The sequence below is a fragment of the Equus quagga genome, chromosome 11 (assembly GCF_021613505.1).
Source record: "Equus quagga isolate Etosha38 chromosome 11, UCLA_HA_Equagga_1.0, whole genome shotgun sequence".
Classification (NCBI taxonomy): domain Eukaryota; kingdom Metazoa; phylum Chordata; class Mammalia; order Perissodactyla; family Equidae; genus Equus; species Equus quagga.
The window spans coordinates 98,883,611-99,005,506 of NC_060277.1; the positions used below are offsets into that span (position 1 = coordinate 98,883,611).

Below are 121,896 nucleotides of genomic sequence, written 5' to 3' on the forward strand. Positions count from 1 at the left end.
TTTTAAAAAAATCCCCCTTGGGACCAGGTGATTCACGTGCTTATTAAAGTTCAAGAAGCTCTGCCCCAGAGCAGTGTTCTCAAAGGCACATCCCTCAGGCAGCAGGATCGGCATCACCTGGAACCTCGTCAGAAATGCCCCTTCTGAGGCCCTGCCCCAGGGCCTGGAGGGGACGCTTAACACCAGTGCTCAGAGCGAGCCCCACCCCCACCCTCTGTTTTCCACAGACAACCCGATGAAGAGCCAATGTCTTGCTCTCTACCGTCACGTGTGGGGCTGGCACAGAGACACTACCACGCAAGCTGCTGTGCATCCGTGTAACACACTGAGGTTCGTTTACGCCGGTCAGAGGCAGGTCAGCTCCCCCTGTGGCCGCACTTTCCTATTCAGGCAACAGCGGGGCAGCCGATGTCTTTCGTCCCTTCAAGGATTCTGGGTTTTCGTGCCCAGGTCAGTTCCCACCTGTATCAGTTTCCTGTGGCTGCTCTAACAAATTAGCACAAACCAAGTGGCTTAAAACAACAGAAGTTTATTTTCTCATAGTCTGGAGGCCCAAAGCCTGAAATTCAGGTGGCATTAGGGCCAGGCTCCCTCTGAAGGCTCCAGGGGAGAAGGCTTCTTTCCCTCTTCCAGCTTCTGGTGACTCCAGGCTTCCTTGGCTTGTGGCCACATCACTCCAGTTTCTGCCTCTATCTTCACATGGCCTTCTCTTCTCTGTGTGTCTCACATCTCCTTCCACCTTTATCTGATGAGTACACTTGTCACTGGATTTAGGGACCACCTCGATAACCCAGGATGGTCTCATTTTGAGGTTCTTAACTAATTACATCTGCAAAGACCCTTTTTGCAAAGAAGGTCACATTCACAGGTTCTGGGGGGACACATACATTCAACACACTCGACTACCGTCCCTGACAAATGTTTGGGACCAGATTGGGTACAAATGGTGTCCCTGCCCCATCTTCCTCCTTATCTAGAGTAACTACTAATGGCAAGATTTCTGCTGAGCCCCTTATTAGAGCCAGAGGGAGAAGAATGTCAAAGAAACAAGGCACAGCCCCTCTCCTTAAGGAACTGATGGTTGGGTGGGACCAGAGCAGCCAAGAGGGGTGCCACGTTTGCACCCCGCCCATGGCAGTGCCCACCCCTGCCCACCATCTCCTGTCAATTTCCAGAGCTGCAGCTGGAGGATGAGAGAGTGCCCTGATAGGGGGCCGGAGCACCCTGGATGATGTTCTGGGAATTGCAGGGCCGCCCGCATTCCCAAGATGTGCACACCCTCCATTCTGCAGCTTCCGTTCTGCCAGTGCAAGAGGTTTTACGATTGCCAGGATGGCAATTAAGGAGGAGACGATCAGCCAAATGGTTCATTCTTGGGCCTTTGCAGCCGGCGTTCTGTGCGACCTGTCTCAGGGCCAAGGGAGATGAGATTTTGAAGAAAGCGAGCTGGTCTCCAGAAAGGGCCCATCCCGGATGGCCTCTAATGTTGTTAATCCAGTGGTGATAAGTAAAATGAGGATGGGCAGCCCCAGCCCCACTGTGCTTCTCTGAGGGATGCTGGTAAGAACGTAGTCTGCCAGCTGGGAACCACTAAGTCTGGACCGAGGGAGAAAGGGAACAATTGAGAGGCAGGAGAACTGAGGACAGGGCATTTATACAGGAAATAGGCCATTAGGTGTGACTCAGTTCTCTTCAGCTCGGCCACTAATTGGCTGTGTGAGCTTGGAAGAGTTCTTACATAAAGAACCTCTACAAATCATTAGAAAAAGACAAACAATCCAAGAGGGGGAAAATGGGCAAAGAATCTGAACAGGCATTTTACAGAAGAAACGCAGATGGCCAAAAAACATATGAAAAGATGTTCAATCTCTCTAGTAATTAGGGAAACAAAATTTAAAACAGCCAGAACACAAGCGGGGAAATTAGTGAACATCTGACTAAAGTCTGCAGTTTAGTTCACAGCATTGTACCGATAATTTTGATCATTGTGTTACGGTGATGTAAGATGCTAACATTAAGAGAAGCTGGGTGGGGGGGTCTATGAAAATAAGGGTCTATTTTCACAACTTTTCTATAAGCCTATACTTATTTCAAAATAAAAAGGTCAACAACAACTGCTACTCAGCAATAGCAGAAAACAACAGAGACATCACTGTCTCCCCAACAGAGGGGCAAGAATTAAAAAGATGACTAAGATCCAGCATTGAAGGTGGGGTTGTAGAGGAGAGGCAGGTTGTCTCACGTACTGTTGGTGGGAGGCTGACTTGATGCCACCTTTTTGCAGAGCACTTTGGGAGCATCCATTACAATTTCATCATGCATGCCCCCTGATCCAAGAATTCCACAGCTTGGTATCTACCCTCCCAAAATCCTGGCACTTGTATTCAAAGAGGTGTGCCCAAGGGTGTTCACCATAGCCCTGTTTGTCATAGAGCAACCCAAATGCCCAAACAGAGGAAACGCACCAACAGAGGTTCAATGATATAGGGCATCTAACCACAGAATACTATGCAGCAGGCAAAAAGAAGGCAGTACATCCACATAAACCGAAAGGAGAAGTTTTCCAAAGTAAACGAGTAAGTTGCAAAACAATATATAGAGTGTGAGCTCATTGATGTAAAGGAAAAACTTGAATAAAGCCATACATTTCTAAATGGATGGATACAGATGTATATGCCAACCCCCAAGTGAGGAAAGATACCCTCCTGACTGGCTGAAGCTCCCTCTGTGGAGGTTGGTGGGACAGGATTGGGGTGAGCACAGTGTGTAGGATGGTGCCAAAGGAGATCTAGCTTCTTCTGTATTCTTTGAATCTTTAATTATAAGGCTTTCATGTATTACTTGTGCAGTTTTTTAAAAATAATTTTTTAAACAGGTGCTAACCTTCTCTGACTTGCAGTGTCCTTATCTTTAAAATAAAGGAGTTGGTAATACAATGTTATTTGTCAATTATATCTCAATTAAAAATACATAAAATAAATAAAGGAGTTGACTGAGAGCCCCTCAGAGGTGTTTCCCACTCTGAATTTCTTTAACTTGAAGCTGAGGTTGGGCAGTAGGCTGACCCCTCTCCTCCCCGCCCCCACCTGCTTCTCTCTGGTCCTCACACTTTCCAGCTCACTCTTGACTTGGGGCCTTTGTGCTTGCTGTTCCCTCCAGCTGGCACACTCTTCCCCACATCTTCACATAGCTAGCCCCTTCTTGTCACTTATAGCTCAGCTTAATGGTCACCTCGTCGGGGAGGCCTCCCTGACCAGCCAAGGTAACAATGAGGGAGGAGAGAAAGTCAGGGCCAGAGCAGAGAGGGCCTGGGAACCAGGGCACGGAGTTAGGATTTCAGCTTCAGGCAGGTAGGACACCTCAGGAGGGTTTTAAATGGTCAGGGGGGAGCAGTTTAAAGTGGGGAGTGGGGAAGGGGGAGGGGTGGCGTGAGGATGACCCGGTCATCAAAGCCAACGTGAGTCTGATCCGATCTTGGTAGAGCATAGAACACAAAGTAGAATGTGTCTTGAACCAACTGGGGGTCGTCCCAAGGTAAACAGAGCTGAAGAGAAGTGAAGAGTCAGAGTGAGTCTATTTCAACTGAGTTTCCTGGTAAAGGGAGTTTACACTCGTAGCAGTGTTTTTCCACCTCCTGGATACCTCATGCTCCTCCTAAGTTCACTCTGTTTCGACCCCTTCACAGATCCTTGCACTGAAACCCAAATTTATCCTCGAAAATGTCTATCAGCACAACGGTACATCACCCCTTCCTGCTTTTTCTTTTTGTCTCTGTCTGTCTCTCTCTCTGACCACTGTTTTCCACCCACCTTCTTTCCCCTAAACTTCCTAAGACTTTGGCTATTTCTTTCTCCCTCTCCTTTTCTTTCTTTCCTCATTGAGTGAGATTTGCCATCCTTCGATAAATCCTCTTCCCAGGGGGATTTCATTGCTAGTCCTGCCTGTCCTTCCCGAGTGGCCTTGAGCTGCCCTCATCTGCCGTCGCTTTGGCTCCACTCACCTTCCAAGGCTGGATTCCCCAGGCCCATCACACAGAAAAGCTTCTAGGACTTCCTCCCTCTTCCTTCTTTCCCACAGGTCCAGCCTCACAGGTTGCAAATGGTTAACTGCAATTCACCCGGGTAGAGAAGGGAAGTTGTTGGTTCATAACAGGCTGCTGAGAGGGCAGTAAAAGGTCCAGCCAGGGACTCAGACCCCCTCAGGCCTCTCCCCTACTTGTTTGTTTCTAGAAGGGAATTTCCCCACGAGGCTAGGACCCTGGCCACCAGAGGAGAAGGGGGCCTCTTCCTTCAGTCCCAACTAGAAAGAGCCTAGGGGTCAGCCCCACTCAGATCACCTGCCCACTCGCACAACCAGAGCGGTGGACACCGTCACAGGGGCCCCTGATCCGAGCCACAAGGTTCGCATGGCCCCATGTTCAGCCCACGGCCTGGCTTTGACCTATATGAAGACTGGTTCCTCCACAGCCAGGGACGACCTTGGGAGACCTGGCCGGCACTGCCGGTCGCTCTTGCTTTATCCCCTCACCCAGCTGCTGCCATCAACAGCACGGGCCCAGAGTGCACGAGCTCCTGGCTCCATCAGCCGCTGCTCAAGGCGTGCACCTCTAAGACACCGAAAACCTTGGCTGCTGCCAAATCTGACTTTTTCCAACAACCAGCGTATCTGGAAGAAAGTTATTTTAGATTTTAAAATGTCAGATCCGGGGGGTCAATTATCTCAGAAAATGCACTATTTGTACACAAAGGATGCCCCATGCCTCTCTCCAGGATAGCGCTTTTCAAAGAGTCAAATTTTTTTAGAGCTAAGAGACCCCTGCAGGTCTATTCTAACCCCTTCATTTTACAAAAGAGGCAAGAGGCACAGAGAAGTTAAGCATTTTGCCCAATTATACCAGCTAGTTAGTAGCATTGGTGATAAGGGAATCCTAAAAATCAGTCAACCCTGGGGGTTTCCACCTGATGTTTGCAAACCATTTAAGAAAAAATGTGGTAACAAAAAGTTACTCTGGACAGGCATGCCTCGCTTTTTTTTTTTTTTTTTTTTTAAGGCTTAAAGTTTAAGCCATAGATTTTTTTTTTTTAACTACGTGACTAGTAAATCTAATTTTTCTCCTAGGTGCATTCCTGTACAAAATGCTTTATCTTTACATGTCTCTGATCCTCACTGGACAGTGAATCTTAGCTTTCCATTTCTCTGCCCTTCACCTCCACCTCCCATGACCTGTAAGCAAACACTTCCGGGCACCGAGGGAATTAGACACAAGAATTCTTCGCAAAAGAGTTGCTTCGATCGGTCAGTCTTCCTGGATCTTCACATTTGTCTTCCTTAAAGAGACATATACCCCTATATTTATAATGTTTGTACAATTTTTCTTCTTTAGTCTGTTCATGAGTTTTATTCCATATCCCAAACCCAAAGTCATTGGGCCGAACTTGCGAGGGAAAGCAGCTATTGTGGATGAACAAGCAAAGCACGTGGGCTCTGAGATGCTGTCGTTGCGCACAAAGGCCCCTCTGTGACTCCGGGAGAGCTGATCCCCACATCACACAGCACAGGAAAAAGGGCGCACACTGTGCTCACGCTCTGTTTGACCCCCTTGAATTTGTAAACAACCAAAAGATAACACAAACAAGTTGTTTTTTTTTTTTAGCTTGCTGGTGTTTTTAACTCAATAAAATGTTTGTTAATTAACTTCATGAGCTTTTTCTAACCCCAGATTATCTCTTCATCTGAATGGACTCCACTGGCTGGTTTGAATCGGATGGTTTTCTTGAATACGCCCGATCTATTTCTGCGTGTGTGCCTCGTAGCCGTCAGGATGGGCTACAGTGCGGTGCAGTAACAAATGATACCCATTCTCAATGGTTTGACAGAAGTTTGTTTTGTGCTCATATTACTCGTCTTGTGAGGATCAGGAGGGAGCTTGGAGCTTTAGTAATCACGCAGGGACCCTGACGTAAGGAGGCTGCATCCTGACGTGCTTCCACACTCATCTCAGCAGCTGCAGAGAGCTCTGGGGGGAATTGCACGGCAATCAAAGGCTGCAGCCGGGAAGCGGCACCTGCCACTTCCCTTCACAACTCATTGGCCTGAACTGGTCACATGACCCATGCAACCAGAGGGGGCCAGAAAGCTCAGGGCTCCGTGTGCTCCCCGTGAGGAGAGAGCAGCTCTCTGGCCGCACTCAGCATATACACACATGGCTCCAAAGAGCCCCACCTTCATTCCGGGTCCAGGAGAATGCCTCTCTGAGGAGAGCCCAGCGCCAAATTCAGTGGTCAAACACTTAAGTCCCAACTACGGGCATGGCCTGAACCGGACTGAGGCATAAGGAGTAGGAATTAGGACAACCAAAGTCATAGAAATTTTTCACCTAATTTTATGGTATACAAGTTACATCTTAATGATAAAAAATAAGTTCACCTGTTCCTCTACAGGGTGGGGGAATGTCATAGAGGTGCTACTGGTGTCGAGTGGGCAGAGACCAGGGACACTGCTACACATCCTACGATGCCCAGGACAGCCCCCACGACAAAGACTTCCATGGTCCAAAACTGTGCCACCGTTGAGAAGCCCTATACTAGAGTAATGCAAAGTTCACATTCTGAAAACAAAGCAAAACAGAAAACAAAAACAAACCCCCAAACCAAAACGAACAAGGAGTCTGCCTTGGGCTCCGGCCCTACACGTTGCATCGCCGTGAGGTTGTTGCTCCATCTGCAGGAGGCCTGCAGGTCCGTGTGTGAGGCGGGCTGCCTTGGGTCCCGTGCAGGGCAGTGACCAGGTCCTACCTCTGATGACTGCTTCCAAGGGGCCTGGACTCTCCAAACACCAGTAGCTCTCCTTCCCCAGCAGGCAGAGTCCGGGGCAATATCTCCCCCAGTGGAGAACCCTGTTCCAACACGGCTTCCAGGTGGGCCGAGGGTACCGTGTCAGTTGCGCTGCAGAGGAACAAACCCTGAACTGGGATTGTAAGGCCTGAGTTTAAGTCCAGCCGTGCCATTAAGTGACTCAGTGCCTTCCCTCTAGGGGCCTCAGTTTCCCTATCTGTAAAATGGGAGGATTGAGCAGGCCAATTCCTAAAGTTGGTTCAGAGCTTCTAAGGCTTTCAGGCTCCGGTTCTGGAATTTTTCATTCTAACACTGTTCCAGTCACAGCCTTGCCCTCTCCCCAGAGAGGCTTTGGAGTGAGGATTCAGCTGCACAGCAGGACAGCCCAGATAACAGGAGGGGGCTAATGAGGGGACCATGGAGTGTGGAGGTCTGGCCGCCCGTGGGGTGGCTGGGAAAGAGGAGGATGGGGGAACGGCACCAGCCGTGGATGTCCTGATGACCCTGTGCCTCCCCACTCACGAGTCACCTGTGACCTAAGGAATAAGAGGAGGTGGACAAGGGGCTGGGAAAGGGTTTCTGAAGGAGAAGTTAAGAAGATAAATAGCAAGCAATGTACACAGAGAAAAGAGCAATGTACCCAAGAATGGGCAGGACCTCTGTACTTGTATGTGTGCATGTGACTCTGCTGTATCCTTGCTAATGGCAAGAGAAACTGAACAGTTTCAATTCCACTTGAATCTGCCTGTAAGCTTAAAAAGAACCCCTATCACAGGATGATTAGGTTTGCTGGTCCTTTATTGGCCTCTTGACTCTTGTTCAGCTGCAATCAAAAGATATGTGCCAGAGGAGGAAAAGGAGCCATGCTCCTGCTCCTCACCACCCACATCTCCTCCTGGGCCATCGCAGCACCCAGTAAAGCTTGACGGTGAACTTGAAAGGGAGCGAGAGGTATTCAACAAAAGGCTGTTGAGTCTAAACCATGACTCAGGACTTTTTGAAAGCCGGAAAGCTGAACGGTCTTTTTTACGCTAGGTCCCCAAAAAGGGCTTATGCCTACCTTTCATTTGTGTTAGGTTTGTACCTGTTTGGTTTTTTTTAACCACATTAGCACTTTTCTAGATTGCCAATAAACAGCTCCCAGGTTAACAGTCAGCAGCTGTTTCTCAGAAAAACTTCACCCAGTTGTCCTTTCTCCATCCAGTCTGCCAGACACGCATCAGCTGTTTATGAAGCACCCACTGTGTGGCAAGTACTGTGTTACAGGCTGAGGGTACAAAGGTGGATGAAATACAGTCCAGGCCTTCCGGGGCATGACACTCTGACAGGCAAAGGCATGTACACAGGCGATCACGCCCCACTGTGGTAAGCGGGACACCGGGGTGACAGCTGGCCCTGAAAGGGAGAACTTGGGGGCCCTTCTGAGAAAGAGGTATCGAGCCACACCTTGAAGGACAAGTAGGAATTATTCAGGCAGAGATGAGAGAATGATCCAGGTTTATGAAAGGCATAAAAGCAAGAGAGAGTTTGGTGATTCATTGACCTATAGAGTATACTGTGATTGGAAAGCAGCTTTCAGAAAGGAGATGGCGAGGAATATGACCAAGCCGCCTGACCCACGTCTGCCATGCCAGGGAGCTCTGCCCTGGGCCTCTGCCCTCATTACCAGTCTATCGTTCTCATTATTCACAGCCCCATTATTCACAGTAGATATGTTCTGCAAAGTCCCCGCACACACTGAACTAGCAAATACCGAACCACGGCTCAAGGGGAAGCACAGGCCTTGCTTCCCGCAAGCCTCTGGTCGCAACATTTTCGTCAACTGGACAACATAGAACCTTGTTTTATGTGTGTTTCTCTTTTAAAATTTAATTTATATTGCTGATTCATTAATGTTGTACTCACGGCCAACAGCCGTGTGACACGTGTCTGAACGACGCTTATCTAACTCTGTGAGGCACATCACAGCTTCTTGTGCTAAGAAACACTCGACAGCCATTTTAAACATTGAAATCACCAACAAAAAACACGAGAATGCAAAAAGCATGGCACTAAATAGACCACAGAAAGGACACTTGCTTACAGGATGAGAGCTGAAACCAGAGGGCCGGGCTGGTTTGACCTCAGGAATGCGCACAGGGGGACCACTCTGCTCATATTTGTGAACGACACAGAAGTGCCACGAGTATTGATTCAGGGGTTACAAATACCTTTTAGGGAGTAGGCAAATTCACAAATAAGGAATTGTGAATGATGAGGACAATCTGTATTTCAAAAACATGAGTACAAACACCCAAACTCTCAGCACTGCCAGTGACCACTATATTCAATAGAAGGCTTGGATTCTCTCCATTTGCTTTCTCCTAGAATGCAGGAGAAAGCGAATTCAGAGCTAGCTATGATCTATCCAAAGCTATCTATGAGCTATGCAAAGATCTGGGAACTCACGCAAAGCTACATTACATGCCAGCAGTGCTTAAAACAGACCATCCTGCATCATTCTAGAAGGACAGCCTGTCAGAGGGTGACTTATAGCTCATTCCCTGACGCCAGGGAAGCCAGACTACTCAACTAGCAGAATCATTCCTGACCAGAGCAAAGCAGAGCGCCCCAGAGCCCCAGAGGGCTTCTCTGCTATGTCCGCTGTCAGCATCGACGCTGTCTGTCTTCATCTGTGGAAGAGCATCAGGCAGTCAGGTGTCCGGGGCCTGCCAGCTGCCGACAGAGTGCGAAGGCTTTGCCCAGCACTGTGTTACGAGAATAGTCTGCACAGCCTGGTGCTTCAGAATTTTCTTGGACAGAGTGATAAATAAAATCCTTGAGCTGCAAAGTCCCAGGGACCCTCCCAGGGCAATTATTTATTCGAAATGCTAGACAGGGACTGACAGGTTTTACTCAATATTTTGAAATATAGGCAGTCTTATATAGGAAAAGGAAGTTCTAGAACACAGTTCCTCAGAGTCTAATCTCTTAGTTGACCCACTGACTTCATCAGGGACTTTCCTTTATCACTAAAGAGTATAATCATTACTTAGAATTTGACTTTTAAAGAATGTGTGCTATAAACTGCCCCAGTAGTATCTAACACCAGGGTTTTTTTGCATTTCCCCTGTTTTTTATTTTAATTTTTAAAAGATGGACTTTATTTTTTAGAGTACTTTTAGGTTCACGGCAAAACTGAGTAGAAAGTTCAGAGAGTTTTCAATACCCTTTGCCCTCACACACAGCCTTGCCCATTATCAACATCTGGCACCAGAGTGGTGGCTTTGTTACAGTCCATGAAGCTACACTGACACATCATTGTCACCCAAAGTCCACAGTTTACATTAGGGTTCACTCTTGGTGTTGTACACTGTATGGGTTTTGACAAATGTATAACAACATGTACCCACCATTACAGCATCATACAGAATGATTTCACTGCCCTAAAAAATCTTCTGTGCTTTGTCTCATTCCCCTAACCCCTGACAACTGCTGACCTTTTCACTGTCTCCATAGTTTCGTCTTTTCTAGAACGTCATACAGTTGGAATCACACCATATGTAGCCTTTTCAAATCGGCTAACTCTGAATGTGTAAGCTCAATATCAGTTAACAAGTCACCTACAAATCGCTATGCTGTGAGCAACTTGCGGTCTTGGTCATCACTGCATTCCCAGCACACAGCAGGCACTCAAATGTTTGTTGAAAGGATCAATGGATGCTTCTCTGATTAAAAAAAAATCAGAACACTAATAACAGTCAGTGGTAGTACTTCAAACTTACTATTACTTAGAAAAAGAAATGGTATTGATATTTACTATGAATAAAGAACAACTTGTAAAAAATAAAGTCAAATACAAATGCAAGACCATCTCCTTACCTATATAGATCGTGAGATCTGATTCAGATCTTAATATTTTAGTAAGTTTTAGAATCCTGACATCTTCCGTAGAGTGGGATTTCACAACTGATGGCAGGGTTTAAGTGAAAGGAATTCTGCTCAACTTTTCCAAGTTTTGTACTGGGGGCTCCTCTCTGAGCACTCCCCAAATTATCTGACACTCCCTGAGGTGGGGATATCCAGAGTGTCCAGGCAAAGCCAAATATAAGGAGAGGATGACCTCATGCATCCGTTATGCCCTGTCCCTATTTCTGGGCCCCAGGATCATCTTTGCTTTTTTGACAATAGAGCTACGCTGCTGAGTCATGTGTAACCGAAGCCTCATCTGCAGTTCCTCCCACTTCTTGCCAGAACCCAGGAAATGCGGACGAGGGACATGGCATCCAGGGCAATGGAGGGAGGGAGAAGTGGGTAAGAGGCATTCAGGAAGCATGAAGACAGAAAGGAAAACTTGAGCCTAAACGATAATTAGGGAGCGGAGCGGTAAGTTGAGAGAAATTAAGGCATGGATCTGCCTCACTTTATAGAATTGAGATGTTTACAAATTTGCATGTAAATCAACTCACATTTCAACCGCAACAGGGAACTGACATTTAGGAGAATCTAGTGATGGCTCCTTTGGTATAGTGAAGCATTTGTCTGTAAGGTTCATAGTCACTTCCTGATGTAGCTCTATTATATTGATATTTCTCTATGTTGGCTTTGAGAAAGGACTGTAGGTGTCCCGTCAAAGCAGCTTGCCTAGCAGACAATTAGGCGGAACAAATACATTTGAAGCTGTCTAAATATGCCGTGAATCTGGGCCTCTGACTTTATCACTGAAAATAAGGGAACGTTGGTCTTGAAGGCTGTCATCTGTCTCAGTAGAAAATGCCTTGTTATGAAGAGTATTTTCAGGAAACTATGTCAAAGAGACAGAATAGGGTGATCATTCATGGCTAGGGGGAATTACCAAGTAAGATGGCTTCTTAGCATTATCGAGGCTGTTACTCGGTGTCCCCACCTCCCTCTGTAGCTGGTATTTAGCTGGCCACAAGGCCCTCTCAAATAAAAACTACATTTCCCAGCCTCACTGGCAACTATGTGTGGTCAAGTGTAAATTCCGGCCAATAGGAGATTAGCAAGAATGTTTTGTGTGACTTCCAGGAAATGTCCTTAAAGGATAGAGATGCTCCCTTCTTTATCTCTTCCTCCCCTTTGGGGATGTGATGCCTGGAGCTCAAGTAGCCACTTTGGACTATGAGACAGCAAGCTAAGGATGGTAGAGAAACCCAGTAGATGGATACGAGAGCAAAGCAAAGATTGTGTTGGAGTTTCTAAAACAGCCCTTGACTCCTATTTCTGCACTTCTAAGTAAGAGAGAAATCAAATTTTCTCTTGTTTAAACCACTGCTGCTTTGCATTTTTTGTCACTCAGAGCTGAATCCAAGACTAACTGATCCAGTCATTAAGGAAATATTAATTCCATCTCATTGTAGCCTTTATTTCATACAATTAAATGGACTTATTAAACCCTGTTATATAGAAAAAGAAGATAAGGATTCTTAACCTGAGGGTCCATGAACTTAGAAGGGAAAAGTTCATCTTTATTTTTACAGCCTCTACTGGAATTTAACATTTCAGTAATGAATGAGTATTAACAGTACTTGTGACTTTTTGTCATTAATAGATATTTTCACATCACAACACATGTGTTATAGATATCTCAACATATCATTTATATCTATCCCTATTTGAAATTAGAAAAGTCATTAAATCCACTGCTAGATTTTGTTATTTAATGCATTAAATTAATGAAGATGCAGCCTGGGTTCTCTAGGAAGCAGATTCTGAGACAGAGGTTAGCATGTGAGATATTGAGGTAGTGCCCTTGGGGTCAACACCATGGAAGGGAAAGGAAGAAAGCAGATTGTACAAAAGGAGAAGTCAAGCTGGGATGCAGGCCCACCAACAGCCTCAGCTGACCACATAGGGATCTCTGGGGCTAAAATGGACCATCAGAGTTGCCCCACGTTGACCATTTATCAGCCTGCCTGGGTCAGCCATTAGATGGGGGGCAACCCAGGAAGGGTGTGGCCTTGGAGAAGGCAGCACTCTGCCACTGAGGCCATCCCTGAAAGGTATGACAGCTGAAGACCGTCAGCTGCAGCACAACCAGTAGCTTTCAACAAGTCCTTCCCTAGAGGGGATCTGGACAGTACACCTCCATGGCCCTCGAAGTCCACCCTTCGCACTACTCAGATCCACCTTTCCATATACGATCAGGAAGCAGCTTTTTCAATATTCCAGTAGGCCTCTCTTCTTGGAGGAAACTTAGAACAGGAAGGTTAGTTCTCCCTACTAACTCTCAGCCCTCCATGGCTGTAAAGGTCTCGGGGGCCATAATTGATACTCATCGTCTCCCTGTTCCACTATCCATTCTAGATTCCCCTTGTCCTTAGCTAGCATCTCTGCTGGTCTCAGGGCTTACCATCTTCTCTGAGGGGGTCTATGACCTGGTCACCATGCCCTTCTTCAGTAAGCACAATAATGCCCCACCAAAGATATCCATGTCCTGATCCCTGGAACCTGTGACTATGTCACCTTATATGACAAAATGGACTTTGAAGCTGTGATTAAATTACAGATCTTGAGATGGGGAGATTATCCTGGATTATCTGAGTGGGTCCAATGTAATCATAAGGATTATAAGCAAAACAAGGAGGCAAGAGTGTCAGAGTCAGAGAAGGAGATATGAACCATGGAAACGGTGACTAGGTGGGGGTCTATGGACCCAGTGGACTCATTATCAGTCAGATCCTGGCCAGGCCTCCATTTATTACTTGGCTTTCAGATGCCCCCACTCTAATGAGGGTCATGATGATACTTCAGGTCTCTGGGTACCAATGTCAATTCAGACCCTGTGTCCAACAGTCCTCAAAATATTTGGGTATTCCTCTTTCCCCAACATACACTTGCTACAGTGTTGCAGGGTGCTTCTTAATGGAGATAGTCAAGTTTCTTTTCAATTAATTGGTTCTGGATCCAAAAACTGGCTCAGGTCTGAAAATTGGCATGGGAGTATGACTTTTTATTGAGGGGACTGCCTTAGCTTCCTGATCATTCATCCTTGATTTCTTCTGATGGTACAAGTTGAATGATACCCTTTCTGGCTGCCCACCTCTTTTGCCCCCAGGGATTCTGTGTTCCATTACCCAGTTCCCTAATTCTCTGTAGGTCAGGTCCCTCGCCTGCCACCCCAACTTTACCAGTCATATGATAAATGCATCCATCTACCTGGCCTCTGATGGTGCACCAGTTACGCCTCTTTGGATGACTGAGAGGACTTACAAGACTCCAGAAAGTACACTCACTTAAGACATTAATAAAAGTAAAGGAAATAATACAGCAGATCAAGAAATCGCAGGCAAACCTCAGAGAAGTCCAAGACGTCCAGGTGCAGCTTCCTGTCAGTCACATACGATGTACTTCATCTCAGGATTCTAAACCACCAGGGCATGTGCAGAATGCCTTGGTCTCAGGGAAGCCGCAGTCTCATCTGAAGCTGTATCTCTGGTATCCTTCTGGTCACGTAGCCAAAACCAACCTGTATGATTGGGTTCAATAACGGAAACTAAGATTACATAGCAGAAATCAGGTGCAAACAATCAATCTGTACATTTTCCATAGATGATGGTGACAAGCTGGTTCAGGCTGTCCCTAGTATTTTTTGGACTCAGCACAGAACTACATTAAAATCACTAGTTTGTAAATTCCATTCTGGATAGGTCAAGGGTCAGCACCATTTCTTTAGGGTCCCCTGAAGATCAGCTCAGGGCTGCAAAAACCAGGAAAAATTAAGCCTGTTCCAACACACGTAGTTAAGGGCCACACCCGGCCTCTGTGGTTTTGGGTTCTATCATTCCCACTGCCCTCAGCAGGCCCAATTCTGTAAGAACCTCCCCTGTGCCGACCTGGCCTAGAGGAGAGCTACCTCTGAACTTCTTACTGGTGCTGGGGTCCCTCTTATCAGCACGTTCCTTATGGTCTTGATACGGTCATCCTCTGCTCTTGCCTGTGGAACCTTATCATCTGGTGGGTTTTCTGGACCTTACACAGTTTATCTACTGCCCTTAATCTTTTAACACCTTCCTTCACTGTCCACCATGGCAATTCTGGCATTTCTATCCCACTTAGCGTGGCCTTTTGGTTTTTCACGCTTCTAGGATGAGTTCATACCATCTCTGGGAGTCTTTGCTGGGATGTTAAATTCCCAGTCCCCTGATCCAGCACCCTCAGAATCCAGTCCCACGTGCACTCTCCAGGTTCTTGCTGGTACATGCTGCTCAGGTCTTGCAGCTCCTGGGGTATAGCTCCTCTCCTCCCTTATTATACCCATCAGGCCTCTGATTGAGTTAAGTCCTTGACTGAATTAACCTTAGTTATGTTTAGTGGCCAAGAGGGGAGGGGAGGGGACATCCTGAAGGGGTTGCATGTTGACTTGTGGGAAGAAGATGTTGTGTTTTCTTCAAGCAAGGGGGAGGGGCACTTCTGCAGGCTCAGAGGGTTCACAGGAATCTGGGAATCCAAGATTTTCACGGGTATCAACTAAGATGTCCCAATTTCATATGTCAGAACCCATCCTTTTCCAACAAAGTCTCCAACCTGGTCTTAGCAGGCCTGCCTTGGCTGGAAGTTGAGCCTTCTTGGGAGCATGGCTATTCAATTGAATTTAGCAACAGTCACCCAATTACATTGTCCTAAGTTGCAGTTTCCCCCACATTCCTAGAACACCTGATATATCACGCCAGCTAATGTGTTCTGTTTCACCAGCTTACCACCCCAATCTACCATTTTAATAACTGGACCCACCTTGTGCCAGGGGCTATTTGTGCTCCACTCACCGCCAGCAATGAGGCCCCATTGACAGCCAAGTGGCAAATGATCCAGTTCAAAAACCCCATCTTATCTTCTGCTTTCTTGAATCACTTCTGACACCAACTGTCCTGGGTTGAATCCCCAAGAACCAGACAGGGATTAGGATACAGTATGTTTTTTAGAACACGCAATCAACACCTGAGGAAGCAGGAGAAGGAAGCAGGACTGAGCAGAGGAAGAAGCTCAGTTATGATTCAGCCCCATAACAGCCCAGTCGGCCCCATAGGGAGTTCTGGAGTTGAAACAGCCCATCAGACTTATCTGGTGTGGGGTCAAGATGACGGGGCCTTTATATTGCTTACCTCGATCAGTCACTGGACGTGGGCTTCCCTAGAATGGAGTGACTTACAGTCGTGGCAATCCCTGAAGGGACCAATAGCTGCAGCCTGTCTGCCGACAGCACTTCTGAGAGCAAGAAAAACTAGCCCTTCCTCAAAGGGCGATCTGTGCAGCATGGCTTCATGTCCATCACACACTACATCACAGATACTTAAATATTTTCATAACGGTACATAACGGGTTTTCTTTGTAATCCTATGTATTTTGTTTTGTGCATTTAAATATGTTCTTCAGAGAAGGGGTTTCATCAGACTACAAAAGGGTTACATGGTGGGAAAAAGGTTAATAACTCTCTGAAATAGAGGTATACAATGATGTCTTCTCTCTCGGGAACTTAATCTGAAATTTGGCTTTCATCTTTTTCTCTAGTTACCCACCACCCACTTCAAGGTCTGCTGACATATTCAAATATGTCAGAATCACACAATAGATAAGTTCAGGTTCTTTTCCTAAGGGTCTTTTTCACCCCCATGTAAGTCAAGGTGTGTATGTGTTAACTTCCACCCAAATCCTCTCTCCTCTTCTTCCTTGGCACACAACTCTCTTACATTTATTGGTCTCCTTGCAGTTAGGGATGGCTGTGTGACTATATTCTAACAGTAGAATATGATCAGATGCTAATTCCAGCCTCTACAATCGCCAGTGTGCTTCTGCCATTTGTTCCTTCCCGTTCTGCCAGTTGGACCCTGTATGTGATGACCCAGCCTCCACCAAGCAAACATCAACAGGGCTCTAAGGAGTGGCAGAGCCACAAGATGCAAGCAGCCTGGGTTCTCAAATCTCAAGTGAAGGAGGCCACCCACCCACCTGGAACCCTCCCTGCTAGACTGTCAGGTGAGTTGTGTTTGAGCATTACATTTTGGGGTCTGTTACAACAGTTTAGCTTACCTTGACTGAAATAGTATGTGAATAGATTTGGTAGCAGAGTGCCCAAATTCTATGGGTACCTGGATCTTAGTTCCAGTGCCACCTGGGACACTATTACATAAAGAAATTGAAGCCCAGAGAAGTTAATCAATTTGTCTAAGATCACACAAGATGGCTAAGATTAGGACCCAACTATTTGCTCTCCCTGTGTCTTTCTACCTTTTATGGTTCTGTATGGTGGGCATGGTGTGCTGAATGTGGTCGTGAGATTTCTATTTCAGCAAAAGGGAGGGGCAGTGAGAAAGGGAGGGGATACATTTTCTTGGCCTGAGTTAGTGAGCCCTTAGTACCTACAGTGATTAAATTATCTGGAATGAACACTCAGAACTCCACATTACATACAGTTAGATGACAGATCTGCTTAAGATTGTTTCAAGCATCCATTACCTCAATTTAATGTAGGCAAACGTGATCATTCAGTATCAGGGGACCACAGTGTCATAAGGGCCCTGTCAGTTCACAATTATCCTATATCTTAAAGGAAAGAAACTGAGAAATTTGAATGGGGGGTAGTGTTAATTTGACTACTACAGTTTATTTTACATATAGAAATAAAATAACGTGTAGCAAAAGCATTAATAATGAAGATGATGTTGAAATAAATAACTACTATTTATCATTTAAAGAGTGCCCACTATTTGTCAAGCACTGTGTAAGAAACTTTACACACATGTGCTGTGTAAGAAATTTTCCTATGTATATAAATGAGAATTTGTATATTCTCATTTAATCCCTGTATCAGTCAACTTTGCTGTGGTGACAACCAATTTTCAACATCTCAGTGATTCCTACAGTAAGTGTCCACTTCCTGCTAGTGTGATATGTACTTTCTCGTGTTTTTTCATTCTGGGACCTAGGCTGAAGGAGCAGCCCTATAGGGACATGCCATTCTGGTGGTGGTGGGGAAGAGTAAAAGGGGTAGGAACTCACAATGCCTCTTAAAGCTTCTGCTTGGACAATCTACAAAGACCATCACACAGCCTAGCCAAATCTCACTGGGGGAGTGGAGACTGGGAGCAGTGCAGGTCTCACCAAAATAGGCCAGGACATACAATCCCCATACAGGAAAAGGAGAAAGGCAACAATTGGGGACAGTAATAAAACCTCAGTCCTGCAAGACTGATGTTAATTCCAGTGCCCTCTTCACTTTCAGAGAGATGAGTAGCTTTGCTAAGCTCCTGCCAAAGGTTGGAAACATCCATTCCAGTTGGGGTGATTAGGTGAGGCTTTGGTAAAATTTGAGCTACAGTTTGAAAGTTAGGTAGGATATTGGTGGGTGGGGAAAGAGCAAGGACTTCTGAGGCAAAGAAACACAGTAGAGCTGGGGAAGAGTTGCAGACAAGCTCAGGTGGCTGCAGAGTAGATGAGAGATCAAAGAGGAGAGGACAGGGAGTCAGGGGATGGGGCAGGCGGGGTTGAATGCTGGGGAGTTTAAGGCTAAGGAGTTGAACCTCACTTGGGGGGGCAGTTAGATATTTTTGAGCAAGAGAGTGTCGTGATTAAAATCATTGCTTCTGAAGGCTGATCTGACAAGGGGGTGCAGGGTAGGCTGATAGAGGGAGAAACAGAGAGCAGGGAGACCAGTAAGGTCACTAAATGTCCAGAGCCAAGATAAGGGTCTAGGATGGCGGCAGTTGGAATAACAACAAGAACAAAAAGGTCAATTCCAGAGACTCCGAACCAGTGGCTTAAGAAATTAGCCCCCATCTCTATCATCCACCCAGTGCCCCCAATAATAATATATTGAACCCGTGTGAATAAAACATTTTTAATCATTTGCTTTTTGTATTAAACTATAACATACAATTTTTTTTAAGACTATAGTAACAGCTACGCAAATTAAAACTGATAGAAGTTCCCATCCCCTAGGACAAGATGGCTGCCCCCACACCCCCAATCGTATGAAGCCTCCCACCTCCAGAGCTTAAACGAGACGTTGGGGAGCCCCAGCCAAGGCCAACGGGGGAACTGGGTGACCGGGAGAATGAAGGCCTCCGGTGAGTTTGTCTGAGTTGTGTTATCCGAGGGAGAATCCCCAGCAGGCGCTTAGAAATTCAGATCTCAGACTCTAAAACTTACAGTATAACGGTGTTTCAACAAACGAGGTAAAAATAACTGTGAAAATGCTCTGCAATGCGATAAGCGCCATTTAAATCTTCGTCTAATTTAAGATTTTATTTTAGAGTGGTCACAGTTAGATAGATTCGAACACTCCTTGTTATAAAAAAAACCTGCACTACCGTATGACAACTGAGTCAGCCTGTTTTGAGTGGATTTGTTAAGAATTCACCTTGGTCAATAACAAAAAAGGTGAAAAGCAAGCAGGTTGAAAGGAAGCAGACCGAGGGAAACTGATCTCCAACAAGGCGGACCCTTTGGGGAAAGTCGGGAGGGTCAGGGCGTCCAGCTAGCGGTAAGCAGGACGACCTGGGGTTGGCCTTGAGGTCCGGGGGTAACAGACTGGGGAGCCGGCCATGTGGAAACCCGCCAGGGACCTTTCCCAGATAGGACATCATCCCGGGTCGACGGGAAGGAAAGGGGCAGCACATCTGGGGGTGGAGAACCCACCCTCTTTCCGACCACAGAGGGTAACGAAGCCTCCCTACGGAGGGAGGAGACCCCTCAAACAAGACAAAGGCTCCAGCCGCGGGAGGAGACCCAGAGTGCGCGTGCGCCATAGATCGCGCGTGCGCATGGCGGTCAGCGCGGGGCCTGGGGCGTAGGGGGAGGGGAGACCCGGGAAGGGAAGCGCCGAGAGGACCGAGCCAGGAGGCAGAGGAGTGCCGAGCGGTGGGGCGCTCGCGCGCGCCCACTGGTGGCCGGAGGAGAAGACGTCCGCGGAGGCCTAGCTGCCCGCCCCTCCCCTGGGGAGGCTCGCGCTCCCGCTGCTCGCGCCTGCGCTGCCCGCCGGCCTCGGGAGCGCGCCCTCTCGCTGGTGCGCGCGCTCGCAGTCTCCGACACCCACCAGCTCCGGCACCAGCAGCAGCGTCGCCGCCGCCGCCCACCTTCTGCCGCCGCCACCACAGCCACTTTCTCCTTTGCTTTCCTCTACTGTCCTCGCCCTCTGTCGACTATCAGGTAAGCGCGAGGCTCGGAAATCTGCCTCCCCGTCCGCCCCGCTGCACCCCCATGCCGCCGTCCCTCGCCCCCGCCTCATGAAGTGGGCATTGGTCGGGGGCAATGGTGGGGGCCCCTCCCTGCGCCCGCAGCGCTCCGGGGCTGGGACCGGGCGGTTTGGAAAGGGACCCATGCAAGGGATGCACGCGCGCGTGTGACTGTGTGTGTGTGTTGGGGGGGTCCAGAGGACCCGCTTCGCGCGGACCTGGGCACAGGTTGTGCCCGCAGGGTGGGGTGCAGATGGCGGTGACCTGGGGGAAGGGGCTTCTATGCGCTCTCGGTCGCCGCCTTTTGCGGCAATGGGCGTATGTCTATGTGTGTGTGTGATGGGGGGAGGTTCAATGACGACCCCCGAAACCGAACCTGTTAGCCGATTTCTCTGTCTCGGTTTGCAATCAGCCCTAAGGAAGGTATGGATCAGGTTCTAGAAAAGATGACTCCCTGCCAGCCCCTCCTTACACCTCCCCGGCAGCAATTCCAGCGGTTTTCGCTGCCCATGATTTAAGGCGGTGGCCCACGCCCTCCCCGTTTTCCTCCTTCAGAAACCCGCAGGGGACATTTGGGGGCTGGGAGTAGAATCGAGGAGATGGGGAGGGGTCCAGGCGCTGTCACTTTAGTTGCCCTTCCCCCTGCGCGCGCCTGGCACCAAGACTCGAGCAGCGCCGTGCCCGAGGAGGTAGTGCGCGGATCCCAGTGTGGAGGCTCGGAAAGGCAGGGGTCACCTGGCCTGGCGAGGTGGAAGGACTCGGCAGCGGCTGACCCCTGCTCGCGGGCGCTCACAGCCGCAGCCCGGCACAGACGGGCGCGGGGGCTGCAGGTGCATTTCGGGGCGGGCCCCTTTCTCTGCGCTCGGCGCCGTTTGCTCTGCGCCCGGCGTCCGGCGTGAGCGCTCCCTGCCGGAGGCGCGGGGCTGGCGCGCAGGACTCGCCCCTCACTGCGGCAGTGGGTGTGGACCCTGGTGGGCGAGAAGGGGGAGGGTAGGTTGTGCCTCCTCCCACTCCCACCCCCGCTTTTTTTCCTCTCCGAACGCGAGGTGCCATCTTTTTGCGGTGTGTCACCTCTTTACAGTACCATGCCAAGCCGGGTGGCTGGGTTTCGGAGGACAGGGCAGAGGCTGTCATTAAAGGAAAGGAGGGACAATCGGCAATGAAATCTTGGCGTTTTGCTGCTGCAGCCTTGAGCCCCCGGAGAGTTCACCCGGGATCTTCCTTGGGGTCTCGCTGCTTTGTTTGTCGGGCTTACGTGACCTGCGTTGCCAGCCCTGGTTTTTTGGCTTTTATTCTATGAGGGTGTTTAACCAAGGCTCCCGCCCCTCCCCCCGTTTTTCGCCCCTCGTTTCCGAACCCTTTGTTAGATCTCGGGGCTTGCTGGGGTCGAGGAACTCGGGTCACAGCCCGGGGGGCACGCCTGGAACGGGCGCGGCCCCCCTCCCGCGGGGCCGAAGGGGTGGGATTCGAGGTCTCAGCGCGCTGTGCGGGTGGCCGCAGAGGGACGACGCCCCTCCCCACACCCAGAGCTTCCTGGGGGCCACGCCCTACCAGGCTGCAGACCAGGGGTCACCGGCGACCCCCGGGAGGTGGGGGGTAGTTTGCAGGCGGGGCCGCTCTCCGCTTCACGCCCTGTTGCTTCGCCAGGCAGGAGAATGCGAGGAGGGGGCCTGAGGTTTTCTCCGGTGCTGCAGGCCACACCCATTTTTCCCGAGCGGACTGGAAGGGGGGCACTGAGGGGAGGTTGCCATGGAAACCACACGCGTCCGGTGAACGGACTTGGGGGGCCCCGCCCCTTCCCAGCAGAGATTAAGAATCCTGGGGTAGGCGGGGCCGCGCCCCCTCGGTTTCCTTAGGGGAGACCCCTCCCCGCAAACCCTGAGCCTGTGACTCTTCCCAATTGGCCTCCGGCGACCGCAGCCGCCCATATAGGCGTTCCTCATGTATTTTTTTTTATTGTGGCCCAATATTATTTCAGAAACGTGCGGGATTTTCACTAAAAAGCCTGAGTTCACCGACGCCCTTGAAACCGGTGGGGAGGGGGTATTGCCGGGGCTGCGGGTACCGACCTCTGGCCAACAAGTCCGAGCTTCGCCCTCCTGCGATGAGCCAGGTCCATGCGGCTTTCTGGTTAATTCTATCGCTGAAAACTGGTGCGAGGACGCAGTTGTGAGAGGGATGAGCATTTTAGGGGTTTAACCATCCACGCGAGCCGCGCCGATTGAGCTGAAGAAATGGCTCGGCTCGGGATCGAGAGCCTGCCTGGGGCCGGGCCGAACCGCCCCGGCTGTGGCTTCGGGGGTCGGAGCCGCGGCGCTGCGAGGCCTCCCTGCGGAGCTGAGCCCGCCGCGGGTGGGTTGCAGGAGAGCCTCAAGGACCGATTCGAGTATATTCTCTTCTCTCTAAACCCCCTTCATAAATCTGGGCGCAGGATTCTGGTTTCAGAGAGCGAGGGTCTCGGAGCGGCCCTGGGAAGCGGAGCTCGCGCTGACCGCGGTGTGGGGCGACGGACCGCGGGCAGAAAGGTCCCCTCCTGTCGGCTGGGCGAAGGGGAGTGCGGCCGGGGCGAGCGCGTTTAGCCCAATGCCGGGAACAAAGCGCCATCCAGGCCTCCGTGATTTCGCTCCATTTTGAAATGTATTGGCGGTGTGGTGGGGTTCTCGGGTCGGCAAGGCCTGGGGGCTGTTAATGGAGGAACCGCGGGGGCTGGGGGATGGTCCTTCGTGCGCAGATCGGAAACGCCATGCCTGGCTCTGCGCGCGCTTTAACGAAACAGCTTCCCCTCAGATGTCAAGGGATGCAGCGCTTGCGCCCGTGCTCTGACGGTGCAGCGCTGAGCCAGCCGCCGCGCCTGGGGGAATATCCCGGCACGGATCCGAGGGCCATCGTCTCCTGTCCCCGAATCCCCAGCAGGCAGAGGCTCTTGTACGTCCGGGGAGATTCCACTTGGCGTCTGGCGCTCAGGAACCTGTAACTCCATGCCCAGGTTCCCGACTGGTCCGGCTTGGGATGGATGGTGGGACCTGGGACAGCGACTGCCCGGCCCACCCTTCCAAGGCCACCTCGCTCAGCCGGACGGCTTTGAGTTTTCTCTGATCCCCGTCCCTCCAATTGACCCGTCCTGCAACAGAAAGAGAAATGCCTTCTCTACCATAATTAATTAAGGTATTCTTTTGCATTTTAGGATGCTGCTTATGTTTACCACATAAGAATTCCTTATCCATTCCCCCGTCTCCAGACCCTCCCTCTAAACGAATAAATAAATGACACCCCCTTCCCAGCGCGCGGTCGGGAGTGACTCTTGAAGCTAATCAATTCCTTGGCCTGCGTTTGCTTCTCTAACAGGTGTGTTTACTGCAATAACCTGGCTTCAGTCGTGGGTTTGGCCTTCGGACAATTTGGGGGAAGGGTTTCTTGGCTTTGCTGTTTTTGGATGAGTGACAGTCCACGATTGTGTGTCCCTGCCCTGCGCAGACCTCGTCTGCACACGCCCATTGCAGAAGGGCGTGGCTTTTAAGTGGTTTCCAGTATCAGCTCCCCTGACATGAACAAAAGAAATGGATTATTCCTTCAAATTGCAAGAAGCAAACTTAGAGTGGGTTATTAGGTTGAGGCAGGGTCACGTTTATTCCAGTTGGGAAGAGCGCCTTCTGTTGAACACCCCTTTGACCCACGTGCCCTTGAAGGGCAGTGCTGGCCTGGAATGTGATAGGATTGTGGTGCCCTTTGTTTAGGCTGAATTTTCCTTCTGCCCTTTTAACATCAGTTCATGAAGCCCATTTGTTGAAAATTTTAGGAAACTGTGTTTTATTCCACCTTTCCTCAGCATTTACATATATGGTTTGAGTGGCCTTACAGCTGCATGTATTAACAGGTGTTAGTTTCCTGATTAAACACATGATGGTTTTCCAACTAGACTGTCCCTTCTATTCAGTTAGATAGTATCTTCCTTACTCCCACCTTGAAAAAGAATCACTCAAAAGCACAAACACCCTGAGGGGCTTAGTACAGTGCTGGACATCTGATAGGGATGTGGGCGATACTCATCTAAGAAATGAATAAAATGAGGAGATGCAGTTCCAAAAGGTGGTGAAGAGGAAACAGAATGGGAGGAGGGCTTTATTCAAGGTCATGGCATCAGGAAGGTTTGGGGACAAATCAAATCCAGTTTGTCCCCCGCTGTGTCCAAATGACACCCAGAAAGCTGCCTGAGCTTCTCAGTGCACCACAGGCCCTCCCTCCCTTGCCTCCACGTCTTCTGCCTTCCCACTTCCCGGCTTATGGCCCCACTGCCTGGTCCCCACTGCTCACCTCACTGCATGGGCCAGAAGGGCACAGACACAAGGAAAGGAAGAGACCACACTCCACCCCGGGGGAGGAAGCCCCTGCCCTGCCACCTTTGGGTTGCGTGCTCCACCTTTGCCACATGCTCCTCCTGCAAGAAGGTCAGAAGGATGAAGTTGGGAGACCCCATTTGCCTTTGCTCCTTCCCGTTCCTCCCACCTTGCTTTTCTCATCATCCCACTTCAGAGACCCCCCCCCCCCCCCGCCATGCCTCCACATTTCCAGAAATGCCCACCTGACCCACCACTCTGAACTTGACGCCCTAGGTGCTTCTGTCAGTGACGTGGAGCTAGTGTTGGGGAGGCACCTTGGCAGGCATGGGGAAGAGAAGCCCCCAGCCTCACCAGCTGCACTGCAGCAGGGAGAGGAACCCGATGTTCCAGCTGGGACTCCCAGCTGTTTTCCTGTAAAACAGTGGTTCTCAGCCCCTGGGGCTGTGGAGATGTCTAGAGACAGTTTGTATTTTCACAACTGGGGGAGGATGCTACTGGAATCTAGTGGGCAGAGGCCAGGGATGCTGCTAAACATCCTACGAGGCACAGGACAGTCCCGCACATCAAAGGATGATCCAGCCCCAATGTCACTCGTGCTAGTGTTGAGAAGCCCTGCTCTAGAACCGTGGTTACTCTGGCACTGCTATCTTAATAGGGTTCACAGGCACTGAGTGTCTGCTAGGAGGCACTGTTCTAAGTGCTCCCCAGAGGTGATTTCATTTAGTCCTCACAAAAGCCCCCTTACGTAGTGGGTCCTCTTATTATCTCTGCGTCACTTATGGGGAAACTGAGGTACAGAGAGGTTTAGAAGCTCACTGAAGGTCACACAGCCAGTGAGTGGTGGAGCTGGGTGTCTGGCATTAGACCACTCCCTCTCTCACTACATGTGGGCTTAATAGGCTTTTGTGGGCTAGCCTGGGAACCCAAGCTTGATCTGTAACATTGACCCAGTGGAATATTCTGATTCCAAAACCACTTACTCACAAATGAACTTTTGCAAGAGTCTGTAACTGGGGCACAGTGTAAAGCTTGCAATTTCCCTTCTTGCCTTGACACCTGGAACAAAGGACTTCACGTGACCTCTGTGCCTCTGTTTATAAAAAAAAGAGAAAATATCCCGGGGACCCTAAACCTCTTCCCCCAAATCCAGGACTTCAGGATCGCTGTGTCATAGAAAGGAGCAGCTGGGTCTGAGTGGCTCACAGAGGGCTGGAAATCAAGATTGGGGGATCATGACATAGACTCAGCTGTGGTCAGGGTCAAATCACTGAAGTTTTAGGGACCTCGGATCCCCATCTTACATTCTGCACCTCAGAGAGGTTGAAGCTTTGGCAGCCACTGATGGGACCCAGCTCTGTCCCTGTGGGTGTGAGATGAGTTGGGCAGGCAGATGAAGGACCTCATGCAAGAATCTCAGGTCTCCCTTGGCAAAGGTGGTCCTGGAGGCCTCTCTTGCATCTTGGGGCCCAGGCTCTGCAGTAAATATTCCATTATACTGTGGTATTGAAAGACTGCCTGGAATCCTCCGTCCACAGGATCACTGCCATCCACCCAGGCGAAGGTGCGAGGCGGCCGCAATTCAGCCGCCTCCTGAAACTGCCTGTGTGGACGATGGGACGTAAACCATACACGCCCGTCTCGCCCCTCCTACCTTGCCGAAGGGGTTGCTGTCCAAGAATTCTTTTCCTGTCTCCAGGCGCCGTGCTGGTGCCACCTCTGCCAGGTTCCTTTCCAGCACATATGGCCCCGATCTGAGTGTGGGAAGGCAGTGTGAGGCTGGCTCAGGATGGTTTTTGAGCTTTTGGGTTCTTTGATTGGGAAACGTTCTGTAGCTGTGCAGATGGAATAGGCTTCCACTAAATGCAAACGTGAATGACTTCCAGGTGGATTATCTTAAGTTTTTGGCTTTGTTGGTATTTCGATGGGCTCTGTGCTTGCCTCAATCAGAGACACTATAGAATTCATCCCCAAGAAATGTATTTGTGCCTCAGCTATTCAAGGAGGGTCTGTGAGTGCCTTGAGGGTAGTGTCCTGCAGGTAGAGGCGTTAGGTTTGGCCTAATGGTAAGGGTGTGAGCTTGAACCAGATCTCCTGGGCGCAAATCCCAGCTCCTCCACTCAAGGGGGACCTCAGCCATGCTGTTGAGCCTCTTGGAGGGTTTTTTGTTGTCTGTAACTTGGGGTCTGACCGTACCTCTTTCACAGGCTGCTGTGGGTTTAAACGGGTGATGCGGTGCTTGGCCCAGGCCCACAGTAACTGCTCAGGGAGCGGCTCACAGGCAGCAGCCGCTGGATCGACACCTGTGACTGGATGAACGTGCAAGGCGGCTAGTGTCCCTGGTGACAGAATCAGCTGGAACAGATAAATCGTTACACTGAGTAGGGGTCAAGATAGAAGAGGGCAGCTGCCCAGCTCATCTGGAACCAGGCGCTGTTGTTTGGGTGGGTCGGATCCCCCCAGAAGATTGCACACACCCATGTTTAAATGTACACGCAGAACTCTTGTCACGGGTAAGCAGTGACTTCCCACCTGTTGTCCCGGCTTCTGTCCTCTTCCTTCCTGAAACCCACTCCACACCAGGAATAGACCGCGCATTCTCCACACCAGCCTGAGCCGAACCACCCCCCTCCCACCATCCTGGGGCTGGTGACCTGGCTCAGTGTGTTGGGTTCAGAGATCTAAGTAGTTTACTCATTGAATAAACAGTGAGCACTGATGAGATTGAGAAATAATGGAAGCAGTGGAAGGCCGTGGAGAAGAGACTTTACAAATAAAATAATTAAACAGAGTGTTGAAGTTGGTGAGCTGGCAGGCAGGCTTCATGGTGGACAGCTGAGAGTGAAGTAGAAAAACATTAAATAAAGTAAACTCAGCATATTCTTAGTCCGGGGAACTCCAAGCATCTACTAAGGATAGTCATATCTGAATTAATAAATTCAGTTTAAGAAGTCTTCTTATCCGTGAAATGAAGACTGAGAGTCATAATACATCGGTTTAAAAAAAGTCATTAAATCAGAAAATTGTAAAAAATGATACATGTGTATTTCAAACATTTTACTTTAACTTAAACCAGATACATGCACATTTATCGCCCCCTCTTTTGGTAGAGAGCCCAGGCCTTCTCTTGATCTTTGGCTCCACTGGTTGGAATTCCTTGTCCTTTTGGCATAAGCCGTACTCGTAATGCACTGTCTAGGACTTCCCATTTCAGTTTCTTAGAACAAGGACTTACACTGCTGAGTAATCAGAATGCACAATCCCTCTAGAGTTTTACTATTTTTCTCATGATCTTTAATATCCCATTTGACAGTAAAAAATTACTCACCTTTATGAAGTCTTTCTAAAGCATTCAACTTGATTTTCTTAAAATCAATTAATAATTTTAAGAGTTCGTCTTTCATTTAGCACTTGCACCTTGTTTAGGTTATGTGGTTATTATAACAAGTATGTTGGACCCAGAAGGTTGGCTGTGGTAGGAGGAGGCCTTGGCTGTGGACATCAGGCCCTGTGGGCCTAGCCTTGAGTATTTGCAGTCCTTCATTTCTGCTTCTTGAATGGTGTCTGAGGGCCTGCTATTGAGACCTTTGTATTAAGTAAGTGGGGGCATCTTCCTCCTATCTCTACACCTGTCTTCCAGGCCCAGGAGGACACTTTGAATTCATTCACCAAGAATCCCAGCTGCAGGAGGTGTTGCAAAATTCTCCCCATAGGGGGGCTGGCCCCGTGGCCGAGTGGTTAAGTCCGTGCGCTCCGCTGCAGGCAGCCCAGTGTTTCGTTGGTTCGAATCCTGGGCACGGACATGGCACTGCTCATCAAACTACGCTGAGGCAGCATCCCACATGCTACAACTAGAAGAACCCACAACGAAGAATATACAACTATGTACTGGGGGGCTTTGGGGAGAAAAAGGAAAAAATAAAAAATCTTTAAAAAAAAAAAAAATTCTCCCCATAGGACTCAAAATAAATTTAAATTCCCTTTACTGAATTAACTCCCCTTAGTGAAGGAATTTTAGATCAAGGTCCAATAATTAAAAAACTGTTTTAAGTCAGCAAGTTAGAATTAAATCTGAAGCCATTGATAATGATGTTTCATTCATGGCCCTCCCTTTGGTCCTGTCTGTTCCACTGCTAAATCAGGCATCAAAGTGAGAAGGAACATAAATTATCTCTGGTCCCAGCTGCTAGTTTTCCTTCCAGCCTATGGCCCAGTCTTCTGGTTTCCTGGGAAGGCTGGGTGATGCTCTCTCGGGACCTAGTCCGCAGTTGTACAACACACTTTCATCCTCGTGTCCTCCTCCCCAGGACACCAAGGGTATTAGAAGACCCCTGGGTCCATAATTGCCTGTCATGTGATCTACAGCCAACACAGAAGGCCAAGAAAGAAGTGCTAAGAAGGACCGATTTGTGGACAGCTCCTCCCCCTGAATTAGAACCAGTGGTCTAAACTGCGTGTCAACAGCTCTGTCCTGGATCAAAGCCAGTTCTGCCATTGATTTACAGCTCGTTTCAGAGGTGCTTATTTCTAGTTGTTCTTAATTGGATGGTGGCACCGAACCATTGTCTTACTTCGCTCCCCCTCCCATGGCCTGCCCCTCAAAAAGGGGTGCTTAGTGGATAATTAATAATCTAAAGCCAAATCCTCAAATGCCCAAGGGAGGGTTACAATCTAAAGAACCTCCTTGGTTTAAAATAATGTACATATAGTGTTATATGTAATATATATTTATATAAACATAAAATATATTTAAATGTGAATACTCATTACCTTGTTGGTTGTATGTCTAGATTTTTCACATTGGATTTGCTGAAAACCTAAACAGCTTTCAACTTTCGTATTGATAATATATCATCAGAATTTAAATCAACGTATGTTAATAAGCCGAGCAAAGGTTGTACATACGGATGGAATAGTTGTCTATAAACGTGCTAATTGGGGTATGGTAATAATTGTGGTGTAGATTCGTACGAACTTGTCCCTTTCAAAGCTGCCCATGGCCAAGACTCTCCAGGAATCTCGAAGAGTCACTCGCCCTCCTGCCATCCATCTTCTGTCTTGTCTTCTCCCTCAGGACAGGGACATTCTATGCTGGCCCTAACCCGCGGTACAGCGCTTCAGCTTCTGCCTCTGCTGTCACCATGAGGCAGCTTAGAAATGAAGGATTTCGCAGAACATCCCTAAATCCGCTTGAATAATGGAGTGATCATTCACAGACTCACCTGAACCTTCTTTAAACCTGTTTAATCTTTTCCCCGGGGTTAATCCCGTGGGGATACCATGCCTCCTGGGCGTCTTTCCTCTGGGTTCAGTTCTTCCTTCTTTGGTTCTGAACTCCTCCCTGCTTGGCATCACAGCAGTGATGGCTATGCTCTGTTCCCTGCAGAGTGTTGATAAAAACTGAATTAATTGAAATAAATCCCTTTCAATGTCACTAAAGTGCTATAGATAATTGTGAACCAGTGTTTGATGTTTGATGGGAAATGCAGGATAAACAATTTTTTTAACTAATAGGATTCATGTCATAAATTGCCAATCTGGGCCAAATTAGAAAAAAAAAACTTTAAAAAAGATCTCCGTATCATTTATTGCTGACAAGACTGAATTCCAGAAGGTAGCCACCCCAATTTTGTGGGCCTCTGTCATCACCTGCTGCTTGGGCTTACCAAGCCCTGAATTTAATTGCAACCTTCCTGTTTACCAACTGAGAGACCTGTGGCAAAGACTAAGACTTCCCATACCTCCATTTTTCCATCTGTCAAATGAGGATCATGTGCTCTCCCTTCTCAGAGTAGAGAATAGCTCGTCTCTCTTCTCACTGAGTAGTCACAGAACAGAAATAAAACAATGTATGGGAATTCCTGGAGCTTCTCAGGAGATGAGTGTCACAGGGAGGCAGGACACCTCTCGGGAGGCGCAGTCAGGTGCCCGGTCTGAAGTCTCTCGAGCTGAGTGGAGCCTGCCGCCTGAAATAGTCGGCTGCCTGCCGCCACCTCGCTCCCTTAGAGCCAGCCAGACAGTGCAGGCTGGTTCCCAGGGGTGAACACCTGCCGGGATGGGTGGACACATGGCCACAGTCCAGCCTGTCCTGTCTTGTCTGTCCCTTCTTTGGAGCAGAGGCCTAAAGCCAGGGTGTAGGACAGTGCGGGGGTGGGGGGGCCTTTAGCGTAACCTCAAGTGATATCTTGCCCGTGCACGTGCCAGCGTCTCCGGAGAGGGGCTGGGACTTGCCTGGCTTCTGTCGTGACCCTTGGATGGAACTTCCTGGGAGCCTTTCTGTTTCCTTGGGGTCTCAGTTTCCTCCTAATCAGACGGGGATTTGGTGCAGAATCACATTCTCATCTTGCCCAGCGGCAGCCTCTTCCCACCACTCACGTTTAGCGGTGTATTGGGAATTGATTAAGGCCAGAGTGATTAAAGGCTGGAGTTGGCTTTGATGGTATAATATTCTGATGGCTCTTCGGTGGTGAGAGTCTCATTAACTGAACCACTTGCACTTGGAATTTGAGTTGAGCTGGAGCTGGGCTACTGTCTCTCGACCTTTGCCCTGGGAATGGAGGGTGTCTCATGTGCCTGGGTGGTGGGAAGTGTTTCAGGGCATGTGTGTCGCCCCACCCTGACGACAGCCTGACCGCTTGACGACCCTGGGGCTGACCTTGAGCACTGAGTGTCAAGTGGCCCCACATCTTCAACCCTTGCTTACCCTGCTCTCTCTAAAGACGCCCTCATTATACCCTGTTCCCCTCCACTTTGGTCATTGGAACCAGCCATCTTCCAGTCCCCACGTGGCAGACCTTGAAGTCTTCAACTCTTCTTCCTCCACATCCTGGAACAGAGCTAACCATCAGTTTCTTCCTCCCAGAATCGCCTGGATTTGCCCCCCTTCCCAGGCCCGTGCTCACCAGTGCTAAAAGGAGGTTAGGCCTTATCACCTCGCCCTTGGATCATTATATGGGAACAATAATAAAGCATTCCCAATTTCAGTTCCAAAATTCACATCCAACCCATTTTTCAGACAATTGCCAAATTCTTCCTCCCAGAGCAGCCTTGTCATCTGCTCTGCCCTTGTCTAAGCACAAGTCCGTGACTGGGTTCTCTGTCCCTTGCTAAGCCAAACCCCACCTGGCACTGCCTGCCCAGGTCCCCATACCTCTGCCTCCCTGTCCAGTCCCACTGCTGGCCAGCCTGTCTCCTCGGTCCTTAATAGACATCATGCTCTCTCTGCCCCTTGCTCACCCATGGTACCCTCTCCCACCCTCCCCGTTTCAGTCACCCTGACCTCCCCCAGTCTCTGTCCTCCCTGAAGCCTTCCCTGGCTTTTGTGCTCAGGAAGAGCTGGCAGCCTCCGCACAGTTCATCTCTCCCCAGTCACCAGCACTGCACGGGTTAACGTGTAATTGTTTCCCTCTTGCCTTGCTGTGTGTGCAGGTCTCATCTCCCTGTGGGCTGTACCTCCTCTGAGTGCAAGGCTTGTCTCTTATATGGCTTTCCTGCTCCCTTGAGTGTCTTGCCTGGTCACAGAGCAGGGCACATACGTAGCTCAAAATAATTACTCTTGAGGGGCTGGCCCCGTGGCCGAATGGTTAAGTTTGTGTGCTCCGCTGCAGGCGGCCCAGTGTTTCGTTGGTTCGAATCCTGGGCGCCGACATGGCACTGCTCATCAAACCACACTGAGGCAGCGTCCCACATACCACAACTAGAAAGACTCACAACGAAGAATATACAACTATGTACTGGGGAACTTGGGGGAGAAAGAGGAAAAAAAATAAAAAATAAAATCTTTAAAAAAAATAATAATAATTACTCTTGATTCATGCAGTTGGATGCTAATAAATCAAACAGGCTGACATCAGATGAGTTTTACCTGTTTAAATAATATAAGTTCTCTACTTACTAGTACACGGTTCTGTTGCTCCATATACTTGAAAATAAAAATTACATTTCCTTTAAGATATTCTATAATTGTTGCTTTGCCCTACTTCAGACCAACTTAACACACTCCCTGTTGGTCTAGATTGATTTTGCTGTGTGAAGAGGCTGATAATAATGGAAGTAGCAGGTTGCATTTATTTTACTAAAAACATTGCCTCATTTAACCCTCACTCCCCCGCCAGGTAGGGATTATCATCCTCATTTTGCAGAGGAGCAAACTGAGGCCCCGAGATTTCACAGCTGGGGAGGGGGCCGGAGCGTGCTTTCCCCGCCCCCTGTGCCTTCCTGCCTCTGCGCCCTCTGCGCCTCCACTCTGGTTCCACCATCCAGGCCAACAGACATGTCTTTAGTACTAATGACCGGAGAAGCTGTGCCCTCAGCTCCTATGAATGGATCGTGGGTAACATGAGCCTGGAGAAAGTATGTTAAACCGAAAGCTAGCCGCTAAACTGGGCTCCTGCTTCATGTCGCCGGTGACGGCAGAACCAAATTTAGCGTCCTGGGCAGGTCCACGCTTATCAGGTAGAGAAGCTCATTTTATTTCCAGCTCATACAAAGCATGAAAAACGTTCTCACCCACCGCACTTCCATGGAGGGTATGTGTGACCGATGGCTGGAAATTGTGGCCAAGAGGAGCCCAGTGTGTGAACTCAGGGAAGATGATGTTCAGGTTCCCAGGCAGTGTCTACGGGAAGAAATGGAATTCAGAAGGGTGGGTTCCCTGAGCAAGGCAGGCAAGCAAGCCCCTGCTGTTAGGGAAAAGGGTCACAGTGTGGGGGGTCAGCCTGCGTCCCCCAGCCTCCTGCGGTACTGCCCATCCCCTTTACTCAACAATCCACTTTACTTCCCCCATGTCTACAGCACTGTGGTCCACACTCCAGGAGCAGAAGCACGGGGAATGATGGGGAGCCGAGAAGTGAGGGGCTCACACAGATGAGGCTGGGGTTATGCATACTGCATTACTAGAATTTGCAGCCTCACTGGGCTCTCTTATGGTATTGAAATACATTTCCCACAGCCACTCTTCCATCTAACTAAAACAAGAGTCAGTTCTCAGTTCTCTTCTTGCCTCTCACCTTCTCCCCCAACCTTTTTTAAAAACCCACCGGCCATAAAGCCTGGATACCGTATGTAAGAGCCCGCCCAAGAGTCTGTTTTGTTGGATTTGGGGTGCTGGGTGGGCAGGGATCATTTCAGTCTATAAATTGTATTTAGGGTGAGTAGTTCTTCAAGAAAATTCTTAAAAGCACCCCAACCTGACGGAACTGGAGGAACATTGTTGGTCTCGGCACTGAACACAGGCCTGCTGAGATCCCGTGGATCCAGGCGTGAGCTGCGGGGTGTGCACACAGCCCTGGATGCAACTGAGGACCATAAGGATGCTGGGCAGGGGCAACTCTCTCAGTCGCCCAGTGGACAGCCCAGGGCATGCTGGCCGCATCTGTGCCCCCGGGCGCAGGGACCTCATCGTCAAGGGCTATGGCCACACAATGGACACCGGATCCCACATCACTGGGTCTCCACTACTGAGTCTCCTGGGATTGCCACCCTCTGGTGGAACAAACTCTGTCCCCAGTGGGCCCAAAGTTTACAAAGAACGCTTGGGACAGCCTGGCTTTCTGGATACATTAATATTGTTCTAATTTGGACTAATTAGGGAATGGTCAGTCTCAATTAAAAATCTGAGCTACTTTAATGCTCTTATTTGGACATCAGCCTCTAGGTGTTTGGGAGCGGGGAGTGGCATGGGAGCACTTTAAACACAGGCACGGGGGTGGCCCCACATTCGGGTAGCTACATGGGGTGATCTCAGGATGCTGCGAGATCTCCTCATTCCCCAAATTACTAACATGCAGGTAGTACTTTACTGTTGACGTTATCTCCTTTAATTCTTGACACGAACCTGTGAGTTAAGAACAGATTAGGAAACTGAGGTTCAGGGAGGTTACGTGATGCCTGAAACCACATGGCTAGTCTGAGGCCGACAGGGGATTCGAACAGGCGACAACTTCTGCTTCTCAAGCCTGGGCTGCTGCTCTCCAGGGCAAGCTTCACCTGGCTTTTCCATTCATTAGCCTGAGGGGTCCTGCTGTTTGTTAAACTGCCAGTGCCTGGGCAAGGGGGAAACAGGAGACGCTGCTCTCTTCCTCCCAAGGACAAAGGAAAAAGTTTTGGATTTTTTTTTTTTTTTTTTTGATAGGGCAGAGACCTGGAATTTCTACCTTGAGGTCTTATACCTTACGATACATAAATGAACAGATTCCTTTTTCCTCTTAAAAAAACCCTCTTCAGCATAAGATGTGTTTGGGGGAGAGGACATAATTTGTGTGCATTCCCTGTGCCCTAGGAATGGGGAGCAGGAGGCAGCCACAGGTGAAGGGAGAGATGACTGAGTCAGGCAGCCCTGCTCTGGGCTGAACCGGTGGGCTTGCCCTGCCAGGTCTCCCAGGAGGTGGAGGCCCCAGAGTGTGACTGCTGGGGCCAGAGGACTTGTCTCCCCATCACCCCCATTTCCAGGGATCCAGAAGACCTGGAAAAAGGAAAAATCTCCATCATGTTAAGGCAGACCTGGCTAAGTAACACATTTTGTAATGCAAGTTATTTTTTCCGTAACTATAGGCTAAAAATGGTTGCTAGAATTTAAAGATAATTAGTGAATTAATTGGGTTTCTCTCTATACCACTAGTCTCTAAGCAAATTGATTAAAACTTTTTGCTTTTACCTTAGTAGCACCCATTATTTTGTCTTTAATTTCCACAACTTTATCTGATTCCACTATTTGGGGCTTCCCCAGGGAACCACGCTCCCTAAAGCATCCATCTGTTGGGCGATGTTTTATTCATCTTTGTATCCTTAATGCCTGGCATGGCACATGGCACATTCTGTAATTGTTTAGTGACTGAATAAATGGGTAAGTGAATTCAACACTGATTAAAACTTAAGGCCTTTCTTAAAGAGAGTTGAGAACAGAAAGGGAAACAGGTACGTAACTTGTATGTTTGTTCATCCTTCTCCCTTCCTGGAGGGTGGAGGGGTACAGGTCTGCATTTGGAGTTTCCAGTGCCAAAAATGGAAATGCATGCACTATTTGTCATAACCTTTTAAAAAGTTAAATCTTCAGATCAATCCAAACCTTTAGATTCTCCTGAAAACTGGAATGCCACTGTATATCATGAGCCCCACTTCAGAGACAACAGATTTTGATGATGAGACTTGAGTCTCTGGCCTGGTCCCCATGCACATACCAGGAAGGGTGGTGAGCAGCTGAAGACACACCGTTTCAGTCCCTGCCATCTCAAGAGGCTCAGGCTCAGGCAGGGCTGTCAGAATTAGCAAAGTAAAACACAGGATGCCTAGTTAAATTTGGATTTCAGATGAACAATAAATTTTTTTTTAGTATAAGTATGGTAGTCAATATAATGTCCCCCAAAGATACCAGGTCCTAATGCCCAGAACCTGTGAATGTGACTTTATGCAGAAAAACGGTCTTTGCAGATGAGATTAAATTAAGGATCTTGGGATGAGATTGGCCTGATTTATCTGAGCAGATCCTAGATGCAGTCGCGTGTATCTTTAGAAGAGCAAGGCAGAGAGATCAAAAACATGGCAGAGAAGACGACGTAATGATGGAGGCAGACATTGCAGTGATGTGGATGCCAACAACCACCAGAAGCTGGAAGGGGCAATCAAAGGATTTTTTCCTAGAGCTTCCAGAGGAAGCATGGCCCTGCCAACACCTTGATTTTGGCCCAGTAATACTGATTTTGGATTTCTGACCTCCAGAGCTATGAGAGAATAAATATCTGTTGTTTTAAGCAACTCAGTTTGTGGTAATTTGTCACAGCAGCCACAGGAAACTGATAAGTATGTTTCAGGCAATCTTTGGGACATACACTAAAAAATTATTTGTTGTTTATCTGAAATTCAAATTTAACTGAGCGTCCTGTATTTTATCTGGCAACCCTAATTTCTAGGGCTAAAGAAAGGGACTTTTGAAATTTGCAAGAAAACTGGTTGAGGCTGTCCAAAAGTGGACTTCCTTATGCTAGGAGTCTTTGTAAGCACAGTTCAACTGAACCAATTTGAACTTTATTAACTACCCTCCAGACAAAAGAGGGGGCAATTAGACAGGTGTTAATGATTTATTCTTTCAGCAGGCATTTGAGCATGTCCTATAAAACAGAAGCTCAGTGTAAGGGTGCAGGAGTTAGCTATTAATCGCATATATCTAGGCGAGGTTACAAACCATTCCAGATAAATCACGTGAAATAGTGCCATTAACAGAGCTCGAAGGATTCTGCAGTGCATTTCTGATACCTGAGCTGCCCCTGGGAATCTTGTACCCTCTCACTGCAGGGTGGTGGGGCCCAGCAGGACAGCTGGGTAACTCCTGGTTGCTGAAGGAAAGGACTTTACAGCAGATCTGAAAGGGAGCTGCGGGCGGAAGATGTTGCAGGAACAAGCTGGCTCTGGAGGAGCCAGGAGGAGCTTTCCATGGAAGCAGATGCAAAATGTCTTCATCATTTCCTGTCGCATCGTGCTCTAAGATGAGTGGGACAAGGGGCAAATGTTACAGACAGACATGGCGCACTTTCCCATGCAAAGAGGGCTGCCCCTCGTCGTGTGCCGGGACATCAGTCTTGTAGGCTCCGGCTCCACGCAGGGCTGCGTTGCCACTTTCGTTGCTGTGTTGCTGAGGGTTTCTATCGTTGGGCTCTCTGCAACCTGAACGTCCCTGGACCCTCGGGCTTTTAATGATGGTCTCAGAATCCACAGTGTTAGAGCTTTAAGTGACCTTGGGTCATCCAGAACAGACAAGGGGTCCTAGGACACACCAGAACTGCCTCCAGATGCTTTACCAAAATATCCATGCCTGGGAAAGAGAAAACAGGTAGTTTACAGGAAAAAAAAAAAAAAGAAAAACTAGGGGTGGGGGCCTAAACATGAAAAGATGCTTGACATCACCCATAATAAAAAGACTGCTGAGAAAACCACAGCGAGATGCCACTGTTCATGGATCAGATGGCAGGGATCCAGGGGGGTGGTAACCCACGCCGGCTGGGCTGTGCTCCCAGTGGGAATGGAAAACCACCAACTCTGCAGAGAAATGTGGCCCGTAAATCAAATGCCCTTTGGCAAAGCATTGCTGCTTCTGAGAATTTACCCCTTTCTATATGAGCAAAGGCATATATATGGGATTCACTGGGGAATTGTCTGTTATGCAAAAGTCTAGAAATAATTGGTATGGAACTGGTTAAATATAGTGTGGCCCCAAATCAATGCAGTGGGTCCAGACGCACTGCTGTGGTTGTTCCCTCAGATGCCTTGTTAAGTGAGGAACAAGGTGCATATCGTGTGTTCCCACTTGTGTGACCGGAGGGAGAGTGCGTGTGAATGAGTGTGCATATATGGAGCCTGACTCTGGAAGGAAAGATGAGAATCAGGTTTTGATGGTGGCCTCTGGGGGGAGAAATTGGGGGTGGGGCAGGAGACTTCTTCACTCTACTCATTTCTGCTACTGGTTTTTTTTGCCATGTGCATATATTACCTTTACTTTTTTTTTTTAAGATAAATTCATATGTAGGTTCAGGCCCTAGCATACTTCAAAAGGATAAAAGTATCTGGCAGAAGGTTCTTTCAAAGGCTTTCCAGGTGATGCAGGCGTGCATGACACCCTGTGATAGAGGAGCTCACATCTGGCCTCTCCCTCTCATTGCACGGAGGGGACTGAGGCTCTGTTACCACGCCTTTGTGGGCGAGCCTGGGCACTTCGCTGCCTTAGACAGAGGAACCTTCCAGATGAGCTGTAGGAGTAGAACTTAGCAGGGGCGCACACAGCGTGTGTGTGAAGCGTATATAAAGTGTGTAATTGAACAGAAGGCACCTTTCGGAGTCCCTTGGAAGCAGAGGTGGGTGGGGGAGGGGGACAAGGGGAGGCCAGCTACTGTGTTAACTGTCTGATCCTTGTCATGGTTTATGACAACCCAGACTAGCCCCATGAGCCACCCTGGTCCCCACAGTGCCTGGTAACCTGCATTCCAAGTGAGAACCCCTTGGGCGCGTTTCCCTGTGTCCAGGCTGGGCAATGCAGCATTTTTTGATTTTAATACCTAATCCTTTTATGTCAAAAACAACCTCAACACTATTTTTTCTCTTAGTCCTTTCACACAAATGACCTCGTTTCATCCTCCCAGCCACTCCAAGCTCAGTGCACTTCCTGTCCGGAAGGGGAAGAAATGGAAGCTTTGGTTCTAGGTTCTTCCATTCTAGAACCTGGGCCCCTCAGCGGTGGGGACTCAGCGTGACCCTCTCTGGTCTGAGCCCTGCCTTGGGGCAGGGGAACCGCTGCCTGTCTCTTCTGGAGCAACCACCCCTGCTCCACAGGCCTTCCAGGGTTCCCCCAGAATCCCCCACGTTGCCTGAAGCATGAGAGCACAGCCCCGAGACCCTGCTCTTCAGGGACGCTCCCACACCCAGAGGAGCAGCAGTCCTCAGAGCCGTTCCAACCAGCCCTCCAAGGGCCTCGTTTCCGTTTTCGTTACCGTGCTGTCCCGTGGGCTCCCTCCGGAGGGGCTGATGGGCACGGCCACGGCAAGAGTGTTAGTTTCCCGACCCCAGGCCAGAGCATCTCTCACTGTTAGCTAGGTAAAGGTCACTCCGCTTGGCCTGTAGGACCCTGAACTCCCAGAACCCTGGAGGTGGAAGAACCCCCCAGAGGGCCCCTGGTCCCACCTCCCACCCCTGCCCGAACCTCCTCTTCTGCCTTCCTGACAGAGTCACTCCAACTTCCCCCCATGATGGCTCCCGGCTTCATCACCATCTGGCAAGGGGACTGGAGGGGAGGAAGGGACCTCCCTTCTCCCCACACCTACCCTGCTTTGTGAGGTCACACTGAGAACAGTCCACAGAGGTGCCAGCACAAGGCGTTAAGCACCACAAGTTTGGCATTGTAACAGATACCCGAGCCACTTGAGAAATGAGGTGAAAGCCCAGAGAGGTGAAGTGACCTCCTCAGAGTCACACAGTGAGTTCATGGCAAAGCTGGGCTAGCACAGGTCTCTTCCTCCCTACGCAGATCTCCTCCCGTGCCCCACGTCGCCTCGCTCCCATGGCTGGGGCACCTGGAGGAGGACCCTCAGACCCACCTGGCCAGCAGGGCCAGTCTGTAGTGGACGCCTGGCCAGGAGGCACCAACATTTGGGATCCCAAGAAATGAAGGTGATGCAGGCCAGTTGCTGAGACACGTGGTCTGATTTATGGATGTGCCCCCTCAGCAGCAGCTTTCCAGAACATTCCCACTTCCTTCCATAGCGTGAAGACCTCTCCTGTGCTCTGCCTGTCTCCTCCCGGGGTCCCTCGTGTCACTGATTTTGATAAATCGTTTCACTCTGCGGAGTATGAGCTCTGCCTCGGAGGGACAGTGTCGGCCTAGACTGAGTCACCGACACTGAGGCCGAGCAGTGACCCCTCCGAGGAGCCAGGACCAGGCGCTCGCGCTGTCTTATGCCTGGTGACTAGGACTTGCCCTCAAGGAGAAAAATAAAAGCAAAAACCACAAAAAATACACCTCTCAAAGAACGGCTCTGAGTGAGGTAAGTTTCCTGTCACTAAAGCAGCCTGGCTGAAGTGTCTGCCCCTTTTGGAGGGAGAAGCGTACAGCCTGTTGGAAACGATAGCTGTTTTCCTAGAGAATGTCTGCAGTTCCTGGAGGAGGCCTGGGTGTCCCCGGCGGAATGGTCTTCCCCTCGGCGAACAGCCATTTGCTCTTCCCTCGGTACTTAAGTAACAGAAGCAGCGTTTATTGCTGCAAAGTATCAGTTAGGTGAATGAGGTTTTTCCCGTCCACGGACATGAAGCCGTTCCAGTGATGGACACGCCGTCCGGGAAGCAACCGCAGACCTGCCAGCCTGCTCGGCCCACTCACGTGGTGGACCCAGGAGATCCTGGAGTGGGCTGACTCTGGAGTCCTTCATTTTTCTGTCTACTCCGGCCGTTTCCTTCCTCACTAGAGCGTCCTGGAGTCACCTTCCTTTTCCAGAGTCAGCCCATCCCACTATTAGGCTCCTCGATGCTCATCTCTCCTGCACCTGCCTCGCCTGTTCTCAGCCACTCAAACAAGTTTCCCCAAGTATCGTTTCAATCATTTTGTCATTATCATGTTTTACGCAAGAAATGGATGAGATGCAATTTACCCACCTCTTGTTGCCATCCTGGATTGTGGATGAGATGGGGTGGAAAGGGCCCAGGCCTTGGAGGAGGGCTGACCAGGGTTGACTCTTGGCTGCCCCCTCCTCGCAGTGTGACTTTGGGTAAGTAGCTCAACCTCTCTGAGCCTGGTTCCTCATCTGAAAAATGGGAATAATAGCACTTCTCTTTCAGGGCTGCTGTAAGAAGTGGCGGTGATGTGTGTAAAGCACAGAGCACAAAGGGTGACTTGTTACTCTGCTGAACACCTGCCATGATAGCCTGTCATCACAGTCGACCTGCATGCAGCGACCCTGAAACGTGCACATGCTTTAGGTCGCTCTAGAGGGTGGGCTGTGGAACTGAACGTGGGTTGTAGAGGGACTCTCATTTGCTGCTTTCTGTACTTACATTTTTTTCCAAATTCAATAGGTCCATATTTATTTTATGTGTCTGGCTAAAATTTATTATTATTATGCAAGTAATACATGAATAGATTCTCATTATCAAAAAATTCAGGCAGCAGCATGAATTCCTTTTATAATCAGAAAAAAACCACAGATATCATTTTGAAAAAATTCATCTCATCAACTGCATTTTCCACCTCCTGGTGTTTTTGAGTCTTTGCTGCTCCCTCCGCCTGCCAGTGACACTAACACCTCAGCCCTGCCTGGGGCCACCTCCCCACCCTCGCCCTGGCCATGGGGCGCCCCCCCAGAGCGTTTCTTCTCAGGTTGATTGTGTTTGCGCTTAGATCAGACTCGCCAGAACTCACTGAGAACTGGAGAAAAGTGCAGTCCCCCCGCCCGTCCTCCTCCCAGTGCACCCTCACCTCTGCCGAGGCCAGAGCCCTCATCCTGCCCCCTCACCTGCCCCTGCCTGAGGGGGACGCTGAGCTTTCCTCAGACTGGCGCAGAGAGCTCAGCCCACGGTTAGTTCCTGTGGCCAGACCCACAACCAACCTTGTGGGAAATGGTGGGTTCCTAAGCAGAGCTGGCTCTCCTTTCTCCCCCTCCCCACTTTCCCCGCTGGTGGGCTCAGGAGGAGGCAGGTGGGGCTTAAAGCTCAGAAGGGTTTAAAGGGGCTCAGGATGGGCCTGGCTGCTCAAAGTTACTTAGGTCTATCTCAGACACATGCTGTGTTACTAGGCCTTTATGGGCTAGCCTGGGCACCTGGCTATCTTAGACAGAGGAACCTTCCAGATGTAGGCAGAGAACACAGATGCCTGGAATGTTCTTCCTGGGCTCTTCGCCCCTGCAATACAAGGTGTGGTACACATGCTTTGTACAGATCCTAGGCCTCGGGCTCCTTTTTTGGGTTTGTGGGGGATAGATTTGGCTTTCCCCCAGCCCTCTGCTCTCCTGTCACCTCTCTGGCACTGGATGCTGTTGACCAGCTGCCTGGCAAGCTGTAGGGTGCCTGCAAAGGCCCCGTCACCTGCAGACACCTCCCAATGCCTGGGAATCCATGGACAGGCCCTCCTCAGTTGCCCCTGACCCACAGAGGAGGTATCTGAAGGCCCCGAGACATGGGGCTGGCTCTGCAGAATCTGGCTGCAAGGCCTGGGAACACTAGTAGCTGAGCGGATGTATTAGCAGCTGACACGGAGCCTTCATCCTTCCCGCCTCTCGTCTGCCGTTTAGCACCTGGCACACTGCGGGTACTTAATAATAATTAAATTCATAATGAACATCGAAAAGGCCAGCAGGTGGTAAATGTATGCATCTTTGCACGGTTGTTATACAGCAGGCTGAACAAGCCGTTAACAGTTAATCAGGAACAAATCTGAATGTGAGAAAAATCTGATTGCAGAGATTTTTACTCCTTCCTCCCCTCCCCAGCTTTTAAATGAAAGTTTAAGGATAACTTCCCTTTGGTTGTCCTCGTAGTAGGATTTGTAATGAAAAGAACTGGGAAAAGAACCTTAACGTGCCTCTCCGTTTAGATTTGGGCATAAATTTGGAGCGCGTCTCACTCGGTGAGAGCTGGTGCCGAGCAGGCCGTGGGAAGTTGTCTGGAATGGGCCGTCAACATCCCTTGCAGAAAAATTCTCTTCTCCAGACCCAGATCCGATGCCCTGCAGCCATTTTGGGGGTGTGTACTGAAGGACAAACTGAGTCAGAGCTTGCAGGCTGCTCGGCGTTCTCAGTGCCCACCCGCCGGCTCTGAGGGTGCAGGACGCTGCGGCCCCTCCTGCCTTAACAGCCCGTCAGGACAGCGTGGCCTGGAGGGAGCCTGAGGGGTTCACGGAGGGCTTAGTTAGATGGGTGACAACAGATCATTTGTTACCCCAAGGGACAAGGCAGAGAGCCCAAAGGAGCACCATGTCACCAAATGCCCACATAGGGGTTGTGCTGGGGAGAACCCCCAGCCAATGACAGTGTCTTGTGGGAGTGTGCGCCCAGCGTGGCCAGATCATTCCAACTTTTCAAAATAAGTCAGAAATTGTACTTTAATTAAATATCCCTGTTTTCAAGTGTGGGTTATTCATTTGGAAATGTTAAAACTGTTTTATGCTCCTGGGCCATTTTGTCTAGTTTAAAGTCTGACTGGAAGAATTCAAGCTGGACAACAGGAAGAACTTCCTGAGGTGGGGATTTTGAGACCTTGGGGAAAGGGGTGTGGTGTGTCTCTGGGGTATCTGGTGCCATCCTGCTGGAAGTAAGGAGCGGGGACTGGAAGATTCCCCCGGGGAGGTTCACAGCACCTAAGCCTAGGACCCTCAGCAAAAGTTTTTTGACTGACGGACACGCCCCGAATCCTGTCTCTGGCTCTGCCTAACGGCTGACGCTGGAGTCTGTGGCGCTCATTCCTATAGCCTTATATTTTGCTCTTTGAGGGTTCCTTTCATCTGATGCTTATTGGTTGCCATCTTTTAACCAGGGATATTTTGCTAATTGCCCAGCCCAAGTGTCCAAATGAGTGATGCCTCCAAGTTTGAAAAGGTCCAGCCTGTCCGGCTGGGTGCTGCTACGTGCCAGGTGCCAGGCTACTTGGGAACCACTCAGTCCTGGTGCTTGAGAAGCCCAGAGCGAAGAAACACAGGCACGCATGCGCGCGCGCACACACACACACACACACACACACACACACACACACACGCACACTGGTCTTAGAAGACGGTTTTATATTTTACCTGTGTACGGTAAAGGTATTATGTTGAGGCATCTTGATATATAAAGACTCTCTTAAAGGAGAGGACATCTAGAACAGGTGTCACCTGAAGCCTTCTGTCCAGCATTGACTGTCTTCTCTCACAACTCAGGGTTTTTCACTGAGAATGGGATGGGAACATGGTCCAGAGGTGGGGCTGACATTGGGACTGGATCCCCACCAGGAAGTTAGGTCAGGCTAGGGCAGGTCCCAGGAACCATCAGGAAACACTTCTGGGCCAGAAAGAAAGAATGGAGTTAAGTAAACTCCGTCTCAAATCCAGAAGTGCACTCAGGTCAAGCAAGATGACCAAAGAAGTCAGCAAAGGGCAAGTCAGAGAGACTGTGGCTAAACCAGCAGACGCAAATGAGACAACATGCCTGCCCTCTGAGAGCCTTTGAGAATCGGAGAACTAGACACAGTTGCAGAACAAAGGGATGCAGGGTCTGGATGAGGTTTTGGCAGAGCACCGAGCCAGAAGCTCCCCAAACTCAGTCTGGCCACCGCCAGGTCAGCAGTGGCCCCTCCATGGCTCGTTTAGCCCGGAAGCCCCATAGGGTTTACTCCTGATTCAAGGGCACGTGTCACGCCCAGAGAAGGGCAGCCTCCATGTGGTCTGGCCGTCCCGGGCTAACGTGTGGGCACTGGGGGAACACCCGGTGCCAGCCAGCCCTCAGGCTCTTTGTGGTTCTGGGTTCCTCCTGTAAAAGGTAGCCACAGCCTTTCTCATTAGAGTCTTTCTCACCTCTGCAGCGCAGGTGACAGCTGCTCATTGTCTGAGCCAGTGTCACGCTGGCGTGGAATCTTGACCTACCCACTTTAGTCTTTAGTATGAATAATACACACTGGTAGGAACTAGAACTCAGCTCTGACCCCCGGGAGGGTTATCTGCCTTGAGACAATTTGTCCTACAGTTTCATTGGCTGTGAGGTTTCATGAACACGCTCTAGAGCCAGGTGGCCTGGGTTCGAATCTCTGAGGTGTCCTGGCTGTGTGAACTCAGGCAAGTCACTCAACCTCTCTGTGGCTGAGTTTCCTCCTCTGTAAAATTGAAATAATGATAATACCTACCTCATAGGGTTGTGAAGAGAATTAAATCATTCGGATTTGTAAAGTGCTTACAAAAGAGCTTTGCATGTAGTAAGTGCTAGCTGAGTGTTTGGGTCCTTAAGTACATTCTCTGTGGATTCCACAAGCCCTTTGTTGTGCATTTCACAACCAAGCCCTGTCTCCCTTGGAATCCAACTGTAGATCTGCTTCACACTTGTGAGACAGGCCCCGGCCAGTCCGTGTGAAGAGGAGAGAAAGCCACCCCAGTCCAAGATGGTGAAACCAGGACATAGCCTCCTACTCGCCACCCCGTCAGGTGTTCAAAGTCTGGAACCTCCAAAGCCCATTTCCAATGCAAGTGTAGAGCCACGTGGGTTTCAAGTCACCTGTCACTCTGAAGCTCCTTTGCTCAGTTCATCATCGTTAGCAGAGGTCGTGTGGAGTAGGGGGGTGCATATTGAATAGTGATGGGCTGGCTTCCCCTGCTCCACTCTTCTCTGCCTGTTCATCTATCACTTCCTCTTTGAAGGCAAACGAGACCAAAAAACAGCGCCCAAAGCAGAAGAAGGGCCCTGGAACCTCGCGACTTCACAGATCAGGGTGACTATGATGTCATGCCTGCCCTCTCTAGCCGTGTAGCCTCTGGGAGCCCCTGGGCCCAACGTGTCAATTCCATCACACATGTATGCCTGAGTGTTCCCATAGCCTCCTGCAGGCCCCACTCAGCCCATCTCAGCCAGTTGGGGCTACTCCTGCCCATTGGGAATTGGGGTGCAACCAGGAGTTGCTTATGAAAAATCAGCCCAGTGGAGTGACAGCAGGTCTGCTGCAAACCACTGCAAGTCTCTGGGGCAGAGAGCTGCCTTTCACCTCTGTTGCCCAGGCCCACTCTTTCATCGGTCCTGGCAGAGAAGCCGCAGTGAGAGGCCCAGCTTTTCCTTAGGTAATGTCGCTGTCCTTTCCTGGGCAATGCTGGGGGCTGGCACACCTGACTCTTCCTCCCGCGTCTTCCTGGCTGCCTGGATTTGGGAGCTGGATTCAGCTGGGACTGGGGCTCTGGGAGAGGGCGGTCTGTAGATGATCAGCGTAAGCAGGGGTCAGAGTATCCTGAGAAAATTTGACCTTAGGAGGCATTTAGTTTTGACGCCGGTGTGCCCCTTGACACGTTTCATCCCATGATCCCTCGCTTTCTTTTCCTTCGCTCTCCTTGTCGCTTGTGTTGGACGTGTGATCAGAACGCAGAAACACATGGTGGTGGGTTTGTTTACTGTGCGGCAGCCATTTCTCCAGCGCCTGCAGCGCCCCCTCCCCTGGTTTCCCCCGTAAGAGGTGATCTGTGAAGTGCTGTCCCTTCCAGGGCCACACCTATCTCCGTCTGTGCCCCTCCGTCCCTCCCCAGTTCAGCAATAGCGTCTACTCAAGTCTGCTCCCACACAGTGCTGGTGGGAGCAAAAGTCTGGACATATTTCCAGGGAGCAGTTTAACAGGACGTATAGAGAAGCTTAAAAATGTTGCTACCCACTGACCCAGAATTTTACTTCTAGGAATCTGTCCCAAGGGAATAATTAGAAACATGAAAAGGATGTATGCAACAAGACATCCATCGAAGTTGTTTATAATAGGAAATCTCAGAAGCAGGCCGCATGTCCAATCTCTGGGAAATGGTTGTGTAGGTTAGTGTGTAGACATTCGAAAATGATGTCTATGGGATTTTAAGTGACTTGGGAAAACACTCCTGACCATAATAAAAGAGCATGGTACAAATTATGTATTCGATATAATCTTGACTGTGTTTAAAAATCCATAGTAAAATCCAAAAAGGAAATATATGAAAATATTAATAGTGATGTCTCTGGTGGTAGGATTACGGGTAAGTACTTCTTTATTTACACTTTCCTCTAGTTGATTACATGTGCATATGTTGCTTTTATATAAGAAAAATATTAAGCTTAAAACTAAATTATAAATGTATGTATAATTATACATATACATACAGAGAGTGACAGAGAGAATGCAAATGGTGCAAATCTGAACAATGGGTGAGTCTAGGAGGATATGTAAGTGCTGGCTGTATTATTCGTGCAGCTTATCTGTAGGTTTGAAAAATTTCAAAGTAAAAATTGCTCGGGGGGGGGGGGGGGGGGGGGGGGGGGGGGGGCCCATGCGTTCCAGGCCACCCCTGAGCTCTCCTCTGGAGTGCTCGAAGTAGAACCAATGTGATTTGACAGTTTGATTTGTTCTCTGTTGTGGGCAAAGTGTCCTTCAGTGTTGGGGGAGGGGGCTACGGGATCTGGTAGTCTTGGCGAGGAGGAAGCAAGTGTCGAGATCCTGGGAGATCATGGAGCTTTGCTCTCCTGACCCGTGTGGGAGGCCGCAAGCGTCCCCCATGCTAATTCAGCACTGTTCTCTTCTCGGCCAGAGTTCGCTCTGTGGGCCCCTCCCGGCAGCTCTTGGGTGACTCTGCTAAGGCCGGGCTCTCCCCACCCCATGTCCCAGATTCCGTCCCTCCACCTCTCCCACTGTTCAGGAAGCTGGCTCAGCCTTTATTTTTTCCCTTCTTCTGTTTCTGTCCTCTCCTTCTCTTCTGACTTCTTCCTTTAGGAGGTTTAAGTGATTTCTCTCTTTAAAACGAAACAAATGTCCCCTTCGGCCAACCACTCCAGCTCTCTCCTCCTCTTCCCAGCCAGACTTTTTTTAAAGCATCATCAGCACTTTTGCAACCTCTGTTTTCTCTCAACATGCCCACCCTCCTCAGCTGAATCCAGGCTGGACTCAGCCCCCATCTTTCTACTGTAACCACTTGTATTAGTCAGCAAGGCCAGGTTTATGCTGCAGGAACAAACAAGTCCCAAATTCCAGTGGCTTCACCCATCTGACACCACTGCTTCCCTCACCTTCCAGCCCCAGGGGTCATCTTTGAGTTCCTTGAAAACTCTCTGCAGTTTCCTGGCATGGGGCCTTTGCATATGCTATCCCTCTGCATGGGATGTTCTTCCCTACCACCTCCCTTTCACCTTGCTAACTCATACTCATCCTTCAGGTCTCAGCATAAACATCACTTCCTCAGGGAAGTTTTCTCCAACCCTCAGACTACACAGTTGCCCATCTCACTTTTTTTGAAAGAATAAATAAATCTCTGAAAACTTAATCTTCCCAACCTCCCCTAAAAGAGGATGGTAAAGATCTTTTCCCAGGTGACAATATGTCAATTTTATATTTCATTACATTTCACATTTAATTCCAGCCAAGCTTTATTATGTGCCTTTCCGGGGGCAGGCCCCATGCCTGGGAAGGGTGATTATACCCTTCGTACAGATAAGGAAAAGTTACTTTAGGTGAGGGGGGCACAAATAGGCAGTAAAGGAGTCTAGGGTTTACCCGGGGTGTGTTGTCTTTCAATTGCACGTAACAGAAGTCCAAAGAAACTGGCATAAACGCAACAGGTAATTTACTGGTTTCCAGATTTTAAAAGGTCAGGGATGGATCTAAGTTCAGGTACAGCTGGATCCAGTCACTCAAATGATTGTCACCAAGAACCTGGACTGCACCCTCTCTTGGCTCCACTTTCTCCGTGTAGTCTTTCCCCAGGCGATGGTGAAAATGGGCATCGGGCCTTCTAGGCTGGTATCCTATTTAGCAGGAAGATACGGGAAGAGCTCCATAAATGTTAGCTCCACCACAAAACAGAAACGAAACCTTCATCACTTTTTAAATCACAGCTTAGACCTTCCTTCTTCCCTGTCACTCTCTCCCACTGCAATCCAGTCCCCTAATTCCTCGGTCTAGAGCATTCTGGGGATTTATTCCTCATCACCCGCGGTTTGCACGTGTTTATTTACAATGCCAGGATTACCTGGCCATTGTTTGCTGCTAACAGATCCGTGAAGCACAGGCTCCCAGAGGAACGGGTAATGAGTGTCCAGCCCCTGCTGGCAAGCTGTCCGCCCTCTGGCAAGCCAAGGTCCTTCCCGGATAAAGTTCTGTATCCTCTGCATTCTTAGAGAAGTTTCTGTGCCTGAGGCAGCCCTGAGGGGGTGCATACGCCTCATGAGGCTTTGGTTCTGTCAGCATATTTTATGTCACTGTTGAAAACTAAAGGAGAAGGAACTAAGATGTACCAGGTACTCAGAGCACATACACGGTTTTGCTTCATCTCAGGACAACCTTTCGAGGTGGGTTTATAGCCCCACATTACAAATTAGGAAACTGAGGCTCAGAATGGTTAAGTCACTTCCCCAAGATCACACAGGCAGTAAATTGCAAAACCAGAATTTGAACCCAGATCTTTCAGCTCTAAAGCCTGTGTTCTTTCCACCACCTACTGATTAATTTTTTAATTTCCAAGATTAGACTCTTCCTGTATCCATGACACCTGCCTCCCATCCCTAGAAAAAGGTGAACGCTGTTCAGAAATTTTTGTAGCATGGGCTCACTCCAAATTTGCTTAATTTTGCTTTGTCATGGCTGCCCAGTTCCCGGAAGAGCAGGAAGTAGGTCAACGGCTGCAGGGACCACACACTCTGGCTGCTGAGAGAGCCAGCCTCTGGTTTCAGGCCTGGGCAGGGGCCAGACGCTGCCCGCGGCACCACCCACTGTGGGCCCTTCTTGGATTTCCCATCCCTGGCCCTGAGAAGTCATCACAAACCTTCACATTGTTAAGCTTTACGTTCTAGAATTCACTGCCACTGTGGCTGCCGTGTGAGGCCGTGTTTGGAGAAAGGAGCATCGGGCATTAACAGCGAAATCGATGGTCTGGGGAAAGAGGAGTCCTCATCCTCTCGCACATCTGTGGGTGACTGAGACCAGTGGACTGTGGCGAGGGTTTGCTCAGTCATCACCTGCCACTTCACAGAATAGTGGGACCAGCCCCTTGACGCCCAGTCATTTAAACTGTCCCCCTCTTTTACATGACGAAAGTGTCTTCAGAAACAGTCATGAAATGTGAAATGATCATAATGTCAGAAAAGAAACAGGGGGTAAAATGTTTGTCTTACTGAACTCTGTACATATAACTACACAGCTTTTTAAAAAATAAAAGTAAATCTTGTAGTACAAAAAAGGAAAAAAGCACAACTATTTATTAAATCGCTTTTATATCTACTGAGTTTTAGTCCTATGGTTGCAGCCTGATATAATGATATTTTATGTAAATTGTTCAGTTACTAATAAATGAACTTTGATAAAAGTAAGACATCTGCCAAAGTTACCTATAATTTAGCAACTGCTAAATCACGCCACTGATCTACCGCTGTATGTTCTTGCTTAATTCTGTAGTTTTAAACACTATAACTCACAATTTAAAAAGAAATTTTCATTAAAAAAAAAAATTCAAACTCAGTAAAAGATAGCATATGTGAGTAAAAGTTGTGCTTCCCCAGCAAAAATATTACACTTTGCAGTTCACACTCAGTGTCTTAAATTTTAAACACAAATAAAAACTCCAAGTGGCTACGTGGAATTGAATTATGGAATAATGGAATTGAAGTAACTCAGCTTCCTTATAATCCCTGCGCGGCCGCTGCTCAAGCTTGGGATCTCGTGCTTCAGTGCAGGAATACGTGGTCTCACGGGGGTTGGAGATGCAAATACACCTGAAGCAAGTCAAAATGCTGACCTGTTACGAACTTTCTCTCGAAGCCACTGGGTGTAACGGACTCCACATATGTTGGGGGTGACTATGTAACTGGAGTTCTCCGAATAACCTCCACGGAGAAAACGTTTTTTAAAGGATACGTTTGTAAAGGTGCTGATTTGAACCTTACGTGTGTGTTGTGAACTCTCGACAGCAATGGCGCGGTTGGTTATAACTTAGACCGGGAAATACTGTCGGGCGAGGAGGATTTTATCCTTGTTGGGGGTGGCCGCACGTGATGCTCGTGAAAAGCAGGCTGGCTCCCAGTCGGCTTTATTAATGTTTTGGCTCCGCTCCAGACGGTCCACCCCTTTGTCAGCTTGCTGTGCAGCAGCCGCTCCCTCCACCCCACTCTCACTCCCTACATCGTAGTCCAGGCCCTTGTCCGGGTGGAGCTGAAGGGAGACTGTAGAACAGCTCTGGCAGTCCTCCCGGGACTGAGGAAACTGAGGCAGGACCTTGTTTGTTCAGGGACGATTAGGCCACTTGCTAGATCCCGGGTCCTTTGACCGTCTTCCTGGATGGAAAGAAGGGGATCTGGGTTCCAAGACCCGCTCTCTCCCAGTGCTCCCAGGTGTCCCTGCTCTTTAAAATGTTTTCTGATTGGGGGCCAGCCCTGTGGCGCAGCGGTTAAGTTCCCACGTTCCAATTCGGCGGCCGGGGTTCCTCAGTTTGGATCCAAGGTGTGGACATGGCACCGCTTGGCAAAAGCCATGCTATGTTAGGCGTCCCTAAAGTGGAGGAAGATGGGCATGGATGTTAGCTCAGGGCCAGTCTTCCTCAGCAAAAAGAGGAGGATTGGCGGTAGTTAACTCAGAGCTAATCTTCCTCAAAATAAAAAAATGTTTTCTGATGGAATTTTTGGTCTGTTATATTTACTTCCTTTAAAAAAACAACAATCGATAAGCAATAAAATGTTAGGTTTGAGAAGGTTGAATGAGCAATTGGTCTGAACTAAATTCTAGCAGGTTTTTCTTAGGAGGAATGTCGTCATCTCCTGCCATTTGCAATCAGTTTACTCTGAATTCAGAAAGAGGCTTCCATTTGTTGTTTATACTTTGCATTATTGGATTGTCTTGTTAAATTATGATCATTAGTGGTCATTAGGATATTTAAATGGGATATGTTGGATCTAAATGATGCACATATTTATTCTTTTTTTTTTCAGAGAATAGTTTATATTGTGGGTTTTAATTTAATTTAAAAAACCCTTCTCTTGGACAATTGCCCAAATGCCACCATCAGCCATCGGTTGAGAGTGTGCGTCCTGCTGGCAACACAGTCACTAGACTTTTGCTTGCTGACGGCCACTGGCTAGAGACTGGTCAGGACTTGAGCACATAGTCAGGCTGATGAAAAGTCAGCAATTCTCTGGAAAACGGAAACCTGCTTTCTGAGACTGTGGTACAGCCAAAGGAGGTCCCTGCTCTCGGGGGCGGAAGCTAATTTCTTGTCTTCCTTTGCTGTGGACTAGCTGGGTGACTTTGGGCAACCTGCTTAGTGTCTCTGTTGCCTCCTCTACAAAGGGGAGTAATCTCCTTACCAGACAGAAGGGGGACCTGAGCCAAGGCTTTTTGAGTTTTCCCCCCTCTTAGAAGGACCTCTGACCCTACAGCTATTTAATAACCACGGTTAATCATCGGGAGAAGAAAGGGAACACTTCTGTTTAGACAATTATGTGTGTTTTCGTCCTTCTCTAGCTGGAAGGATGTAAGCGGGACGGGGGAGGCCTGCGGTTGCTGCCTCCAGGGCAAACCTCTCTGGGGAGGGTTGCTGCTTCCAGGAGCCCGGTCACCTGAGTTTGAGAATCGACCATGGTGGGGTCGGCTGACTTGGATAGCTGATGGTGTGCTGAGAACTGTCCCTCCAAAGAGGCTTTTCCATTCCCTCAGGAGACTCCGGGCCTCCCCTCCTGGACCTGTGATGCTGTCTCCTCCCCCAACCCCCCACCCCAACTGTTCCCCCTTCTTCCCTCCCGGCCCCCCTCATTCACCTCCCAAGGCTTTATGCTGCTGCAGCCTTTTCTAATGGGAAAGTTCTGGCCAAGACTTCTTCCCAACTTAATTATGTAACTTGCTGCTGCTTCTGGTCCAAGGATCACCCTGGAAAGGTGGTCAGAGGTGGGCACACAGCCAGGGCCATTTTAGTCACCGTCCCCACCCCCTTGGAACTCAGAGGCGGTGCAGGAATTTGGACTCTGCAAGAATTTAACAGCTCCACCACCAGCCCCAGAGTCAAACCTGCACGATGCATGCTCTTCATTTTTTGTTGATTTCCAGCAAACAGGACTGTCACACAGAGAGCCTGGTGACTGCTCTGGCTCCTTAGGGAGCTGTTCTCCTGACGTTGGCTCAAGCATTTTAGCTGGTGCCTGGCCTTAAGCCTCTGATCTGGGCTCCTCCAAAATGTCTCGTCTCCCAAGTCTCACCCCTTCGGCCAATGCCGCCCCTTTGCCCAGTGATGACCCTGTCACAACCCCTCTCCAGCCTAGAGGAAGGAGTTTGTCCCCCAAGCCTGCCCTCCCTTCAGGTCTTAGCTCAAGTTCACCCTCTCCCCAGAGCCTTCCCGCCTTCTCTCCCTCCTCTCCTTTCAGCTGCTCTTGCCCCTATTCCATACTTAGCTACAGAATCACGGGCTCTTGTGGCCCAGTGCTGCTCTCTTTCTCTATTCTGACCTACGGCCTCAGACTGTATTTCTCTCTTTGTCTCCCCTCCCAAACCAGTCCCTGAGAGGGCAGGGAGCATGTCTTCCATCCTTTGTCCAGCCTGGAGCCCCTGCGCATGGTAGGCGGTATTCCGCAAATGGAGCCGGCCATGGGGTCACTTTGCTTTGGAATTACCCCTGTGTCATTCAGTATTTGCGTATGTATCTCCCTGGCCAGATTGAACACATCCAAGGGCAGGGACCACATCTGCTCCTTTTTCTGGGTCCCTGGTGAGGGCTGGCACATACCTTCCTTGTAATCTGCTCACTGCCCTGGTCCCTGAGGTCTCCCCAGCTGCTCAGCCAGAGCTGGACCAGTGGGGTTGCTGTTTGTATCATCCTCTCCCTGCCTGGCCCACTCTCCTGCCCCCAGGGATCCTGGGACCGCCTGCAGGATTGGAGTGTGGGTATGCACATGCGTGGGCATGGTACACACACACACACACACACACATACACAGCCTCTAAGCACAGCATCAGTAATGCATTTTGTGCACAGAAAGCTGCTATAAACTTTATTTATTACACAGCTTACATGTCTGAATCAGCTCCCAAATCCACCTCTAAGCGTGTGGTGATGGCGAGCCTCTCGCTTAGCAGTCCACTTTTCTCTCTCTCTCTGAATAATAGATGCTCCCACAGCCTCAGCTTGGCAGCTTTGATTTAGAAGTGATCTTAACTGAAGAGACTAATGGATAGGTCTGAATCTGTGCCTTTTAAGCACAAAACATTGCTCTTAATTAACCAGATTCTATCCTTTGATTGGAAAAAGGCCATCCCCCCATTGCATCATTCACTCCCCACATGTGGACAGCTCCCAAAGCGGAATCCTGTTTCAGGCTAATCCCAGGTGTGTTCCCAAAGGCCCAAGAGCCTGCAAGAGCCACATGTGCCACCTGAGTACACAGGGCATGCCTGCCCATGGTTGTAGAGCAGTGTGACAAATCCAGAGACCTCCATTCCATCCGTCCCCACCTGGGAGAGGGGGGTTCTTCCATCTAATTTCCCGTCTGAGTGGACGAGGAGCCCTCGCTCTCCTGCGTGTGCCCACTCTAGTCTGCAAATCCATATGCGGTCTGAGAGCACGTCGGTTAGCTGTCATCAGTGTGACTCATGGGTCAGACTCCCCTCCTCATTTACTGCCTCCAGCACAGACCAAGGTGCCTTGTACTTCTTTCTTTGTGCCCCTCTGATGGACGGTGCGGAGGTTGGGCCCATAGAAGGACCAGAGCTGTCGGGAGAAGTCCCCTCCCACATCCCCCCTGGTCTCCAGCCCCTCTCCCTCCAGGAAGCTGGTGGGTGCTGACATGGGAGAGAAGGGAGGAGGGGGCCCAGGAAGGCACGTGAAGAGGATGTGGCTGCCATTTTGGGGCCGTCCATGAGCACAGTTGGATAGAGCAGGCCCTGTGGCCTTTTTGCACCATTTAGCTCGAGTGGAAAGGAAGGCTACACTGTAGAAGAGAAAGTGCTCTGGAGACGAACAAACCTGCTCGCAGCCAGGCTCTGGGATTCACCAGCTGACGCCCTGGACGGGCACTGTCACCTCGCAAGAGTCAGAGCCGTCAGCTGCGTGATGGCGCTGTCAACACCTGTCGCTGGAGGGTGGGGGAGACTGAGTGTGGCACCCGCTACAGGTCTCACACGACGCCTGCCGTGCGGCAGGTACACCATCCAAGCCCATTCCTTTCCTTCCTGTTCCCAAAATCAAGTCGTCATTAAAGTGCTGGTCCACATGAACGAGCAGACTTACCGAAATTAACTGTAGTAGTTTCTATTTGCTTCTGTAACAAACTGCCACAAACTGAGTGGCTTAAACCAAAACAAATGCTTTATCTGACAGTTCTGGAGGTGTCAGAAGTCTGACACAGGCTCACTCGGCTAAAATCAAGGTGTCGGCAGGGCTGCGTTGCTTTCTGCAGGGTCTGGGGGAGAATCCGTCCCCATGCCTTTCCAGCTCCTCGAGCTGCATGCATTCTTGCCTCGTGGCCCCTTCCATCTGCAAATCCAGCAACGACTGGTTGGGTCTTTCTCACAACACATCGCTCTGACACCAGCTCTTCTACCCGACATCGTCCACGTGATTGGACCCCTGTGATTACATTGGGTCCACCCGCCAATCTGGGATCAATTCTCTACCTTAAGGTCAGCTGATCCGCAGCTGATCCATCTGCAGCCTCAATTCCTCTTTGCCACATGAAGGAACATACTCATAGGTTCTGGGGATCAGGACGCGGGGCATCTTGAGAGGCCGTTATTCTCTCTGCATAATTTTACTTCATAGAAGATTTAATAATCTTTTCAAACAAGATCTGGAAGAGGTGAGAGAAGTATCTAAATTAGGATAGAAATAATCTGAATCATATTTGGTAATATCTTTGGTCACCTCACACTTTTTTTTTTACCAGATTTTCCTAAGTAAAAGCAGCTTCTTTTGCAGCCCTGTTGCCGCATCTTATCTCATTTTGTATTTTTACACCTAGAGCAAGCCTTTAAATCACTGGCTTGAGGTGTTTAGACATTCCTTGTTCCTTGAATATTGCTTATAAATCAACATTTCGTGGCTCCCTGGAAAATGCTGTGCAAACAGTGAGGCTCATGAATGAAGAGGAAATTACGGTGCTCTTTCATTGTGAATGATCTTTTATGAGGAGGTTTCTAGTTACTCTGCTCTTTCTCTTGAACTAGGAATAGAAGTGTGGGCGACAGATCATCATATGATGTGGCTTCACCCTCAGCCCCCGAGGATGCAGTCAGAGAGCAGGGACCCCCACTCCCAAAACATCCCTGGGGCCACATCTGAGGAGAGCCCTGGATTTCGTGTCCGGCCTGCACTGGCGAGGGTTTCTCTTGACATAACGTGTTGCCTCTGAGCATAGTACAAATTCTGATGCCCTTGTCTTTCCTCAGTGGGACGAGGCATGTTCTCTGTTCTCAGGGAGCTCACTTTCTCATATTCGTGTTCATTGTTTGTGTAGCTTGAAGGAATCTGATCATTTTCCTCCTCCCTGATAAGAAGCACAGATGCCACATCCTAGGATTGTGGTGGGGACTCAAAGACAACCAAGAGTAGTCAAATCGATGAAAAAGGACAAAGATAACCTGTTTACTACAAGTTTCTATTTTTATGGCAAAGACGTGGTATTTTCTAAATAAACAGAACTGTAGTATCGACTGCATGGATTTGACGCTGTGGAAAATAATGGTTTTCTGCCTCATCTTGACTTAAGTTTGAATCCTGGCTTCATTGCTGACTGGCTGTGTGATCTTGGGCAAGTTACTTCACCCCTCTGTGCTGTTGAAAGTCTCTCTCTTTAAGGTCCTTTCCAAGCTTGAGAACTCAGGATTATATGAATCTGTCCTGGCCAAGCAGGGGCACCCAGACAAACACCTGGAGAACGAGTCTGTTTGAGGAGGAGGAGAAGAAGGAATCAAAATGGGAGAGACCTTGATGACAAAATGACAAACTCAGGGTTATTCCTGGTTAGCCCAACACCCAACTGACACAGCAGTTATATCTCATTTGTTTTGGTCACTTGAGGTTTACAAAGAGGTGAGAGAATTTGAGCTCCCTCCCCCATCACAGAGGAACATTCTCTCCAACGGGTGTTAGAGCTACGGTGTTAGCCAGGGGCTTGGGTGGCCCTCTCAAGAGAACAGGCTGGCTGTCAGATTTGAAACAGACTGTGAGCCATGAGCTTGGGAAGGGTTACCGATGAATGTCGTCACATCTCCTCCTCCATCCCACCAGAACCCATCTCCCTGCCCCTCACGCTCATTGTTTCAGCAGCATTTCCTGGGGACCTTCCTCCTGCTGGGTGTGGGCCAGGTGCTAAAGACACAATGGTGAAGGGTGGCATGGCTTCCCATCCTCAGGGCATTGACGTCCCAGTACCAGGGACAAGTAACCAGAGAACTAAGGCGCCGTGCAACACGTGTTCATTAGGGACACACAAAGGGAGTTTGTCAAGGGCTTCTTGAAGCAGTGGCTGCTTTGGTGAAAGCTGAAGCTTGAGTAGGAGTTCACCAAACAAAGGGGAGGGAATGTGGAGGAGCCGGCTTTGCTGGCAAGGAGACCAGCACTTGCCCAGGCCTGGAGGTGAGAGACTAGCAGCGAGGGCAGCGTGCGTCAGGTGATGACCTGTGAGGAGTGGCTTTCAGTTGACATTCATTCTTTCATTCATCATTTGTGAAGGTACATTGAGCACCTACCCCAGACCAAGCAGTGGTTTAAAAAAATACAGTTATACATCCCTTAACCACGGGGAGACATCCTGAGAAATGTGTCATTAGGGAACTCATCGTTGCAGGAACATCATAGAGCGTACTGAAGGGGAACAAGATTTGCCACCCCAAAATGTGTCTCTTTAACATGAGGATTATGTTAGACTCGTTATTTTTAAGAAACAAAAGACTCAGGGAGTTTTTCTTATTACCTCCCCCATAAACTGCTTGAAGAATTCAGATAAAAAAACCTGTCTCAGGAAGCAAGCTCTCACCTTGGCATCACATGGACGAGGTGGTCGACAGGCAGGAACCTAGAAAAGCCTCTGTGTTGAGCTCTCCTCTGTGTTCTTCTGTTTCTATGTGGACAAACACTTGTTTTTCAGACATTTGCTCCTTTTCCCCTCCCTATGAATTGCCTTCCTTCCCTTTGAAGTCCCTGACTCTCCCCACCCCCAACATCTTTTGTCTTTAGCTGATGATGGTATTTAAGGTGAGGACTTTGGCCATTTTGGTGAGTTACTCAGATTTCCTGGATTTCTCCCATGTGTACATGTTATTAAACTTTTGTTTGTTTTTCTCCTGTTATTCTGTCTCATTCAATTTAATTCTTAGACAAGCCGGAAGAACCTAGAAGGGTAGAGGAAAATTTCTTCCTCCCCGACAGTACCTACACAAACCTAGATCATATAGCCTCCTACACACCTGGGCTATCTGGGACTAATCTTATGGGACCTCTATCACATATGCAGTCTGTTGTCGACTGAAACATTGTCATGTGGGACATGACTGTGAGTACAGGAGTCCCTACCCTCAGGGAGCTTACACTCTAGTGGGGAGACTAATGGGGTTCGATTAGAGTATGATGTGACAGGTACAACAGGAAAGCTCAAGCGTCAAGAGAGGGAGGACGGGGAGGTCCTGTGATTCCTCTCCCTGTCTCAGGAGTGCATGAGTTTCCAGCCTAACCCCACGGAGGTGGGATCAGGGAGACGAGTGGTGAACTCTTTGGAAGCGAGAGAGTTGCGGTGGTTCCGTCTCCCAGAGATGCCGGGCGTGTGTGTATGAGCCTCCGCAGCGAGCCCTGCCCCCTCTCGGCCTTTGCACACCCTGAGCTTAGCGGGACGGGATGGTGACTACTGCCTGGGCCTGTTGGCTCAGAGAGGCCCATCAGAAACCCACCCTCCATCTCTATAGCACAGCAGCCTTCCCAGGTGAACATTGTCTCCTTTTGTTCTTTTTCCCTGTGTGTGTCCAACTCCGTGTGATAACGGGCTTAACCCAGGACCTGACGTCGTACCTCTCCTGCAAAGATGTTTTCACCTGCCACCGCTGCTGGCCCATCTCCCTGGGAAGGGACCCTTTGGCCCAGGGATTTTCCTTGCCCCGCTCTGCTCCCTGGTGGGCTACAACCCCCATTCGAGCAAGGCCAGGACCTCTGCTCTTCCCACAGAAGGAAAAGCGTCTGAGAGCATACAAACAGTGGGAAGCCACCTTTGAGGTCTATCCAGGGGGTTGGATCTGAGCCAAAGCCAGACTGAACAGCAAAGAGGAGGTTTGGTACAAGCCTCTTAATGTCAGCCGTTCCTCAGCATGAGCCCCTTTCTACCGGCTCCAGAGAGGGCTTCGACCCTCCCACCCGCAGAGAGACGCAAGGGCATCTGTGTTTTTAGATTTAGCAGGAGAAGATACATTTAATTTCCAGCCTCTTTTGCAATGTTTTAAAAACATCTTTATTGAGATTATAATTCACATACCGTAAAATTGACCCATTTAAAGTTACAATTCCATGGTTTTTAGTATTTCTTTACGATTTTGGTTTGGGTGGTAATTCCTGAGATGCTGGGAAGACTCAGGAGCGGCTCAGACCCGGCCTGGAGACAGCCCATGCCGGCTCGCCCCCTCCCCTCCCCCTCTCCCGCCTAGTGACTTCCCCTCTCCCACCTAGTGACTGCCAGGCATGCAGGGTCTCCCCTTGCTCCCCCCACCCAGGGTGTAGTGTTTGGTCATTTTCCAAGTAGAATTTCATTTCCTATTATGTTTCTAAGTTCTTTGTCCTTTCTCACCAGCTTTTCCTCTTCTTTCTGCTCACTCTCTCTTCCTTCCTCCACTGTAATTTCTGTTTCTAAACATAAATGTCGTCCAGGCCTTTCTGCTGGATAACGGACATTTTGCAACAGATAGAGCCTGCCTGGGCTCTTTCCGAAATACGTTCTTGTGGTCCAGAATCTAAATGTGTGCCCCTGGCTTTGATTTCCTGTCTCTTTCTGATCCAGATTTCTGATGTGTCGATTTTAATTGCTCCAGATATTTGCACACCTGGATTGGATCTGGTTCCAAAGTTGTGTTGAAATTCTTTTTTTCAAGATAATTTCTTCCCTCCATACAGTTTTCTGTTTTCCCCAGCTGTAGCTGGATACTCCACTTTGTCAAGCATAATTATTTTATCCAAATAAGAGGAGTGTCACCCAGCGTCTCCGTGCTGGGTGATATTTGCATTTCCTTATTCTAATTTAAATGAGAGGTCTGATTGGTAAATATTGAAACTATTTTGCTAACTTCAATAGATGCAGCAGAATTGTCTGGCTTCCCCCTTATCTAAAGAGCCTTTATTGTTATATTCCAACGTGGCCATTGGCCCTTATTGCACATGTTTCCTTTCGGAAGTTCAGTTTTCTGGGGCTTCGGAGGCTGTAACTCCAGCCCGGGGGGGCTCCTCACATCCCTGCTTCTCTAAGTCCCTGTAGTTACAAGGTGGCTATAAATACCTGAACAGTTGCAGCTCTCTGGAGAGGTTAGCACGGCACCCTTACCCTCACTAGATCTTTGAGATTCACGCTGGGGATAGCCAAGGGTTTGTGACACCAGAGTGCTAGGTCGAAGTGTCCGTGGTCTCTGTGTAAATGTGGACCTGGAAGGCTGCGTGTCAGCTGTTAGCAAACACGATGCCTTGGTCTCATTACTTTCCTTCCGGTCTGTTAACCTTTCTCTTCCAGGGGCCCCACTGGCTCCATGTCAGGTACCTCTGGTGGTGTCCCTATGGTCCCCAGTAAGAATCACACACATACATTGTCGCCCTAAGTGGCCTCTGTCTCCATGATTGTGGCCCTGATGCCTAGAATCAATGTCTTAGCCACCGTGTCCCACCATCCATGCCAGTGGCTGCAGGCGGTTCATGACATGTGAATAAAAGGAGCAGTGCACCATGGGACAAATCCCTATGGATTGACTGCTTTTTATCAGTTTATAAACATAGTAGATGTTTATAAAAACAGCATAATAAAACAAAAATGCAGACACCAACAAAAGAAAGTCTCCCTAATTCCACGTCCATTCCCAGAGAAAACCTCTGTTGAGCACACGTCCTTTAGGATTTTTTGTCTGCACATATGCAGATAGATCTGTTACTTTCTTGTCTACAGCAATTCTGTGCATGCACATCCCTGAAACTTCTTCTTTTGCTCAGCGATACAGGATGGGTCTCTCTCTATGCCAGTGTGTTCGTTTCTCCCCCATCCTTCTTACAAAGGGGGCAGCCTCACACAGGGTGCTCCGGGACACGGTTTTGGCCCTGTCTCCAGGCGTCACGCGACCAAGGGATGATCTCACCGGGTACACCATCTGCCCTGCCTGGCCGGAGGCTGCATTGCGAGGGCCAAGGGGGCACCACGTGTCATTGGACCCAAAGCAGGATGGGGCTCTGTGCCCTGAGAAGCTGTTTAGTCCGAGAGTACAAACGGGATATAGAAAGGTTTGGCTAAAGTAACAATGACAAGGTTTCCATGATAATAACCACGGCTGGCACTTAGATAGCGTTGACAGAACCAGCAATGGTTCTAGGCACTTGACATCTACGAACTCATTTAATCCCCACATTTTACAGACAAGGCAGCAGCGGCTCTGAGAGGTTGAGCGGATCGCCCAAGGTCACCCAGCTGTACGTGGAGGAGCTGGAGTAGAACCCAGGCAGCCTGGCCTGCGCAGGTGCTCGACACCCCCCCCCCCCCCACCCAAACTGCTATGTCATTAACTCTGGCCCTGATGTCACCACAAAGAAGTGTCTGGGCACCTCTGTCAACGAGAGATTCAGGGATGGTGGGCTTGACCTGCTGTAGTATTTCTTCCGTGTGTTCAAAGGACACTATTTATTTTCCACCTCCCCAGACCGCGCTGAGTTCAGGTCGTTCATTACTGAGGGACAAGTGCTGATTAGCAGAGACGCCAGCCATCCTCCTCTCCCCCGCGTCTCTCAGAGTGTGTCCTCAGACTCAAAAAATAGAAATGAAAACATCTTAACAACTACCGCCTTTCCTTCCTAATTCTCCTCTTCCCTCCATTTCTTCCTGTTGTTCCCATCTAATGAAATGTCATGGCAAAAAGAGCCCATTTCTGGTCATTCCTTGTGGCCTTTCCAGCTCCCGCCTCCCTCCCTGCTCCTGGGCATCTTCCCAGCAAGCTTAGACTCTGGAGCTGACGGTTCCGGGCCCTCTGTCGTGCCCCACATCCCCTTCCACGTCCTCTCTGTGCTTGCCCGTCGCCTTGCCTGGGCACCGGCGGTGGGAGGAATGGGGAGCAAAGACTCCCCGGTTCTTCTGACATTGACCCGCACCCCACTACTTCCGAGACCTTCCCAGAAGGACCCCCCTCTTCTCTCTACAGCTGACACCAAAGCTGTTACTCCCCCTCCTTCAGGGCAGAAGCACAGACAGAGGCCCTCCTATTGGCCCCTAATTTAACCCTTCAGGTTAAGCCCCCCTTCCCCATCTTCAGATATCTCCTCCTTCTCATAACTCACGTGTCATGACAGCACCTTCCATCAGTCTAGAACACTGCAGTTCACTAGAGTGCTATCTCTCACGTGCATTTTTCATTGACCCTCAGAGGCACGCTGTGAGACAGGTGTCATCATGCCCATGTTACAAATGAAGAAGCCGTAGTTCAGAGAGGGCAAGTGACTGGCCCAGCATTGACCAGCAAGTGAGTGGTCCCCACTAAGCCTTGAACCCAGGGCTTTTGACTCCACACCAGGTGTCCTTCAAACCCAAATCTATGGAGAGATCTGAGCCAAGAGCAAGAGTCCTTCAGGAAGATTTGGAGCCAATGCCTGCACCTGGGAAGCCAAGAGTTCAGGGAGTCCAGCCATTTGCTCACCTGCCAAGGCTGGATTTGGTACATCCCACGAGAGGAGTTGAGTTTGAGTGGCCTCTGGTGCACCTGTGGGGCCAGATGCAAATATGGCGTCTCCGGATCACGAGACCCTGCTCCACGGGCGAGCCCCCGGTCCAAGGGGAAGTGAAGCAAGGGACCCTCCAGGCTCACCTTTGGGCCCAGGGTAGAGGGGGCAGGAGGGAGGCTGCCTCCCCAGCCGCTGCCGTGAGGACGAGACCATGCAGCGTTGGTAAGGGGCCTTGGGAAGGGGCCGTCTCAGTGCTATTCGTCAGTCTCAGGCAGGCTAATGGAGGAGCAGGTGCTTCCGAGAATCCACAGTGCTCTTTGGCAAATGGCCCGAGGGTGCCTCTGAGAGGCTTCCCAGCACCCGAGGCGCTGCTGAGGCAAGAGCCTGACTGAGGAGGCCCATTCATCATCCGTTATGGCCGTCTTCATGTCTGCGACATGGCTCCACCCGGCCCACCATCAGGTCTGGCGCTCGCTCCTGGCAGACTTCCATTCCTAAGCTGAGCTGTCCAGCAAATCAACACATGTCAGACGCTGTCCCCAGCTCTGCCACTATCTCTAGGTCCCCTTGAGGTCCCTCAGCCTCTCTGTGCCTCAGTTTCCCCAGCTGAAAAAGGGAGCTAAGATGACCCGTGTGCCTCACAAAGGTGTAGTTGGGGTGGCTCCCCCTGCATTAGCGCTTTGGCGTGGGCCTTCATGATTTGGTGATGGAGGTCTCCATGACCCGCCCGGTGTCACACTGACGCTAGGACTGCAGACTAGGAGCCACGTGCGTCCTCCCTCAGCCTGGGAGCAGCATCAATGCGTAAAGTAGGAATAATAAGATAGCATTCCCTCCTTCACACAGGTTGTTGTGAGGATTAAATGAGAGAAAATGTCTAAACAGTGCCTGGCTGTGGAAATATTTACTCCTATTAGGGGGAGATCATGCCTGGCTAAGAAAGTGGGGGGACTTTAAAAAGCCCCCCAGCACATTTTAAGTGTAATGTTGTGTTGGTTTGTGGATCATTTGCTGCCTGTTAGAGCTGGAGCGCAGAGACACAGCTGTGATGCTAGAAATTAGATCCACTGAAGATCGACTGGAAATTAAGATAAAGCTTGCTCATACCAGCATATTGTTAAGTGAATAAAGTAGCCCACAGAACAACTGCCGTAATATGGGCTCATTTAGGGAAAATTATATGTGTACATAGGAGAGGTGTCTGCGAGGAAGTTCCCTAGATGTTAACAGTGGTTATTTTGCTGCTTTCACATTTTTGTATTTGACTTTCTAATAATGACTATGAATCACTTTTACAAAACAATAAATTCTCTCTACCTCTCTCTCTCTTTAAGGATTAAGAGTAGTTTGCCCCAGAAAGCAATTTTTGGCTCTTGATTTCTTGGCTTTGACATCAGAAGAGACGACTCCTTCTCCATTTGGACTCTGAGTTCAGGGCATTCATCTCGGGTAGAATTAAAGTGGTGACCAGGGACACTGGCGGACCTTGGCGGTCCCTGAGGGGACAGAGGCTCAGCAGCTGGCCTCTGCCACCCATCAGGGTGTCACATGACAGCACTGTGCCTCCAGAGGCTAACTGATCAAAAACTTATGAAAGAGGGGGATTGGAGAGAAAACTGCAGTAGTTCTGAGAGGAAAGGCCTCCCAAGCATGATGTCCCCTCTCAGATGTTGTAGCGCCATTTGGCGATCCCAGCGGTTGCAAAGGAGGAGAGGAAGCTTTAGTCAAAAAACAAAACAGAAACCTTAAGCTTAAAACCAGAATTGTCCTCTTAACACAATCTGTGAATTTTCTCAGGGTGGTGGACATTAGCCAGCTGACATCAGCCATGACACATCGTGTGCGCTCAGCAGCACCACCTCCCTGCGAAGAGCAGCCTTCATTCATGCTTTCCTACAATCGTTGATTGTTCTCTTTGGATTGAGGCCCAGGATTATTCCAGCTGCTTCTCACCAACATAAGTCTTTCCTGTCTGTGGCTCCTTTATCTTTTCTCCACTTAATTTGGCAGTTCTGCTTGAAATCTGGATATTATTATTATTACACTTATGTGCCACATAACGATGTTTCAGACAACAACAGACCGCGTATCCAACGGTGGCCCCATAAGATGAGTACCGTATAGCCTAGGTGTGTAGTAGGCTATACCATCTAGGATTGTGTAAGCGCACCCTGTGATGTTCCCACAATGACAAAATTGCCTAATGATGAATTTCTAAGAACTTATCCCCGACGTTAAGCGAGGCATGACTGTATTCAGATTTTCTTCTAGAACATTCTGTGGTACACTGTGATGTGATGTGACCTTGAGCTCACACGTGAGAGCCCCTCTCGGTTTGCCAAGCTGTCTTCCCTCCAGCAAGTCTTACTGAGGACTTTCTGTGCCTGCTCCGTGCTGGGTGCCACCGGTGTGGGGGGAGGGGCACCCCAAAAGGCAGTGCAGCTCCTTTTCAGAGCAGCGCCTCCAAGTTGGGACCAGCTGTTAGTGAAGAGCCAGCCTCAAGGGGGTGTTTGCTTAAGCCCTGGAAGCTCTTTGTCTTCCTTTAGGGACAGTTGGCTCTCTGCTTCCTGAGTAGAGGGATTTCCTAATGACCTTGGCCCAAGACTTCACCCCAGCCCAGAAGACTAGCAAGCCTGCCCTTTCACTGATCTTTCTGTCTTAAAGTGAAACAGCTGGACCATAAGTGCTCAAGAATAGAGTGTAAATACAAAGAGAAAGTTCTCGAAGGAAACAAAGGCTGTAGCTCAGTGGGGCGTGTGTCCTTACTTCCTAAACTGGCATCTCTGTCACTGCTTGATTCCATCTCTGTTATCAGTGGGCTTAACGAGGTCAGATTCCGGTGCCAGGCTGCCTGGGCTTTGAACCCTGACTCCATTACAGGCCTTCTGTGTGACCTTGGGAAACTTACTCAACCTTCCCAAGCCTCAGTTTCCCCATCTGTAAAAGTGGGCATAATAACAGGCAATTGTGTGAATTAAATGAGTCAATACCTGGAAATGCTTGAAAGGTGGTTCCTGTCCTTACACGGAATCCTCTTTTCCCCCCAATGCACTGGCAAATTCGCGATGGTGCAAAAAAAAAGGAAGCAGAGCAAAGGAACAATGGGATACAGGAGTCAAAAATAACCTTGGAGGGGCAGGCTCCAAGGCCGAGTGGTTAACTTCGTGTGCTCCGCTGCCGGGCCCAGGGTTCGGATCCTGGGCACGGACATGGCACCACTTGTCAGGCAACGTTGGGGCAGCGTCCCACATCCCACAACTAGAAGGACCTGCAACTAAGATATACAACTGTGTACAGGGGGAGTTTGGGGAGATAAAGCAGAAAAAAAAAAAACGTTTGGCAACAGTTGTTAGCCCAGGTGCCAATCTTTAGGAAAAAAAATAAATAACCTTGGAGAACAAAGTTCATTTTAAGGTTCTTTTTGGATTCTAGGTTTATCTCTGCTTGATCTTCAGCGATCTGAGAGATCCATTTAGGGTGTTTGTCTGTTTTTTACTAACAGCTTTATTACGATGTGCCAGATGCCATAAACGTCATCCTTTGGAAGGGTACAATTCACTATTTTCAGAATATTCACAAGGTTGTGCAATAGCACTACTGTCTAATTCCAGTTTGGGTTTTTAACCTGAGGGGTCTACGGGCGACCCTCCTCTCTCTGGACAGCACCACCGGGCTGGCGGCGGTGATTCCGCTGAGTCACGGCGGCCCCCCACCCCGGTCGGGCGTCTGCTGCCCCCTAGCGACGGCTGCCGCCCCCAGAGGCGGACTGTCGGACCCGTTTGATTCAGACGCCTGGCGCTGGCGGCAGCGTGGCCGGCCAGGCAGCCAGGGCGCGGGACCAGCCCCTGCCGCGGGGTCATTTCCCCGAGTCTTGCGGGGAGAAAACGGCTGTGTTTTTTTTAACTTTCTGTTGGGAAGGCACCAGTATGATTCAGTACCCTAGAGATGGGTTTTACCTCAAAAGATCAGAGTTCACACCCTTCTCTGCTGCCTACCAGCTGTGTGACCCTAAGCAGGTTTCTGAATCTCTCTGAGCTTGTTTCCTTATCCAGAAAGTGGGGACGATAATTCCTCTCACGAGGTTGTAGAGTTATGGAGAGATTCTCTCTCTCTGTCTCCCCCCTAATTGTGACTGGCTCCTAGTCAGGGCTCAAATAAACAGATGCTATTAATATTACAGAACTGCCAACAGGGTGTTGAGTATCACCCTGGTTTACCCAAGGAGCTTTCTAGAACCTGAATTACTCATTACCAAGATGTATTACCATGAATAAGAAAATTAGAAGGAATAGGAGGCGTGGCACTGGGTGTGTGAAGGCTGTTGGGTGTTCACCTCCTTCAGGTAGAGATTGCTCCAGGCCAGCTGAAACCTACAGACCCCCTGGAGAACTGTGCCTGCCGAGCAAAGCCTGGGGCTGTAGGTTAGCAACCCCAGGGAAGGTCTGATAGGGAGCAACTGGCTTTTGTTAGCTGGAAGAGGAGGTGGAAATCCTGGGGGCTCAGAGGCATCGGAACCCAGGCCTGGGCTAGGGGCCCCCTGCTGTCCTGTCACTGACACCCAGGATCCCAAGCCAGAGGACACAGGCCCAGTGGACCCACTTAGAATGAAATGTCAGAGCAGGAAGTGAGCTCAGGGGTCACCAAGTGACATTTTGTGGGTGAAGAAGGTTGAAAGAAGTGAGTTGGTCACACAACCGCGGTGTGTGAGTCTTGGACAGTGCTCCTTCCACACCCCAGACCTGTGCCCCCCAGAAGGTTGGGGAATGTTTTATGGTCCAGGATGGAAGAACTGGCAGTGAGGGGCAGATGAGCATTCTGTCAGGACACAGGCTTTGCGTCCTGGCGCCACGTGTTACTGGCTGTGTGATTTTGGGCAGATTACCTCCCAGATTCCTCATCTGTCCAATGGGAATCATCAATGATGATGATGATGATGATGATGGTACTGCCCTCAAAGGATTGCTGTGAGGGGTCAGTGGCATGCCTGTGAGTTGCCCACACGGAGCAAGTGCTCGTCTGACAGGGGCCGTGGGAGCACCGACTGTGTGCCAGGCCCTGCGGCTACAGCGGTGACTCAGCCAGGTCCCCCCACCGACAGAACTTGCGTTCTCCTGCTCAATCAGTGTTTGTCTAAGACTGAGAGAAGAGTTACTTCATTTTGCTCTCCAAGGACAACCACCTTCTAGGTTCTATTTCCTGCTTATGTCCAGTAGACTCTCAGGGATGCTCCAGAACACAGACTTGCCTTTCGTAATATGGACTGTAGGTACCAAACGCTAGCGCGGGGTCAGGTGGCCCGGCCCAGCCGAGTCGAAGAGACAGCTTGTTGAATCGGAGGTCCATGAAGCGAAGGGCATTTGGCAGGAGGAGGTGGGAGTGGTGAGGGTTCTTCCCACGAATTCCACTTTTCTCCCCAAAGGAGAATATTGGCCCTTGAGAGCACACGCTTTATTTATTTCACATAGTGAATAGTAGCCTGTGTTTTTAAGGATGATTTCATTTCTCCAGCGGCCCTTGTAATTTGTTCAGCTTCCTCTTGGTGGGTCTGACTTTGTCCAGCTCTGTGGGGCCAGTGCTGGTGCTGGGGAGGGGGCGGAGGGACCATTGGAAGCCAGGACACTGAGACCCATCGCCCTGTCATCTGCTCTGTGGGGCTGAACGAGCAGCCTGGCCGCCGAAGGCTTGTAAGGTGGATGCATGTCCCCAGCCCCCAGGACAGTGGGGCACTGGCCCAAGTACTGGGAATGACCCTTAACTCTCCTGCTCCTGACTTGGAACCTGTGGAAACTTCTGGAAGCCGCTGAAGAAAACCTAACATCAAAGGCAAAAATCTATACCTGAGAATATAGGAGGTGACCAACTGCACAATGCTTCTTGCTAAGGCTTAATTAGATCTTTTTTTTTTTTTTTTTTCACTATTGAGAGAGGAGAAGAAATAGTGGAAAAGCTGAAGACAGGAGTCCGGATCTGGCCCTGAGCCAAGAATGGTCTTTACATTTTCAAATGGTTGAGAAAAACAAAAACAAAAGACAAATTAGATTTCCTGACCCATGGAAAATTATATGCAATTCAAATTTCAGTGCCCATAAATCGTGTTACTGGAGCAGAGCCACCCTCATTCATCTGAGTGCCTGTCATCAATGGGTACTTTCTTGCTGCAATGGCAGAATTGGGTAATTAGGACTACATGCCCACAAAGCCTAAAATATTTACTGTGTAGCCCTTTCCAGAAAAAAGTTGCTAACCCTTGATCTGAAGCTAAAGTGAAATACTGTTCCATTGTAGATCCATTTTTTAAAAATCCATAAAAATAATTTAAATTTTAAATTATAGTGGAAGTCAAGAGGGATAGTAGAATATGTTTTCTAGGGCTTATTAAGTCAAATGAGTCACCAGTTAGTAAAATGCAGTGGGAGGAGTCTTCTTTTGAGCAGGACCCGTCCTTGTCGACCAGCTGCCTTCGCTCCTGGTAGTGTCCCCTTTGGCTGTTACCCCCGCTCCCATTTTCCCAGCCATCTGAGCCCCCACTTCTAGTGTAATTCTGGATTCTGATCTTTCTCCCCGACCCCAACCGAATTTTGAAGCCCAGTCTAATCTCTAAAGTATATTTCTTGGGTCTGTCTCTTCCTTTCCATCACCTCTGTCTCCACTCTAGTTGTGGCCTTGTGACCGTATGCCTAGACCAAGGCCGTCACCTCCCTGCCAACAGCCCTTTCTTACCCATCCAGTTGGCCTGCCTACTGCTGCCAAATTTACCTTGGGGCCCCTCCTAGGTGCCGCCCCTGCTTGTGCCTGTGAACAAAGTCCAAACTGGCCACCTCGCCCACCTCCAGACTTGTCCGAGAGAGGAGCAGACACCAGGTCATGTGTTTACCCCATCCATCACCAACCTGGTGGTCATGCAGATGGGTGGAGAAGGGCCGACCGCGGCCACAGCACGAGCAAGCCCTCTGAACTGGACATAAGCCTGGGGTGGTGGGGCCTGCCTCTGAGAATATGATGTAAGTCCAAAGGGAAAATGGCTCGTGTTGCACAAACACGACTTCAACTTTAATTTATGCCAAATTTGCCTAAGTACTGTCTAGACACATTTTAGGTAACTAAGGTCTGCTTAGAGTTCACGCTAATCTTCAGGCCCACGTTGAGCCTGGCCTGCCACATGGCGCATTTTATCTTCTCTTGCTTTGTGCAAAGGAATGAGCGGACAGATAGGGGAACGCATGCAGGGCAGTGGGGACACTCAGAAGGACGGCTGGGGCTGGCAGCACCAGGGAACCAGAGGAAGAGAACTTTAATCAGGGAGCCTGTCTTTTCAGGGCATAATCGGAGGGTAGGCTCTGGGACTTCCTTGATTTAACGATGAGTAGAGCGTGGTGAGCCACTGAGCGTGTGGTTCCCTGGCTTCTCACACCTCCCAGGCTCCTTTGGAAGAGCTGCTTTCTCTAAAACCCATAATTTTTTAAAATATGAGCAACCACAGGATTGGGGGCAAGCTGCCCTCAAGAGTAGAGATAAGAGTAGACCCCACGCGCACATTCTTCTCCTGCAGAACCCCTCTCAATCTCTGTCAGCTTCTTTTCACAAGTTCATTGAGTGAGAGATTTTCTGCTAGGAGATCGCATCCGTCTGATAAAGAGAAGCCTAGAACATGGTCCTGAAGTTCACTCCTCAAGGGGATCCCACCACCGCTGTGCCAGTGGCAGCACTGGAGCTCCAGCCGTAATCACCTCTGCCGTGGAAACCCAGAGCCCTTATTAATAGATCCTCAACATGATACAGGGGGGTGTCCCACTCACAAAGATAACGCAAAGGACAACAAGGCATCAAGAGGGGCCTCAGCAAGAAAGGTACAGGACTGAGAGATTTAGAGACTAGAATAAATGAGAAAACATACTATGCTCTTGCGTGGGGACACTAAATATTATGAAGAGAGCAATTTTTATCCTTCTGGCACATAACACAATTCCAGCCAAAATCCCAGTGGAATTTTGAGAATTTTAGAAGCAATGTTGTCAAGTGCATCGGGAAGAGAAAATATGCAGGAAGGTCAACCAATTTTGAAAAAGGAAATGAGAGTGTCTAAGCCCACCTCCAGAATAAGACTTGAGATCCAAAGCTTAAATCGGTGCCTCTATCACCAAAAGGGACAGATTTTGGAGCAGAGTCATTCGCCTGGGAAAGAGGATTGATTGTTCTTTAAATAGGGCTGGGCCCATTGGCTTAGCTATTATATTTGGGGGAAAGTTTTTAGATTTTCACATCATACACCTAAATAAATTCCAGATGAATTAATAAATATAAAGAATTAGTTCACTAAAAACATAGAAAATATTGATGATCTTTCTGTATCATAGCACAATAACATAAATCACAAAGGAAAATAGATGATATAAAAATTAAAACCCATCAGTCAGAAACCAAAATCAAAGACAACTGACTGGAGAAATTATCTGCCACAAATAGGATAAAGACTTAATATTATTCATACACTAAGAGCTCACTCAAGTCGGTACAATGAGACCCGAGACCTGAGCAGAGAAGCAAAGGATATAAATGCGCATTTTATCACAGAGGCAGCGAACACGTCAGATTTTTACTTTGATACCTCCATCCACCTTGTTCCAGGAGGGAAAACCTGGTCATTGAAAGGAATCCATCAATTCTAAAGGACAAAACCAGAGGGCTCATTATACTTCTTAGTGTTGGCTAAGACTTTAGCTGCGGGTTGAATGGGGTGACTGACCTGAGTTGGCTGGCCTGGCCCGCCTGGGGCGCGTGTAGTGTCTCCAGCCAGTCTGGGACGCCTCAAGCTTCGGGGCTCCAGGACGGGGGTCCTGGTGAGTCAGCCAGATGAGGTGGCTGGTCCCAGGGCTGAGCAGTCGGTCAGTGACCAGGGACGTCTTGAGAGAGGCTCCGTGAGGAAGAGAGGCGTGTTGCTGCCCAGAGCTGGGTGGGGAGCAGTAGCTGATTCTTGGATAGTGGAACCGCTTCCTCTTGGAAGAGGGGCTCTTACATTTGGGGACTTTCTAAGGGAAGCAGACTTTCAGCATATCTCAAGGTAGAGAATGGCACCGCCAAATCCTAAGCCTTGAAGGAGGAAGGGGACTTTGACCTTCCAAAAACAAAAAGTCTTGTTCGTCCTTGGGGAGACGTCAGAGGCCGGGAGACACTCAGCCTCAGACGCCGCTCCTGAGGGTCTCTGAGGGACGAGGGCCTCGGTGAGAGTGAAAATGTGCCCTTTCTCTATAGACAGTAGTCGCCTAAGTGGAGCCAGGCCACCCACCCTCTGCCTGGCCCAGCAGAGGTCCCCCTGACCTCATTCTTAAAACCCTCCTACACCATCCCAGCTCTCTCCAGCTCCTTATCCTACATCATGGGTGGAGAAGAGGCCTCAGACACCAACACCAGCGTGTCCTGCCTAGAAGGGAGAGGAACGAAGCTGGGCATGAGTATGCCAGTGGCCAGCTGCTATAACCACAGTGCCTGGCTGTCCTGCAGCCAGCATCAGTCTGGGAAGTGTTAGATTGAAGCTCTGCCCTAGGCAGCCGGCCCCTCTCACCCTGTAGCCCACCATATATATGCCTTGCCCAACACCTGTCAGAGGTGAGACTATGGACTTTAGAACATCCTGCAACTCATAGCACAGTTAGAGAATGCGTGACATCAGGTGTGCCCTCCACACCTGGCCCGTGGCAGGCATTCATTATTCATTGATCACAGAAACCAAAAAGCTAGATGCAGTGGAGGCAGGAAGGAGAAGGGCCCTGTCCTCTCCAGTTTGTGTCATCAGCTGTCCCCTTGACAAGTGACCCATGCCTCCCTCCTGTGTGCCACTGAAGAACAGTCTGTGAAATGAAAACAGAAATGTAGGGGACAACTATTAGCAAACTATAAAGGAAAATTAGAGATTTAAAGTAAATAATGCAAACAAAATTAGAATAAAGGTAAGAACATACATGAAAGGTAATAAAGAAGGAGAAATGGCAGCACAAATTTTAAAAATTAAAATCAAGACTAAGTTTAGATTAAAATTATGAAAAAATTATAAAAGCTACAATTATAAAAAGGAAAGGTGATGGGCCGGCCTGGTGGTGCAGCAGTTAAGTTCGCACGTTCTGCTTCAGTGGCCCAGGGTTTGCCAGGTCAGATCCCGGGTGTGGCGGAAATAGCCTGCTTGGCAAGCCATGCTGTGTCAGGCGTCCCACATAGAAAGTAGAGGAAGATGAGCATGGATGTTAGCTCAGAGCCAGTCTTCCTCAGCAAAAAGAGGAGGATTGGTGGCAGATGTTAGCTCAGGGCTAATCTTCCTCAAAAAAGATAAAGGAAAGATGAAAGGAAAATAAAAGCAACCTAAAAGGTTAGAAAGATGGAAGGTAACATCGGGAAAATATATCTTAAAGGGATTTCAAAAAGGTTAAAAATAACTGCTGTAAGTCTATAATTATCTCAAAAAAGTTAAAACATTAATGAAAGGCTAAAATAAATATAGAGTAGAAAACTTTAAGTAAAAATAGTGAAACAATATAATAATATAAATAAATATATGTAAAATAAATCAATAAACATGTAAATAATGTTTACATATATTTTATTACATATGTTAATAAATATATGTATTATATATACTATATAAATATATAATATATTATATAGTATATATAATATATAAATATATGTACATGTAAATATATATAATAAATAGTTAAATATATGTAAAATAAATCAAAACATAGACAGCTGAGTTTTTTAAAGGTTAAGAAAGAAAAATGAAGACCAATAATTATAAAAGTATAAAAGGAGGAAGTGAAAGCAACTAGAACAGGGGAGTTTCAAAAATAAGCATAAAAATAAATATAAAGTAGAAAATTAATAATATGAGATAAGTAGATCATTTAAAAGGAAGATGTCAAAGTAAAAGACAGGAGACTCAAATTACAGAGATAAAAATGTAAAACATGCAATAATCCAAAATAGCATGAATGAACCAGAGCAAAATGGCACTCTTAAAAGTCCAGAAATTCAAAGTTGTGAGTTATTTTTAAAATGAAGAGCCGGATATTCTTGATAAAGATGAGGACACAGTACAAGTGCTCGTTTCTCGCGGGCTCTGTGGAGCAGCCGCAGCCGCTCAGCTGGGGCTTTGCAGGTAAAGGGGGGCCTGTGGCTCTTCAGCTCCACAGCCTGGTGTCCCCCGCGGGGCCCTGGTAGGGGCTGCTCAGCCCGGCCCGTGGATGCACACCTTGAGGGTCGCGGTGGGTGCCAGAGAGTTGCGTGGAGGCCACAGCCCTGACCTCCAGGGGCTGCCGGACTCGGAGTCGGGGAGTCAGGACACCCGGTCAGGAGGTGGTTCCGCTGGGCAGTTGTGGTGATGGGACAGTCACATTGCTTCTCTGGGCCTCATTTTCCTCACCAGGAGGTCCTGTTGATGCCTTCTCTCTCCTGTTTGGTTCTACCCTTGCCATAAAAAAAAGAAAAAAAGATGAAACTACTAGTCCGAAGCATTTATTTTTTAATGAAATGGACAAGCGCTGGGCGTGGTACCACGTCAGACCCGCTGACCCTGCACACCTGGTGGTTTTGAATATGAATTGATGTGATGTTGGTGAATTAAAAGTGCACAGACATGTAAATAACGCTTTGGCAGGAATACAGGAGCGAGGGATGAGGTTGGGTGTCTGGTTGTTGGGAAGGGGGTACAGGGATCCTCCTGCCATGAACTGGGGAGGTGGCACCTCTCTTCCTGCCCCCACCCCACCCCCAAGCACTTAGCCTCGGCTCAGCATCCCAGCCTCATCCTCCCATCTTCCTTCCCCAGGTGGGCCTTGAACCAGGATGGCTGAGCCCCGCCAGGAGTTTGACGTGATGGAAGATCATGCTGGCGCGTATGGGCTGGAGGAGAGGAAAGAGCTCCCCTCACAGGGGGGCTACACTCTGCTGCAAGACCAGGAGGGTGACATGGACCACGGTCTGAAAGGTTAGTGCATAGCCCTGCACAACAGGCCCGGTACCTTGGGGATCGCCGGCAACCCACTTGCTTTGGAAAGGGTTGGCAGGAAGGGTTTGCATCCAGATTTTTAAAGGAATTTTAAATACTTTATGGTGTTAGATTGCCCATAGAGTGAAGCCTCATAATTTGAATGGACCAAGATAACTCAAAATGTGAGGCTATTTGAAAATGTACCTTTCCAAAGGAGAGTTTGCCACATAAGTGGATGTAGTGTGACAAAGATTGCAGGGGGTTTGTCGGTCTAATTAATAGAGGGTACTCTCTTGAGTCTTTCCCCACACCTGTTAACCTATAAATCAGCAGTATTGGTTAGCATGCAAAATATGTGGCTTTATACATTCTCTCTTCCTTGCAGGCCTGTCTGGGCCCTATTCAACAAGAGTTTGTTAGCTCTGGGATTCCTACTATATCTGCATTAATAAACTGCATCAACTTCTAAATATTCTAAAATACAGTCTTTTGGCCAAATTGGCTAGGACTCCTCCTCTCCCCTTCCAAACAAATGTGTTTCATTTCACGTGATCTTCCATCACGTCCCCAAGTTCGGGGAGCCCCGTGGAGCACACAGAGCCCTCTCTCCTGCTCCCCATTCCAGCCCCTGAGTCGCTTTGGGGAGCACCAAGCTGGCCCCAGTGTAAGAAGGACGTCATGCCTGCCCTCCAGACCCGTTTCTAAGGACACAAAATAGCAAACAATCTACTTATCTCTTTTAATGCTAAACATCAGAGAAAGACTGCAGCCTGGGGTGTCGGGTAGTGGATCAAAGTGGTGGAGCTCCCAGGTGGGAAGTGCCCTCTTCTGGGTACATGTGTCCAAGAAGTTTCCTGGAGGAGGCAGGGTGACCAGGAGGTGCCCTGGGTCTGGGAAGCATGTGGCACAATGATCCCTACCTTGGAGAGGGTTCAGGACTTGTTGGGGGGACCTTGTTTCAAAGGCTGACTTCTCTGTATCTGTTTGAGGAAAGAATGTGCTGGAGTCGGAGCAGCTTGGGAATTAGACAGTGGGCTCCAAGTTAGAGGAGGTGGGCGTGCTGTCCCTGGGAGCTCAGGGGCTGCCCTCTGGCTTTTTTAGGATCCCAGCCAGCCTGAAGCTCTGGGTGAGGGGAGTGGAGGAAACACCCGCTCCAGCCAAGCGTTCCCAGTGAGCCCAGACCTCCCTGCCTGGTGTCAGGCACCACATGGTAACAGGAAATGTGCATTCGGACTCTCCCAGGCCATAGCCTGGCTCCAACCGGAGCTGCTAAGTTTCAGGTCCCCACAGAGGGCAGCTGAGCTCTCATCCGAGGATCTGAGCCCACACATCCCCGCACGTGTCTGTTCTGCGTCATTGTTAGTACTGCTGCCTTTACTTTCAGGGGTCCCGATTTGGGTGATAGACTATATGGCCACCCTACTTGTAAGGGAACTTCCTGAAGGTGATAATTGAGGCATTTTTGTAGAACTCTACCAGTGGCAAAGGCTTTCACCACCAGTGTCTCAGGTGATGCCCACAATGAGGGCTGAGGGCAGATGTTGTTGTCCCCAGTTTACAGATGACAAACAGGGTTTCCTCTCGGAGGTCATGGGGCTAGGATATGGCGCTGCTTGAGCAGAACCTCCAGCTCCAAGGCAGCTGCCTCTGGTCACTCTCAGCCACGACCCCTGAAACTTCACTTAGTAACCTCTCATGGGTGGGATCGAACCTAGAATCACAACATCCTGAATTCTGCCCCGTATGAACTGTGCCAATGACACTCTATTAGGGTAGTCTGGTTTAAAAATTGAGTTAAAAATATACATTATGTTGCAACAAATGTACCATCATGATGTGGGATGTTAATAATTGGGGAAACTGGAGGTGGGATGTAGTCTCTGTCGTATCTTTGCAATTTTTCCATAAATCTAAAACTGTTCTCAAACAATAAGTTCATTTTTTTAAAAAAGCCCAGAAAATAAAAAGTGGTTTTTACCACTCCTAGTTTTTGACAGGGAAAGTAAATTCTATTTGTAAAGTAAGGATAAGTTCACCAAGTTATTTTGTGTCTCAAGTTGCCTAATGTTTACTAAAACCATTCAATTTTTTAACATAAAATGTGACCAGAAGGTCTATGCTAAAACATGTGTATATGATATATACATATATGCAAATTTTAAGTTGCTGATCTTTTTGTCACCACTGGGAAAGGAAAGCATTTGAAGATAGTTTGCTAACCTGAAGAATATACCCCCCAAGAAAGCCAGTGATGGGCCGGCTGGTGGTGCAGCGGTTAAGTTCAGACCTTCCGCTTTGGCGGCCCGGGGTTCGCCAGTTCAGATCCCAGGTACGGACGTGGCACTGCTTGGCAAGCCATGCTGTGGCAGGCGTCCCACATATAAAGTGGAAGAAGATGGGCACAGATGTTAGCTCAGGGCCTATCTTCCTCAGCAAAAAGAGGAGGATTGGCAGCAGTTAGCTCAGGGCTAATCTTCCTCAAAAAAATAAATAAAAGAAAAAAGAAAGAAAGAAAGTGATACCTAAGAGATTTTCATATTTCTCAACAAATTTATTCTCGGTGCTAAGGATTTAGAATGAGTTATTTTTGTACGGGGAGTGAGGGCTGTGACTTGGCAGAAGGTGTCACTTTACTAGCAACATTTGAGATAAGTGACAGAGACTATTTTGAATAATGACAAGAAATCACATGTGAAATACTAGAACAAAGAGCGTCTAAGTGGATGCTAAAAGTCGGAATAGGACTAGGTACAGCCAAAGAAAGCTACAGAGTGAGTGAAAGTTGGTTAACTGATGAAAGAATGCACCCTGATGAATTAAACAGTGCTACAGGTTATACCTTCCAGATAAGACGTTCAAAGAGGCTTCCTCCTCCTCCCTCCCTCCCTCCCTCTCTCCAGGAAATTTAACAAGGATAATGCAAATAATGAGACTTGCAGACTCGGGGTGGGTTAGGGGAGGAGGAGTTTGGGGAACAAGCTTGCTTGGGGTGCCATCACGCCCACCTGCTCTGTGCTCGGACAGTCAAGCCTGGTTAGTAATAACAAGGCTCAGCAGACAGTGTGCGTGACATCCCTCACATTTGTCTGCAGGCGTCTTGAGGCTGTCTGCAGGTTTTTGCAAGCTCCAGGACCAGGGAGCTTGTTCGGCGGAATTAGCCCTTCTTTGGCTGGATGGGCGCGGCCAGGGCTGGTGTCCAGGGAGGTGTTTTAGCAAAGGAGCCTGGTGTCTGATCTCCAAGTGCCCTTGAACGCCACTTGGCTTTTTTCATCTCAAGGTTCTGCCTCATGCTCAGAACCAGCCCCCCAAACCCCATCCTGAAACTGACTCCAGGGCTACCCCCGGTGGCGTGACTTTGAGTCTACCGGAAGCTTCTTGGCTTCGGATTCTGAAAGGACAGTTTTCTTGTAGGTAACTGTTACTGACATTTCAGGCGTCACTCAAGGCTTGTTGGTCAGTACTTGGAGAGCTTCCTGTGAAAGCAGCTGGATAAAGTCCAGACACGCAGGCAAATGTGCAGTTAGAAGGCACGGTGTCTGCCCAGAGCTAACTCCTTGTCAGAGTGTTTTTCCAGGTGTCTACTTGTCATTAATTCATGGCAATGATCTCCCATTAATCTCCCAGTAAGAGAGGACAAAGCCCCGGGTTTCTCCTGCCTTAGCTTGCTGGTATCCGCTGCCTCTGTGTCAATGTAAGAGCCTTCGCCTCAGTTGGAACCACTAGCTGATTAAAAGGCAATTTCTCCTCTCGCCCAACAACAACTGTGCCTCACCTGCTACTTTGCCTGATGACCCTAGTGTGGGGGGGGGGGCAGTTGTGTTGGGTGGGGGTGGGAGTGGTCCCCTTTATGGTTTCATCATGCGGCATGTTCTGTCCATCTGGGTTCCGTACTGGGTATTTTTCAGCTCTAGAGACACTACTCCAAGTTCCTCCTGAGGTCAAAAGGCGAGGGTGGGGAGAGGCAGCCATTCTGAGGGGCTCACTGTGTATGTTCCAGAATCTCCCCTGCAGACCCCCGCCGATGATGGATCTGAGGAACCAGGCTCTGAAACTTCTGATGCTAAGAGCACTCCGACCGCGGAAGGTGGGGCCTCCCTCCTCTCATTACTTCATGCAGACAGCTCCCTCCGTGCCTCCAGCCTGCGCTTAGCCATGCTTTGAGCCCATGCGTGCCACCCTCCTGGCTGCATGTGCTGCTGCGTCTCCCTCTGGCTGAGAGATGTGCTCGCTCAATGCTTTGCAGGACGGGGCTCAGGCCCCGGAGTGCTGTGGGAGCCAAGCCCCGCTTTGTGCCTTGCTCACTAGTGCCAGGGATGGACACCTTCATCACGTGTGTGCTTTGAGGCAGACACACTTGAAGAGGCTGGGGTCTGTGACAAAGCAGGGCCGAGGCACAGCTCCTCAAAGCCCCTGCTCCATGTCGCTTATCATCCCCAAACGCCTTCAGAAGCCCCTGCCCACCTTGTTCTTCTTTCATGAGCCACCAGGTCCCGGCGCAGCCATTTGGCTGAGGACAGGGGGCAGGTCAGTGCGTGTCCCCAAGCTCACACTTTGGGGCTGGTCTTGGTTTAGTGTCCTTCGTTTCTTGCACTCTGGGCTTGGCCTGGGCCGCTGGACCTTGGCCGTGGTGTTAGTTCCAGCCCGTCTTCTAACCTCTCCTCTCCGGACATTGGGTGTCTAGGTTATTATAAGGCTCCTCATGTATTTCCTAAAGTGCTCCTGGGTCCTGGTCTTGACCACCCTCTCTTGCTTCCCATCTACATCAGTCAAGACTGTGTTTGATTCCACGTGATGGAAAACCCAACTAACTGTGGCATAGATATGAAGAGGTTTATTTGCCTTACATAATAAGATGTGTAGACTTGGGCAGCCGCTCCCCAGTGTCACCAGTCTTCTTCCCTCTTTATCTTCTGCCGTCCTTAATGGTTGGATTGTTGCCTCATGGTTACAAGATGGCTGTTGCACTTCCAAGCATCACATCTGCCTTCAAAGCAAGAAGAAAGTAGCAAAGCAAAGCAGCCAAAAGGGCCCTGAAACCAAACATGTCCCCTTTTTATTAGGAAAGCAAGAACCTCCCTGCCAGCCCCACCTGGCCAACTTCCACTTCTGTCTCATTGGCCAGAACTGGATCTCATGGCCACCCCTGGCTGTAAGAGAGGCTGGCACATTGAGCATTTTGCTTTTCAGCCCCTTTAGTAGGAGAAATCAAGGGAGAAGGGCATTGGGAATGGCTTATGAGTAACCCGTCTGCGGTATCTGCCCCTCCACCTCCCCATCCCCCAACCAAGGAGGCTCGTGGTTCTGTTCTCAGCACTTCTTCAGGCCCTGCCCATTACTTTGGATGCTGTGTCACAGGGTGAGAGCCTTGCCCCAGCGTCTCCCTTTGAATGAACTCAGAAAGCAGCTGTCAAGGGCCTGCCAATTGCTTGGCGTGAGGGTGCATCCGCGGAGGATACAGTGGGCATGGCCCTTCCCCCATGGCTCTCAGCCTAGTGAGGAGAAGACCCAGGCCAAATGCTCTTCATCTCCTCCCTAGAGCTGGTGACACAAGACGTTTCCCACTGATCTTGTTAGGGCAATTTTGCGAGTTGCCTACCACCCTGAGAAAGTCCTGGGACACCGATGCCAGAGTTCATGCCAGCCTCCCAAATCATGGTTTTCAGTGCTCCATCAACATTATTCTGGAAGAGTCTTCTGGCCAATCTTGCTGCACCCTGGACTCTGTACACATGTGGACCCCACAAGCTTCAGCTTCGCCCCACAGGGAAGGGCCTGCTGGGCTGGGTGCTGCCGGGCAGCTCCGCCTGCTCCCAAGACTGTAATTAGAATGGGCTCCTTTTGACTAAACTGACTCAGGCTCTTGGAAAGCTTTCAAAGCTGATGACTCCTTATTTTTTGCCTGGAGCAGCCCGGGAGCGTGCCAGGGCACTGCTGGGGAGGAATGCCGACTGGGGAAGTCCACCTGGATGGGAGAGCCCAGCAGCTCCTGGTGGTGGTCTCTGCCTCCGGCCACTGCTCTGAAGGCAGACCCATCTGCAAGCCTGTTGTCAGGCACCCGACTCTGGACAACACCCAGGGGAGTCCGGGCTTTTCAACCCTGGGTCATGGGCTTGGGGGAACAAGGGGAATAGAACTGGAGGAAAACTCGGAGGTCACCTGGTGGTGATTTTGCAGATGAGGAAACTGAGGCCCAGAGAGGACAAAGGACTTGCCCAAGGCCTCACAACAATTGTCTGGTTTTCAGCATTTCTTCTTTAGAAACACCTGGGGCCGTCCCCAGCAGTCTCTCTCACTGCAGTGTTGACATGGGTACTGTCTGTCCCCGGCTTTCCTGGCAGGTGGCCTGGGCATCCCACTGAGGCAGAATATGAATTTGCTTCCTGGGGGGCCGTCAGGCAGGAGCACTGCTCGGGCCCTACTTTGTGTTGCTTTTGTGCATGCGGCTGAGCTTCCTCCTGCCTCCCCGTCCCTCACTGCCCCCTATAAGAAGCAAAGGGGAGGGGCTGGCAAGGCTCCTCCTGGCCCCGCAGGTGACTCTTGGTGGTTTCCAGACGTGACTGCACCTTTAGTGGACGAGGGAGCCCCCGGCGAGCAGGCGGCCGCTCAGCCCGACTCGGAGATCCCAGAAGGAACCACAGGTGAGGGTGGCTCCCAGGACTGTGTGTGACAGGTGCCGCCGGGTGCCCAGCTGACCTGCTGGAGGAGTGGGTGGGAGCACGGGTTATGCTCGTCTCCGAGGGAGGCAGGAACGTGGGTGGATGCCGGCCTCTGGGAATCTCGGGTTGTTCTGGGCTTGATGCCTCACTGGCCTGTTGCTTCCATGGCTGCCTGCCAGCCTCCCAGAGGCTCGAGGACCTGCCGGATTCCTTCTCACTTCTCCTCTCCTTGTCTCAGTGGCACCTCACCTCCAGAGAGTTCTCTGCAGGGTTCTCTGAGGTAGGCGATGGCAGATCCTGCCTTCCTCACCCCTGAGGTCTGTCCACCCTCCCAGTGGACTCTGCCCAGCAACAGGGCCACCTCCCAGGGGACAGTTTACCCCCAGGAGTGCCTGGTGTGCAGCAGGGTGGTCCAGATGACTGACCCCACATTTGGAGGGTCTTAATCGGACAGCCCCTGAGGAACACAGCGAGGTGATGCGGCCTCCGTTTCTAGGCTTATCTTTTCAAACGTGTCTGCATAGGACAGGCAAGACAAGACTGTCCTGTCAACACGGATGATGGGAAATAGCTCAGACAAGGCGCTGGCCAGAACCAGCCCTGGCGTCGGGGCACCAGAGTCTCTGGAGAGCCGCCCAGGCCCTCAGGGGACCGGATGCTCGGCTGCGCTCCTGCTGCGTGTCCTTCACATTCCCTTCATGGGGCTCAGAGAGGGACTCCAGCCGCCAGCCTGATGATTTGGAGGGTGCTCAAGCAGAAATGCAGGGTGTCCCCAGCAGTGGAGAGGGGGGGTACATGTCCCAGGCGGGAGTTTTCTTTCCCTCCTGAAGATGGTGCTCCCGGCAGCCGTTTGGGATACCCGCAGCCCTTCCTCAGGGCTCGGCGAGCTGAGAGCGCCCCTGCAGAGGCCGGACAGCGCCCCCGCTCCATCACAGTGGGCTCTGCTCTGCCGCTTGGTCTTCTGAGAGGGGTGGAGGGGCGTTCTCAAAGCCAGGCAGGCCCCATCCTTGAGAGTGAAGGTGGTTTGAAGACCTCGGAATGACTCGTGGGGTGACATCATGGGTATCTTGATTTTTGTCCCCCCCTGTCCCTTGACAATTTATTTAGTGACGGACCCCTTTCCTGCCTGGGATGAACACTTTAGCTGACTCTTGACTTTTCAATCACTCCTAGGTAATCAAATTGCTTTCGTCTCCATAGTCCCAAAACACAGCCTGCAAATGCTAATTAGAATGCCCAGCCCGTGTAGCGGTGGAAGCTCATTGGGGCTGCAGCCCCGGCCCAGGAGGGGAAAGGAGGCGGGCAGGAAACTTCTTGCTGGACTGGCACTACTGAGAGCTGGCTTCACACTCTCTGCAGTGTTTAAAGTTGACTCTGTCTCTTGTGGGGACCTGTTTTGAATTTTCCAGACTCCCCCATGCCAGTTGTCCCCCCTGAAGCTTGCTCCCTCTGCACTTGATTCCGGCAAGCAATTCCTCTTTCCTCAGCTCCTGGGAGTCTGAAGATCCGCCCCCCGCCGCACCTCTGCTGAGGTCGGCTTGATCCTGTTGGTGGCCTGCTGGACATAGTCTAGGTGCCTCCACACTATTGCTGCCCTGTGCCCACGTTGACTCCTTGGGAAACACACGAGCATTCTTTCCCCAACAAATTCTGGGTATGCGGACTGACCACAGGGCTGTCACCACACTCCTTCGCTCTGCCGCCAAAGCAGGTCCAGCCCGTCTCCTCCTCTAGCTTTCCCAGGTGGGGTTCTGACAGAGGTCCACCATGTTGCTAACCATAGGGGACACATGTGAAGTGTCTCCAAGTGGCACCTTGAAACCCTTCATTGGGACTGAGATGGGAGGTTGCCATGTGGTCACCACCAGCCCTCCAAGCCACTCTCTCCAAAGAAATCCTCAAAACTTCTCTCCCCTTCGCCCTCTCCACCCTTTACAGCCTCTGTGAGATAGAGAGCTTTTAGAGTCAGAGGGACATTTTTTTAGCTGTTGACTTTGACAATATGTACCTTAGTTTAGCACCTCCCTTTGGCACGTCCCCTTTGCTGTATCTTGATGCTCCATTGGGACTTCCCATTTGAGGTCCAGTTGGGGATGTGGTGTGGCCGCCCCACTGCAGAAATCCCTGCCTCCCTCTTGGGGCTCCAGGGATGTAGAGAGGCCATATAGTGATGTGACGGCCTAGCCACTGTCGCACAGCCTCCCTCCCTCCCTGTGGCTTCTCTGAGCTCCTCTCTTGCTGGGATCAGGGAGGGCATCAGAGCTATCACCAGCCTCCAATTTCTGACTGGTGCCTGGGCCAGGATATCACAACTCTGCGTTGGTATGCGAAAGTGGGTCAACTTCCCGGTGCCTCGGCAATGATGTCAGCCCAGAACGTCTCCTCATGTTCTCTGTCTCCAGGACTCTGTGCCATTTTGCTGGACTTGCTGTCATTCTGAACCTTTCTTCCATGACCTTGTCAGAAACTCAGACCAAATCTTTACTCGGAGCTGTGCCTCTCGGACAGTTGGCTGTTGTCAGATGATGTGGAGCTGTCACCAACAGACCTCATGGGCTGCACAGACTCAGCTTGCAGGGGATCCAGAGGTGTTCGTGCCTACAGGCTGGCAGATAGGGACTTCCTGAGCCCACTGCAGCCCCGCTCCCACCCTCAGCACAGCTGCCCTGGGCCAGCCAACAGGCCGTCATGTAGCTTCCAGCGGCCCAGGGAATCTTTCTTTTCCCTCATCCGTGCTCTCCATGATATGGTGGCCGGTGGAGGCAACTGGGCATCTCTGTTTCAGGTGTGGAGAGGGAGTCATCGCAAGTCTGGTGGCCCAGCCAGCAACCTGTAGGCATTTCTCAGGGCGGTGGCCTCTCTGTCACTGTCCATCATGTTGGTTCTGGGGTCGTGAGGTCGGTGCATGTCAATGTGTGGCCAACTTGCCTTATAGACTCTTTCTTCTGGACGGTTGTATCCATTGTCCTGTAGCAATATTCTGATTTTTTCATGATGCAGAAATTGGCGTTGTATGAAAGCTTATTGATTTCAGTACTGTTGGTGATGCGGTCAGAAACTTTTCTCAGTCTTCTTTGTCTTGGGTGAGCTGTGGCTCCCTAAGCAGGAGCCCGAGACACAGAGTTGCTCCCTGGTACTGCTGGTCTCCTCTAACGAGGTAGCACCTATTCTGGGCATGCAGTTAAAGGGGTTTGCCTGGTAATTTGGAGTTTTGGGGCCCCACATGCCGGGCCCTTTGCTAAACACGTTCACACAAATTCTCGTGTTAACCCTCACCACCCTCCTACAAGACAAACCGGTATCGTCACCTTGGGGTTCCAGATGAGGAAACCTCAGAGAGGTTAAGTAAATGGTGACACCTGGGCGGGAACCCCAGCCTGACTCCACGCCCACACTGAGTCCTTCCCCACACCTCAGGGCCCCTGGAGCACTGGTGGGGCTGGGAGTGCAGCTGCCACACAGACCCGGCTCCCCTGGCAGTGGCTGAGCAGCAAACTGCTCCTCTGACCTCACCCATGCTGTGTATCTTTGCTGAGCAGGGTGCTCAGCAGCCCAGGGCCCCTGTGGAGTTCTTTCCTCCTGGATTGTGGGCACCTGTAAGGTGTGTGGGTGTGTGGGGTTTGTTTAGTGAGCTGTTTCCATCCACATCCCGGGCAGTGACGTTTGCAAAGAGCCAGAGGTGCAGCCCCAGCCCCCGTGAGGTGCGCCTTGCCTGAGTGTCTTCAGCAAAATGCCAGAGCATGCAGAGAGCTTTGTTTCTAGCAAACAGTAACTGTCTCTGCTTTTATCTTCTTTATTTGCTGACACCTAAACCAGCTGAAGAAGCAGGCATTGGAGACACCCCCAACTTAGAAGACCAAGCCGCTGGACACGTGACTCAAGGTCAGTGGGCTGGGGTTCCCTCCCACGCTCGGGGTTGAGAGGAGGGAGGCGGCAACTCTCAGACTGACTTGACTCTGAAAACAGAATTTGGGTGTGGGCCCTAATTCAGGGGTCCAGGAGATTTTTAGGAGTTAGTTCTTATCAAAGTGGGTTGTTCAGATACAGAAAGAGCTCCAGCGTTTGGTTTCCTTTTTTAAAACTATTTCTGAGTCATTGCTAAGGCAGTTAGTGTTCTGGAAGAAGCCGGCCGTGTCCAGCCTCGGGATCCAGAATGAGTGTCCAGCAGACACACAGTTATGTGCGGTGGGCTGGTCTCCCTGCCGGCTGCTTCCTGGGAGCAAGGCCTCAACCGTGTCACCACTGAGCTGTTTCTTTTCATCTTTCTTCTGTGTAACCTTCAAACCTTATTATAATTTTCTTCTTAGGGACCAAAATGGCTGTGTTCAAGGAAAGCAACTTTCTATAATTGAATATTGTAAATGTTTTAAGAACTTAATTTTTAAAATCCTAGAGATTCGTTATCTTAGGAAGTGGAGACCTCTGATACAATGTAGGCTGGGTTTGTTTTCTACCTTTTGCTGCATAAATGAACTCAAGAGTCTACGTATAATGTGGAAGCTTCTAGATTGCAACAAAGCTGCAATGACACTGTTCTTTTCTCCAGAAAGTGATATGGGATTTGTCTATCGTTTAGTGCCGCCACTGGGGCCTTCTGGCTTTGGGAAGCCCGCCTGAGGAGATGTCTCATGGAGGGTATTTTGAGGCCTGACTACACATTCCTGTGCCTGGAGGGATCACTGCCCCCGAGTGGGCTAATGTTTCTCATCTCACATGACACAGAAAGTGTGTTTTCATTCTTAGGCTTACAAAGAGCTTCAGAAAAACGTTAGAAGAAATAGTCAGTATAAGCGGGAACCTCAGTCTATGTGTTAAATAACTAGAATCCTGCCTCCTGTTTTATTCTGTTTTTTTTGAGGAAGATTACTCCTGAACTAACATCCACTACCAATCCTCCTCTTTTTTCTGAGGAAGATGGCCCTGAGCTAACATCTGTGCCCATCTTCCTCTATTTTATATGTGGGACACCTGCCACAGCATGGCTTGACAAGCAGTGCCCTGTCCACACCCGGGATCCGAACCAGCGAACCCCAGACTACTGAAGTAGAGCATGTGAACTTAACCGCCATGCCACGGGCCGGCCCCCTCCTGTTTCTTTAAGGTCATGATTTTCAGCTTAGGTAAAATTAGAGGCTTTTATAACCTCTGGAAATGATCATTTATTTCCATAAAAAGAAGTGAATTTGATTTTTTTTTCTACAAATTTTTGTTGCGGGCTGTGTCTACATGCCCCTAAAATGTATTCCTTGCAATGAAAAGATAAGGCCAACGTCTTTTCTGGAAACTTTACTTTTGCACTAACTGAATTCTTAAATTTTCTGACAGTAGCCCAGAATCATGTATCTAAAAGGTGTACACACCTGCAATGGGAAGTCGGCCCCCAGTCTGCACGTGTGAGGTTTCTCTCTCTGCCCTCAGGCCGGCATATTTTAATGCCTTGCCTGACACCTCTGGTCTAAATTCCCATGCCCGATTCCCTCCACTGAAACCTTGTGAAATTCCCACACATTGGTGATCCGCACACACTTTCTTTGCTGAAGGCCTGCAGCAAATACTATTTAGTACTAAGACAATCCAAGTTAGGAAGAGCCATGTAAACGAAAGCACAGTTATTAGGTCTCTTTCCTGCTGCAGGAGGAAAACCTCCGGCAGCCTCAGTTTGTGACGTACCTAAGATAGAAAAAGATGCTTCAGGATGGCGCTGCAGGGCGCTGAGATAGATGGGGGAGGTCGGCCTGTGGTCTGCTCACTGTCTTCTTGAAGTGTCATGAGGAGCAGGCCTTCTGAGGGGGTGTGGGGGACAGTTTCTCAGGATTCCTGAGGCCATCGCAGTGTTTACCTCGGACCTCCCCACCGCCCCCAACTGCCGGTGATTGCGGTGTTTACGGAGCACTTCCCAGTGTCCTGGAGACTGAACAGAATGTCCTCGCAGCCTGGCTCCTTCCTCCAGGAGTGTCATTGCATTGTGTTAGGTTCCTCATGGATCCACACGCCCACACACTGTGCGCTCATACATTGATGACTTCTCAGGGCATGTTGACCATTTGCATCTGGGGCCCTGGTCTCTTTTTTAGTGAGGGTCTTTTCACGTCTTGCGGTGTATCAGAGTCTGCCAACATCCCGATCAAGAGCAGTGTCTGAGGAGCTCTGCGAGGACAGCTGTTTCAGGAAGGCAGCAGAGTGGGGGCAGGCCCGCTGGGGTAGGGGGATGACCGGCAGCTCCCGCTGCCTCTGCTCTGTTGAGTCCTCGGTTGGTGGGAGTCCTGGCGCCAGGGCACCTGCTCAGGTTGCCTCCCGTGGCGCGCGTTTCCTGCCTCTCTGGCGTTTAGGCTGCTCTTCCCGGGATTGGCCAAGGGCCCCATTAAGGCGCCTGTAGAACCTGCAGAAAGCAGAAATCAGCACGTTTTCCTGACACCAGGTCATCCACGCAGGATTCATTTATTGATCGCCTGCTGTCTGGCAGGCGCTGGGGTCAATGCCAAGAACAGGAAATGAATGAGATCGTGAGCTGGAGGCCTGACATAAGGGTGGGAGGGGAGGGCGAGCCGTGGCCGGGCTTCTTGTTAGCAACCAGCGGGCACCTACAGTGGACTCCTCCGACTGGGTTGGGGAGAGAGAGCCGGTCACATGTTCCCTGTGTGTCTCCACAACTGCACGTGTGTGTGGACACACGCGGCGTCCTCCCACCCTCTCCCCTCACCTCACCCAGTCTTCTCCTCCAAGCCCCTGAATCCTTTGGGGTTCTAGATTTTGAAGTGTGCCCTCCATCCACTGGGTTGGTACACAGCAAGTTGTGTGACTAGGTGATAGCAGTGGTCCCCGTGGGCTGGCAGCGTCTTAGCCATGCAGGGCCCTTTACTGCCACTGTGGTTTGCCCCACTTGATGCAGGAGGCCTGGCCATGGCCGATGACCAGGATAAATCTGAGTCATGTTACTCTTTGTAGGAATCTTATGGTAGGTCTATTAGTGAAGACGCGAGCCCTGTTGATGATAAATTTTGGACTTCTCAAATCTATGAGAACATGGGCTTGAGGCAGGCTTGGTCTGTGGGCACCCTCTGGTTTCGCTTGTCAAACCAGGGAGGCGAGAGAGAGGGAGAGGAAAGGGGATCCTCGCTGGAACCAAGCCAGGTCGCATCTGGAGGCCAGAATCTCCAGGAGGCTCAAAGTCCCTGGGAAGGAGAGCCTCTGTGGCCGAGTGGAGTAAGTGCGAGGCGGCCCTGCGGCAGGGGCAGCAGCCTGCACTTGCCCACGTGCTCTGAGCCTGCAACAGGCAGAGGGATAACATCGGTGCTAGACGGGCCTTGGAGGTCACCAGGTCCGAGCCCCCCTTTTGCAGATGAGAAAACTGAGGCCCAGAGAGGGGAGATGCTCACAGCGAGTTGGTGGCAGATAGACCAAGAGAGCTTTCACTCTGAGCAAACAGAAGCAGCGAGGAGGAGCCAGAGCGCGCGCGCCTTTGTCTTTGTTGGTTGGGCTTGTGATGCCCTTCGAATGTGCTTGTCTTATTTCAAGAGTGTGTTCCAGCTCTTAAATAATTGATGCGCCCTTGCTAACCTTTTGCCACCGCTGCCTCTTCAAACCCAGAGGAGTTGAGAGTCCCAGGCCAGCAGAGGGAGGCACCTGAGAGGCTCCTGGCCAGTGGGCTTAGCTCTCAGGCCCAGCCTGGACTCAGCGGAGAAGCTCCTGGGGTCTCCATGCTGCCTCTGGGGGCGACACAGCCAGAAGGTCCCGTCCCGGTGGTCTCTTGCCTTCCTCAGCATCGTCCCATCTGCCAACTGCCTCCTCCAACAGGAGGCCCTCAGGAGCCCCACCAGGAGTGGGGACCAAAACTAGGGGACCAGGCCCAGGAGGGTCTTGCCCTTCCGAAGCTCACCTCCCCTGTATGTCTCCAGATGGAGCCTGGGAGTGTCAAGGTTGTCCAGGAAAGATTCCTCAGGGAGCCAGGGCGCCGTGGAGGTGAGGCCATGGACCCGAGAACCCTGGGTCTGACCCACCAGCACGCATCCGACATGCCTGGGGCTCCCATCCTGCCCGAAAGCCCCAGGGCGGCCACACACCAGGCTTTGGGGACAGAACCTGAGGACACAGAGGGAAGCCACCACGGCTCCAAGCTGCTGGAACGCCAGCTTTGGGGAGAACTGCACCAGGAGGGGCCACCTCTGAAGGGGCTCCAGGGCAAAGAGAGGCTGGGGCACAAGGAGGTCGACGAGGACCGCGACATCGATGAGTCCTTGCCCCAGGAATCTCTTCCCTCCCAGGTGTCCCCGAGTCTGCAGAGCTCCCCAACCCAAGGCAGGCCACCCCCCCAAATAGTTTCCAGAGCAGCCACTGGCACCCCTGGTTTCCTAGCTGAGGGTGCCAGCCCCATCCCCGTCAATTTCCTCTCCAAAGTTTCCGCAGAGACCCAGGTCTCAGAGCCCGACAGGCCCAGCGCAGGGCACCCCCATGTGCCCCCTGAGTTCGTGTTCCACGTGGACATCAAAGCCAACGTGCAGAAGGAGCAGGGACGCTCAGAGGTGGATTTGGAAGGGACTGCACTTCCGGGGGCCCCTGGAGAGGAGCAAGAGCCCCAGGGCCCCGCTGAGGGAGAGGACACAAAAAAGACTGACCTTCTGGAACCATCTGGAAAGCGGCCTGCAGCTGGCCTGCCGGGGAAGCCCGTCAGCCGGGTTCCTCAGCTCAAAGGTCTGTGTCTTGAAGGTCTGTGTCCTTCGCTCCTTCCCGGTGACCTCATGTGCCACCCGGGCTGTGGGCACTGCCACTGAGCTTCCAGCCCCCCTCGACTCCTGCTGCTTCCGAGGTCCCGAGGGACAGCCACCAGGCCACCGCCGGCCTGCCGCTCACCCACCCGCGGCCGCCTCCTGCCCTCAGGCTCTGGTCACACGCTGCTCTCACGCTTGCCCACCATCTTGCATGTCACCAACACCCTACCCGGCGCTTTCTGCCCTGTCTGTTTCTCCAGTTACTCGATTTGTCCACGGCGGGCCATCAGCTCACTGGTGACAGGTCGGTGGGCCACACTCCGCAGAGAGGAGGACATCTGCTCCATGTCTGAGGGCTTATTATGTGCCTTAAATTCACTGTCTAGAACCCTCCCACCCTCCCGAGGGAGCACAATTAGCCCCACTTTCAGAGGGGGAAACCGAGGCACAGAGAGGTAAAGTACCTGGCTGAAGGTCACCTAGTAGTAAGTGACAGAGCCAGGTTCAGAATCCAGGTAGGTCTGCTCTGAAAGGCACGCCTTTCCCTGTACACCACAGTGCCTTCCAGAAGGTTCTGAAGGGTACCGCCCAGCTCAGAGAGTCGGAGGGTGGGAGCCTGTCTTCTGCTGTTCTTGTCAGTGGACAGCACCTCACACGCAGCAGGTGACACACACACAAGCATTTGGAGGTAGCGAGGAGCCCACGCCAAGCCTTCGGCCCAACAACCCCCACCCCACATGGCCTCACCTTGTGGCAGGAAAGACTACAGCAGAAACAGTAGCGTCCTGTCCAAGCACCTCCTCGTCCCTCAGCGAGCCTGGGGCGTCCCTGTGCTGGGGTTGAGGGGTCTCAGCCCGGCCCCCTCGGGAGCCCTGGGAAACATGATCACAGCAGCCCCTTTGCAGCTGGAGAGGTGGGAGGGGAGGCTCCCAGGTGTCGGGGTCTCTGTGTCCTGTCAGGGAGAGGACAGGTCATGTCCTGGATGAGGCTCAGGCCGCAAGTTGGGCACATTCACACGTTAGGACCCTTGGCATTTTGGAATTATCTGAGGCCCAGAAATTGATGTTACTTAACCTGTCAGTTGCAAATATTTGTTAAATTTTGATTAGCTTCTACTTGTCAAGAAAACTTTGAAATGTTGTAGATAAAGGCACCTGTATTTAAAATTTAAGATAGAAAAAAAAATCCCCTAACCTATTTTAAAATATCCTAAATTCCAAAATAGTAGGGGACAAATAACTGTGACTTGACAGATGACAACAGTGTTTCCTGAAATGGTATTTCATTGAATACTGGTCCACTGGATGTTGATAGATGTGTCCAGGGAAAAAAGTTCCATGGTCCAGTAAGTTTGGAAAAAACAGGCTAAACAAAGTTAAACAGGGTTTGCCGCTGCAGGACTTGTCAGGTCCTTTAATATTCTAATGCACATTGTGACCCTCTGAGAAGGATACCTAGTATGAATTTCCCAAATTCCTTTCATCCCACCTGCTAATAGCTGGAAGAGGGCTTGTTCCGTGGTACCCGATTTGGGAAATGCTGATCTAGCAGATGCTTTTGTTGTGACATGGACGATGCTGGTTGATTTGGGCAAAGGTTGGGAATCAGGTCCACCTGGGGCTCAGGTTAGAATGCAGATTGCTGTGCCCCATGCTAGGCTTACGGAGTCTTGGGCTAGGCCCAGGAATCTGTAGTTTAGCAACTTCTCCCGCTGATTCTGCTGCACAGTGAAGTTTGAAGACCTCTGGGCTAGGTCATCAGTGCTGATCTCTCTAGAAGTCCAGTGTCCAGTGGCCAGTGAGACAGTCAACGAGGCCCCATTGTCCTTGGGGCATTGGAAATACAATATTGAAACCAAAGACGAAAATCTATAGTCAGTTTTCAACCACGAATGTCAACAAAAGAGAAGATGAGTTAGAGGTGAGCCTGGCAGACAAGTGGACGCGTTTCACCCGTCTAAAGGGGTGTGGCTTTCTAAACACAAAAGCCATCAATGGTTTGGTCCGAAAACCCAGAGGTTGTCTGTAAGATGTTCAATGGTAGCTAGTTTGAGGTAATTTGGGGAAACGTCAAGGCCTGTCCCCTCAGGAGGGCCTGTAGGTGGTGAGACGACTTTCCAGGGCTGGGTCAGGGGCGAGATGGGCTCGTGGGAGAGCAGCTGGGCCTGGAGCGGAGCCCCCAGTAGTGAGGGGCAGGCTCTGGGAAGACCACCCATTCACCCTGCTCCTTGAGTGACAGCATGAGCAGGGAGGGGTCCCACAGGGGGCCGGAGCCGGGCTGAGCTGCCCCATCCATGGCCCTGGGGCTTTCAAATGCCCCTCCTTGGAGTGGGGCCGGCCCCATCTGGGGGAGACTGACCCTGGCAGAGACAGAGAGGAAGCCTGGGAGGGGGCCTGCACTGTCCTCCTTCTCTAACCGCCCATGCCAACGTGTGCCCAGAAGAGTTTCCGCTGCGTCCCCTCTGCATGTCCCCACCCTCGGCCAGCCTGCTGCCCCCTCCTGCCAGGGTGTTCTGAGCAATGGCTCCAGTGTGCCGTGTTGACACTAACAACGTGAGACCTAACAGAGTCACGGGGAAAGAAAGTCAGCTGGGTTTCCGCCAAGCCCAACGGAACAGAACACGTTGCTCCCATCCCCAGAAATCAGCTTAACTGCATCGGGCTCCTTCCGTGAGCTGTACAAACAGGTGTAACGTACTTTCTCATTTCCTGTTTTATCAGCTCGCATGGTCAGTAAAGGCAAAGATGGGACTGGAAGCGAAGACAAAAAATCCAAGGTAAGCTGACGAAACTCGCTGCCGCCGTCAAGCTTATGGGGCGGCCATGCTTTACGTCTGAGTAATTGTTAGATATAACTTGGGGAGCATTTGTCACAGAAGCACAACTGTCATTCAAAGTGCTTTGTGCTTTTCTGCAAACTTCTCAAATCCCAGCATTTATCCATTTTGATATGTACGCCAGGGCAGGGCAGGCAGCCAGTGAATGAATTAATGTTCCTAATTGCAGCTGCATTGGCATAGTTTAAATGAGACGTTTACAGTAAATGAAGGTATGTTTGAATTGTCTGCAATAAAGTTTGAATTTTGCACATCTTACGCTTCCCACCACAAAACTAGGCTCAGCAAACACACACAGACACACTCCCATGTTTAAGATACATGGAAGATTTTCTTTGGGGCCTTCAGGAGTGTTGATCAAGGAGGTGCTCTCCAACCTAAGGCAGAAGGTTCTGGAGAGGTCCTGAAGAGAGGCAGGCTGTGAAGGAAGTGGAAAGGGGCGTTGGCGAGGCAGTGGTGGGAAAAGCCATTCTAAGGCATAGGAACAGCAAAGACCAGAAGCATGAAGAGACAGTGTGTTCGAGAACCCTAAGCAGATCGGCCTGGTTGCTGTGGAGCGGGCGGGACGGCCCCTGGAGGAGGGAAACCTGGCACGCACCCTGAAGGCTAAGGGGACAGGTGTGGCCAGGGCGCAGGAGATGCCATCTTGAAGTCTTGCCCAGACGGCGACTTGACTTACACTTTAGTCAGTCCAGAAACCAGCCAGAGGAAGAGTCCTCGAGCAGCCTGCTCGCCACCAGAAGTGTGTCCAGAGCCACGCCCGCCCTCACTGCCTCCTTTCAGCTGTAGTTTACTCCCTTAATGTCTTCGCATCTTGGAAAATTCTCTTGTAAATGCACAGTAGGGCTGTCCTCGGAAAATCCCACTGTGGCCCAAGATAAGGACCTATTTAACGGCATCTCCAATTTCCAATACAAATTCTGCGTGAAGCATCTGGGTGTTAATTGGTCCTGGAGCCCTGATGGAGTCCGCGGGTGCAGACGGTAGCTCTGGGAGTTTGGTAGCGCGTGTTGAGGGCCACTCCCCAAAGCACCGGCCGCCCTGTAGGAAGTCAGGGTTCGCCATCACTAGACCCTGGTGAGGCAGCTGAGGGTCCTGCAGGGCCTTGGGGGGCTCTGCCCTAGATGCTTGAAGCCGTAGCAGTGGCTGCTTGCCAATCGTGATGCACCTTTAGGGGAGTCCCAGCCTCGTGCATGCATGTATTCCGTTCATTCATTCGTTCGCACATGTGGGCACGACCTCCCTGTCCTGGAGTTGCACACAGCCTCCCAGCGAGCAGTCACATCTCACGTACCTTGGCCAGGTGGGAAGCAGTGCCGGTGGAGGAGACCTTGTGCAGCTGGGGAAGGAGGAGTTGCCGGTACCCACCCCAGCTTCTCCTGTCACCGGCCCCAGAGCCTCAGCCTGCCTCCCTCCCCTCAGACCCCTGCTCCATCCTTGGGCCCTCCTTGCCAAGGCCGGCCGCCAAGAGGGCCTCAGCCACTTCTGGGGGAATCCGAGGGCAATGGAAGCAAACCCAAGGAGCCTGAGGAAGTCTCCAGTCAGGACCCTGCTCTGTAGCTCTGACTCCCTCCATGGAATGCTCTGGATTGGCCTCTTGGTTCTATTCCTGAAGGCACGGCCCCTCCCCCTCCCAGACCACCCTCCTCCACCAGGGCCACGCTTCCAGGTCAAAGTCCCCCAGAGGCAGTTAGAACAGACCCCAGGTGTCAGCCGCCATCCATCAAGTGTCCTTGTCTCAAGGGGGCAGCTCTCGCTGTGAGGTCTTCCAGCTCACAGATGCCTGTCCCATTGGCCGCCGGCCCCACCCAGGCCATTTCCTTAGGTGGAATGTGCTCAAGAGTAAACACTGGCCAGATTAGGATCCATCAGATAGTATTTTGTTTTATTTCAGACTTTAATCAGAAAGCATGTGTGTGTGTGTGTGTGTGTGTAACCTAAGTGGCGCGAGGGAGAATCTTTCAGGCTTGAGGCAGGCACAGTCCTGATTTTAGCAAGTATGAGGCTGTCTGTGCTGGAACAGGAGCCAGGGTTAGCGGGCCAGCATGAGTTCCTCCCCCAGAATTGAGCAGAAAGTGGGACCCTTCTGACCCATGACACCTTGGGGATGTTTTCTTGAAAAACATCCTAAGAATCACATACTTTGGTGATCTCCATTGATTCTGGGGGCATGAAACACCTTTAAACCAGTGGTCTCCAAAGTGGGGGGCACAAGAAGATCCGATGGGCTGGAGAAAGAACATAGTGGAACTACCATCCGGTTTTCGTCTTCTCTTAAAAGTTCTGTCTCGTGTAAGTTTTCTAATGTACATCGTATATTGGCATCAAGGCATCTGTGTTAACTGCTAAGGACCTTCAAGTCCGTGAGGGGCCCAGTTACTCTCTGTTCTTCTGGTCGGAAGGACTGATGTGGGTACATGGTCCAGACAGTTTGGAGACCCCTGCTTTAAACCGTCACCTGCCTTATTTATTTTTACTTACTGTCCTTTTTCAGTTTGTTCCCCTCCCCCATGTGCTGACTTTTATTTTGATTTTATTTATGTTTATGTTTAAGACATCCACACCTTCCTGTGCTAAAACCTTGAAAAATAGGCCTTGCCTTAGCCCCCAACGCCCCACTCCTGGTAGCTCAGACCCTTTGATCAAACCCTCCAGCCCTGCCGTGTGCCCAGAGCCATCTTCCTCTCCTAAACACGTCTCTTCTGTCACACCCCGAACTGGCAGTTCTGGAACAAAGGAGATGAAAGTCAAGGTAAGGAAACCGCCTTTGAAAAGAATCAGGCCGCTCTAATGTGGTTTTCAATTTTTTTTTTTTTTCCTGGCTGCAAAGACCTTTCTTCAAATGAGCTCTTACCCACAAGCATCATGCAGAACACTTAAAATTCTGGTTGAACCGGGGAAAAGGGGTTTGGTGCCCTCCTTCTCAGCTCCCTGGGTCCCTCAGAACAACAGCCCCTAGGGCACCTGGTGGGAGCCTGGTTTGGGCATCACTACCCAGCTGGGTCCCTTTGTCTGTTCCTGGCCTTGGTAACTGGAGCGCTCCCAGAATGCCCTCCTCGGGGCTCACAGCATCGCTGTGCAGCGACACCTGGCCCCCTAGTGCACTCCCTCCTGAACCACTTTATGGTCCTTGGTTAGCCTCAGTTTCTTTTTGGAGTTTGTGTTATGTGTCAAGGTCATCTTCTGGGTAAACAGACCCAGTAACTGCCCCCGATCAGCACACTGTGCTTGTGTAGACTTGCTCTCAACCTGTGGCCAGTTTGCTAATTGATGCTGGTGCTCACCCCCAGGGCTCCTAGCACACCTAAGGGTTACTGACACCTATGGGTTGTTTGAGAGAGAACAAAAAAATACCACCCAGCTCTGTTGGCTCGTTAGGTTCAAGAGCGTCTCCAAGGACCTCTGGTGAAACCAACCACCATCAGTCAAATAAATCCCTGAGGAGAGTCAGAGAATGGGTGTCCGCATAGGAGTGGTCTACTCATGTCCTGCCCGTCGACACTGGGTAGATGATAGCCTGATGGTGGCTCTGAGCTCTGTGGCCTTTGGTTAAATGCAGTAGCACGACTCATGCTGATAACTCCTGTAAACAGCTCCCCTAGAAGGAAGTGGTAGTCAGAGAGCTTGGCGATTGGGTGGGGCTGTGGGTCGTGTGCCCAGCACACCTTTGTGACTGAGAAGACATTCGCTGCGTCTAGTAGGCAAAGGGTCACCCCAGTCATAGCCTCATTTGAGTCAAGGTGGTTGAGTGGGGCTGGCATGGACTCTGGGTGACAGTCACCTTTCCCGATCGTAAAAACCACCCTCCGGTGCTTCTGTTTACAGGGGGCAGATAAAACTGGAACGAAGATTGCCACACCCCGGGGAGCAGCCCCTCCAGGCCAGAAAGGCCAGGCCAACGCCACCAGGATTCCAGCGAAAACCACGCCCTCCCCGAAGACCCCACCCGGCTCTGGTAGGAAGAATGTTCCCTGGACTCCCCGCCTGGCGGGGTTCAGGCTGTAGCGTCCTGAGTCTGCAAGCCTGACAGTTAATAACCCCCAGCAGCTGATGGACGCCTGCAGTTCACTAAGCCCCGGAATGTTCGTTTTCCCTCTCGTCCTTTTGACAGTTTTCTGAGGGAGATACTGAATGCTTTTTGTCAGTGGAGATACCAAGGCTCTGAGAGTTCACACAGCCAAGGCTAACCAGCTCATTTAAAGCATGAGGAAGGTGCAGCCACGTGGCTAATAAGTGGCAGGAAAGAGGCTTCTCTGAGCTTCTCTGACCCAAGTCCAGGGCCCCGGGAGGTGTTTTTCAGCCCCCAAATGATCCTGGGTGCCGTCTCTCTGCAGACAGAGCAGCCTGGATGGATCACTGTGGGTGACCTCGCATGGGGTGCACCCCTGTGCAGCCTAACTCGCTGGGGACGTGGGGGACCCTGTGACAGAACCTGAGGCCCATCCCGTTGGGCTCCTGTGAGTGAAACCCAGTGGGTTTGAGCACCAGGAAGCTTCAGTGAGCCATCTTGTTTCCAGTGATGCAATGAAGAGTGGTCGTCCTCTTTGGGGATTGGGGACAACCTGGCTGAGCTTCCCCCCTCCACTGCCCAGGCGACTATCCCAGCCAGCCGGGTTTCAATCTGTACAGCTCAGGCTGTCTGGCCTGCGTTGGCTCCAGGTGGTACTCAGGGGCCTGTGGGTCTTGTATGGGGGCTGCATGGGGTCTGGGCTGGTTCACTGTGTCTCTGCTGCTCGTTGGCCCGAGGGGACAGTCAGAGCCCCTCGTCTGCTGCATGGTTTTGCCGTGGCGTTGAACCCGAGTTTGCCAGAGGGCGGTGCCTGCCAGGACGGCCGCTCGTTACAGACTGTTGGCTTGTCTTCCCTCATAGTGTTTTTTCTCATGTGTATAATACATAGGATTTGGGGTAATTAACAGCACTGTGATTTTTATGGATGGTTTTGATCTTGGTTTTTTTCACTTAACATTATGCCAGCTGACTCACACAGCTGGAGTCATAGCTAGAAACGGCGCGTGCATTTCTCTTCGGATCTTACCCACTCCTACGTGACACCTGCAGGTGGACTGATCCCCCCTCTGGGTCCCCTTGACCTTGTTTCCTGCCAGACAGGGCCTCTGCTCCCTGAACCCATTCCCTGCCTAGCTCACCTCTGTGGACTGGCCTGGCCGGATGTGGCTTAGTGTCCACAGCGTGAAGAAGAGCTCATGAAGGCCCCGTTTAAGCTTGGTTATAACAAGGCTGTCTGTGGATTTTTCTTTTAAGCTACCAAGAAAGTGCAGAGAAAGCCACCCCCTGCAGGGGCAAAATCTGACAGAGGTAATTTGGAGCCTGCTTCGCCCAGGGGGTCGCCCCCTTTGCGTGTGCAGCTGTTCGCTGGCTTAGGTTTTAGAGCTGGGAGGACCTGCTTCTGAAACGTGGGCTTCACACGTTGAGCCTGAAGCTGGAACAGTTGAACTCCTGCTCCTCTTCTTGCGTGTGGTTTGTGGGATGTGTCTGTCTGAAGGACCTTTCTAGTCCTGCGTGTGCTCGCTTACTGTTGGGGCGGGCCAGGGGAGCATGCGCCTCAGGCAGGGTGTGGGTGCTGGAGGTGTGGACCGTGCCTGCCCGAGGTTTAGGTGTGAGATTCCCGTTGGCATTTATGAGACGCGCACCCTTGGAGCCCCAGCCGCTGTGCTGGACGCTGAACCTGCTACAGCATCCGTCTTCCAAACACAGCACCGTGGGCCACAGGCCGCTCTCCCCATTTGTCAGATGAGGACACAGGCTGACGGAGGTCAAGTGACTTGCCTGAGGTGGCAGTGTAATTAAGTGTCACAGAAAGGATTGGAAGCCACCGCCAAGTCCACTGGTCAGCCTGGAGTCCGTAGAGGCAGGAGGGGCTGTGGAATGGAGGGGCCGAGCCTGCAGGCCCTGTCTGTTGTCTCCTTATGTGAAAAAGGAGAAAAGGCTTCATTTGTCCTGTTGCCACAGATCTTGACGACTTTAGGGATGTCCAACAACAAAGAAATTCAAACTCTAAACCTGGCCGCGCGCAGTCTCCCCTTGACACGAGTCGCCGCCCTCTCTGTGCAGGCGCTTCAGCAGAGAGCCGGCGCCCTCCTCCAGGCCCGGCAGGTCCCTGTTCGCTGTTTGGTGCAGATGGTTCCTGGGGCGCATGCGGGGCGTCTCTGCCGGAAGCTTGCAGACAGCAGCAGCCAGACGCCTGGAGCTGGAGGAAGCTCAGCCGTCCCCTGGCACGGCACCCAAACCTGGGCCTTTCAGAGTGGAGTCTGCTCCAGAATCCTGGGGAGCTGGGGAGAACCAGTTTTACAGGCCCCACCCCTAGAGATCCTGTCCTCTCAGGTCTGGCTGGGGCCCAGGAGTCTGCATCTAACAAGTCTGCCCCCTCGTTGGGGAGGTTCTGATGCAGGGTCCCTGGGCCACACTTGGAGAAACACGGATCCGTGAGGCAGAGAAGTAGTAAACTACTGAAGAGGGGACCTGAGACTTGCAGGAACAGAAGTGTGTGGGGAGCACAGGCTGAATCTGTTGGGAGAGGAGCCGTCCCTGGTCCTCCCTGGCTGGTTTGGCTCCCACATCGTATTTGCAAAGGTGCACTGGCACTTGCCACGCGTCATGGGGGGAAGGGCATTGCTGGGGAGGGAACAGCAGGGCAGGGCATGCAGCATAAAGTGGCATGGCTTGTTTGGAGAGCTGGGGGCAGGTGGGTATGAAGCAGGCATACCCTCTGGAACCCAGGTACACAGAGGAGTCGGGGAGGGACGGCAGGGGTCTGATGGGAAAGGGGTCTTGAACTTGGTAAACAGCTTAAAATTCACCCTGTGGATAAAGGGTCCATTGGATCCAGATGAGGGCAGCCCCTGGGTCCTCATTCGGGGAATAGGCCGAGTGGAATCGCACGAGAGTTTTACGCACATTTTCACGCATCACCGCCTGGCTTCCCTCACTGCAGGCATTATAATTTTTTGCATTTTTGAGTTGAGGTCCTTGAGCTCAGAGAGGGAAAGTGACTTGTCCGAGACCACACAGCTCATTGGTGCCCATCTCTTGACCGCAGGGCCATGGGGCAGAGTCAGTCCCCCTGGGGAAGGGGTCGTGGGTGGCCCTTGATGGCTATTCTGTTGCTTCCCTGGAAAATGGGGTGTCTCTGTCCCTAAGTGACAAGGGCAAGAAGAGAAGGCATTTCTCTAGAAATGGCTCGAGGTCAGCCTATTGCTGGTTTGGCTGAGTTTCCAGCCTTGTTCTCACCTGCGTAATCCGGCCCCGAGTCTGGGAGTGGACCTCAGGACAGGCAGCCCCAAGGGACTTTCCAACCCTCACCCGCCCCGAGTGCTGGCCTCACGCCCTCCTTCCTCTCCAGGTGACTCGGGGAAATCTGGGGATCGCAGCGGCTACAGCAGCCCTGGGTCCCCGGGCACTCCTGGCAGCCGTTCCCGCACCCCATCGCTGCCGACACCACCCGCCCGGGAACCCAAGAAGGTGGCAGTGGTCCGCACTCCACCCAAGTCGCCGTCTTCAGCCAAGAGCCGCCTGCAGACGGCCCCCGTGCCCATGCCAGACCTGAAGAACGTCAGGTCCAAGATCGGCTCCACTGAAAACCTAAAGCACCAGCCAGGAGGCGGGAAGGTAAGGGCGTGCGGGGGCTGGCTGCTCAGGTCCCCCACACCTGGGCAGAGGCGAGCGAGTGACTCTGCTCCCCCCCCCACCCACATGGCACCCAGGCCCCTCCAGGACCTGGTCACGGAGAGACAGCCGGGTTATGGTTCACTTCTTTATTGGGGTCACTGCCATGCCATGAGTGCCCTGCTTAGGGGAGAGAAAGTACCGGTTCTTTCCTTCTCCATTTCACCCCTGCTGAGAGGAGAGGATCAGAGATGACAGGGTTATCTGATCTCTGTGACCTGGGGGTCCTCGGAGGCAGGGCACCCACACATGTGCCCCCCGCGTGCCTCGTGTTTAGAACGTGACACAACCAGTCTACGGGTGGCATCTCTGGTGTTCGCTGGACATTTGTTTAGGTGAGGTGTCTCTCTAACCCTCAATTCTGGGGAAATTTGGGGTTCCATTTTGGGTCTCCTAAAGGTGGAGAAACGTGAGCTTCTGAGGGCCTGAGGTGGCGGGAAATGGGGACCGGCCTGGACTCCCTTCCTCCTCTTCTTGTGCCCCATTGGGTGAGTTTCCTGGGGCTGACGTCCAAAGTCCCACAGACGGGGCAGCTTGTAAAACAGAGGTCGATTCCTCACAGTCCTGGCGGCCGGACGTCCACGGTCAAGGTGTCGGCAGGGTTGGTTTCTTCCGAGGCCTCACTCCGTGGCCTGTCGGTGGCCGCCGTCCCTTCGTGTCCTCACACGGTTTTTCTCTGGGTATCTCCCGGTCCTGACCTCCCCTTCTTATGAGGACACCAGCGATAGTGGATTAGGGGCCACCCTAATGAGCTCGTTTTAACTTCACGACCACTTTAAAGACCCTCCATCCAAATACAGCCCTATTCTGAGGTGCTGGGAGGTGGCTTCAGCATATGACTTTGGGGGACACAGTTCAGCCCATAACAGCCCTCCCCCCAGCACACAGAGGGGAACAGAGAGGGAGGAAGAGGAGGCGTGTGTGGGGTGCAGAGGACCACAATTCCGCTCGAGACCACGGATGTGTGGGCCTTGGGGCTGGGCCATCTAGGGGGCAGTGAGCCTCCTGGTGGGCTGGGGGGGCTGTACAGAACCCTGACCTGATGCTTCCCTTTCATACAGGACCACTCGCCTCCCCCGACACAGGGCGCTCTGCACAATTGACGTTATTTATCACTCTGGGCCGCGGCCTGGGTCACGGCGGAGGGAGGGCGTCTCCGAAGGCCTTGGGTCCATGCGGGCGCCTTCCCTGAAACCCTGCACTTTGCAGGGCCTCCTGCTGGCCTTTCTCATCCTTGTGGCCCTGAAGGAGTAGAGCCCCGTCTCCCCGCTGGTCTGGGACCAGGGGGTCAGCCCTGGGCCCTGCAGCGCCCACCTGCGCTCCTCTCCATAAAGATGTCCATCTCCTTCCAGAAGGGGCTCTGAGACAGCCGTGCTGGGCGTTGGCTTGAAGTTGACCCCTCTGTGAAGCTTCGGGGGCAGAGGGACGCCCAGGGAGAGGGTTTCCAAGGTGGTGGGATGTTTCCCACTCGCATGTGCACCCCTCCCTCGGCACTGTGAGTGTCCTTTGTGCACCCTGTTTTCAGAGCACAGAGTGACCGTTTGCCCCCGTTTTGAAAAATGAGAAACAAAAACCCGCGCAGCCAGCTCTGCCCCATTGAGACGATCCGGCGGCTGTGACCAGCTGGCTCATGACGACACATCCCAGCGAGAGGGATGCCGTGATCATCAGGTCTCCTGGCCTGTGGGCTGTCACACACCAGCAGACGCTTCGTCTTCCCGTGGGCGCAGGCTGTGCCCCTCCAGCTGGAGGTCATCTGAGGTCGGCTTGCAAGGTTTGGGCCAGTTTGGGCCAGTTATTGCAGCTCTGCTGAGAGCAGCTGTGACAGGGCTGAGAGGGAGGAAGACCTTCCCCTGAAGGCCCTGCTCAGGGCGGACCCCACCCCACGCCCAGGGCTGCCCAGCCTGTCTGTGCAGGGAGAGGGGTCCGGCTGGGGGCCAGTGACTTGATGCTCAGAGTGGAAAGGGGGATGGTGCCCCAGGTTACAACCTTGCCACGCTGGGCGCAGGCATGTGTCCATACCTCCTGAAGGGTTACAGGAGACAGAGTGACCTTCCGTGGCCCTAAGTGGGGGAGGGGGTGTGGGAAAGCTGCAGAGGGGGGAGTACCAGCCTCCCCGTAAGTTCCATGGAAAACCTGGGAAATTGAAACAAAGAAAACCTCAGCTGTAACAACAAAGATCAACACGTTAATCTCCAGGAAAAATGAAAAGAAAAAGGGAAAAAGAAGGCACATGCGATCCATGGAGAAGACCTTTAAAATGACTAGACTGACGGCTCTGAGGGGCCTCCTTGAAATCTGGGTCCCTGTGGCCTCGCGTGGCGCCCGACATACAGTAACTGCTCCATCAGTGTTTGTTCGGGTACAAAACGGACAAGGCGCTGAGTCCCAAGAAGAACTCACTCCCTGACTAGAGGATGGGTGGCACTGAAGGAGGAGGAGCCGGAGGTGGCCTGTCTGTAATGGCAGCGTGAAGAGCGCAGCAGGTCATTTAAATCATAGGGGAAAATGTCAAATGGCTCTTTTCCGCTTTGTCCTCTTCTCTGTTTTCCTGATTTGCCACAGTGAACATCATGGCTTGAAGAGTCTGAACAAAAGTATTTTTAAGGGGAAATGCAGATGATCACTGGCCACTTCCGCAGAACCCGTTGGATCCACCAAGGGTGGGGAGAGACGGGGAGGAGGGCCCGCAGCCCGGCAGGCCAGCGTACCTGCTCGCTGCGCAGCAGTTGGCCCACAGCCCCGCCCGCCGAAGACAATCACCCGCGGGGGGTTCCTTCACATCCTAGTGCCCGAGCCTCCCCCAGGCCCGTTAGACTCTCCAGCAGGGCCTCCCAAGTGTTCCCCCGCGTGGTCCAGCTGAGACTCAGAGCCCCCAAATTCTCACCTGCGGGCCTCTGGCCTCAACCCCAATACTAGCTCATCCCATGCACCCTGGATCTGGTGACCGATTGTCCTCTTTTGGTCCTGACCCTGTCCCCATTTTCAGATTCCATGCACCTGGCTCCTCAGACAGCTCAGAGGCAGCCCAGGCCAGGCCCTGCGTCCTGCACCCCCTCCCCAAGAGTTTGTCCCAGCCCTGTTCCTTAGAGGGGGCGGGCGGTGTTTGGAAACAGAGACAAAGAACCAGCATTTAAAACACATTAAAAGGGGCCGGGAGGCCGGCCCGGTGGCGCAGCAGTTAAGTTTGCACGTTCTGCTTCGGTGGCCTGGGTTCACCGGTTCGGATCCCGAGTGTGGACATGGCACCGCTTGTCAAGCCATGCAGTGGCAGGCATCCCACATATAAAGTAGAGGGAAATGGGCACAGATGTTAGCTCAGGGCCAGTCTTCCTCAACAAAAAGAGGAGGATTGGCGGCAGATGTTAGCTCAGGGCTAATCTTCTTCAAAAAAAAAACACTTTAAAAAAAGTAACCTCCCCACTGAAGGTTGGAGTGATGTGGAATTGCCAACCTTACATCCTGGGGAGGGCGTGAATCAGGACAGTCCTTCTGGGTATGACGAAAGAATGTTCTTAGCTTTCACAATTTAATTCCACTAAATCAATGATCTATCAAAGGGCCTGCTGTCTCCTTCCTCTGGGCCAGCCTGAAGGTCACCTTGAGATCCTTGTGTCCCTGTGGACTCGCACACAACTCGATCTACAGTAGGTGCTGGATACTCTAAATCCAGGAAAGAAGGAAAACCCAAAATTCAGAAAAAGATTTTAAGCACAAAAACGTGCATTGAGCTTTATAATTGCAAAACAAAACAATTTAAATGTCTAACAATACAGAGAGAATGGTGAGGCCATACTATAAATGACGTTGCCATTTAAAGTTTATCTTTGAAAAGAATTTTTATAATTATAAAAAATTATAAATGTTATACTAAGTTAAAATTGCATACATCATATACGTTATGCCTACGATCTATATGAGAAGCAGGGAGAGATTGTGAGTGATTCTTTTTCTCTGTTTTTCCCTTTCAAGGAAAACATTCTAATCAGAAAAGAGAAATGGATAGAGCAAAGCGAAGTGAAGCCGGGGCTGGCACGGCGGGGCGCGCCGGAGGGGCGCGGTTAGGCCGGAGCTTTGTCGTTTGCAGGAGAGCTAGGGACAGTCAGCCGCTGCTAGAGGGAGATCCCCGCTGGATGCGCCGGGAGCCGGGGGGCGAGGGCCCGGACAGGACCGGATAGGATGGAGAAGAGGCGGGGTGCCGGAGGCGCCGCCCCCAGGGAGCCTCGTGGGCGCGGGGCTGGGAGGCCGGCTGAGCTGCGTACGAGGGCGCGGGAGGGCTCCCAGCGGTTGCGGCAGCGCCCAGCTCAGCAGCCCTTGGCGGGGTCAGCGGGGCGCAGACGGGGAAGCACAGGGGACCGTCGGGCTGCGAGAAGGAGCTCGCCTGGGGCCGAGGCTGCCTGGTCAGGAGAACTGGGGGCGCCTCTGGCTGCCACGGGTGAGCAGGGATGTGCAGAGTCACGGCCAGGAAAGGGCCCAGAGCCGGAGCGTGGGGCGGCCTGCTTGGCTCTGAGCACGTGGAGCTAAAGGCCCTTCCCCCGAAGGGGTCCGGGTCCCCCGGCGGGCGGGACAGACGCCGGCCAGACCGGGAGGCTTGGAAAGCCGGGGGCTGCAATATTGCAAGTGGCCACAAGATGGCGGTGGAAGGCTGTAAGCGTCTGTCTCGGTTCTGGAGAACTCAAGTATTTTAAACTCATTATGTGTATTGACAGAGACCCAGTTCTCATTTTAAAAAGCACACGTGTAGAACATTTATGTGGAGTAAATGCAGCGAATTTGTACCGAGGATAGGTTGCCTCTCCTGAGCGGAGGTGCCAGGCCCTGCAGAGGGGACAGCCCTGTCACTCCCAGACCCTGCTTGGGGCAGCCACTGTTAAAGGAACGGTGTAAATGGTTCTAAAGGTGACTCCCCTGTCATTCGATCTCTTCTTTGGCGCTTGACTTGACAGGACTTAGAGAAGTCTTCCCGTGTCAGTTCTCAGGCTGACCACCTTGGACTTGAAGAGAAGGCTTGCTGTGGGTGTCCAGGCCCCCACCCCCACCCCCACCCCGGGGGTTCAGTTCCCTCCAGAGCACCCCAGGCCCCAAGCCTCAGCACTGGACCGGTTGGCCAGGCAATGCTGGAGACCGGCCTCACCAGGGACAGTCCGAAACCCGGTCCAGCCTGGGAGCTCCTGGGGGAGAGCTGGCCGTCTGGAGCACCTCGAGAGAGGCAGGCCCAACCAGAACCAGCTCACAGCTGGTTGATCTGGTTTGGGACGGCTTTGGGTCCTCCAGGAAATGGATTAAACCAAAGTGGGCCCACCCCTATCTCCACCCCACCCCAGGGTCAAACCCTGTCCACAGGAATTTCTCCCTTGACTCGAGCCCCCTGGATCAAAATTAGGAGCTTCCAAAACATTGTTCTTTCCCTTGATGGATATTTTCAGTGTCTGCCCAGAGCCGAGCCTCAGTATCACACATGTTACTTCAGCTGAGAAATTAAGGATTCCCGTTTCATAATGCCAACCATTACCCTTTTTTCTCCTTTGTATAAATCTAACATCCTGTAAAAGGTGTGGGCTTAAATTGACAGCTAACAGATTCAAGTTTGCTTTGTAAATATCCTTATGTCCGTTGTCAAAACCCACAGAAGCTTGTTGCCTTTTTTTGTTAGATTGGAACAAGAAGAAGCCATAGGGAGAAAACATTTCTATGTATTTTGCAGATCTTGTTATTGTTTAATGTCTCTTGATTCTTTGATGAATTTCTTGTATGGACTAGTACAGAAAACAAGGTTATCTCCCTTGAAAAACTGGTAAGTTTTCTTTGTCAGATGAGGAGAGTTATATAACCCATTAGGCTTTCCCTTTTTACCTTGGCTTCCAGGAAGCTCAGAGCTAAATGTAATGATCCATCTTATCACTGTCAGTCCTAAACACCTCCCCTTTTTTTACCATTATCCTTTAAATTTTCCTGTTTTATTATGTTGTGTGTTTGTGTGTATGTGTGTGTTTTCTAACTCTAAACTCCAATTCCTTTGTGAAAGCAGGCAAATCTGCTTCTGGGACTTATCCAATAGAAAGTTATGAATAAAAAATTATCCCCAAAGAAGGAGTTCATGTGGGACTCCTTAAAATCTAAAGGTGGCACGAACTGATTCAAAGATATTATGCAGAGAGTGCCAGCCACTGCTTAAGAATCGGTGTGAGAAAGCCATCTGGCCTGCTCCCAGCTCGAGCCTGGGCTTGAGGCCCCATCGCAGTCTCTCCTTGCTGGCGGGGGCGAACGTCAGTGCTCACCAAGAGAGTTGTGTTCATTTGGTTCATGAGAACAGGCTTGAGGACAGCTCAGGCGGAACTTGGTTGTCACAGAGGTAGCCTGTGGCTGCAGAAACGCCTAGGCCTAGGTTCCTGTGTGGGTTCTACCACTGACTTGAGAAGGTTGCTGAACCTCTCTGGGCCTCAACTGGCCCCTCATCAGAAAGCTGGGGGGCAGGGCACTGGCCCGGTGGTGCAGTGGTTACGTGCACACGTTCTGCTTCTGTGGCCCAGGGTTCACTGGTTCGGATCCTGGGTGCAGACATGGCGCCGCTTGGCATGCCATGCTGTGGTAGGCGTCCCACATAGAAAGTAGAGGAAGATGGGCACGGATGTGAGCTCAGGGCCAGTCTTCCTCAGCAAAAAGAGGAGGACTGGCGGCAGATGTTAGCTCAGGGCTAATCTTCCTCAAAAAAAAAAAAAGAAAGCTGGGGGAACAGCAGGTGAGGAGGGCGATGTGGAGGTAGATACTCATCCCACCTCTAAATGAGGGATGGTTTTTACATTTAAAAACCGGAGCAGAAATGCAAAGGAAGATTTTTAGTATCTAAAAAGGTAGACATTTATATGTTAGGAAAAAATACACCTACCAGCAAGAAGGGGGCAAAGGAGCAATTTTAGTAATAATCAAGAAATGCAGAATAAGCCAACAATGCAGTCCCATTTATTTGAGTCAAAGAAATAAGCAAAATAATTTTTTAAATGTCCCAAACTGGCAGCAATATGATGAAACTGACTTTCTCAACAGTGTCCTGTAGGACAAATTAATCCGACCCTTTTAGAAAGCCATTTGGAGAGCTGTATTGAGAGTTTGTAGAATATTTATAACTTTGACCCAGAAATTTGACTTCTGGGACTCTATGCTATGAAAATAATCCATAATATGGAAAAAACTCCTTGCAGAAAAATGTTCATGGTGAGGCTGTTTACATTATTTAAAATGGAATCAGTACAAATATCTGATAGCACAGATTATCACAAATGGAATATGACATATTGTTTAAAATAATGCTTCTCATAACCATAGAACGAATGCTTAGGATATGATGCTACTTGATAAAGGAAGATATAAAATTGTATGTACACAATAATTACTACCATTTGTATGTATAAGATGGTAGTTTTCTTTATATATATGTGAGACTAAGGAAATACAAGAAAATGCAGTAGTGGTTGTGTTAGGTGACAAGAAAACTTTAATTTTTGCGTTTTTTAACGTTTATTTTTCAAAATCATGTTAATTACTTTTCTAATGAAAAAATACATAGCTTTTTATTTTAAAGAAACATAAAAGAAAATAAAAAGGTGGGCTAAATATGTACTTTGCGGGTTTTTAGATTCACACCAGTAAAATTAAGGAAAGAAACGGGGCTCAGGGTCTAGAGAAGATTACTATATTTTTATTTTGCTAAGTTAAGGACGTCTAAAAATAAATATTATTTACTATCGATGTAACTTAATAATTAGTAATTTAATAAAGGAAAGGCCATTTTAACACCAAAAAGTAGGATGGACACATTTTGCTATCATGTCCTCATTTCCTTGTTTTGCTGTGGGCCCCCTGATGGTTTGGGGGACCCTTCTCCCCGCATGAGCCAGGCAAGGGCTCCCCCGGACCGTCCCCGCCGTCCTCGCAGACCCTGGGCCTCTGCAGAGCCGCCCCCACCCAGCGATCCCAAAGGCAGCCCTGAGGTCTCCGTGCCGTTTCCAAAATCCTTCAACTGGGACCTCCAGTTGGCGGTTGCCTGTACTGTGATTAATAGGAACTAAGGCACAGTTTCCAAACTCGGGGCTCCTGAGGGCCAGGCCACCTGTGATGAAGACGTTGCCGCTGCTCCAGCAGACAGAACTCAGAGCTTTTCAAGGCTCCTTCTCCGGGTCATGCTTGTCTGTGTATTTCATAGTTTTTAGACAAAAGGGATAAGAAAATTGTTCCCTACCCCAACGTTGTCGCTATCGCCCCCCCACCCCCGGGGCTTGGACCTGTGGCCGCAGCGCCGCCCCTGCCTGCCCTGGGACAAAGCCCGCACACCGAGGGGCGTCTGGGTTTGTCTTCTCCGTGGCGCCATCTGTGTCCTCCCTGCGGCGTCAGTGGTTCTGCCCTGGCCGAGCATCCGAAGAAGCACCGAGCCCCAGGTTCTGATTCCAGGTCGGGGTGGGCGTGGGGTTTTAAAAAACATGTCTGCAGGTGGTTCCCCGCCTGGCAGGCTTGAGAATGGCCGCGTCGAGGTCTGGGTGGCTGAGCGGATGGGTCTGGGTGGGGTGTGAATGACGACACAGATGGGCTTGTTATTCTTTCACTAAGATCGCTGAGCACCTGTGACTCCGTGCCCCCCTGGCTGACACTTACAGGCTTCAGCGGGGCTCTCCCAGGGGCTCCGCGCGCGGGTCCTTCTGCAAAGGGAAGAATTGCCTCCCGATGGAGCTGTTTTCAGAACCCAGTGTTGGAAGGTGGGGTCCACCTCAAACCACTCACGGTTCTGGAATGCCTTTGTGGGGAGCTCCCCGGGAGGAGTGACCCAGACCTGCTGCCGTCGCCGGGGCCTCCTCTCCCCGCCCCGCCGCTGGGAGAGCGGAGTGTGTGAGCACAGAGCAGGCCGATCTGGGTGTGGTGTGTCACTCATCCTTTTTTCTGGCTATCAAAGGTGCAGATAATTAATAAGAAGCTGGATCTTAGCAACGTCCAGTCCAAGTGTGGCTCAAAGGATAATATCAAACACGTGCCAGGAGGCGGCAGTGTGAGTACCTTCACAGGTCCCGTGCGCCCGCTGTGGTTCCGGTTTTAAGGAGTGGCATGAGTGGATGTACTTGCAAGACATTGCACAGAATAAACCGTCCTCAGGCTCAGGGTCTCTCTGTGTCCACAAGTAAATGCAGCCCAAACCCCCCACACGTGTGCCCACAGTTGTAGGGGGGGGAGCCCCAGCATCCGCAGGTCCCCTGGCCTGCACTGACCTGCATCTGGAGGCCCCCCCCGCCCAGCATCCTACCCCGCCCACCGTCGACAACCCCACTCACCGCCCAGCAGGAATCCTGGAAGCCCCACAGCCCTTTTGAGGTTGGGCTGAAGGCGACAGTGCCTGAGACTGGGCTGTCACCTCCTCCCCCATCACCTGAGCAGGTTCACTTTGAGTGGCTCCACTGTGGACAGCTGGTCTGTTTGTTCTGAGGAGCAGACACCAGGGTCTTCCTGTCCCCCCTCAGAGCAAGAGCAAGAAAAGGCTCCCTGCTCACGTTTGTCTTCTGCATTTTCCGGGGAGGAGCTGATTCCTAAGCCTCTGGCTGTGCTTCAAACCAGCTCCCCACCACACCACCATCACCACCACCAGGGGACCTGCCCGCAGCCAAGGGTTGACAGAGAAATGCTGCTTTGGGCCCTTTTAAATTTGGCCCCCTTCAGATGTCCCTGGGGACTCCCTGTGTCTCCAGTGGATGTGTCCCCGAGATTTGGGGATAGCATCCTCACTTCTCACCTCCCCACTTGGTCAACTCTGCCGTTTCCCTCCCTGCTGGTCCTGATAGTGGGTACAAACTCGCGTCCTGAGGCTCGGCTCCCCTTCTCCGCAGCCCCCTCTCCACTCCCCCAGCCTCTCTCGGTCAGCTGTAAGCAAACGTTTAAGCACATTGGGGAGTGGAAGCTTCGAGACCCTTTTGAGGTCGACCCCTGGGAAGGGGGATGGTTTCTGAGAGCAGGCATCTCGCTTCCGGCTGGCAACACCAGCTCCTGGCTGGGTGACGGTGGTGAACCCCGGTGGGCTCTCTCCAGAAAACGCCCAGCCTGGGCCCACATGTCATCTGCATCCAGCCCTGAGGGTTTATTCTTGCAATGTGCTGCTGCCTCCTGCCCTGGGCATCTGGATCCCGTGGTCCTGCTCTGAGCCCCCCCCCGTGGTCCCCGGAGTAGCGGGCACTCACCCGAGGCTGCTGCATGGCGCTTCACTAACGCTTCCTCACCAGTGTGTGCTCTGTGTCTCCTCTGTGCCCCCAGTCCCTGCTCTCCTGTCCCCCTGCCACCTTGTCTTCTGCTGAGAGAAGGGAAGAGGTGTGGGGACCACCCTCACCTCCTGCCCCGCCCGTGATCATGGGCTCTGAGTGCCGGGGGCTCTTCTGGCTTTGACTCCTGGTTCCCTAGCTTCACTGCGGATGTTGGGCTCCAGCCAGAGGAGGAATGCCACGTGCTTTCCGGTTTAACTTGTGTCTGCGCAGCTGGTGGGGGGTTGTGCAGGTGAGGCTGAGGCTGGGGGTCCAGCGGGCCGCAGACAGCAGACAGCTGCTCCAGGCAGAAGCTGGGAGGAGAGCATGCATTCCCACTGCTGATGGAGGTGCCCAGGACATCAAGGGACTTCCTCGGGGGACCGCCCCTCTGTCCTGCACTCTGCCTTTGCCGGCCTGTGGGCTAACCTGTGACCTGGCGATGAGCCACAGGACATCCTGGGCTGGCCCTGAGCACTGGCTTTGGCCTGTGGCCACTGCTTGTTTGCAGTAGGAGCCTTCACAGAAAGTTCTTCTCCTGGTGAAAGGTGGCTGCGGGGGCGGAGATGGGGGTTTCCAGCCCCTGCTCAACCTGAGCCGCAGGTGTGCGGGGGCACTGGGCCTCTGGCGTGGCCTCCGGCCTCTGGCTTGCTGCCCTCACCTCTCCAGCCTGGAGGTGACTTCCCAGCAGGCAGGCCCTGCCTCTTTCTCCACCTCAGGGTCCTGCCTGCCTCCAGGCTGGCTCCCGCTTCCACTCCAGGGCCTGGCCTCCCCCCCTCCCCTGGCCTCTAGTCCGCCTGCCCCCTGCCCCCCTGCCATTCCAGGCTCCGCCTTCTCCACAAGCCCACCTCCTCCTCTCTCACAAGCTCCCTCATCCAGGCAGAAGGAAGTGGAAGAAGCCTGGGTCACAGTGGTGTTCACCTCCCCCCCGCCTTGCCCCTTCTCCTTCAGTGCTCCCCCCAGAGCACTGGCTGTCTCCCAGACCTGTTCCGAGAACGTTCTCAGATGGCTTATTAGCCCCCCCATGCACAGGTGCAGGCTGCCGCCCCCGTGTGCCCCCACACCTCACTCCACGCACTGACTCGCAGGTCGTGTCCGCCTGTGGCCTCAGTCAACTCTCCGTCAATAAACTGCAAATGCCAACGTGATTTTGATAAATCATTTGGGATTGTTCCAGATGATTTACACCTAAGTAGAAGCCCCTCCTTTTTTTCTGGGGTCATTGTTAAACCCATTCTCAGACACCAGGCCCCTCTCTCCTGGGTAACCCCGGTGCAGGGAGCCGGAGCCATTGACTTCATGGGGATTGGCCTCTGCACCCTCAGGTGACCTCACATGGGGTCGCTGCTGGAGGCCCTGGGGAGTGACCATCCGGGGACCTCCTCACAGCCATGGCTTTGTAGAGACTTCCTCCAGGAGACCCATCCAGTGTGGGGTCCCCATGGCTGTGCTCCTTCCGGGGAGCTGGTTCTTGGGCTGAGATCAGCCGGCAGCCGGGCCACATGCTGGACCCTGGTCAGGTTCGGAGCCCTGGAGCCCTCGGGCCGCCCATCTGTGTATGAGTCCGAGTCTGCTCCAGCACCGAGATGCTAAACCTGTGGGGTTCTGCTGTGCCGCCTGCCCATCCTGCTGGTGTCGCTTTGCTCCTTTTGGTAAAGAACCGAAATGTCCAGGACACGTGTGTGCCCGGGCGCCAGCTGGTTCTTGCCTCCGAGTCGCAGAAGTGCTCTGGGTCCTCCTCACTGACCGTCGCTGCTCTTGTTGCGGGGGGCTGGGGTTTGTGGAAGCTTCTCCCGGGAGAAAGCCCGCCTGGCAACCCCACACGCCCGCTCCTCTCTGAGGCCCCATGGATGCGGCTCTCGTGCTTTCCCGAGCTGTTTCAAATGCCGCACAGATGGGTCGTGTCGATCCCTCCTTTATGTCCTCAGTGGATGGGACCTGTCAATTTCACGTCAGGAAAGAGGGTGACTTTTTTACGTGTGTTCGCTAAACAATTAGTGTGCGCCCTGCACGATGACAAAGTGTCCCTGTTTTTCCCCAGGGGTCCTTGTCCTCGAAGTGTCTTCAATCCCACAGTTGTTTTGTGAAGACTCAGCTCCTGGGGCAGGGTTGGCGGGATTCCCACAGCACGTTTTCCCACCGTGACTGGGGTGTGCTCCTCGTGGCAGACAGGGAGCGCTGTCCCCGCGGGGCCTGGGCTGACACAGCTGCTCTTCGTCGTGCTGTGCCCATAATAACGTAGTCCTGTTTTATTCTCTTTGTCTCTCTCTTGCTCGTCCTCTCTCACCTCCAGGTGCAAATAGTCTACAAACCAGTGGACCTGAGCAAGGTGACCTCCAAGTGTGGCTCGTTAGGCAACATCCACCATAAGCCAGGTAGCTCCTGCGGAAGGCAAGGACAGGGCGGGCGGGTCTGGGGGCAGGGCAGGACTGTCCGGGTGGTGCCCTCTCCTGAAGTGGCTGGAAAGGATCGATGGGCTGTCAAGGAGAATGGTGACCGTGGAACTTGCTGGGGCCTGGGAGGTGTGGCTTCCCCATCTCGCCCCCGAGCAGGGCCATGCTGGCCAGGACAAGCGAGGAGAGGGGGCAGATACGGCTCCTAAACCCTGACCCCTAGTTCCCCAAGCGAGCTGCACACGGGGCCTCTAGGGCTGGGGAAGGGCCTCATGTGGCCCCTGGAGGCTGGCTATGTGGATGTCCCGGTCTGGTCCCCAGCCGACATGGGGGACACTTTACCGGCTGCACCAGCTGCAACATGGGACCTCTGGGCCATTGCCATGCCCCTGCCGTGACTTGATTTCAACAGGAAATGACCCTGTTGGCGCTCTCCCGTGCTTAGGTTCCCCTCCCCTTCCACACAGCATAGAGATCAGTACTGTCCGTAGGTCTTCCCGTGGCGAAGGAAATGTGGAAATGTGCTGCGCCTGCTCCGTCTGGTGTGGTAGCTATGAACCACTGTGGCTGTTGAGCACTTGAAGTGTGGCTGGTACAGTTGAGGAACTGAACTCATTTAATTCAAATTTAAGTAGCCACCTGGGGGCTGGTGGCTACCATATTGGACAGCAAAGGTCTAGATTCTAACTCCCGCCTGGGAGTCGAGCCGGGACTTCTGCCCGAGGCAGGCCCTGGTCAGAGTAGAGGTCCTGACTTGAACCATTCCTGTAGGACGAGAAGGCCATCAGAAGCATAGTCCAGAATGTGTCTATCCTCTGGTTCCCTAGGACATTTTATGGGAGGTTAGTCTCTCCTGGCGAAAACTATCCCACAACTGGCGCCACCAATCTACCCCACGCTGAGAGCAACCTTCCTGGGCGGCTTCATCCTTCCCAAGGAAGTAACATAGGCCGTGTCTCCCGTGCTCATGCATGACATCGAGTGTCTGAGGAGGGAGAGAGGGTCCAGCCCGTCCTTATTTAGGGTGCATTTTGCCGTTTAGTTTCATTTCAAGGTCTTGGAGGGCTGTAGCTTACAGGATGTTGACATACAAGGACCTCACTCTTTGGAAGCTAACCAATTCAGGATGTACAATAATCACTCCCGGGCCGAGCTGTCATTGACCTCTGCATTTGCCAAGGCGGAAGAGCTTGCGGAGTAAATCTGTGATGCGCATCCTGCTTCTCTAGGGAGCTGAGGCAAACTTGTCAAGCCCTTCAGAAGGACTGACTTGTGCCCAAACCACATTCTCAATACAGGATAGGCTGGTGTCTTCCTGGGGTCTCCCGCTTGGCCCTCGCTCAAGGCACGGTGCTCTTTGTGTGTTGTGTTCCAGGAGGCGGCCAGGTGGAAGTGAAATCTGAGAAGCTGGACTTCAAGGATAGAGTCCAGTCGAAGATCGGGTCCCTGGATAATATCACCCACGTCCCTGGCGGAGGGCATAAAAAGGTAAAGGGACAGGGCGGGAGGAGTTATTCATCGAGTCGGGTGGACAAGGCTGGAGGACAGCTGTGGAGCCGGTATTGACTGGCTTGATGTGGCTTCTCAGCAACCACCAGCACGGCGGGGCGTGCCTCAGCTGCCCACTCTAGTCTCCTGGGAGCTTTGATGTGCTGCTTGGGATTCTAACTGGTCTCAGGTGCAGCTTGGGCACCTGGCATTTTTAAAGCCCCCAGGTGATTCTTCAATGCAGTCACAGGTGAGAGCCAGCGTGCTAGGCCCTGTGGGCAAGCATCCACAAAAGGAAGTAGCCGTGGCCATCGCCAGCCCTAGTGCACAAAGAACAAGTCATGGGAACATAACCTAATTTTCTAAATGGGTCAGTAGGCAGTTAGAGCAAAACAACGATGCTGAAACCCAGATTTCAGCGAAGCCTCTGCCAGCCTGTCGTGGAAGTGCCCCTGCAGGCCGCTGGACCGAGGACCTCGCATTCCCGCAGTCTTGAGTCTCCGGGTCTTGCTGTGGGTCTCTGTCTGTGGGAGCATGGTAGGGTGGGGACACCAGGATGTGCAGCCCTGAGCAAGCTCCCTCTGGGCCCTCACCAGGTGCAGTCTTGTGGCTGCACTTTTTCTCTTTTGCACAAATGCAGCCGAAGCGCCCTCTGGGGCGGCCCACGTGTGCTGCCCTGAAGCTCTTGGAAGGGGCTCCCTTTCCAGGCTGTAGCGCCTCCCAGCAGCTGACCGAGGCGTGGCGGAGGGAGAAGGGATGTCCCAGAGCGGGCGTGGAATCTGTGACCCAGCCAGGCGCGCCCTGCTGGTGGGCGTGTCCGCCGGTCCCCGTCCCCTCCGCCTCCTGCCCTCAGGCCCTGAACTGGTGCACCTCGTCTTGCATTTGCGGTGAGAACCTGCCAGTGTAGTTTTAGAAAGTGGGGGCAGGGCCCAGTTCTCCGGGGAACTGGAGAACATTCTCTGCAAAAGCCAGCGGCTCTGCTTGTGTCGGTGGCTCCCGGCCCTGGCCAGCGGGCCTCCCTGCCCTGGGGGCTTTAGCGACACCCACGCCCCACCCCAAGAGAGCCTGACTGAGTGGATAGGGCCTGGGCGTGGCTGAGTCCCTGGGTGAAGGCAGGTCTCTGACCCTGTCTCTGGAAGCTTCTATGTCCTGAGAAAAGCTCTGGGCTTGGCTCTGCTTGGAGGTGTGACCTGAGCAAGATCTGCAGATACTCTCAGCCTCAGTTTCTCTCTCTTTCAGCAAAACAGATAGAAATATCCACATCCCAGGGTAGTCGTTGAGACCCAAACGAGACAGTGTTCTGGAAGGTTCATGGTGCTTTGTAGTTGTCTAAGAACATGAGTTAGAGTCAAGTCTGAACTCCTTCTGTTTGACCTCATCTCTGTGATGGCGCTGGAAGGGTGGGCCCTGCCGTGCCCACCGCTCAGAAGACTGTCTTGGTCCCAGAGGACCCCCTCCTGTGCAGGCCCCCAGTTCCTCTGAGATGAGCAAAACTGCTGACTAGCAGTGGCGTGCAGGACCCCACCACCTGAGTTCATTTTAGTTTGGGGGAATTCTTGGACATTCCCAGGACCCTGTCACTTTTTTCTTAAGAACAAAGCTTTTAAAAAACATTAACATAAGTGTTCTTTATCAAAGCTTGTGTCAAAGTGGGCTTTCAAATACAGTAATAAGGAAGGGTCCCATTTTCAAAGCAGTAACCCAAAATGGGCAAAATGAGCAAACAGCTTAAGTGGGAGCCTGGTATTTCTCTACACCCACCTTCAAGCCCCCTGCAACCGGGGCTCTTCTCCTGGGGTCCACAACGTCCTGAAATTGTACGGACGACTTGGGACGTGTGTGAGCACATGCATGCGTGTGTACGCGTTCTTCTGACCTCACCAGATGCTCAGAGGTCTTAGGACCCAAAAAAGGTTGAGGACTACTGTGTCCACCACCTTAGGGCTCCTCAGGAAAGAACTGTTACGTACTTCTCGCGTCTCTGCGTAATGCTCTCTGAATCTCCCAGGTGTCCTTTGGAGCGAAGATCTCTGGGCCTCCTGGCTGTGTCATCATTTTTCTACTTTAAAAAGGTCTTGCTTTCTAGCACACCCACCAGGGCTGCCCACAGTTGTTGTCACCCTCAGACTCATCAGTCACTGGCAAAGGGGAAGAATGTGTGTGGCTCGTGGCTAGGCAGCAGTGGCTTTGGGGATGTCCCTTAATCCTCTCCAGCTTCTCTTTCAGCACTTTGATTTGCAATTGGCAATATCCATCAAAATAAAATGTGCGTGCCTTTTGACCTACTAGCAGTGCCACTTCTAGGACACACGTGTGTGAAATGATGTGCGTACAAGGTTATTGGGACACAACATTATTTGTGATAACAAGACTGGGACAACCTAAACACCCGTCCATAAGGGAGTGAATAAATTTTGGTACATCTGCTATGATGGAATACCACGCAGCCATCAACAAGCACGAGGGAACTAGGTACTGATAACGGAAGATATTAAGTCTGAAAACCAAAGTGCAAAGCATGTGGATAATTATCATATGTACAAAAATATAAACGTATATTTTCTATACTCACACCTACACCTGTTTGCATGTGGGAAATGTCTCTGGGAGGGCACACAAGAAACTTACAGTGGTCACTGCCTCTGGGGAGAGGAACTTGGTGGCTCGGGGACAGGTGACAGAAGCACCCTTCACAAGTATTCGCTACTGGAAAACAATAAACACCAAAGTCACCGCCACCTCAGCTGCCTCCCACCCAAGGCCACTTAGTTGGCAGGGCTTGCCCCCCTTCCTCTGCTCTTCATCTCTCCCTCCCTCTCCTCCTCTTCTGCAGATCGAAACCCACAAGCTGACCTTCCGCGAGAACGCCAAAGCCAAGACAGACCACGGGGCGGAGATCGTGTACAAGTCGCCGGCGGTGTCCGGGGACACATCCCCGCGGCACCTCAGCAACGTCTCCTCCACGGGCAGCATCGACATGGTAGATGCCCCGCAGCTCGCCACGCTAGCCGATGAAGTGTCCGCTTCCCTGGCCAAGCAGGGTTTGTGATCAGCCCCCGGGCGGTTGGTAATCGTGGAGAGAAGAGAGAGAGAGTGTGGGAAAAAAAAGAATATCGATCCGGCCCTTCGCCCTCTGTCCTCCCCCAGCTGCTCCTCACAGATGGGTTAATCGGTTAATCATTTAACCTGCTTTTGTTGCTCGGCTCTGGCTTGGGACTTCAAAATCAATGATGGGAATAAGGGCAAATTTCATCTTTCCAAATTGATGGGTGGGCGGGCTAATAATAAAATATTTTTTAAGACATTTACAAAGATGGCCACACCCAACATTTCCTTGGGCAATTGCTTTTGATTTTTTTTTTTCCCTCCTCTGAGTAGAAGAGGATGAAGGAGAGGCTCTGAAAGCTGCTTCTGGGGGAATCTCAAGGGACTGGGGACACCCCCTCCTCTGGCCCCATCCTGGGGGTGTCACAGAGGCAGCGGCAGCAACAAAGGGTTTGAAACTTGGTGTGTTCGTGGAGCCACAGGCAGATGTCAACCTTGAGTGAATGGGATGGGGTGGGGATGGGGAGACACAGGAGAGGCTGAGGCAGAGGGAGAGGGGGACGGGAGAAGGGCAGTGCGAGAGGGAGGGTGTGAGAGGGAGGACACTCTGAGGGGAGGCGCAGCTCCCTGCCTGGAAGGACAGCTGGAAGGGCAACCAGCCTCCATTGCTACCTGCAGCAAACTCGGACCCAGTGGCCACCTATGCTTGGTGGCCCGGGATGTGCTGCAGGTCGGTGTGCCACCCTCTAGAGGGCAGCCTGTGGGAGAAAGCTCCACTACCTCCCATTCCGTGAAGGGACAGTGGGCAGGAGAGGGACGGTTGGCCGGAGGGTGGCACCCTGTGGATTACTTCCTGAGAAGACTGACCTTGATGTCCCGAGTGCTGGCCTCTTCCTCCCTCCCTGCAGGCTGGGGGTCCTGAGCTGAGGGGCTTCCCTGTGCCTCGCAGAAAACCCTGTCTTATTGAGTTCTGAAGGTTGGAGCTGCAGCCACGATTTTGGCCGCAACACAGATCTGGGACTTAGGGCTAACCAGTTCTCTTTGTAAGGACTTGTGCCTCTTGGGGGACGTCTGCCTATTCCCAAGCCTGGGCCTCTGGCATCTCTAGAGTGTGCGGGGATCTGAGAGGAGGGTCCCGAGCCTCCCAACCCTCTCAGGGCCACTGCAGCCACCTGTCTGCCCCCGCCACGCCTGTGTGTCTGCCGTGGGGAGCCCAGTCACTGCCTGTACACCTCATTATGTCACACACTGTCCTGAGTTCCCAGCCTTACCACCCCTCTTCTCAGTCATGGACATTGTTTCGACTTGGGAGGCACCAACCCTAAACAAAGGGGGGCAGTCAAGGACAGGAAAGTCCAGGCACGAGGTGGGACCTCAGTCTCTTGGTCTAAGTTACACTCATCCAACTGGCGTGTCCCCCACAATGAGCCTGATGGCCTTATTCGGTTCCCTGCCCCCACCTCCCAGCACAGGTGTGAGCCAGGGTCGGGCTCAGCAATGACTCGGGATGTTTGTGCCTGGTTGACTTGGAGAACCTTTTGTTCCCAGAAGGCCTGGTCCCCTTCCTGTGTTGAGCTGGCAGCACGTTTTCTGTCCTGGCTGCCAGAGATGGCCCTGGGATGGGCACGCAAGGCCCCCAGGGCAGGACCAGACTCCCTCTGTCCCCCACTTCTGCCTCAGCTCATAACTGCCAGCCTCTCAGAGAGCCCACCGCTGCTCAAGCCCAAGTGCATATAATCAGCCCTCCATACCCCAAAAGGGGAACTTGCCCCTCTTGGGAATGGTTCTTCCCCAGTCCCAGCTGGAAGCACTGCTGTCTGTCCCGCCGGAGCAGCTGAACATATCCATAGATGTCGCCCTTCCCTCCCCGTCTGCACCCTGTCGCGTTGTAGTCGGATTTGTCTGTTTATGCCTGGATTCACCAGAGTGACTATGATAGTGAAAAGAAAAAAAAAGGACGCATGTATCTTGAAATGCTTGTAAAGAGGTTTCTGACCCATCCTCATGGGGGTCCTAGAGGTCTATCACCCCCCACGCTGGGACTTGGCTCCAAGAGGCTGGTGTGGCTCTACCCTGTTGGGGCCTCCCAGTTTTCGAAAGGCTTCTGTCAGCATCTGGGACCCAACCGAGACCAGATCCTTTCCACTAAGAACCCTCAGCTGTGAAGAAAGCCTGAAGCACAGGATGAGGACAGAAGCTACGGTGTCCCCTCCTGGCCCCCCAGGGCTTCCCTTTGTCAGGGCAGAGAGCAGTGTGTCTTGTGGCTGGCCTGGTTGGCAGCATGAAGATGACCCTCTCTGGTCACAGCCTGGAGAAGTGCACAGCAGCCCTGCTCAGAGAGGGCCTTAGAACTCCCTGCACCACGAGAAAAACGAAGCCAGTGCCAGCTGGGAAAGGTCTGCAGCCCACCCTCAGCCTGGGATCCCTCTCCAAGCTCTTCCCCAAGAGGGGCAGCCCAGGCCTCCCCACTGAGGACCCAGGGTGGTCGCCTGAGGAAGGATGACCAGTCAGGAGACACCCTTCCCAAAGCCTTGGCCAGAGCTCCTGCTGACCTTGCACAAGGAGAACCTTGCTGTTTAAAGAAATGTGGCACCTCAGGCCCAGCTCTGCCCCTTCCAGTTTGGGTCAAGGGCAACCCTGGGGTCTGGGTGGAAGGAGTCTAGGGTCTCCCCTCTAGGGCTGGAGGCTTCATTTGCAGCCAGAGCTCTCCGTGAAAGGAATCATCCGGGCCCAGAACGTGCCACCATGAGGCTCCCCACTGTCCTCTGAGACCCAGCTGTTCTTAGAAGGGTTCTGAGGAAGAAAAAGGAAATGTGGTGTAAAGGTTTGGTAGCTTTTAGAGATGTGGCCCCTGATTACTGCCACTGACTTTGGCTGCATCTCTTCTTGCACGTCTTCTGGCTTCCTCTTCCTGCAGTTCCTGTGCCCTGCTCTTCAGCACCTTATTCCGAGGGCTCTGGAATCTCCCTTGTGTGGTGGGCTACTGGGATCAGCCTAAGGATCATGGTTTAGGGTGATGAGCTCAGTGCTGGCAGGGAGATTGCAAGGGGATGCTGGCTTGTGACCTTAAATGAGGACAATCTCCCCAGGGCTAGGCACTCCCCCACCTCCAGAGTCAATGTCCCTTGAGTGGGCTAGATAGGATTTGCTATGCGCCCGGTCCCTTCAAGCTCTCCACTCACTTTATCAATAGTTCCATTTAACCTGACGTCAATGGTGATTTGCGATTGCTTGTTGTGCTATGGGGGGAGGGGGGAGGAACCTGTAAGATACTTACCATGGGCAAAGGGAAGTCTTGGAGGGCAGCAGTTAAACCACCTTGTAACCCTTTTCTTCACGTCAAACACATGTGCTAGAGGTCCCTGGGGTTTCGCCTCTTCCTTGACAGGTTTCCCGAGTGCAGCAGGCTGCCAGCTGGTTCCCGCCTCTTTCCCAGCCAGATGCAGGCAGTGGAGGAATCTGGAGATACAGCTGCTCTGGCCTGCTGCCTTCTTGCAGGGTCCCAAAGCCCACAATCATGTCTCCCAAAGACCCTGGCATCCTTTCCTCTAAGCTGTTGGCACCCATGTCACCTTTCCCACCAGCTCCGGACACGCATCCTACTTCTAGCAGCTGCCAAGTTCTCTCCCTTCACCCTCCTTTATCTTTGTCCTCCAAGTAAAGCCAACAGGTGGGCATGAGGGCAGAGAGGACGTCATCAGCCTGCCCCATCTGCAGATCTGTGGCTTCATGACTTCTGCTTTCTCTTCAGCTTTGAAAAGGGTTACCCTGGGCACAGACCCAGTCTCACCTCCCAATGGACTTAGCCCCATGAATTTGCAGTGTTGGGCAGGACAGTTTCTGGCACTTGCAAGTCCCATGATTTCTTCCATTTTGAGGGTGGGGGGAGGGACATGAAACCATCTTAGCTTAGCTTCCTGTCTGTGAATGTCCATATGGTGTATTGTGTGTTTTAACAAATGATTTACACTGACTGTTGCTGTAAAAGTGAATTTGGAAATAAAGTTATTACTCTGATTAAATAAGGTCTCTGTGCATGGATTCAAAGGATGAGAAAATGATATAGGATGTATGATTTGCAAGTCCTTTCCCCTCCTTAGAAACTTAGCTCAAAAGAGGTAATGACAATATTGTTAAAACCTGGATGTCAGGATCGACCAGCTCTCTCTGGGGCCCTGACGGTGAGAGAGAGCACGCACACTTGTTCCTTTTCAGTTGATTTCTCTCATTCTGGCGCAACGGCACCCACCATTTGGTTGAGCTCACAAGGCCGCACTGTTTGTGAGGCCTGTATCAGTGTAGTCAAGCCTCAAAAGGCTGGGGTGGGTGTATTAGTTCTTTTGACCCTGGAAATGAGCCTAGAGGCCTGAAGCTGAAGCAGAACACTAGGCCAATCAGCTGAATGGATGGCGTGGATTCCTTCCAGCTTACAAGCTGCCCTCCTCTCTCCTTTGGAGC

General features: G+C 51.2%; 1 protein-coding gene across 10 annotated transcripts; it reads left to right on the forward strand.

Annotated features, from left to right (window-relative positions):
• The first annotated feature begins 19,718 nt into the window (after positions 1-19,718).
• On the forward strand, positions 19,719-121,448 carry MAPT (microtubule associated protein tau). 10 transcript variants are annotated; one of them, XM_046675017.1, is made up of 15 exons: positions 19,722-19,976; positions 74,202-74,360; positions 78,361-78,447; positions 80,915-81,001; positions 84,836-84,901; positions 89,414-89,707; positions 92,445-92,500; positions 95,115-95,312; positions 96,386-96,515; positions 97,824-97,877; positions 99,922-100,187; positions 109,186-109,278; positions 112,806-112,887; positions 114,281-114,393; positions 117,227-121,448. In XM_046675017.1, the coding sequence occupies exons 2-15, from the start codon at positions 74,219-74,221 to the stop codon at positions 117,440-117,442; spliced, it is 1,884 nt and encodes a 627-aa protein (XP_046530973.1). In that variant the 5' UTR covers positions 19,722-19,976; positions 74,202-74,218; the 3' UTR covers positions 117,443-121,448. The 10 variants fall into 10 exon arrangements, with proteins under 10 accessions (XP_046530975.1, XP_046530976.1, XP_046530973.1 ...); XM_046675019.1 differs by lacking the exon at positions 109,186-109,278 and having other exon boundaries at positions 19,719-19,976; XM_046675021.1 differs by lacking the exon at positions 95,115-95,312 and having other exon boundaries at positions 19,723-19,976.
• Positions 121,449-121,896: the final 448 nt, after the last annotated feature.

Coding starts and splice junctions, on each gene's coding strand:
- MAPT (XM_046675017.1), top strand. CDS start 74,219: ATGGCTGAGCCCCGCCAGGAGTTTGACGTGATGGAAGATCATGCTGGC. Junction 81,002..84,835: donor GATCCCAGAAGGAACCACAG/GTGAGGGTGGCT, acceptor CACCTAAACCAG/CTGAAGAAGCAGGCATTGGA. Junction 96,516..97,823: donor GAAGACCCCACCCGGCTCTG/GTAGGAAGAATG, acceptor TTTTCTTTTAAG/CTACCAAGAAAGTGCAGAGA.